We start from the raw sequence: 144,179 nt of genomic DNA on the forward strand, positions 1-144,179 counted from the left end.
CTTGGAAGAAAAACTATGACAACCAGATAGCATATTAACAAGAAGAGACATCACTTTGTCAACAAAGTTCTGCCTAGTCAAAACTATGGTTTTTCCAGTAGTCATATATGGATGTGAGAGTTGCACCATAGAGAAGGCTGAACACTGAAGAACTGATGCTTTAGAACTGTGGTGCTAGAGAAGACTCTTGAGAGTACCTTGGACTGCAAGGAGTTCAAACCAGTCAATCCTAAAGAAAATCAACACTGAAATGCATAGGAAGGACTGATGCTGAAGCTGAAGCTCCAATACTTTGGCCACCTGATGTGAAGAACTGACTCATTGCAAAAGACCCTGATTCTGGGAAAGACTGCAGGAAGGACGAGCAGCGGGTAACAGAGGATGAGGTGGTTGGATGGCATTACTGACTCAATGGACATGAGTTTGAAAAAGCTCTGGGAGATGGTAAAGAAAAGGAGAGCCTGGCATGCTATAGTCCATGGGGCTGCAAAGAGTCGGACATGATTTAGTGACTGTACAACAACAACCAGAAGCTCAGGTAAAGAAAGATTCTTCCCTAGAGCCTTCCTTCAGAGGGAGCATGACTGTGCTGACATCTCAATTTTGGATCCTAGCCTCCAGACCTGAGAGCATAAATCTCTGTTGTTTGAAACCAACTAGTTTGTGGTAATTTGTTTTTGTTCCAGGGAACTATTATACCTAGTTTTGTAGTAAAAAGGTGTTCATGAATTTTTGAATTTGCTCTCTTGCTCTTCTGTTTTTACATGGAAATACAGAGACTGAAAACTTAGACTGTTTCCATTCCCGTTTTCACAGAATCTTTAAGTCAATGCCTTTAAACTTGTTTTATGGTTAGTACCGGGTTTAGCTTGGTGAGTGTTCCATGTGTACTTGAACTTTCATTTTGTAAATGGATATAGTTTTCTACAAGTGTCAATGAAGTTGAGTTGATTGACAGTATTTTTAGGTCTTCGGTCACTTGCAACTAAGAGTGCTAACTGGCGCAACATTCCTTACGCTCCCACTTCATTTCTATATTCTCTAGGAAGCCTTTGTGAAGTGCCCTCAACTAAAAGGACACACTCTCCCCTCTGGGGTCATAAAGCATTTTGTTTATACTTTTTGTAGAACTTGTATTACACTCTGACTTATGACATAGTAATTCAAGAACATGTCTTGTCTCCATTCCTCAACTGAAAATTCCTGGAGAGCAGGGTGTGGATCTGATTCATTTGCATGTCTGCAAGGCACCTGTCCTGCACACCACAGGCTGGCATTTGTTTGCAGTATTCTGCTTCTTGCCTGGCTGTAGAAACACTTCTGCCAAAAGAACTCAGTTTTACAATGCAGGGACCAGCAAGAGGCTCTGTTAGAAAGATCTTAGTTTTGGTGTGTGACTAAACATCTTATTTTCTAAAACATAAGATATTTTAAATGTTTCTTTTAAAAGAAATTTCCTCTCCTCGCAGTCCTGAATATTTAGCAGATCAAAACAAATAACTAAAAGGCTTTTTAAAAGAAAAAGCCTTAAGTGAAGACATTTATGGACAGTCAAAAGATGTCCTTCCTGAGAATTTTATTTCCTTTGTGCCCTTGGGCAGCTGGAGTGAGCTGAGAAGGAAGTAAGTACCTGTTAGAAACAAGTACCTCTCTAACCACTCTACCACCACCACTTAACTAGTCTCGTCATGTGCTGGGCACAGTGTTATGCACTATAAATATGTTCATCATACATACTCCTCATAACAACACCATATCAGTCTTAAAGATGAGGAAACAAAAGATTCAAAAGGTTAAATGACCCAGAGAATAAATTACAAGAGCAGAATGAGAATCAAGATCTGTCTGTTCCAGTCCCATGCAGTCTCCCTCTTCATGCCCAGGAAGGTAAGGATACAGAAGGATGTGCACAAAACATGTTCAGGAGATTCAAACGTGGGCCACAATGAAAACATCTACAAGCTTGTACCTGTCCAGGTGAGTAAGGCAACATACCAGGGGATTGTCATATGCCACCTCTGAATCCCTCCAAGGAGCTCAAAAGCAGGGAGTGTCCCCTCATTCTCTCGGTTTACAGAGGAGAAAGTGAAGCTCAGAGAAGGTAACTTGTGCAGAGCCCTGCAGGCAGGGTGCGGCAGAGCTGGGATCCAACTTCAGTGTCTTCTGTAAAAGCATCAGTCACTGAGCACCCAGGATGTGGGCTCTACAGTCCGCCTGTCTGGGCCTCTCAGCTCAGTTCCACCTCTCACACACATGCTCCCTGGACAGATGGAGCAGCATTTCTAAGCCTGTTTCCTCATATATAAATGGTGTTAAAAATAATAGCATGTACTTCCTAGTTAGGGCTTCGCAGGTGGCACTAGTGGTAAAGAACTGGCCTGCCTGCAATGCAAGGAGACTTAAGAAAGCGGATTCGATCCCTGGATTGGGATGATCCCATAAAGAAGGAAATGGCAACCCACTCCAGTATTCTTGCCTGGAGAATCCCAAGGACAGAGGAGCCTGGCAGGCTACAGAGCGTGGTGTCGCAGAGCCGGACATGACTGAAGTGATTGGGCACAGTCAGTTCAGTTCAGTCACTCAGTCGTGTCTGACTGTTTGTGACCCCATGGACTGCAGCACGCCAGGCTTCCCTGTCCATCACCAACTCCTGGAGCTTGCTCAAATTGGTGTCTATTGAGCCAGTGATGCCATCTAACCATCTCACCCTTTATCATCCCCTTCTCCTCCTGCCTTCAGTCTTTCCCAGCATCAGGGTCTTTACCAATGAGTCAGGTCTTTGCATCAGGTGGCAAAAGATTTAGCACATACTTCCTGGTTATTCTGAGGGTTAAATGAGATACTATGTATGAAATTCTTGGCACAGTTCTGGGTGGTATACAAAAATTCATTGCTTGTAACTGAGGAAGGAGGTAAAGGCTAACAGAAAGCAAAAACTCAGCCCAGCATGCTGGTGCTGCTGCAGAACAAAATAGTCATGACTTAATTGGACCTCCGACTGGCCCTCATTTTAGGCACATTGCTCATTTTCCTTCTATTAACCACAAAAGATCACGTCCATATAATATGTGGAGGCTAAAAGCACTGAGACAGAATATGGTCATCTAGCCAAAGTCTTGGACTCATTTGAAAATTTCTTAGGCCTCCCACAGTTACAAGTGACAGACACCCAACTCCAGTTAGCTCTAAATGAAGGGGGAAGTGATGATTTGTATGTTGATTTGTAGGGCTGGCAGAGATGGCCCCAGACCTGGTCTGACCCAGCACTCAGCAGCGTCTGCCCGCATCTTCTCGCTGTCTAGCCTCTGGGTGGCCATCCTCAGCTCTCTGCTGCCCCCATCCCCTCCTGTCACAGGCCTCCACACAGCCAAAGGAGGCAGGCTGCCAATGAGTCAGTCTTCTGCCACCCTAGGTTGGTAACCCTAGAAAAAACGGATGTATTAGTCAGCTGGGACTGCTATTCCAAAATGCCATACTCTGGCTTAAACAACAGATGCTTATTTCTCCCAGTTCTCGAGGCTGTTAGTCTAAGATTGGGGGGCAGCCTGGTTGATTCTTGGTGGGGGTCCCCTTCCTCCATGGGCTTTCTTGGTCATGGCAGAGGCTCCTTGTCTTCCTTTTATAAGAGCACCCATCCTATCATGAGGGCCCTACCCTCATGACGTAATCTAACCCTAATTGCCTCCAAAAGACCCCACCTCCTAATATTATCCCACTGGGGGTTAGGGGTTTCAATATATAAACTTAGGGGGACACAAACATGCAGTCCATAACAGGGATACTCTCTCCCAGTGTCCAAATACATTGTCCTGGAGAAGTCCCACGATGGGCCCATTCTGGACCACATGCACTCTGCTGTGGCCAGAGGGCTGGGTACTGTGATTACGGGCCCAAGCAGAATTCACAGTAGTGAAGGAGCTGTCACTCAAAGAAATAAGTGTTCCAGAGCAAGGGGAGAGGAGATTAGGGCAGAAGAATGTATTAGATGTCCTCTGGAGGGGGGGGAATATCCTATACAAAGTGTCAGGTCCACCCTAATGCCCTGTGAGTTCTTCCAGAATCCTCCAACCGGGATATAGCTATGAAGCATCACAGCTGGCTATAGAGCTCAGGCTAGCAGGAGGATATGCCATGGTCTCCATGGAAACGGGAATAGGTGAAGGTCTCCTTTTTGAAAGTGGCGAGACATTCACTGCAGGGAGGGGACCTGCCCTGGAGGCAGCATTGGATCCTCTGTGACAGCAGGGTCAAGTGACCCAAGGAAGAAAAGGTATATTTGGCCAGGAAAACTCCAGGCATGATGACCTTTCTAATATTTATTTGGCTGCACCAGATCTTAGTTGCAGCATGCAGGATCTAGTTCCCTGACCACAGATTGAACCTGGGCGCCTGAAGCATTGGGAGCATAGAGTCTTAGCCATAGGACCACCAGGTAAGTTCCATGATGGCCTTTAAAGTTCTGCCTCCTGTTGAAACAGTAATAATAACAACTATTACTATCACCACCACCATTTTTTGGAGCTCTTACCTTCACCTAGACACTGTGCCACCTGACATTATGCACAATTCCTGATTTGATCCTGATAACAGCCTTTTGGGGGTAGTGATTATGACCACGACAGATGAAGGAGTTTTCCAGTTCTACAAGGGAAAACTCCTTCATCTGTAGTGGTCATAATCGCTACCCCCAAAAGGTTGCTCAAGTCAAGGATCTGGGGCTTTATAAAAGGGTCCTGCTCTCACACAAGCCATCGTAGAATATCAGGCTCTCATGAATTTCCACTAACATAATGATGAATGGTTCTGAAAACAAATGCTTACTGAAGACAGGTGACTGCTGCATTCTCCCATCTGCCATCCCTGGCAGCTGAATTTGATGAGCACAAGCTAATACTGAACTATAGCTCTACTGCCCAGCAATTTCACTTGGGCAGAGAAAGGGTTGACATTTTATTTCCAAGCTCAGAAGCACAAAGAAAGAAATCTTTCAGCATCTCCAATGGAATGCAGCCAATTCATGTGCGAAATTCCCAAGTTGCTGAGTCTTTTTGGCTTTCTCCTGTAAGATGACTGTCAGCTACTCCAAATGGCTTCTTTTTCTATTTTTTCATGTTTCAGATGCACTGGGCAAGTCAGTAGGTACCATCCTGCTATTCTATTTTTTCCCCCCTTAGCCCCAAAGAATATAACACTCAGGAGTTGTATAAGATAGGATATTTAGATGAGTAATATATGAGTAAAGAAACAGCAGCTTACGCATGAAAAATAACCAGTGGGAAAAAAAGGAAGTGTGGTCATTAAATGAAAAATTTAAAGTTCCTTGCTTGGAGTTACAAAGCAAATGATGTATAAGGAGCAGCATATACCAGGGGTCCATCCACATTATACAATGCTTTAGATTGTATAAGTCTTGTTTTAGAATAGGCCTCCTGCCCCCTATTTTTAAAATAAAAGGGTAGCATAGTTATCAAACAAAAGCAATATAATAAACTATAGAGGAAAAAAAAAACTAAATCAGTACCTACATAAAACTAACCATCATTAACTTTAGTTAAATATCATTCCTGACTTTTTTTTTTAACACAGACACAGATTTTGCAGAAAACAGAGGACGTGTTTATAAACATAGATATATACCCCATGAAAAGGGCTCACGGGTATCGTATTGAGTTCCTGTATGCTTAAGAGTACTTGATTTGACAACTTGGTTGGCAATAATACACTTAATCCTCAGAAAACTAAAAACAGAACTATCATCTGATCCAACAATCCCACTCCTGGGCATAAATCTAGATAAAACTGTAATTCAAAGATACATGGAGAAGGCAATGGCAACCCACTCCAGTATTCTTGCCTAGAGAATCCTGTGGACAGAGGAGCCTAGTGGGCTGCTGTCCATGGGGTTGCACAGAGTCGGATGCGACTGAAGTGACTTAGCATACATGCTTGCATTGGAGAAGGACCTGGCAAGCCACTCCAGTGTTCTTGCCTGGAGAATCCCAGGAACAAAGGAGCCTGGTGGGCTGCCGTCTATGGGGTTGCACAGAGTCGGACACAACTGAAACGACTTAGCCACAGCAGCAGCAAAAAGATACTTGCGCCCCTATGTTCATAGCAGCACTATTCACAATAGCTAAGGCATGGAAACAACCTAAATGTCCATAGACAGATGAAAGGATAAAGATGTGGTACACAGATACAATGGGATATTACTCAGCTATAAAAAAAGAATGAAATAATGCCATTTACAGCAACATGGATACAACTAGAGATTATCATAGTAAGTGAAGCTAATCAGAAAGAGAAAGACAAATATCACATGATATAACTTACCGGTGGAATCTAAACTATGACACAAAAGAATCTATCTAGGAAACAGAAACAGACCAGAGACATCAGAGAACAGACCTGTGGTTGCTAAGAGGGAAGGGATGTGGGGGAGGGACTAGCAGATGCAAGTCTGGGGTTAGCAGATGCAAGCTATTACATACCGGATGGATAAACAAGGTCCTACTGCATGGCAGAGGGAACTATCTTCAACACCCTGGGATAAACCATAATGGAAAATAATACAAAAAAGAATGTATACAAGTATAATTGAGCCACTGTGCTATATAGCAGAAATGAACACAACACTGTAAATACTTCACTTAAATAAATTAAAAATTATACCAAGTCACTCTTTTTTCTCCACTCAGAACTTTGGAAACATTTCTCTATTGCCTCTGGCCACTGAATCTGGTGGTAAAGAAGTTTGAGATCCTTTGGAGTTCCTTCCTAATCAGCGAAGAATTCTTTCTTCATTCTTGATGTTCATTAATTTCATCAAGATATGCTTTGGGGTCAAGTGCTTTCTGTAAGATTCTCTAGAACATAGTGTAGTTTTTCGATCTGAAGATTCACTCCTTCATTTCAGGAAAAAAATTCTGTATTATTTATCTTTCAGTACTTTTTTCAGTTTCTTTTTTTGGACATTAATGATAGAATATCTTTGTCTTTCCATAATTGTCTACTCAGGAATTAATCTTTGTTTTTTAAATTTTTCATTCACTTGAAATCATCTCAAGCCTCTTCTTGCACGCTACCAATTCCATTTTCTACCATGTTTTTTGCTATTTCTAATTTATTTATATGTTCTATAATAATGCTATTTTGGCCAAGTTGTTTCCTTAGCTGTGCAATCTGACTTTTTATCTCATTCTTGAGAAATCTGTATGCAGGTCAAGAAGCAACAGTTAGAACCAGACATGGAGCAATGGACTGGGTGCCAAGTTGGGAAAGGAGTAGTACATCAAGGCCGTATATTGTCACCCTGCTTATTTAACTTATATGCAGAGTTCATCATGCAAAATGCCAGGCTGGATGAAGCATAAGCTGGAATCAAGATTGCCAGGAGAAATATCAATAACCTCAGATATGCAGATTACACCACCCTTATGGCAGAAAGCGAAGAGGAACTAAAGAGCCTCTTGATGAAGGTGAAAGAGGAGAGTGGAAAAGCTGGCTTAAAACTCAACATTCTGGTCCCATCATGTCAGGGCAAATAGATGGGGAACCAATGGAAACAGTGGCAGACTTTATTTTCTTGGGCTCCAAAATCACTGCAAAGGGTGACTGCAGCCATGAAATTAAGACACTTGCTCCTTGGCAGTAAAGTTATAACCAACCTAGACAGCATACTGAAAAGCAGAGACATTACTTTGCCAACAAAGGTCCATCTAGTCAAAGCTATGGTTTTTCCAGTAGTCATGTATGTATTTGAGAGTTGGACCTTATAGCTGAGCACTGAAGAATTCATGCTTTTGAACTGTGGTGTTGGAGAAGACTCTTGAGAGTCTCTTGGACTGCAAAGAGATCAAACCAGTCCATCCTAAAGGAGATCAGTCCTGAATATTCATTGAAAGGACTAATGCTGAAGCTCCAATACTTTGGCCCACTGATGCAAAGAACTGACTCAATGGAAAAGACCCTGATACTGGGAAAGACTGAAGGCAGGAAAAGGGATGAGACAATTGGATGGCATCACCAACTTGATGGACATGAGTTTGAGCAAGCTCTGGGAGATGGTGAAGGACAGGGAAGCCTGGCGTGCTGCAGTCCATGGAGTTGCAGAGTCAGACACGACTGAGCGACTGAACCATTTTACTGAATTCATGTTCTTTGAGAATACAATACACCTGTAGGAACTTTTGTTTCTTAGGTAAATTCTTCCTTATCAGTTTCCTCTACTCCCCACTCTGTTGCCTTTGGTGCCTGTAGCATATTTATGTGGTTACCAGGTCATTTTATTTAAATACGTTCATGCTTAAGGTAGGCAGGTCTGTTCAGACCATTTATTTGCTCTGACACAGTGTTGGTGTATTCTACTTGGCATATTTCCATCTCATCTGACAACTCTTTCTCTTCCCCTGTGTGCGCTTGTATTCTATATACTTTTCTGCATGGATGATATGAAAAATATTTCATAACTAGCATGACACAGACATTGAATAAGCAGGAAAGAGGTTGACCACAGTTCTGCAGCAGGGGCCTTGTTAGGCCACGTTGCCCCTTTACTTTAGATAGTAGACTGTGGGGTGGTCTGGAGTTGGATGGTTCTCATGAGAGGGGCTGGGGTCAAAGCTAAGACACTTCAGATAGTGATTATTTACTTCCTGGTATAGAAGCATTTCGATATTATAACAGTCAGCACAGTCACACCAGTGTGTACCAGCCAAACCCGAGGCCTGCCTGTCTGCATGGGGGAGGGAGGAAGAGCTGTGTATACAGGCTTTTGTTGGAGGAGCTGGACTCTGCTCTGTTCTCTGATGGTCACAGTAAATCCTGCAGCACCGTGAACTCCAAATGGAGAGGAGAGATCTATCATGGGAGACAAAAGACCCTTCAGATGTGGGTTTTTCTTAAATTAGGAATGGGCTGGTTGCTCCTGTCCCTTGTTTACCCATCTTTCCTCAGCAAAACCCCCTCTCCCTAAACATACACACACACACACACACACACACAGACTAGCCCCACTCAGAGGAAGTGCCCAACCCTCCAATCTTCTTTCCAAAATCTGAGATTTTAAGGAAAATTCTGGATTTTGCAAATTTCCCCAATAGGGGCAGCATCAGGAACTCTTCTCATTCTTGCCAGAAAACTTGGTCTTTTTCTTTGGCAATTATATTTTGAAGTTTAGGGCACAGTGACAAGATTGGGCTCCTTCTTTCGTTTCATTGCCGGTGAAATTTTCTACGGGTTAAATTTTTATTTTGCCAGTTCATTTTGTTAGGCTTCAGGGGATGGAGGTTATGTGATCTGGCCTTATTTATCCTAAAAGACCCCAAAGCACAATTTTAAAGGCCTAAACCAGCAGTTCTGGAGTTCTCAATCTGGCTGCCTATTAGAATCATTGGGGAGGTTTTAGCAATACAAGCGAAAGGCTGCACTCCACAGATTGATTTAAGTGGTCTGGGAGGGGCCTATACATCAGTGTTTTTAGTTATTTGTTTTTAAATTCTTTTACATGATTCAGATGGAAGTACTAAACAGGGTTGAGAACCATGAGCCAGATTTTGCCTTCTGATTGTTCATAATTTGATATACATAAGTACTATTTGCAAAATATTTTATACCTGTATTAATAAAGGCAAAATATTTTTTAAAAACATAAATTATTTATACTCTGAGTGGTCAGAGTATTACGTGAGCAGCCAAGGAAGCAGGAAGGAATTGAAGATATGTGTATGACTTCACTTCAAAATATTTTTATCTAACTGGATAACAGAACTAACACACCTGAAGAAAACAGGGAGCACCACTGCAGGTGAGGCCCGACTGCTAAGACAGCTCTGGGGTCCTCCATGGACAGGGAGGCACTGTTGGGTGCTGGGCGCACTAATGTGAAGAAGGTGAAGGTCATGATTCAGTGAGGGAGGCAGCTAGTCCAGTTTCCATGCAGTCACACTTCCCATCCTTTTCAGGTTCGAATTTATGCAGTATTATCTAGAAGTGCAGGATGTGTTTAGAGGTGAAACTGATGGTTGGGATTTATTGTCTGGATAGTTCTGAAGAGACTCAATCTGGGTTTGCAGGAAGGGGAAAGGGTGTTTCACATCTGTAAAGGAACCTGAACCGTGGCATGGAGTCATCAAGGGTCAGGTTTGGAAGACAGTAACAGGTCGGAAGAGCACAGAATTCAGAGATCAAGGCTGTAGCCACTGGGAGTGTAACAAATTAAGTCAAGAAGTGAGGGAGGAGTTTAGGGTGTTTGAATTTCTTGCCTCTGAGACCAAAATAATGGTGGTGCCGCTGACTTACATGACAAAGCTTAAGGGGCAACCACATTTGGAACTGAAGTTTCAGATGAAGGTAGGCTATCTAAGGGATGATGATCAGGAGGTAGGTGGGTCTGGATAGGAGCTCCGAGGCCACAACCCATGTGAGCACCCTGCACCTGAAGTGTAATTTCAGGGATGTCTGCAAGGAAGCTGCTCTCTGAAGCCTGGAGATGAGTTAATTTAGCAAGGGAAATGAATAGATAGCTAGGTCTAAATTAGGAGGAACTAGGCAGAAAATCATCCATCTCCCCTAGTGACTCACAAAAGCCAGGAGAAGAGATTTATTTGGTCAATGAAGCACAAAGGTCAGGGGAATGTCTAAGGTGATCTCATGAAGGCCTCTAAACCAGGATTTGACCCTCAAAACATCCAAAAACTTTTCAACAACAACTTGGACTGTCAAGTCAAAGCAAAAAGCCCTCACACTGATCACACTCAGTGTTTGCATAGAAGTGACAGCCCTGTTATCTGAGGAAGGAAATGTGTTTACAGAGTAAGCCATTCACTGTGATCTCAATGCTGATGTCAGACTATCAACACTCACCAATTCTTATCAAAGCAAGCCATCCCTCCAAGTGCACCTCTCCACTGTGTGCTTCTGGAATGATGGTGATGATGAGGGTCAAGATGCGTCTGTGTGAATGCATACAGACACGTGTATGTATGCTCATAAAAAGGGGCTTGGACATCTCTAAGCTACCCATGAGAATGAGAGAATAAAAATATTAACTGTAGGAGGGTTCTCTTCCCTCTTGCTCTTTGAGTTTCCCCATTGCAGCCACTAAGCATAGATCTTGCAAGTGTATTCACGTTCGTGCAGAAGGTAATAAAACAAGTAGAAAACATACCCATATTCGCAGGTTCTGGAAGAAGAGGAAGCAGCAGTTGTTGCTTTTCCTCAGCTGGTTCCTAAAATTAGCACAAGGCAGCTTTACTCCCCTGTCTGCTAGAAATCAGGACAGATGTCTAAACATGGTCTCTTGAACCCACCTTGGTTCATCCTCCAGGAAGCTTGTGTTTTCATGGTTTCCAAGTACCCCAGGGTGGAGCTGAGGGTCAGCAGTTGATTCTTCACACTCTCTGAGCATTCTACTCCCAGCAGGTATGGGAGAAGGCAGGAGGTGGTCACCTGGTTATACCACCATCTTTGGCAGAACTGATACTTATAAGAACAAAGCTATTTCAAAAAGGCTCCTGGAGTTTTGTAGGGGAATTGCACATAATTTGGAATAAGCAGAACGCACATAAACTGACTTCAGGTCTGGATGGGCATTTCCGTTTTACACAGTGAAAATAATGATAGTGGTGGTGGTTCTTCAATGTATGTTACTTGGGTTTTTGTGGATTTGCCCATATTCAGTGTGGAACAAAGACACACACGCTTGGAACAAAGACACACATGTGCTTTTAGATACACCTCCTAAAAGCAGTGTAAGCAAAAAGGGCTGAGGTCTTATTGTAGAGCCACACAGTTCTCAAGGGGAGGACTTCTGGGGCAGGAGCTAGAAGTGGGAAAGGGAAAGCTGGCCTTCAATAAAGTTTTGCTGGTGCCTGGTGACTACCTAATTCCTTGTCCCTGCTTCCAGTGTGCAAGCATCATCCTTTCCTTCCCTACTGGCTTTCTCTTCTCCTTTCTCTTCCACATGACCCAACATGGCCACCCCAGCTCACACTCCACAGGACCCTTTTGCTCCAACACTACCACACTTTGCTGGTTTCTCTCTCTCTGCCTTCAAACCTCCCTGTCCCAATTCTAAGCAGCCCAGCTCATGTAAAGAGGTGGCTGGAGAAGAGGCCTCAAGTGGGCACAGGCGGGAAGCTTCCCTGAGGAGGTGGTGTGGACAGGGTTGCACTCCAATGCCAGCCACACGCACCTATCTATCTGCAGGCATCCTAACATCCACCAGCAAGTATATGAGAGTGAAAACCTGACAAGTGCTACCTTACCTTAGCACCAACTGATTTAGACAAAAAGAAGTATCTGCTTTGCAGGTAAACTAATTAACCAAACAGCAACTCAAACATTTTGCACAGCAAATTCATCTCTTTGGTCTGCATTTGTGGTTTCTCTGAAAACAGAATTAAACCAGGCTGAAGAACACGGCCACCTGTGACAGCAGCTGGTCTTCCTAGCCTGCTTAGAATACCCTGGGCAATGCCATTGTAGTGGTCATTTGATGCTTCAAAATTATTTTTGGTTTAGGTCTAAGTAGTTTGTTATAAAGATTTTGGAGCTAGGCTGCCTGAGTGTGTAGCCTGGCTCTACACATCAGCTGTGGGATCTAAGACCAGGGGCTTCCCCAATCTGTGCCTTAGTTTTCTCATCTGTAACTTCAGGCTAATAATAGTACTGGCCCTAAAGGCTGATTAGGAGGATTAAGTATATTAATATCTGTAAAGAGCTTGGGATGATGCCCAGCAAGTAGGATGTGTTCCAGTAAATGATACTTATTACTGGTATATTCACTAAACAAAACCCCACGCAAAAATCTTCCAGAGAAGCACTTGATAAAATACTTGAAAAATAAGTTTATTATAACTAATGAATATAAAATCTGACAAATGTTTTCAAATACTTTTGCAAAAAAAGTAAATCCATCCCTTGTTCCCCCCTTCCCACAAAATACAGAGTATGAACTTAGACAGAGTTTTACATGAAACCTAAACATGAAATTCTCATTTATCCAGTTGATCCTTAAAGGCTCCAACACATTATATTCTAAGTAAATGTCCATTAAAATTAAGGAATCAACAAACCACCGGACACTTGCTTTCCACTGTCATTATGATGCTCATTCAAAATGTTGAACGACAAGAACAAGTAACATATGACTGCATGTGACAGATATTCAAAGTGCACGGATCTATGAAATCACAACCAACTGAGATGAGAATACTGGGGGCAGAATTAAACACTGACTTTAAAAAGCAATCCAAGGAAATCTATGTACATAGTAGCCTTTGGCATCTGGTCTAATGTGTTTCTTCTTTACAGAGACATTATGTTGTCCAATCTATTAACCAGATTAAATCAACCTTAACACATGTCTCATCTGACACAGATTGTCCACAGCCAATTTTACATGAGGTAGTTGGGCTGCTTACTGACATTCTAGTGAAATTGTCATGACACTAGGGAATCACGCATCAAACATGCCACGAGGCTGGCTCATTAGCCTTCTGGGAAGCAACAGAATTACTTCCAGATCACCCTTCTTGTCACAACTGACTCCACAATACACCTATAAATAGACACAGATATGTGGGAATCTGTGGATGAGATCAGCTTTGCTAGGGGTACCAACCATCCCAGAGTGGTTTCTGTTTACAAAGTCTGGGAGGAAATACTGATCAGACTTTAAAATACATAAAATAGAAAGCCTAGTGCTTAGAACAAGCAAGGTCTCTTTCTTGTGTTCTCACATAGTGTAGCTGAGAACATGTGTTCACTCTGAAAGAGAAGTGATTAAAAACGGTAACCAAAGAACTTGGAAAACTTCTGCTCCGCAGAGTAGTGCTATGTTTCCTCCTTTTGAAATGAAAGGTTATACGGAAATAGTGCAGAAGAAAGATCAATGCTTGTGTCAACTGTACTGCTGAGGGTCACTTCCAAGTGCCCTGAGGCCGCAGTGCGATAAGAAATCGTGCAAATGGCCCCTGTACGCAGGCTACTGCCTGTGCCAGGACAGGTCTGGGGGCATTTCCAGAGGAGGTCCAGTGAACAGTATGCTCATGGAATTGCTGAAAAGACCCTTACACCCTATTAATAGATAAGCAGTCTTAAAATACTATTAGACAGCTAGTGGGGATTTTTTTGTCATTATTATGAACCCCTGAGTAAGCAACTGCAGACAATGAAGGGCTGCCCGGAAGCAGAGTGTGTTTCCAAGTAAAGCACTCTACATGCATGTCATAGGGACGTGGGTTGCTGTTGACACTGAAGCTCATGTACAGACGCCACCAGATCACAAAGAGCATGGAAGTCAGGCATTCCAAGACAAAACACGTTAGCTCAGCTAACAGAACAATGGCTTAGAATGTATTGTACTCAAAAATTCTAAATCTAAAAAAATTTTTAAAGGTTGACACTTCACTTAAAAAAAAAGAAACCAAACACGAGGGCAGGAAAGCTGAATAATTATAAAAAAACAAAACTAAAATCATAAATGTACCATCATGGAACCAACTTCTATAGTACACAGTCATTTAGTAGGAAAAAAATGTAAGGACAGTTTTCTTCCAGAAAGCTCCCAAAATCACATCTTGTATTGCTCATAACTCTCTGACTTTCCTTACTGACTTAAATGATATTTCTTCTGATTTTTCATCATCAGATTTGGTTTCTTTAATAAGATACCTCTTGCTTCAGCTCTTTTAATTTACTTCAAATTTAATAAAGAAAAGTGTAATTTATTTATTGGTCCCTAACACAAGCTTTTCCTAATGAAAAACACTTTTCCAAAAATAGAAAACTAAAAGCATTTTGTGTGTGTGTAATTAATAATCAAAAAGAGAAGACTGCAAATCTTTCCAGCAGCATTTATCTAATAACGTATCACTTTTCCTAGATGGTACACACCATATGTTCACCTGCTTCACAGCTATACACTGGGACAGGGGTTCTTTAAGAAGCTCTTGCAGACTAAGAGAGAATGCTCATAGGCTGGGCACCTGACCCCAGCTAGGTCTGTGCCAGATGCTCCACATATGTGCTAGAAAGCTGCTGCTGAGGAATGGAGCAAAACAGTTTAAAAAGGGATGGATTTGGTACTCTGATGAGGGTACTACTCACAACAATTAGTAACAGAAGAGGAGAGAGAAGCAGCAGGACTGAACTATGGAGTTCAGATAGCCCTCATCACGGAATATGACATTTGGGGAGGATTTATATTCAGAATGACACACAAATAATGATGACAAGGCCCCTGAAGTCACTACCTATACATCCTAACAAATGCTGCCTTTCAAAGTCAATTTCCTGGGGATAGATGTGCTCAACATTCCAAGAGCCCCACTTCTAAACTTCCTGTAGAGCTGGGTCAAGAGGTGATGAGAAAAATCATCTGTACTTCACAGACACAAGGTGGTTTCTTCCCCAAAAGGTACACCCTCTAACTTAGTATTTTTGCCAAGATTAGATATAATGAATCAAATTTGCTTTCAAAAGACAAAAAATTGCCATCATTGAAAGGATTTTGTTTTGTTCAGTTAGACAAACACACGTTAATCCCTCCTAAATGTAAGGCCTGGCTTCTGCCATGGGAAGAAGTATAGACATGAATGAAATTGTATGTATGAAAGTACCTTGTGAGAGATTGTTCAAATGCTACTTATTAGCCTCTAATGATACCTAGAAGACACATTACCTTCTATTTTCCTTCAAGATCTCTCTAAAGGTTAATCTAGAAAGGGAATCCTAAAAATGTGTGAGCAAGGTGATTACTCCACCAGCAACCATAATACCACTTTCCCATCTCCTCTCACTGTCAAAATGAAAGAAAGCTTGGAAGCCCCAGGAATCTTGGGAGGATTCTGGAGAGAAAGCCTTAACTAACTCTCTTTTCTCTTTGTCCTCTTCTTAGACAGTAAATGCAAATTAGCACAAATTGTGACTTTAAGTAAAACGGAGAAGCAAATAGTATAGGTTCAGGATAAAGCTCTGACTGTGCCAAGCTTCAGGTCAAATTGAATTTATCATCTAGTATGATAATAGTTCAATTTCCAGAGCTTTATGCATCTCAGGTAAACTTAACATGCTCCAGTAAGGAAAATATCTATTAAAAAGCATTACCCTCTTCCTATAGGGCTGGAAAAGTGTTGAGTAGATAATGTGACTTATTCAAGTTACTCAAGCTTCTCTGACCAAAGATCCCAGATAATACATCTTCTCCAGAAAACGGGGTCATATATACCAAGGCAGTACCTATATAAATGTGAAATGGTTATGTTGAGCAGCTTTCTTTTTTTGTGTATTCTGAGCCTCGGTGGAAAATCTGAGGTATATTCCGTGAGCCCACCTCTGCCAGGGACCACAGCAGTTCACCTGAGGTGACACGAAGCACAAGCATTTGCTCAAAATGGTCATGCTTCTCCACACTTACAATCTCCAGGTAGCCTCCCCACCTGATGGCACAATAGCTAATGTGCACTCACTCAACGTAAAGCAAAGGCGGGTGGCTTTTTCCTTCCCTTTAGGAGGCTCTGTGAAGGGCGGGAAGTCTGAATTATCCCCGAGTCCTGCCATCATGCCCACACCAGCCAGAGAAGGAGATGCGCGTGATTTCTTGCGGGAGCGGAGGAGACCACACGCACACCTTGGCAGCTGCCAACAGCACGTGCTGAGACAAATCAGTGTCACTTCCGCACTGTTCCTCTCTCCGGCCTTAAAATACCCGATGCTGTTCTTCTAAAGTTTAAGCATTTTCCACAAGTCCTTATTGTGCAGAGTACCCAATTCAATAATTTGAGCTACGTTAACTGCCCACTCATTTGTTTAAAGACAAACAAAAAGACCAAATCAGTACCCTTCCCCAAAGCAACCTCTCACCCAAGGAGAGGGTTCTCTTTGCCCTCGGTGCAGCATCCCCTGGGCCCCTCAAAGGAACACCACTTCCAGCCGGGGAGCTACCTCGTGTTGGACCTTTCCTTCCAGAGACTTTAAGTGAGTAGTCTCTGGCACAGAAGGCACCCGTGGCCTCTCCCCCATGCCCACTCCTGGCAGGCTGGCTTACTGAGGGACTGAGGCCACAGTCCTGGCATCACGTCACACTCTTCGGGTTGTTTCATAGAAGACTTAAAATTCCCACTTTTAAACTGTGACATGGCCCCAAAGCTCTTGAGACAGATAAGCAGCTACATTTAGCTTGCTCTGCACTATTGGTGATTAAGCCAAGACTGGTCAGAGAGCACATTCGGAACTGTGGCCCCCGGGGACAACACCAAGGCCTTCTGGTTCAGTTAAGAAAGCTGCTGAGTAAACTCACTCCACTTCTCACTCTCCTTTTAACTACTTCACTTCAATGATTGCCTCCTACTCTTTGCAAGAAAGGATACAACATTTAGTTCATGCAGAAGACTGGGAATTCCATAAACTAGAATTTAATCTTGTAGTTCTTCAACCCTGTTGCACAAAAATACCTTGTAAAATTTATTCAAACTCAAGGTTTATTATCCTGAGTCCTACTCCCACAATTCTGGTTCTTCAGGTCAAGGTAAGGCCTGGGAATTTAATTTTCAAACAAGCTCTCCATGTGATTTTGATGTAGAGGTGGTCCAGGTCACAGATGGAAATCACGTGGTTCCTCCATTTAGTGGCTATATGACTGAGCCTATCCCTGGACCTCTAAACCTTACTTATGAAGTTTAATAATAATCCCTGAATACCATGGTTTTGCTGTGATGTCCAACTGAGATGATGCAGGGGAAAGTAGGTGGCAAAGGATGTGTACAGCACAGGGGTCACCTCAGATGACCCACCTACCTCTCCCATACTATCCTCCAGCTTGGGGCAAGGACATACCACTCATCTCTTCAGAGCCAGTCTCCCCCCCTGTAAATGGGATGGCACTGCTTGGTCACACCAGTGTACCAGATGTGTTGAATACACAGGTTCTTCTGGCCCACGGAGCCATGGAGAAGAGAATTCTCTGCAGAACATCTAGGAATAGCAAATTCTACATTTTCAATAGCTTCAACAGAGGGGCTTAACTCCCTTGAAAATTTTAGACTAATTCTAAGTTGACTGAGATACTGGCTATGAGTTATAGTCCTTAATACAGAAAATTGCTCATTTTCAGCTTAGGTTTGGGTGACCCATTAAAACTAAAAGCTAAAAACAAAACATTTGTCTAACAAATTCATTTGTCAAATCTGCTCTTATAACTTGCTGTTCACATCTATATAACAGCTACAATTTGCTTTTCCATGAGGCCTTTTGAACTAACTAGATAGCACCTTGTTTTTTAAACACAAAACATACAGCATTGAAAAAATTATATATAAAAGCACTAGGCTTTGCCTTCCCCTCTCCATTCCCCAAGTAAGAGACTGGAGAGGGCTGGAGCTGCTGCTGGAAATTTAAGTTGGGCAACAAAACGCTTTAGCAAACTTTATTCCCTGAAGTGAGGAGGCAGCGCTACTCTGCAGATGTCATACCACCTCGTCAGACTCCAGTCCGTGGACCTCGTATAAAGTGTCCAGTATCGCCAGCTGCTTCTCCATGGCGGGGAGGTAAAGGCTGAGGTCCCTCTGCATCCCAACACTGAAAGCTGCCTTCTTGTGGTCGCCTTCCTTAATGGTTAATGCAGCCACAAAATCTTCATAGGATGGAGCTGCCCTCAGAGCTAACTGCAAAAGAATTGCCTGTGAAAATCTGCACCATGTCATGCTCTCTTGCACATTATACTCAAGCACAAGCACATGCGTGCACACACAGTCACACACATACACAGAGCTGAGGCAAGCAAGAGTGAAAAAATAGGCATACATTCTTTCAGTTCATGGACTCTTCAATTATGTTTCAAGAACCAAATCACTTTAATGCTTGAAGAAGCACATATCTTCTTGGGCTATCTTGAGGATGAATAGTCCCATCAAGTCAGGGAACGGTGAGAGGAGAACAGTTTGAGAAAAGCTCAAACTTTCTCATTGACAGTGATCTAGACTCTTCCCGTGGAGTGCTAAGAATGACCTGCATGCACGCTGCTTGCAGTCTTTGTTGGCACATGGCCAGCCTGGTGGAGCAGCTCACCTTCCTGTTTATATCTCATCTCCACATACTTTCTTTACCTATGTCCCATTCACCCTTATGTAGAGATTTCCTTTGTATTCGTGAATATTTTCTAAAAAATGAAGGGGGTTAACATTTATGGTTTGCTTGTGTGCTGATGTTTCAACGTATTTTATCCCAGCTAATCTTTGTAAGAGCCCTGTACAATCTATATCCCTATTTTACATATGGAAATCACACAGCTAATGAGTGCCAGGGCCAGGATCTGAACTTAGGATCATCTCTCTGCTTTTTCAACCACACCACCAACCACACTGCTTCGCCGAGGAAAGATTTCCTAAGCTCCTTACAGCTCCCCTCTCTCTGCAGGCCAACTGTTCCCTAAGCGTACTGAAATCTGTTCTCTGGCATCTACTGGTTTTGGCTCCACTGAGCTCTCTGGAGGCTTTTAAAATCTTCGATAGATTGTAAAAAATCTTGCAGTTGCTTTCTTGAGCTTCCTTATATTGAAAGTCTTTGAGAATCAACCCTTTCCCTTTCTGCAAAGGGAGAGTGGCTGGCATTATGCAGTGGCTAAAGCACAGCCACTAGGTGAGGAGACCTGGACTTGAACGCCAGCTCTTTTGCAGGTCAGCTTGAGGAATTCAAGCAAGGGAGCTAATTCAGAGCCTCGGTCTCCTCGTCCGCAGAAAACGACTGGTAGCACTTTCCTTATTTGAGGGATTAATGGGACACGCAGGATGCATTTACTCCGCTTCCTGGCACATCATAAATACTCGAATAATGGTGGGGGTAGAATGGAGAGCAGAGCATGGAGGAAAAGCAACTGTCCAAAAATGTCTTGAGAGAAAATCTCCCAGAACAGAAGGGTATGAGTCTCCTGATTTAAAGGCCTAGTCAAATGCTTAGCAAAATGAATGATAAAGACCCAAAGGCAAACATGGTGAAATTTTAGAATGTGGGGATAAAGAATAGATCCTAAAAGCATCTAGGAGGAGGTGAGGAATGGTTTATACACATTACATTTTACAGGTTTTATAGTAGTAACACTGGAAGCTGGAGGACATCAGAGGACTGCCTTCCAAGTTCTGAGAGAAAATTACTATTAACCTTGAATTCTGGTGGTTCATGGTAAAGAATCTGCCTGCAGTGAGGGAGACCTGGGTTTGATCCCTGGGTTAGGAAGATCTCCTGGAGAAGGGAATGGACCCACTCCACTATTCCTGCCTAGAGAATCCCACGGACAGAGGAGCCTGATGGGCTACAGTCCATGGGGTCGCAAAGTGTTGGACACGACTGAGCAACTTTCACTTTAGAATTCTACACCAGCCAAAGCAACACTCTAGGAAAAAGGGGCAGAATAAAGACAATTTCAGGCATGCAAGAACTCAAAAATTTAGTTCCCTTGCACTCTTTTTTTTAGGAAGCTACTAGAGTTTGGATATCATTTTTAAAAAAAAGGGATTAGATCAAGAAATAGGAAGTCACAGGACTTGGGAAATAAAATTAAGGTGAGGTGGGGACTCAATATAGGGAAATTTATGAACAAAAGTTCTAGGACAACAGCAGTACAACAAATCAGACCGGAATAAGAGTTTAGAAAGTTCTGGAAAAAAAATTTGTAAGTTCAAAATGATGGTGATGTGAGAGAGTTCATGGTACAGGGAGAAATATAAAACTCATATAAGAAAGAACAAAAAAAGTCATAGAATTTTGGCTCACCATCATCATGTGGACTTGTGATATAATTATACATGGAAAGTAGAGGCAGGGGACGGGAGGTAGTGGCAGTAAGGTCTGAGATAGCTAAACTCTAATCTATAACAGAAATCAACATTAATTAAAATGGATAAGGCCACAAAGAAGAGTAAATAGTTTTAGAATTACAGAGGTATTGGAGGAAATAGCCAAAGCATTTGAAAGTTGCAGCCTCTTTTAGTGAGTCTGGGAAGTATGGAACAAACTGCCGTTTTTTGTTATAACCTTTTTGGACTCTGTGATAAAAAGCAAAATAAAACTACGTACATATTATTTACATAAAATAAAAAATGTTTAAAGTTTCTCCAAAGTGGAGACCATGACAATGCATTTCTCAAAAGTTCCTAGGGAACAATGATGCAGCTGAGTCTATTTGGGAAACAGTGAGAGAACTCAGCTGAAGAGGAAGCCAAATCAGAGAGCCACAGAAAGAGACAGAGCCTAGACTAGACATCAGTACCATAGACCATAACTGTTTGAAGATAAAAGTCCCAATATTTGGCTGTTAAGTAAGTCAGATTCCGTGAGTGTAAAAGATATTTCCCTGAGCAACCAAGATTAGTTAGATCTGCCCCTGATGATTTTAATCAGGACATCAGAAAACTCAATAAACTTCCCGAAGTAGGGATGACATGGAGGATAACAAGAGAGAGACTGAAAGGAAGCTCCTCTGTTAATAATGCTATTACCAAATGCTCAACAGAATCTATTTCCTTAAAAATCAGCAAATTTAAAAACTACTGGCAGTAACATCAAGAGTCTTCAAAATGCTCTTTTCCTATAACTTCGGGTGTTATCATCTCACTTCCCTGTGTGTCAGGTTTCGTTTATAAGCAGGGAAAAGAGAACCTACTTCAGAGTTATGAGATTAATAACTTCACATAAGTAAAGCACTTCAAACAACATCCAGTGCATGGTAAATGCTCTAAGTTGGGGTTTTAGTTTTTTGCATTAGACATAGCTATCTACTTCCAAGAACCTATTTTGAGGAAATAACTGTTTTAGTCAAAAATGCATAAAAACAGATGCTGTTTCATCTGTAAAAACAAACTTAGAAGCAACTGAAATTTCCAACACAAAGGTTTGGAACAAAAAAATTATGGTACCTCTATACTGGGGGACATATTATGCAATCCCTAAAAATAAGTGGGGACAACTACTGCTAATACTTCTGCTGGATATAGAGCAAACGTGTGAAAAGAGTAAATTCTAAGAATTTACATCACAAGGAGAAAAATTTTTCCTTTTTCCTTTCTTTTTATTGTATTTATATGAGAAGATGGATTTAGCTGAACCTATTGTGGTAATCATTTTACAATACATTTAAATCAAACCACCATGCTATGTGCCTTAAACGTATGTCAATTATTCCTCAATACAACTAGAAAATATAAAAACTAAAACAGTGGAGAAAAACAATACAAAACTATACAACCAGCTAAGTGTAAAAAAAGTTTACATGCACAAACCGAGTAAGTATACAAAATTAAGATAATTATACACATAAAATAAACATAAAAATATAAATATCTAGTAATAGATATTTATATAAATATACACAATGAAATAGAACAACATTGAAAAGAATATGTTAAATATATGAAAATAAGAGCTAAGAAGGTAAAACACAAAAATGTTGAAGATGGTTATTATAGAGCGGTGAGACTGGACAATTTTAAGTTTTACCCTTTCTATTTTTCTATACATTTTATTTTTACAATGAATCTAAATTACTAAATTAGATTAATTACTAAATTATTAAATAATCTAAATTATTTAGAAAAATGCTGTAAGTTAAAATGTCCTTTCAAAGACTTATGCTCATGATAAATTTTCTGCTATAGCTTCATTCTTGTTGTCAATGTCTCTTGGATCATCAATATCTCAGGATTAAACTCTGCCCTCTCTACTGGAATAAAAAACAAAACAAAACTACACTTATATTTCTTATAAATGAGGCAACTCAATGCTTCCCTGCTTTTCACCTCACCAAGGGAACTTGGATGTCAGGCACCTGCAGGCAATCACAGTATTTACTCAGGGAGATTGATGAATGGAGCGGCATCTTTTGACTAATTTCTCACTAGCAGCTTCTCAGTTATTCTGTCTTCACTGTGAAGAGCTGTGATGTATGGGATGAGCACCAGCCTTGGAGACAGATCTGGGTTTAGACCTGGGCTTTGCCACTGCCTCACTTTGGGACTGAAATGAACAGTTCTGAACTTGTAAAACAGTGGGAGCTAATCCTAAGGATTTCCAAAGATAATGAACACAGAAGTACCTGGCACAGTGTCTGATACAGTTAAGTGTCCAATAGCCACACGGAAGCTATTATTACATTATTAAACATCCACTGAAGGTAAATGTGAGCAGTTTGTGGCTGCAACTGGTCTGGCTCCTAGTCCAGTGAACAGTAAAATGTTTCATTTTCACTAAAATTTGATTTCTTCCATGATAAATTCTTCCCACTTTCTTTACCTGTCTCCTAAGAAATCATGACCTGAACAGTTCTTACCTTAGGCAAATTAGTAAAAGACGTCATCTGCAAGCTATTTTTAATCCCCTGACATTTCCTGTTGTACCACGACATGAAGATTCAGCCTTTTCATGGCTGCATCTGACTGTGGCTGACCTCTCGCCCGACAGGAGAATCACAGAATATTACTGCTGACAGAAAGGGGCCATCTGCTGCAGCTATTTTACAAAGCAGGCGAACTGATCTGTCCACCTGAGAACTATGATTCTCAGGTGTATGTTCTTCCCAGGTCATGCAAGGAAGGAAGGAATAACAGGCAACAGGAACCAACACACACAAATTCAAACACTTCCACAAGGAAAATAATTGGGGAAGAAGAGATTTCCAGTTCTAGCCACTGGCAACCCAGGTCAGTTAATATTCAAAGATACAATTCAGTTTAGGAAAAAAGACTAACTAAAATCTGAGAATTAACAGGCCTGACCCTGACAGGCAGCAGAGGGAGCTATGGGCTTGAAACCGCCCCTGGTTTCCCCTCAGAGCGTGATCTCTAGTCTACACTGACACTCTACTACCTCATCAGAAAGGCAGCCACTTCTGAGACAAACCTCAGGGTCCCTGGAACTACATAAGGTGAAGCACACTCTAAGTCTTTTCTTACTGTTTATTGCCAAAATTTCCACACAACAGACCTACAGATTTCAATGCAATAAGCAACATTTTGTTCTTATTCTCAAAAGCAAAGCAAACAGAACCACCACACACACACAGAGCAAAACAGAACACCTTGCTGTGACCATCAGAACATAAGGAGGCAGAAGGCCTACTTACCGCGAAAACTCCTCTCACTACCCAGCCGTGGTGCTGCCGTAACGTTTTACCATATGCATTATCTTGAAAAGAAGAAATACTCCATGAGGAACAATTTCATCAGAATTTGATGTGTTATTTGCATCATGTCCTTTCTAATGTACATAGCAGCATATTCCTATAGGTATTAAAAACTGAAGGAAAAAAGCTTAATTACAAGATTATATACTCCAAATGTCCTGAGTAGGAAAAACAAGCCTCCAGAGATTTTTTTTTTAAAGAAAAATTGAAAAAAAAATTGATATTTCCACTCTTACCCTGTGTCAATATAGCTGAACGGCAGCTTATTATTATGGTTGGAAAATTCAATACATATAAGGAAGTAAAAAGGGAGGAAAGGATATTGTCATGTGGAGAATATAATTTAAAATACACTATAAAAATAAAAAAATGCAGTTCTTTGAAATGTTGTGTGACCCTGAGCCAGTCCCTTAGCCAACCTCTCTAACCATCTCTTTTCCTCTTTGTAAAATTTTCTCTAAGGTTCTCTTCAATTCTAACATTCTATTCTGGGATGTCAAATGTTAGTCCTAGATGTCCCATGACCTTGGATATACACTGTTAAAGCTAGAACTTTGAAAACTATTATGGAAAGAACAGCTTGAAATTATTAAGCTAGATATAAAGTAGCCGGTGAGGCTTATTAATAAAAGTCAATTCATATTCTAGACTTTAAAGATAAAAACCTATTATTTTTCTCCCCAATGAGTTTTAGGAGATTAAAAAACTTTATATAATAATTTTAATTACAAAAAATAATCTCAAGAACAAGATGACTGCATTTTATGCAAGGGATATGTTCCTGAAGGCTTTGAATAATATATTCCAAACTGAAAACTGATTTTTTCTACAGGAATAAACATACTCTCAGGAGGCACAGCTCTATATCATCACAGTGCATTTTTATTTCAATGCTCCATTTTATTTTTTCAGCATTATCTTTAGTGGCCTACAGAGTCCTCACACTCCTAAATTATAGCACAGAATATTATGGGGATTGTTTGACCTTCTTTATCATGTTTTACCACATCTACATTTTATTCCAAACTTGTTTATTTTCATGGGCTAGTTTCAGAACTAGTACAAGCACCATGCCATTTAATCAATGCTTGGGTGACACTATAATAGGATACAAAGACATTTTAAATTGTAACAAGAGCAGAGGTTAAAATAATGTCTACAACAACAAAAAAACCTAGACAACAAAACCACAACCACAAGTTCTTATGCAGCAAAACACAGTGTGGCTCACAGAACTGCCGAATGACATCAGGTATCTGCATTTTACTGAGCAAAACAGCCAGGCCGCGTGGCTGCAAGCTTAAACACAGTTTACAATTTATTTGAGCCCTCTAGCTCTGAAATGATGTAATTATTGTCAATGTCTATTGTAAAAATTTGGGTGAGGCTTCATTAATACTTTTAGGATCAGTTCAGTTCAAACTCTCAGTCGTGTCCGACTCTTTGCAATTCCATGGACTGCAGCACGCCAGGCTTCCCTGTCCACCACCAACTCCTGGAGGTTGCTCAAACTCACATCCATCGAGTCAGTGATGCCATCCAACCATCTGATTCTCTGTTGTCCCCTTCTCCTCCTGCCTTCAATCTTTCCCAGCATCAGGGTCTTTTCCAATGAGTCAGTTCTCCACATCAGGTGGCCAAAGTATCGGAGTTACAGCTTCAGGATCAGTCCTTCCAATGAATATTCAGGACTGATTTCCTTTAGGATGGACTGGTTGGATCTCCCTGCAGTCCAAGGGACTCTCAAGAGTCTCCTCCAACACCACAGTTCAAAAGCATCAATTCTTCAGTGCTTAGCTTTCTTTATAGTCTAACTCTCACATCCATACATGACTACTGGAAAACTCATACCTTTAACTAGACAAACCTTTGTCAGCAAAGTAATGTCTCTGCTTTTCAATACACTGTCTAGGTTGGTCATAGCTTTCATTTCAAGGAGCAAGGGTCTTTTAATTTCATGGCTATAGTCATTATCTGCAGTGATTTTGGACCCCAAGAAAATAAAGTCTGCCACTATTTCCATCTATTTCTGCTTTATTGACTATGCCAAAGCCTTTGACTGTGTGGATCACAATAAACTGTGGAAAATTCTGAAAGAGATGGGCATATCAGATCACCTGACCTGCCTCTTGAGAAACTTATATGCAGGTCAGGAAGCAACAGTTAGAACTGGACATGGAACAACACACTGGTTCCAAATAGGAAAAAGAATATGTCAAGGCTATATATTGCCACCATGCTTATTTACCTTATATGCAGAGTGCATCATGAGAAACGCTGGGCTGGATGAAGCACAAGCTGGAATCAAGATCACCAAGAGAAATATCAATAATCTCAGATATGCAGATGACACCATCCTTATGGCAGAAAGTGAAGAACTAAAGAGCCTTGATGAGAGTGAAAGAGAAGAGTGAAAAAGTTGGCTTAAAGCTCAACATTCAGAAAACGAAGATCATGGCATCTGGTCCCATCACATCATGGGAAATAGATGGGGAAACAGTGGAAACAGTGGCTGACTTTATTTTGGGGGGCTCCAAAATCACTGCAGATGGTGACCGCAGCCATGAAATTAAAAGACACTTAACTTCTTGCAAGCAAAGTTATGACCAATCTAGACAGCATATTAAAAAGCAGAGACATTACTTTGCTGACAAAGGTTCGTCTAGTCAAGGCTATGGTTTTTCCAGTAGTTATGTATGGATGTGAGAGTTGGACTGTAAAGAAAGCTGAGCACCAAAGAATTGATGCTTTTGAACTGTGGTGTTGGAGAAGACTCTTGAGAGTCCCTTGGACTGCAGGGAGATCCAATCAGTCCATCCTAAAGGAAATCAGTCCTGGGTGTTCATTGGAAGGACTGATGTTGAAGCTGAAACTCCAATACTTTGGCCACCTGATGTGAAGAGCTGTCTCATTGGAAAAGACCCTGATGCTGGGAAAGATTGAGGGCAGGAGGTGAAGGGGACGAAAGAGGATGAGATGGCTGGATGGCATCACCGAGTCAATGGACATGAGTTTGGGTAAACTCCAGGAGTTGGTGATGGGCAGGGAGGCCTGGCGTTCTGCAGTCAATGTGGTCACAAAGAGTTGGGCATGACTGAGCCACTGAACTGAACTGAACTGTTTCCACATCTATTTGCTATGAAGTGATGGGACCGGATGCCATGATCTTCGTTTCTGAACGTTGAGCTTTAAGCCAACTTTTTCACTCTCCTCTTTCACTTTCATCAAGAGGTTCTTCAGTTCCTCTTCGCTTTCTGCCATAAGAGTGGTGTCATCTGCATATTTGAGGTTATTGATATTTCTCCCAGTAATCTTGATTCCAGCTTGTGCTTCATCCAACCTAGCGTTTCACATGATGTACTCTGCATGTAACTTAAATAAGCAGGGTGACAGTCTTGACGTATTCCTTCCTCAATCTGGAACCAGTCTGTTGTTCTATGTCTGGATCTAACCGTTGCTTCTTGACCTGCATACAGATATCTCAGGAGATAGGTCAGATGGTCTGGTATTCCCATCTCTTGAATTTTCCACAGTTTGTTGTGATCCACACGGTCAAAAGCTTTAGTGTAGTCAATAAAGTAGAAGCAGATGTATTTCTGGAACTCTTGCTTTTTCGATGATACTACAGATGTTGGCAATTTGATCTCTGGTTCCTCTGCCTTTTCTAAAACCAGCTTGAACATCTGGAAGTTCTTGGTTCACGTACTGTTGAAGCCTGGCTTGGAGAATTTTGAGCATCACTTTACTGACCTGTGAGATGAGTGCAATTGTGTGGTAGTTTGAGCATTCTTTGGCATTGCCTTTCTTTGGGATTAGAATGAAAACTGACCTTTTCCAGTCCTGTGGCCACTGCTGAGTTTTCCAAATTTGCTGACATACTGAGTGCAGCACTTTCACAGCATCATCTTTAGGACTTGAAATAGCTCAAGTGGAATTCCATCACCTCCACTAGCTTTGATGCTTCCTAAGGCCCACTTGATTTCGGACTCCAGTATGTCTGGCTCTAGGTGAGTGACCACACCATTGTGGTTATCTGGGTCATTAAGATCTTTTTTGTACAGTTCTTCTGTGTATTCTTGCCACCTTTTCATAATATCTTCTGCTTCTGTTATGTCCATACCATTTCTGTCCTTTATTGTGCCCATCTTTATGTTCCCTTTTCATTCATTCAAAAGGGAACTTTTGGCATACCTTACTACAATTTTACGTAATTCAAGACTGCATAAAATACGTTATATTTTGTATGAAATAAGACTGTACACTTGAATTCTAACAGCAGATTTCCCTGGCTATCTAAAGTTTTAGGAATGGGTTGAAATGCCAGCATCCAGTATTGCAAAGCTAAAGCAGAAATGATAAAAATCAGTAAATTCAAGTGTAGAAAGAGCTCTTAGAGAGAGCCTAAAGGAGAAATCAAGAGTAAATTCAATTTTTTTTCCTTAGGAGAAGAGTCTGAGTAGGCTAGGGCATTGTCAAAGATACAAGACTTCAATGTAAGTCACACTTAAACCCTATGTGATTCTTTGAGGGGACAGATGTTATCAGAGACATTTTAGATGGTACACAAGACCTTAGTGAAGAAAAGGCTGTTAGCACACAAAGCGTACAGGTGCAGATGGGCAGGAAATACTAGGCACAGCCTCTGGGGTAAATCAGCAATACAGTCAACTTTCCAACCATCTACAGAGCCATCTGGGCTGGTAAGATAGTGTACAGGTCCATGGAAAACATCCAGAGGTGAGTCACAGAGGTATAGTGGGAAAACTGTATTTCTTGTGATCCTCATCCATGTAAGGTATTAAATACCATTAAAAATTAGCAGATGAAATTCAGTGCCATTACAATCTGCTCATGGACAGTCACAATGCAACAGCTGCTCCATCAATAAGAATTTAGTGTGAGCCTATCGCATGCCCTTTACTGTGCAAGGCAGCATGGATCTCTGGGTGATTTAAACTCAGTCCCCTATCCTCAGGAAGTTCATGGGCTTTTAAGAGAACCAGCGTTTAACAAATCATTATTATGTAAATTGCCAACTGCTGTAACAGACATCTGTATCTAGTACTACAGGAAAGGGGAGAGGTGAATCCAGCCTGGGAGCATATGGACAGAGAGAATTCTCCAGAGGACTCTCAAAGGCTGGCTAGGGCAGAGAGGAGGGTGGTGGCTGGAGTTGCAGATGGAGGAAGCTACATGGAATTGGTGGCAGGAAGGGAGAACCAGTCACTAGGGCTGCAGATACTGGGGATGGGACCAAACTGGGAGGACCTTTTAATGCCATGTCAAGGGTTCTGAACTTCCCATCTGAGGCATAGTAGTAGATTAAAAAGGTATAAAACTTACTGCTTTTTTTTCTGATTTCAAAAATAATGTGTTCGTTGTTAAAAATATGGAAAATGTAAAAAGGGAAGGACTAAAGAGATATATAATCATGCCTCCTAGAGATAACCACATAGGGCATTCTAGAGGTATACTCTTTTAAGTCTTCTTTCCTATACAGATAGTATTACTTTCTTCTACTAATAGTCACAATCATTCTAATTTGGAATTGTTGTGAGGAAGTAAAAAGAAACCCACATTTCTTTACAGTATGTAGCAAACACAGGTGCCTCCTGTCCTGGCCTTTGAGCCTTCAGCTCCAGAGCTCACCTGGCACCCAAACTGCCTGTTTACAAGGGCTCTGGATCCAGGACTTCTCCAACCTCAGGGACTTTATACTTTTCCTACCCTTGGCCAGTGAAGGCAAATACTCAAAAAGGCCCAGAAACCTTTCTTCATGCCCCCTTCTATGGGAAAGTAAGGAAACAAGGATGTGGTGAGTCCAAGTAAGAGGGGCAGCCTGGTCTAAAGAAGAGACAGCTTCTACAGCAGCACTATCTCTGTATCCCACCTGGTCCTTCTAGAGGAGGCAGCTGTTCTTTGCTGTGCCTGCATCTTGCCAAGAGAAGAGTTCCACTGGGCAAAACACCCGCCAGGCAGTCTAACAGGAGAAGAGGGAAGCAGAGAATTTTGGCTGGGTCCTGAAACAGGCCTAGGAAGGCCACTTCTGCAACTGAAGACCAACAAATAAAACTCATAAAAGATAAAGACTTGACCAAAGTCCTTAGGTGACTTCTAGGGCTGCACATATCCCTGCCACGTGAGGATGCATTAAATTAGGATGAAGTCCATAAGCCTGACCTATTTTGGTTACCTAGAGAAGATTAGAAAATGAAATACATTAATCTTCACTGAACTACCCATTCATTATCATAATGCATGTTCTATAATCTGTAAGTATTTTTGGCCTCTGAAAGACATAAATGATTCCCTTCTTCCAGTTCTTTTAAATGTGTCAGTTCCTTAGAAACCGAATCAAAATTTCTGAGTAGGAAGCACTGACAATCACCTTGCCCAATTCTTTTCTTTTTATGGATGAAAAAAACCAGAAGACTCAGAGAGAGAGTTACCTGCCCAAGGTCACAAAACTAAAAGCAATGAGAACTTAGGGCACTCCTGTCACATTAAAGCATTCTGACAAAACTGATGTTTATTCTTTGTGATAAAACAAAATAATGAAAATGAAAAATGTGCCTTTTCCCAGCCCTATCTTGAAAATAATCGGAAACTTATTCTATTTATGGAAACAACGCTGATCTGATTTTTTTTAAAACCTTTCTACGAAGTATTTAGAAATGATGCCTCAACCTATTACAGCATCTGAGTACCAACAACCTTTCCATTACTGCTGATGGACAGCTATTCTGTCCAGAAGCAGAATGCATGAGAGTGTTTATTGTAAATCTATAACTACTAAGGTACAAAGTTACTTTGGATTGGACAAAGGAGAAATACAAATCCACGTTTTAAGAGAGAGCTTGAGAAGCAGACAAGTAAAGGCAGGAAGCGTGGAATCAATCATTCACTGAGCTCAGGAAACACGAATTATCTCAGTTCTGCAAATGAGCTAAATCAGGAAGTCCTCAGACAAGAATCATGAACAAAGAAAGGTTTGAAAGTGAGTACGCAGTAAATAAATCTGAATATACCGAGTGAAAAAGGAATAGTGTGTATAATGTGACACCATGTATATGAGTTTAAAACATGGAATATATTATAGATACTGTTTATGGACACATATATAGTAAATGTATAAAAACATTTATTATATAATAATAAACTACAAATTCTGGATGAAGATCTTCTCTGGAAGTAATGGGGTCATGAGGTAGTAGGTGGAATTGTGTTTATATATTTGGCCAAATGATAAATATTTGATATAATTTAAATGGGCTTTCCAGGTGGCACAGCAGTAAAGAATCCGCTGGCCAAGAAGACACAGGAGTCACGGTTCGATCCCTGGGTTGGAAAGACGTCCTGAAGTAGGAAAGGGCAACCTGCTCCAGTGTTCTCACCTGGAAGATTCCAGGGACAGAGAAGCCTGGCCGGCTACAGGCCACAAGGTTGCAAGGAGTTGAACACAATTGAACACACACACCAAAAGACCTACTACTAGGAAAACCCCCCAAATTCTTTACATTGACTAAGTTTCAGGCAAAATGAATAGTGTGGAGAAAAGCTAACTCAATAACCTGTTGACAGAGATGAAACAAGTACCCAGAGATTTCCTCTGTTACCTTCAGGCACCATGGAGGTGAAAACTTGTACTGTAAGCCAGTTCTGCCATTAGAGCACATGCTGTGAATAGTTCTGAAGAGGGTATGACTTCATTCACATGTCCCATACTTTCAGAACAGTTAGATCAAGTTATGATTTGATGTCAAATATCTAATTACAAGTTCTGATTTTCTCTCTCTCATACAGCTCTCCTTATTTGTGAAAGCCTTTTATATTAACTGTGTACCTGAGTATCCTTTATTTTTTTTTTCCTATTCTGTGCTAGAGATCTTGGTTAGGTTAATGTTTATCTGACATTTATGAAATTCGGAGGTGAGGGATGTGGCAATACACTACCCTGCTGAGGGAGTAGTGCAGAGCACATAACATTTAGTACAATGGTGCATGAAATGGCACGGCAACTTTTCTTCCTTCCACTTACAAGGATGCTTTCTGAAGCCCCTTTTTGATGTGGCATCTGTGAATGGAGGGGCTCAGCTACAAGGTGGATCATTAAACACATTGGCTTTGTGTACCCAACTCTTTCCTTAGAATGATCTCTAGAGAATATCAGAGGACACTGGAGTTCAGAACAGCTCTTGCCATGAGACCACCCGAAACATTCCACTCTGATCATCATTATGGGAGATCTAAGAGATGGCTCAAATGCAAAAGGAGGCAGTGTAAAGCTGATGGCCTCCTTCTAGATGCTGAAAACTCATTCTAGGTCACAGAACTGCAGCAATACAATGACTATACATGCATTTTCCAGAAAGTTGATAGATGTCACTACTTTCATTTTGTCATTTCCAACTTTTACATATCATAAGCCATTAAGACCATGCAAGTTTTATGAGCATTTACCTCAAAACCTGTCTTAAGCAATGGATTTCAAATTTGGGAGTGTCATCAAGGTTTACCCTTAATTTATCCCCACTAATTGTCCTGCTGTTCCTAGGTTAGGAAAAATGTTCAGGCATTGGATAACCAGTCCATTATCATGAAAAGGAGGCAAAGTTAACTGATACTATGGGTAACTAATTTCAGTACTTTTATTCCTGCTTATTTAACAATCATTTAGAGGCAGTCAAAATTCCCAAATAACCAAATGTAGCCTAGCCACACATGAGCTTCAACATTCCAGCTCTGGATGAATGGGTTTCAAATTGTAGCATGGATTAGAATCACTTAAATGACTTGGGATCACATGCACTGTTGGGTCCCATCTCAGGAGTTTCTGAGTCAGCAGGTATAAGGTGGGACCCAGTAGTCTGCAATTCTAATAAGTTTTCAGATGCTGCCGTTCTTGGATCACTCTGAGATCCACTGATCTGGATCTGAAACCCTAGGGAAAGTACTTATCTTCTCTAAAGTTTAGTTTATCACTGTAAAAGGGGAGTACTCAGATTAAATAAGATGTTTATGGAGAACCTTGTGTCATGCCAACACTAAGTGCTCTATAAATGGTAGCTGTTATTATAATAACTCAAATTCAATTTTAGAATGAAAAAATGTAAGCTAATTTGCTTATATATGTCATATAAATTACACATACCCACTCTTTAACCTACATACCCAAACCACCTCATTTTAGACAAAGTTCAACTTATAAAGGCTATTATTTCAAAATGAAAAAAAAAGAAGCCATTAGTCTGGAAGAAATATGCATCAGGGAGCCTATTGGTTCTGAGTAGTTAATGTGTAACATTTCTTATAAAGCTCTATTTGTTTGTACAAAGCTTGTTGTATCTGTGTTCAGAGGGGAGGGGGTGGTTAGGGGAGCTTTCTCCCTCCACGTTGAACAGCAGCAGGAAACTAGGAATCCCTGTAAGCAAAGATGATTTAAATCATGAAAACCTCTGAAATAATCCTAAGAATCAGGATGAAAATCTCAAGTTTACAGTCCCCCTTTCCTTTGCACTAAAAGTAGTCCAGCAAGGAAGAGAAAGAAGGAAAAGCTGAGACTGGCTGTGATTATTTTGGCTTTCAAGCAGCATTTACCCTTCAAGTCTCCTCTCTCTTCACAAAGTCAACATCTCTGGGCCCAGTCTCCAGATAAAGTAAAAGGTAGGGGAAAAATAGGGATGGGGTAAGGCAGAAATGGTATATCTTCAACTTCCTCTCGATTTCCAAGGTAAGCAGCTGGGTTCTCCTCTATCCTAGCTCCAGCAGAGGGGCAATGAGATCAGCATCCCGCACTTCCCCTCACACAGCAGTGTGACAATTACAAAGCAGTAGCATTCTGTGACAAGCAGAGTGCATCACCAGGCACCCAGTGCTGAATCCCGTATCATCTGCATCTTCTTGCAGGTGGAGGTGGTGGCATCTTCCTTCCAGTGTGAAATTTTCATACTAAGAAGTCAGTCTGGAGAGAAATTTCGGGCTTAGCAACTGAGCTTTGTAAACTTTCCATTTCTGATTTGGGACAAGTAAGCCCCATTTTCTGGTGGGTTATTAACTGTGCATATGTCATGATGATGAGAATATAAACAGCAATAGAATCAACCTCTGAAAGTGTTTACTGGGCATCCCTGATGGCTCAGATGGTAAAGTACCTGTCTGCAATGCTGGAGACCCAGGTTCGATCCCTGGGTTGGGAAGATCCCCTGGAGAAGAAAATGGCAGCCCACTCCAGTACTCTTGCCTAGAAAATCCCATGGATGGAGGAGCCTGGTGGGTTACAGTCCACGGGGTCACAAAGAGTTGGACAGGACTGAGTGACTTCACTTTCACTTTCAAGTACTTACTACATGCCAAATTTCTAATCTTTTCACATGCATAAACCTACTTAGAAATAGAGTGCCAGATGAACTATGGACTGACGTTTGTGACACTGTAAAAGACAGGGATCAAGACCATCCCCATGGAAAAGAAATGCAAAAAAGCAAAATGGCTGTCTGGGGAGGCCTTACAAATAGCTGTGAAAAGAAGAGAAGTGAAAAGCAAAGGAGAAAAGGAAAGATATAAGCATCTGAATGCAGAGTTCCAAAGAATAGCAAGAAGAGATAAGAAAGCCTTCTTCAGCAATCAATGCAAAGAAATAGAGGAAAACAACAGAAGGGGAAGACTAGAGTTCTCTTCAAGAAAATTAGAGATACCAAGGGAACATTTCATGCAAAGATGGGCTCGATAAAGGACAGAAATGGTCTGGACCTAACAGAAGTAGAAGATATTAAGAAGAGGTGGCAAGAATACACAGAAGAACTGTACAAAAAAGATCTTCACGACCAAGATAATCATGATGATGTGATCACTCATCTAGAGACAGACATCTTGGAATGTGAAGTCAAGTGGGCCTTAGAAAGCATCACTATGAACAAAGCTAGTGGAGGTGATGGAATTCCAGTTGAGCTGTTTCAAATCCTGAAAGATGATGCGGTGAAAGTGCTGCAGTTAATATGCCAGCAAATTTGGAAAACGCAGCAGTGGCCACAGGACTGGAAAAGGTCAGTTTTCATTCCAATTCCAAAGAAAGGCAATGCCAAAGGATGCTCAAACTACCGCACAATTGCACTCATCTCACATGCTAGTAAAGCAATGTTCAAAATTCTCCAAGCCAGGCTTCAGCAATACGTGAACTGTGAACTCCCTGATGTTCAAGCTGGTTTTAGAAAAGGCTGAGGAACCAGAGATCAACTTGCCAATATCCGCTGGATCATGGAAAAAGCAAGAGAGTGCCAGAAAAACATCTATTTCTGCTTTATTGACTATGCCAAAGCCTTTGACTGTGTGGATCACAATAAACTGTGGAAAATTCTGAAAGAGATAGGAACACCAGACCACCTGACTGCCTCTTGAGAAACCTATATGCAGGTCAGGAAGCAACAGTCAGAACTGGACGTGGAACACCAGACTGGTTTCAAATAGGAAAAGGAGTACATCAAGGCTGTATATTGTCACCCTGCTTATTTAACTTATATGCAGAGTACATCATGAGAAACGCTGGACTGGAAGAAGCACAAGCTGGAATCAAGATTGCCGGGAGAAATAACAAGAACCTCAGATATGCAGATGACACCACCCGTATGGCAGAAAGTGAAGAGGAACTAAAAAGCCTCTTGATGAAGTGAAAGTGGAGAGTGAAAAAGTTGGCTTAAAGCTCAACATTCAGAAACAAAGATCGTGGCATCTGCTCCCATCACTTCATGGGAAATAGATGGGGAAACAGTGGAAACAGTGTCAGACTTTATTTTTTTGGGCTCCAAAATCACTGCAGATGGTGACTGCAGCCATGAAATTGAAAGACGCTTACTCCTTGGAAGAAAAGTTATGACCAACCTAGATAGCATATTCAAAGCAGAGATATTACTTTGCCGACTAAGGTCGGTCTAGTCAAGGCTACGGTTTTTCCAGTGGTCATGTATGGATGTGAGAGTTGGACTGTGAAGAAGGCTGAGTGCCGAAGAATTGATGCTTTTGAACTGTGGTGTTGGAGAAGACTCTTGAGAGTCCCTTGGACTGCAAGGAGATCCAACCAGTCCATTCTGAAGGAGATCAGCCCTGGGATTTCTTTGGAAGGAGTGATGCTAAAGCTGAAACTCCAGTACTTTGGCCACCTCATGTGAAGAGTTGACTCATTGGAAATGACTCTGATGATGGGAGGGATTGGGGGCAGGAGGAGAAGGGGACGACAGAGGATGAGATGGCTGGATGGCATCACGGACTTGATGGACGTGAATCTGAGTGAACCGGGATTGGTAATGGACAGGGAGGCCTGGCGTGCTGCGATTCATGGGGTCGCAAAGAGTTGGACAGGACTGAGCGACCGAACTGAAACCTACTTAATCTTTACAATAATCTTATTAGGGAAATCAAATCATCATTCCTATTTTATAGATGAGGAAACTGAGGCACAGAAAAGTTAAGTAAATTGCCTAAGGGCACAACACTATCCAGAAAGTCCATGATCTTAATCACTCCACAAAGTCATAAAACTTGGTAGATACTGGTTAGGAGGTCCTAATTGTCATGGTGAATATACTTTTAGTACTGAAATCAGGATACACAGTGGACAATATAATTGATACTGTCTTCGAAATTCAAGGATAAATGAGAAGCCCCAAAATGCAGGTAGCTCAGGGACGGTGGAGAAGACCTTTTGTGGGAAAAATGAAGACCCTGGAGACAGCAACCCCAAATTGACCCTGCTCCAGATCCTTTGTGGTCTTAACAAGTCTTTTAATCTTTCAGAATTTCTATAGCTTGACCTGTAAAAACAGATTGATGTTAGGATTAAGTTACCTAAATTTTTTATACAATGTTATAGAAATATCAGCAAGTTTCCAGGCAGGGAAGCCTGGGAAAATTATGTAGGGCTCATGACCCATAAGGATTTCTTTAAGAACTGACTTCTTTAAAATATTAGGTTTTCCTATTAAAAGATAGTTCTCTATTAATTTAGCACTTCTTTAAGAGAAACTGATTTTTAATAAATTAGATGTAAATTAGCAGGTCACTATCTCATAGGTTCTTTTTTAACAAAGCACATAAGAAACAATAATAATGAAACAGAAAAGAAACAAAATCAAATCTTGAAAAGCATACCCTGTCTCCTCCTCCAGGGGTCTCCATTCCACATCTGCTTCAATTAATCAATCAAAATGTAAAGAACACTTACTCAGGGCTGTCTGGATGTCCTTTTCTCCATTTTTCACTTCAGTCAAAAATCCTTTCAAAAATTTGAGACCTCTAAAACAAAAAAGAGGAGGAAATATTATTTCCAAAGTTCACTTATATTGAATGGGTATGAAAAAATGGCAGACTTAAGCTTCTTTTTCAACAGTATCTTGGGCACAGCAATAAACAGATCAAGTCACATGGCTGTCCTTTCTGTTTCTTCCCTGTGATTTCCTTTTAGCTTGCTCTAGATCATTCTTATCTGAAATATATAAACAGCGGTTTTCAAAATGTGGTCCCAAGACCAGCAGCTTCAGCATCACCTGGAAACTAGTCAGTAATGCAAATTTCAGGGCCCCACTCCAGACTTGCGGAATCAGAAACTGTGGGTTTTGGATGGGGCAATCTCTGTTTTTTTCAATAAGCCCTCCAGGTGATTCTGATGCTGCTACAAATTGTGATCCACTGACTTAAAGACAAATGAATCAGCTTTACTGTTGTTTATGATTCCTATCTTATATATTCTATTAATATGAACAATGTTTCATCACTACCAAGATAGAAGAAAAAACAAAAAGTTGGCGTTCTATTCATCAGGCCTTCTGTACAACTGAGTTACAGCCTTCACTTAGAAGTAGCCTCCTTCACCTAACAATTTTATTGCAGGTAACATTTCAACTTGACTAGATTTCACCTGCTGCCCCACCCTGGCCACCTCACCTCTTCAGCCACAGGAGGGCTTCCGTAGCTGAGTTCCTAACCTGGGCTACATCGGCCTCCACTTCGTGTAGCACAATCTTCTGGAGTGTGGTAAACTCTTCTTTGTTTGTGATATACTTCTGGTTTACTTTCTGCAGGAAAAGCAGAGACATAAGTTAAAAGTGCTAAAGCTATCAAGCAAGTCTCTTTACATAAGTTTGTTAAGCAGGCCTCTAAGAAATTAAAATAAATTAAGCCTCTATTACCTTCTTTTTATGTTTTCCAAGTAATCTGTTTTATTTGAGAATTCTTATTGGGTTTAAGCCAGATTTAAATAGTTAGTTTGAGGGTTTTAAGGTACTGTTTTTAAAGTTTTTTTTTTTTTTCCTGTGAGAAAGGCTCTTACAGCTGGCCTATGCTTTTTATCCTGAGTATAAACTCAACAACCATTTGTTTTTGAATACGATTTCATGCAACTACTCCCTCCAAATAAAGTCTTCAGAGACAAGCTAGTATACTCACTTTAATATTTCCAACTAGATCCATCTTAACAGGAGCAAACACCGTAGGGCCAAGTTTGTCTAGAAGAAAAAATTGAGAATATCATTGAAAAAACAATTTTCTCAAGTGGAAAATAAACTTAATGGATAACATCCCCAACTTTCATTTTTTGCTTTTAAATCATTTTCTTTGAAACATAAGCTTCAAAGATTTCTGGGACACTGTCATGACTTCTTTCTACTATACTGCTCTTGAGTGAGTAACTACAATGAGGCCTTATGGGCACGTGAGGATAATCTTAAATTGAGAATGTATATTGTAATCCTTAGGGCTGCACTGTCCAATATGGTAGCCGGTAGATATGTGGCTATTGAACACCTGGCAATCAATGTACCTATTCCAAACTGAAATGTGCAGTAAGTATAAACGTACCAGACTTCAAAGACTTAGTATCGAAAAAGAGGCTCATTAATGATTCTTTTATACTGAGTCCAAGTTCAGATGATACACTGTATATACCAAGTTAGATAAAATACATTGTTAAAATTAGCTTTATCTGTTTTGCTTTACAGATTTAATATGCCTGCTAGAAAATTTTAAATTATATATAGTAGCTTAAATATTTTTGTTGGATGAGCAAATTAAAAGAAAAAAACACACAGAGAGTATAGCTAAAAAGACAAAATGTAATAAAATTCTAAAATACTTGACTCATCCAAAAGAAAGGCAGGAACAAAAGTAGCTAAAAAGCTAAAAGAGGAAGTAAAATCGAATATTAAAAAACAACTGACTAATTGGCTAGAAATCAAGAAAGGAGTACACAAAGAAAAATATATGAGACAAATACAAAATAAGTAGCCAAGATGGTAGAAACAGCAAGATAGCAGGCTTAAATTCATCCAAACAATGTAATTTATTACATTAAGTACAAGAAAAAACGATAATTTCAAAAAACACAGAAAAGACATTTTGTAAAACTCATTCATGATTATAAAAAACTACTCAATATACAAGTCAACTGTATCTGTACACTATTAATAAACAATTGGAAAATGATATACTTCTTCTGATAGCATAAAGAAACATAAAATTTTAAAATCTACTCATAACAAAAGATGGGTAGGAGTCTCATGCCCTACTGACTAAGCTAGCTGGGTGGCTCCAAAAGACGTGTAAGACCTTTACACTATGCAAAACCTTGCTGTGAAAATAAAGACCTAAGTAAATGGAGAGATACGGCACATTCACAGAAGACACATTCATAGAAGACTCAATGTTGTCTGAGATATCAATTTCCTAGTAACTGGTTACAGATTGAACTGAATCCCAACAGACTTTTTAATAGAAATTGAAAAGCTAAAATTCATATGGACATTCAAAGGACCTAGAATTGCCAAACATCTTGAAGAAGATGAGTTACATTATCTGATTTCAAGCCTTACAACTGAGGCACAGTAATTAAGATACTATAATTCTAGGGTAAAGAAAAACAGATTACTGAAACAGAACCACACTTATGGGGTCAACTGATATTCAAAAAACTGCCAAGTAACGTAAAAGGGAAAAGATGCCTTTACAACAACAAAAAAATGGTTCTTGAACAACAAGGTAAAGGAAAAGAAAAAAGGAATCTCAACCCTTACCTCACACCACATAGAAAACTAATTTCAGGATGGATCATAGATGTAAACGTAAAAAATAAAGACTGTAGAAGACAACACAGAAGAGTATTTTCATGACCCTGGGGATAAGCAAAGATTTCTTAGGATACTGCAAGTACTAACTATAAAAGAAATAAAATAAATCGATTTAATGAAAATTTAAAACTCCACTCTTCAAAAGGCATCATTAAAAAAAGAAGCAAGCAAGCCATAGTCTGGGGGGAAATATTCATAATGAGAATGTCTACAATTAAACATTATTCAGAACACACAAAGAACTCTTTCAACTCAATAATAAAAAGCAAACTAACCAAATTTTAAAAATAAATTAAAGACATGAACAGACTTCAAGAAGGAAGAGATAGTAATGGTTGATATATGAAAAAGTGCTCAACATCATTAGTCATCAGGGAAATAAAAATTAAAGCAACAGCAAGATACCACTGAACACTCACAGGAATGGCTAAAACCAAAAATACTGACACCATCAAGTGCTAGTGAGGATGTGAAGCAACCAGAATACTCATACATTACTGTTAGAAGTGTACAACAGTACAACCACTCTACGAAATTAGAGGTATAAACCCTAAGAATCAGCAATTCACTGTAAGTTATTAAGAAAAGTGAAAACATGTGCCCACAGACACAAAAATATTAAGAGCAATTTCACTTATAATAGCCCCAAACAGGGGCTTCTCTGGTGGCTCAGTGGTTAAGAATCTACCTGTCAATGCAGAAAACATGGGTTTGATCCCTGGATCAGAAAGATCCCCTAGAGAAGGAAATGGCAACCCACTCCAGTTTTACTGCCTGGGAAATTCCATGGCCAGAGGAGTCTGGCAGGCCACAGTCCCTGGGTTCATAAAAGAGTCGGATATGACTTAAGAGACTAAACAACAATAACAAAGCCCCAAATAAGAAAATTATCCAAATGTCTGTCAGTAGAAGACTGAATAAACAAATTGGGGTATACTCCCTTAATAGAATACTATTCAGCAATAAAAAGGAATGAGTTCCTCATAAACGTAACAACAAAGAGGAAAACTTTACATTGAGAGTGTAAGGCAAGAGTACATAACATGATTCCATTTACTTGAAATCTTAGAACATATAAAACTAATCTACAGTGACAGAAAGCAGTACGGTTGCCTTGGGCGCGGTGACAGTCTGGGGACTGACTGGAATAGGGGACATTCTGGGATAATGAAAGCATATTCTGTTTTGATAGAGGAGTGGATTACACCAGTAGATGGGTTTGTTAAAATTCATTAAATTGTAACAGTTAAGTTCTATGCAAAATAAACCTTGACTTAAAAAAGAGATACATAGTTAAATGGATTCTACAGCAAACTTTAACACATTAGCAATTCCTGGTATTACTGGCTCTATAAAAAGTCAATGGAATTTAAAGTTATATGTGTAATGTTTTTTAATCTGAAAACATTTTAGGTGGTAAAATGCTTTTTCATAGTGGTGGTGGTGTTCACTTGCTAAGCTGTGTCTGACTCTTTGGGACCCCGTGGACTATAGCGTGCTAGGCTCCTCTGTCCTCCACTACCTCCCAGAGTTTGTTCAAACTCATGTCCATTTTCATACTACTAGCGGATTTGAAGATCTGTTCCTCAACTACTAATACTTTCACTTTTGCTCTTAAATATGATTTCTAGAAAGCAGAATTCCCTTTTTTCATTACACACCTCTGGGATCATTATTAATCATAATTAGAAATGAAATGAAAATATGTGATAATGCTTAAGGTCACACAGTTTTAACTGTATGTGGCTGGTGATATGAAGAGGTAGGTAAGAAGGGTCATCTAACTGTACACATAGTTCAGTGTATTTCTACTACAAAATAACTTCACTGAAACAGATTCCAGAGACTAATGAATTTAAGGCAAATCTAGCAGTCTTACCTAATACTGGAACCACAGCATAACATGATGCTAAGAATGCTTCTGTGGGAATGCCGCTGTCTTCCAGAAGTTCAATGTCACTAAAGCTAAACAATTTAGTGATACAAAGGAGAAAAGATTAAAAATACAACATTAGCATGCTCTGCAGTTCAGAGGTGGTCATGAAAACAGCTGCCCCTCTGAGAATAAATCATTTAGCCTTATTCACAAACATGACCCAGTGATTGTTTTCCTATTAAAACATGGTCTAATAAAATCACTTTCCAAAGATAATTCACCAAAGCAAGCTAAAACTTATTGACAGCATATATTCTTGCAATCCAATTCCTTCTTATCCATTGCTTCAGACAAGGTGAACAATAAAGCAGACACATGGTACGCCACAATCTCTATTCTGGAGAAGACTGGTATCCAAGTGTCAGTGATTTGAAAGAGTAGAGAATACCTGGTGTTCATAGTACTAAAGAAAGTTGGGATGACTTCTTGGTCTTCCCAGTGGGATTCTGGAGAGCTGCTTGTGGAGTGCAGTTCAGGCTGTGCCAAGTTGCTGTCATGATTTCCCAGGCTTTCCTCTCCATCTTCCTTCATCATCTCACCTTGGACTGCATAGCAGAAGATACCTATTAGTAACCTTTATTTATTACAAAGATTAATATATATACATATTCACTGTTGAACATTTCTAACACAGAAAAGTGTAAACAAAGAAAAATCAATGAGTGAAATATTACATATCCCACATGAATTTGGGTTTAAATATATGTAGATTTTCATCCAGCTTCTTTTCACTGATATAAATATTTTCATTATCACTCAGTACAATTTAAAACATGATTTTAACGATCATATATATTGCATCATGCTTATGTGGAGGGCATTTAGGTGGTTTCTAAAATTTTATTATTATAAATAGAGTTGAGCCTCATTATTAGTGTTTTCTATCTTTGCAGATTTGCTTGCCTGTTGAAGTTTATTTGTAATACTAAAATCAATGCTTATGGCATTCTTGCAGTCATTCTAGATATGTGCAGAGTGGTAAAAAAAAAAAAATTGAGTTACCTCACACACTTGTTCCCAACTGAGGCTAAACAAGGTGATATTGCCTTTTTGTTTAACCTTTCATACGGTACACAAATGTGTTTATTTAGTGCCATGTTTTTTGCATTTGTGTGCATTTCATTGTTGATTTTGCTGTTTAAAAGGCCCTCCAAGGGTAGTGCTTTCTAGTGTTCTAAGCGTAAGAAGGCTGTGATGTGCCTTATGGAAAAAACACGTTATTTAATATGTAAGCTTATATAAGATAAGCTTTGTTCAGGCATGAGTTATAGCGCTATGCTGTGGGTTCAATGTTAATGAGTCAACAATATAAACACAGTCTTTTTTAACCCCCTTTGGGAGGAGGGATATTTTTTTCTTTTCTTTTTTAGATTTTTATTGGAGTATAGTTGATTGACAATGTTGTGTTAGTTTCAGGCACACAAGCAAAGTGAATCAGTTATATATACATATATCCATTCTTTTTAAGATTCTCTTCCCATATAGGCAATGGCACCCCACTCCAGTACTCTTGCCTGGAAAATCCCATGGATGGAGGAGCCTCGTAGGCTGCAGTCTATGGGGTCGCTAAGAGTCAGACACAACTGAGTGACTTCCCTTTCACTTTTCACTTTCATGCACTAGAGAAGGAAATGGCAACCCACTCCAGTGTTTTTGCCTGGAGAATCCCAGGAACGGGGGAGCCTGGTGGGCTGCTGTCTATGTGGTTGCACAGAGTTGGACACGACTGAAGTGACTTAGCAGCAGCATAGGCCATTACAGAGTACTGAGTAGATTCCTTGTGCTATACAGTAGAGCTTTCTTAGTTATGTCTTTTATACATGTGCGTGTGTGCTGAGTCTTTTCATGTCCGACTCTTTGCGATACTATAGACTGTAGCCCCTGAGGCTCCTCTGTCTATGGGATTCTCCAGGCAAGAATACTGGAGAGGGTTGCCATGTCCTCCTGCAGGGGATCTTCCTGACCCAGGGATCAAGCCCGCGCCTCTTATGTCTCCTGCACTGGTAGATGGGTTCTTTCCCACTAGTGTAGCCTGGGAAGCTTTCAAGAACCTAACCATGTGTTCCCCCTAGGAGCAACGGTTCAATATTTGCTAGTTCAGGGTCTGCAGTAACGGTATAGAACACAACTACCATGAATGATGAGAAGTGACTGTAACGTCATAAAGGTCATCCCTGTCCACAGATACCTGTCTTCAGATCGACTATTCCCTGAGGACAGATGCCTAGAAGAAAATTACTGGGTCAGATAAACAAGAGTACTGTCTTAACTGAAATTCTCCTGTCTTTATTATTTACTCAAGGGATAAGACTTCGGTGATGTATGGATTGCTAGGTGCAGGTTAACAGCTATAAAGATGCATCTTTTCTTCCCCCTACTCACCAGAGGAGATGAGGAGAAAACTTCCTAAAAAATTGTATTTGCAAACTATTTAATACTTACTATGACACAATTAAAAGCTCTAAGACGGCTGTCATGGACTAATCTGAAGTTGGTTTTAGTGATTAGAGACAATGAAATTAGTAAATCCAAAAGGGCAGCATTTTCAACTACAGGTTATTATTTAAATTTGAAATTTGGTTTGATGAACACAGAAAAGGCCAGGTGAAAATCTGATGGTGGCTGGTGAATTCTGTCATCCTCAGGCCTCATCAGAAATCCGGAGTATGGAAAACTGAATTGCCATAATGTTGCAGACCCTTAAGTTTCACATCATAGTCTATGTTCAAAGGACTAAAATTCTGAGAAGGCTCTAACACTCACATTCTCTAAAAAAAAGTCAGCACAGACAGCTACAGCTCACTGAAGCCCATGAACATCACAGCTAAGAACAATGAGTGTGAAAATCCCTCTTCGTTCTGCTTTTGCAAGATGGGGGTCAGACGGGATGGCAGAATGTGTCATGCGATCCGTGTTATCTAACCAACACCTGCCTCAGGAGCGGTTACCTGGCACACTGTCTTGAGGTCAGTCCCTATCAAGGATCACATCATGGATTATGAATCAACCCCCCACGATCCTTTTAGTCAATAGTTTGCTTCACATCTTTTTTGTTTTTACCTGTTATATTATCATCTGTATTTTCTTCACTTGATATGCTGCAATCTGTCTCCGCAGGTTTCAAACATAAGGAGCTCTTGTTTCTCACTAGGATTTCTTCATCATCATTTATTTCCATATTTAAAGATCCATTTTCACAACTGTTTAACTCCATTTGCCTAAAATTTTTTAAAAGGAAAAAAGTCCAATTACTTGGTCATAAATAGACTGCACAGATGATCTTATTCTGAGGCTTGGAAGAAAGGGTTCACAATTACCAACTTCTTTTAACACTGATTAAAAAATAGAATTGTTAAATCAAGCCAAATCTCTCACCCCACCCTCCTGCTTCCAAGACAGGTATCTTCCTGAGTTTGGGAGCAGGCCTGAATCTAGGCTGAAGTTCAGAAACCATGAATGGCTCTTTATGCACCCTAAGCTTACTCAAACTTCCTGCTCCCCACCAGCAACAGGAAATATTCACTGACAGCTCTTTGGTTTTCAAACAACTTTTCTACAGGTACCACATTTAACACTTTTCTCACTTTCCTCAGCTTCTCCCTGGGAGGTGTTTTCTATTCTCAGGTCTCAAATCACTGACTATTTCCATTTGTTTGCCTAGCAATTAACTGACTAGAAGCCACAAGTTGTGGTCCAGGAAGACAGGAAAAACTTGGGAAGACACAATACATCCTGAGACTCTGCTGCTCTTCAGGGTAACAGAAAAGGCTATTCAACATGCAAGTGAAATAGCTGATTGTGTTTAAGGGACAATCATAATACCTTATAAATAACTAAACTCAGCCAAATTAGAACAGAGACACTTTCTTCTAGGGGGCTTCCCTGGTGGCTCAGATGGTAAAGAATTTGCCTGTAAGCAGGAAACCAGGGTTTGACTCCTGGGTTAGCAAGATCCCCTGGAGAAGGGAATGGCTATCCACTTCAGTATTCTTGCCAGTATTACACTAATAAAATTAAAGGGGGAAAAAAAGAATAAAGGGAAAAGGTCCAAGCTATGTGGTGATTCCAGAAAAACCATTTGTTTTGTAAAAAAGACACTATATTTCAACTCAGTAATTAAAAATATGAGTATATATTGATGAAATACTTCAAAAGAAAAAAAATCTACAAAATGTTTCTTGTAGAGATATTTAGGTCAAGAGAAAATTGTTAACCAAAGTGAGGAACAATCTTTGTACTAAAGAAGCAAACAGTATATAAAGAGATGAAATATTACATTATAACTTGAAAAGACAGATACACAGACTATGTCAAAATATGGAAATGCTTATACGAAATAATAACCAAGTAAAGACCTTATTTAATAACTGGAACACAACTGTGTAAATATGTACTTTTTTCCAATAATTCAGATTTTTATATTACATCCTTTTTCCAACCTGTAAAGCTATCTTTATTTTTAAACAAAATAGCACTGTTTTTTTCTGATAAGTGAAGTGAAGTTGCACAGTCATGTCCAACTTTTTACGACGCCATGGACCCCACCAGGCTTCTCAGTCCATGGGATTTTCCAGGCATGAATACTGTAGTGGGCTGCCATTTCCTTCTCCAGGGGATCTTCCTGACCCAGGGTCTCCCGCATTGTAGGCAGATGCTTTACCATCTGAGCTACCAGGAAGCACACTTAAATCAATGCTCAGCTCCTCCACAAGAGAGGAGGTTCCAACACTGAGGCACCAAAGAGATGAAAAGTTACTAGACAAGATGCATGAGATCCATATCCTGGGGAAACACAAACCTCTTTACTAGTAGTCAGTGTTGAATGAAGTTTGCATTGCTTCAGGCTCACCCAAAAGAGGAAAATCAGAGACACTGTTTCCCTTGGTATCATCTCAACCCACGAGAAAAACCACCACATGGAATACCGATATCCTTATTTTTATATTTTTAGAATAAAAAACAGAAACTGTTACTGTACCTTTCCAATGAATTATGAATCGGTACAATAGGATGTTTCATCTTTAAAAGAAGCAAAGAAAAGAAAGTTCACATGTTAAAACTCCCAACAGAATATATTTAGAGTTTTATCCCATATGAGAGTAGTAAATATGATCATAACACACCACCCTACTCAAGAGGAATCATTTTAGGTCCCGCCAAAAGAAAGGAGTCATTGAACCCAACCAGACTTTCATAGTTATTCAAATAAGGGTACTCAAATTTCCAAGAAAAAGAAAAATGGTCTCTTGAAGGACTTAAATACCATATTCAAATGCTTGGCTTTCTTGTAATTACAATTACACTCATTACAATATTATTAAACACCAAACTATGATACAGCATTTTACCAAACACTGGAAATATAAAGGTTCACAGTATAGAGTTCTTGCCCTCAAGGTAATTTCAATACAGACTGAGGCTAAAACAGGGGTATGTGTAGAGGAAGAACTCTTAGCCCAACTAAGGGATTCAGGGAAAGAGATTAAATTTTGAAAGATGAGTAAAAGCTAACCAGGGAAAGACATGTGAGAAGGGCATTCTTGGTACTGAGAAATGGCCCAAAGAAGTGCAGGAGCTATAAGCAGTTAACAGGTTTAAACCCGGTTATGACAAAAGAAAAAAAGGTTGGTGATGTGGGAAGCAGCTACGACATTCTGACTTTAACCTGTAGGTAATGAGGGAATCACCAAAAGTTTTAGGTGGTCCAATTTACACTGCATGAATAGAAGTACTGTAGACTGCCTGGAAGAGTAGGCAGAAGGCAGTTAGTTACAAGGTTACCACCAGTCTCTACAAGACTCACTGGACAAGCCGGCTGGAGAAAAGAGGCCAGCTGTATCAGAGAGAGAGAGTTGGTGGTAAAACTGCCAACAGTACCTGAGGGGATATGAGGGACTGAGGGCAGATATAAAAGTGCCCAGAAAGCAAAGTCCGCTGCAGTTGCCAAAGGGAACTCATCAGTTGCCTTCCTTATATAGCAGCTCAGTCTGCCAATGTCTTAACTTCCCATTAGGCCCTGCGGCAGCCAAGTTGAGCTGGTCTGTTACCTTGCTGGACTTAAGCATGGCCAGCTGAGGTGACCCTGGAGGCGTGCGGTAGAGCAGCTCAGAAGTGAAGGCTGCGTTTGCAATCTGCATGCATTCTTCCAAAGTCTTGAGAAAAGTGTTACAGGTTGATTTCAGCAGAGTTCCCACATCAATTCCCTCCTATGAAACAACCAGAATGGAAAATGCCTTTACTTTGCCAAAAAGGAAAGAGCTCAATCATGGAATAGTATTAGAGGTTTTATCCACAAAATGACAATAATAACAATCCCATCTATTTTGCTGTACCAGTTATAAAAGAAAAGGACTAAACAAGTCTAATTTATCTATTATCCATACACAAGCCTTACCCTTAGCCTGCCCTTCATGCTCACCCACCACTCCAGCTGAAGGCAACAACTTCTCTATGACAGCAATATGTCCGGCACTGAGCCCACATGGAGTTTCTAGTCTATAAGGGATGGCAGACACCAAACAGAGTCACATGGATTGATGACCAGTGGGATCAATGGAGAAACACTTTCTGAGTAAAAAACGAGCTTCCAGAACAGAAGCATTAGAAACCAAATATCACACTGTTTGCTTTCAGAATGGGCTTTTTGGCTTTCAGTACAGATAAGTCTAGGGCAACCCATTCCAGTATTCTTGCCTAGAGAATCCCATGGAGGGAGGAGCCTGGTAGGCTACAGTCCATGGGGTCGCAAAGAGTCGGACACAACTGAGCGACTTCACTTTCACTTTCACAGATAAGTCTAATAGGTTTTTGCAACTGGAATTCTTTAGAGCATCAAATCATTTTTTTCTCCAAATCATTTCACTTTCTCAGGGTGATACTGGATATTGATACTAATAAGTTGTTCAGAAAACAGGCCACCCCTAGATTAGAGAGTATGGAAACCACATCTTAGTGATGTTAAAGCTATCAGATTTGGCCCAAAATGGAGTCACTCATGCTAAGCCTCACATCAGCAAACCAGAAATGTAGCCACATTTCTATGCTGGGCCTCCCAGAAAAGGCAGGTCTAGGTCAACCAATCAGTGCCTGCCTGCTCAGCGCAAGTTACTGACCTGGCTCCAAGACTTTCCTTTGCTCCATATAAGAAAAGTAACCTTGCTTTAACCATTTAGGAAATAGCCACTATAACTTCCTTGTTCCTGCTCACTTTGGTCCACAGAAATCTCTAGCCTGGTACAGCTCTTCACAGCTCCTTTCTAGCTGCTGGATGGACTGGATGCTGCTCAATTCATGAACTGCTGAATAAAGCCAGTAAGATCTTTAAATTTTACTCAGTTGAATTTTGTTCTTTAACCATGGCCCCTATATTTTTTAAATTTATTATTTCTAACAAGTGAGATGTTAATGGTTATGAACCACTATGATTCAGATACCAATTACAACGTGTGATTTTTTTTCCCACACCACCAAGAAATTCTTGGACACCAGCCAGGTGTCCTCCAGTTCCACATAATTTACCTGAAATAGTGTCAGGTCTCACAGGTTACATGCTCAGTCCTACAAGATTGCTTCCTACCCCCACTTCAGACACCAACGGCAAGTTCAGGATGTCACTTGTGCTACTGACTGACCTACTACAGACTGAAGATTCCAACAACCCCCTCCTTGTGTTTAACTACTTTACCCGAGCAGCTCACAGAACTAAGAAAAACATTTTACTGACTAGATCACTGGTTTATTATACAAGGGTATAACTCAGGAACAGCAAGATGGAAGAGATGCACAAGACAAGGCATGTGGGAACAGGCTTGGAGCTTCCATGCTCCCTTGAGTGTGCCACTCTCCCCAGTCAACACTATTTACCAACTCAAGAGCTTTCTAAACCCCATGCTTTGAAGTTTCATTAAATGGGCACGACTGATTAAATCATTGGCCAAGGGTGACTGAGGTCAATCTTCAGTCCCTCTCACCTCCTGGGAGGGGAGAAAGTTGCAGCCCTACTTCGTAGGGTCTACCGTCAACAAGAACCTCCATCTTTAGGCACTGTTCAAAAGTTGCCTTATTAACATAACAAAAGACATCTTGATCACTTGCAGCACAGGAAATTCCAATGGTTACTTTAAGAAGTCTGTGCCAAAAACTTAAGACCAAACATACATTTCTTATTATAAACCACAATAGGGCTTCCCTGTTGACTCAGTAGCAGAGAATCCACCTGCCAATGCAGGAGACCCAGGAAAGACAAATATGTCTTCAAGAAAATTGGAGATATCAAGGGAACATTTCATGCAAGGATGGACACAATAAAGGACAGAAACAGTAAGGACCTAACAGAAGCAGAAGAGATTAAGAAGAGGTGGCAAGAATACACAGATGAACTGTATAAAAAAGATCTTAATAACTTGGATAACCACGAAGGTACGGTCACTCACCTAGAGCCAGACATCCTAAAGTGTGGGGTCAAGTGGGCCTTGAGAAGCATTACTACGAACAAAGCTGGTGGAGGTGATGGAATTTCAGCTGAGCTATTTTAATTCCTAAAAGATGATGCTGTGAAAGCGCTACTACACTCAATATATCAGCAAATTTGGAAGATTCAGCAGTGGCTATGTGCGGTGCTTAGTTGTTCAGTCATGTCTAACTCTTTGCCACCCCATGGACTGTAGCTCACCAGGCTCTGCTGTTCATGAGGATTCTCCAGACAAGAAAACTGGAGTGGGTTGCCAGGCCCTCCTCCAGGGGATCTTCCCAACCCAGGGACCAAACCCAGGTCTCCTGCATTGCAGGTGGATTCATCAACTGAGCCACAAGTCAGTTTTCATTCTACTCCTAAAGAAAAGCAATGCCAAAGAATGTTCAAACTACCATACAGTTGTGTCCATTTCACATGCTAGTAAGGTTATATTAAAAATCCTTCAAGAGAGGCTTCAGCAGTACAAGAACCGAGCACTTCCAGATGTACAAGCTGGGTTCAGAAATGGCAGAGGAACCAGAGACCAAATTGCTAACATTCAATGGATCACAGAGAAAAGCAAGGGAATTCCAGAAAAACATCTACTTCTGCTTCACTATACTAAAGCCTTTGACTATGTACAACAAACTGAAAAATGAGATGGGAATACCAAACCACCTTACCTGTCCTGAGAAACCTGTATGCAGGTCAAGAAACAACAGTTAGAACTGGTTCCAAATTGGGAAAGGATTAAGACAAAGACTGTATATTGTCATCCTGCTTATTTAACTTCTACACAGAGTACATCATGTGAAATGCCAAGATGGAAGAATCCAAGCTGGAATCAAGACTGCCAGCTCAAATATCAACAACCTCAGATATGCAGATGATACCACTCTAACAGCAGAAAGTGAAGAGAAACTAAAGAGCCTCTTGATGAGGGTGAAAGAGAAGAGTGAAAAAGCTTGCTTAAGATTCAACATTCATAAATGAACATCATGGCATCCAGTCCTATCACCTCATGACAAACAGAAGGGGAAACGTGGAAGTAATGACAAACTGTCTTTTTTGGGCTCCAAAATCAATGTGGATGGTGACTGCAGCCATGAAATTCAAAGACACTTGCTCTTTGGAAGGAAAGCTATGACAAACCTAGACTGTGTATAACAAAGCAGAGACGTCACTTTGCCAACAAAGGTCCATATAGTCAAAGCTATGGTTTTTTCAGTAGTCATGTACAGATGTGAAAGTTGGACCATAAAGAAAGCTGAAGGCATCAGAATTGATGCCTTCAAATTGTGGTGCTGGAGAAGACTCTTGAGAGCCCCTTGGATTGCAAGGAGGATGTCAAACCAGTTAATCTCAAAGGAAATCAACTCTAAATATTCATTGGAAGGGCTGATGCTGAAGCTCAAATACTTTGGCCACCTGATGTAAAAGAGCTGACTCACTGGAAAAGACCCTTATGATGGGAAAGATTAAAGGTAAAAGGAAAATGAAGTGGCAGAGGATGAGATGGTGAGATAGTGTCACCAACTCAATGGACATGAATTTGAGCAAACTCCAGGAGATACTGAAGGACTGAGGAGCTTGGCAGGCTGCAGACCATGGGATCGCAAAGAGTCAGATATGACTTAGCAACTGAACAACAACAATAAATCACAATACCATAGCCACAGTTTCATTAGCAAGTTTCCGAGGCACTTACTATAAACACTTACTACTAATACAAACACTTTTGAATTAAACACTTACTATAAACACTTCTGAATTAAAAGTTGCTGCATTCACTTTCTCCTTTCTTTCTAGACCAGGGCTTCTCTTCCTTGGCTCCACTGGCATTTGGGGCTGGCTAATTACTGGGGGAGGAGATGGAGGGGGAGTGGTTCTCCTGTCCCTTCCAGATATCAAGCAGCATCTGGCCATCTGACCTCTCTCCCTTAGATGCCAACAGCACTCCCTCAGTAGTGATAACCAAAGCTGTCTTAGACATGGCCCAATGTCTCCTGAGGGGCAAACTGCTCTGGCTGGAGAATCACTGCTCTAGGTTCTAACATCCCAAAAGCAGAACTGAAATGTTTTGGTGGCCCTCCTGCTGCCCTCCCGCAGCACAGGTGTCTTGTACGTAACACACTGAATTAGTAAGAGAGCTCCCCTCACCCCAAAGAGTGAATGAAAGTGAGCTAAAACACTTTTATTAGAAAAACTTAGAGCACATATACTATTAGTAGCATAGTGCTATATTACCTAAGTAATTTAAAACTATTAATTATAATCTGCAGATTCTTCATTTTTGTAGGCACTATTTCTCAGATAGCTTCTTTGAGAGCAGAGCAGAGACCTCTCCCTGGTTAATGTGAACCATTCAATACATAGATTAACACCAGATACATCTTTTAATATATGTTTTAGAATGAGAAAATAATAATTTCATTAATAAGTGATAAAGGTTTCAATCCTTGCTGATGATGGAGAGAAATAAAGCTGTGTCTCTATCTTTGAAAGCGCTAGTCTATACTAAAGCAGAACGTCTACTCTGGTGAAATAAACCCTGTTACAGTCTCAAAAGAGGTAACAGATACACATACCTGACATGCAAGATGCTGTCATCTTAGGAGCCACATCAGTAGCACAGAAACGGTGCTGTCAGACAGTTAAGGCTGTATTTTTAAAAGTTATGCAAACTGAGAAGACACTTACTCTAGTACATTAGTACTAAAGTTAAAAGTTCCAAATATTATCAATTAGTCCTGAATTTTCTTCCCAGGAAGCAACACTATATACTTCCATATGCTGAAATGCATACATTTCTTCCCTTTGTTTAAGTCTATCACTTTTTTTTCTGTGAAAAACAGCACATTCCAAGGTATGGATTATGTAAGAATGTGCATCACCGGTAAGCAACACCTGGTGCTACTTTTCAAAGACAAATGGTGTTTTACCTCAGAACTGGACACACCAGCTGCGGTCACTTCTTTCGTTTTATCTACTTGCTGAACAAGAAGATCACAGTAGAGTCTTAATTCTGACATTTTGGTTTTCAAGTTTTCAGTGTTTTCAGCAAACTCTAAATAACAAAATGATGAAAATGTAATTATCAGAATAAATAACTGATATACTAGTTAGTATACTATACAGATAAAATATAATCTATGTTCAGAGTCAGATGTTTATATTATGGTCTACAGATACTATATAACTGAAGTTATGGGAGCAAGAAAAACAGAAAAAAGGAGATTCCTAGCCTTCTGAAGTAATCTACATTATTTCTTGACTCAGTTCAGTTCAGTTCAGTCGCTCAGTCGTGTCCGACTCTTTGCGACCCCATCAATCTCAGCACGCCAGGCCTCCCTGTCCATCACCAACTCCCGGAATTCACTCAGACTCTCGTCCATCGAGTCCGTGATGCCATCCAGCCATCTCATCCTCGGTCGTCCCCTCCTCCTCCTGGCCCCAATCCCTCCCAGCATCAGAGTCTTTTCCAATGAGTCAACTCTTCACATGAGGTGGCCAAAGTACTGGAGCTTCAGCTTTAGCATCATTCCTTCCAAAGAAATCCCAGGGTGGATCTCCTTCAGAATGGACTGGTTGGATCTCCTTGCAGTCCAAGGGACTCTCAAGAGTCTTCTCCAACACCACAGTTCAAAAGCATCAATTCTTCAGCGCTCAGCCTTCTTCACAGTCCAACTCTCACATCTATACATGACTACTGGAAAAACCATAGCCTTGACTAGACGGACCTTAGTCAGCAAAGTAACGTCTCTGCTTTTGAATATGCTATCTAGGTTGGTCATAACTTTTCTTCCAAGGAGTAAGCGTCTTTTAATTTCATGGCTGCAGTCACTATCTGCAGTGATTTTGGAGGCCCCCAAAATAAAGTCTGACACTTTCCACAGTTTCCCCATCTATTTCCCATGACGTGATGGGACCGGATGCCATGATCTTCGTTTTCTGAATGTTGAGCTTTAAGCCAACTTTTTCACTCTCCTCTTTCACTTTCATCAAGAGGCTTTTTAGCTCCTCTTTACTTTCTGCCATAAGGGTGGTGTCATCTGCATATCTGAGGTTCTTGATATTTCTCCCAGCAATCTTGATTCCAGCTTGTTCTTCTTCCAGTCCAGCATTTCTCATGATATACTCTGCATATAAGTTAAATAAGCAGGGTGACAATATACAGCCTTGACGTACTCTTTGTCCTATTTGGAACCAGTCTGTTGTTCCATGTCCAGTTCTAACTGTTGCTTCCTGACCTAAATACAGATTTCTCAAGAGGCAGGTTAGGTGGTCTGGTATTCCCATCTCTTTCAGAATTGTCCACAGTTTATTGTGATCCACACAGTCAAAGGCTTTGGCATAGTCAATAAAGCAGAAATAGATGTTTTTCTGGAACTCTCTTGCTTTTTCCATGATCCAGCAGATATTGGCAATTTAATCTCTGGTTCCTCAGCCTTTTCTAAAACCAGCTTGAACATCAGGGAGTTCACGGTTCATGTACTGCTGAAGCCTGGCTTGGAGAATTTTGAGCATTACTTTACTAGCGTGTGAGATGAGTGCAATTGTGCGGTAGTTTGAGCATTCTTTGGCATTGCCTTTCTTTGGAAATGGAATGAAAACTGACCTTTTCCAGTCCTGTGGCCACTGCTGAGTTTTCCAAATTTGCTGGCATATTGAGTGCAGCACTTTCACAGCATCATCTTAATAATCACCAGTACAGGAAGGAGACATATACCTCTGATTCAATTGTGTCAGAACTGGGAACAGAGTCAAAGGTTCAGAGTTTTGAGCTCAGTTCTGCCAGTTTTTCTATCTGTAAAATGGGGTCACAGGTATCTCTCTGCTAACATGGTGCTCAAAACTGGGAAGCAGTGGTCTGTAACATGCAATTACGACTAACAAGGTAGCTCATGAATCAGAGGACTGGTCCAGCATGCTGCCTGGAAAGGCAAATGGCACCCTCTGCACGCCTGCTGCTTCTTCACTAGTTCGGCACTCCACTCACCCTGGCACTAAGAGCTTGGCTACAGTCATTACTGCCTCTGTTTTCTTCTCTGTGAAAAAGCCAGCACATTCTACCTGCTATGAGTCAGAGCTCATAGATCAAGATTTTGCTTTTGACTTAGCATTAAAAGGGCTTCCCTTGTAGCTCAGCTGGTAAAGAATCGGCCTGCAATGCAGGAGACTCCAGTTCGATTCCTGGGTCTGGAAGATCGGCTAGAGAAGGGATAGGCTACCCACTCCAGTATTTCAGCATTGAAAACCAACCAAGAGCCCATCTTACTGTGTCTACCTGAAAAGTGAAGCACATCTGCCATTATGTGTCACGAGAAAGGTCCCTGAACACTTTTCCCAGAGGCCCCTCTCTCTCTTACCAATCTTTCCAGGTGTACACTCAGGGATACAGGGTTGGAAGGCAGAGCTCAGGCAGTGAGCTCTGGCCCTTGTGACCCAGGACAGATAGAAAGTTATGCCATGGTTCTCAGGAGACCTAATGATGTTGAGTTAATGAGCATTAAGCAGCAGGAATCTGACAATTAAGCAGCCATCCACCCCAGGACAAAGGAGGGCAAAGTAGGGTGTTAGGGCAAAAAACACTCAGATCTAAGGCTTCTCTGGCTCAGCTACCCTTTACCAAAAGTCAACTATGTGCCAGATAAGGTACTTGGCAGTTTTATATCATCACTGATCCTCATGGTAATTCTTGTAAGGTAGGTAATTACCTCTTTCTAAAACATAAGGAAACTGAAGATGAGAGAAGTCCTATGCCAAGGTCACAAAGCCAGTGCCCTACAAAGCCATGATTTGAACCCATTTGTGTCTGGCTCCAAAACCTGCCCTCTTTCTACTATGACATGCTAAGAGAGAAGAGTCAGCTACAGGTTGTTTAGGCTCCACTGAGATGTACAGCACCTGCATGACATAAAAAGCTGGCTGTGGCTAGGTGGTCAGAAGCAAGCTAACAAATATGGGAAGCCAGAGATGCCACAAGGTGATTCCCAGTGTTCCTAGGCCAGAGGACAACCAATACTTGCCTTTTTCCTTCTGGGTCCTACTGTCTGTCAGGCAAGCCTTGGCTGACCCCAAGGCTACCAGCCACCGCTGTCTCTCAGCCACACTTCTGGCCTTCAGGTAGAAATACTGCTCCCCAGGGATGATCAGGTCCATGCGTGTGTTATCTACAGAATGAACTGGGAGCAAGGCAGAGGGAGGTCAGAGACCCAGAAGAGCCCTGTCTGGGTAGCCTCTACTCTACCCAAACTCCTGAGCTTTACTGGGGCCAGTCACTGAGGACTTCTTCCAAAAGAGGATGCCAGCCCTCACAACTTCTCCTGGTTTATTTATCTCTTCCTAGAGGTCTCTGCTGATGAAGAAGGAAAACTTTGCAATTGGCTCCAAGGTCTCACCAAGACTTTGGCCTAAAAAATAAGCACTTAAATTTCCTCAGTATCTTTTAGAAGCGCAGAGAGGAAAAATCTCTCTTTTGGCCTGTGTGTGTGTAAAGCATGCTGCTCTGCAGCCATAAAGGCTTGATGCAAACAAGTAAGGATGTGCTCTTTATCTCCTTGGGTTACTGGAAAGCAGCTGAACAGAGTATTTTTACTCTTCTACCTTCCTTTACGTGTCATATTAAAAATGTGACAACTGGAAAGCAATCAAAAACACAGTACTTTTCCTTTTCTACCTTTCTTCACTCATTATGTAAAAAATGTGACAATTCCCTTAGAGCCTTTAGGAGAAGAAACAAGCAAGCCACACTCTCCTTCACCCTCCAAGTCGTGTGCTCCTAATTCCGTTCTAATCGGTTTCTGAGCCACACCCTCCCAGCACATCCTAAGATTCCTAAAACCAAGAAGTAAAGGCTGTTGGTAGGTCTGTTAGGTGTTTGCTTGTTTAGTTTAGAGTATCTTCGTGGTGGTGAGAAGGTAGGTGTGTGTCCTGATTCAAACACACAAGTGTTTGATGTTACAGTAAAAACACAAGGTTGGACAACTGCCCCCAGTGCCAGGTGAGCAGGAGACTGTGAAACGGTACTAGATGTGTGACTAATAAACTGCTCTCACTTATTTTCACTACCTCTTAACCAATCTTCCTGTAAAAACTACCTGCAGTTTGAGGTCTTCCTTGCAAGGTTTTTTTTGAGGGGGGAAACATAACATATCTTTGTCTATACTTTGGAAGCAGCACAGAAAGGCTTAAGAAACCAATGCTTTTTTTTTTTTTAATCTTCGGGGAGAAACAAAAATAAACCCTGCAAATCTCTTGGCTTCTCACCTTGAATTTCACAGACTGCCATCTGGATGCTCCCTTTGCAACCTTTCCAGGCATCTTCAGGAGAATCATAGTAAGATAATATCCCTCCACAGAGAAGGAACCACCGAGGCTGCCAACCTGCAAACAGAAGCAAGAGCATAGTCTCAATTACTGCTTCCCAGGACACAGAATAGGACCTAACAAAGGATGCTGGATTCCAGCTCCAAGGAACTTACCTTCTGGGGGAAAATTCTATGGGAAAAAAGAAGCTAGAAAAGATCTGTATATCTGATCTCATTTTTGCATAGAAGTCTGGAAGGAACAGCAATAAATATAGTGATGATTCTCTAAGTAATGGGATTACTGATGATTTTTATTCCTTTCTCCCCCTAATACAGTACTAGTAATCTTTGGTTTTTAATTTTTCTAATATTAAAGATTGTTGTTTTCCAAACATTACTGGTAACACACACTCTCTTTCCCTCTGGTTAAGAAAAATTATTCTGAACCTAAAAATGAGACAAAGGATTATACTGACCTTTCAACATTACACAAAGTGCTATCTAACAGGCCTGCCTAGGGTCATATGATTTCTAGGAAAAGACAACTTTAATTTACTATTTGGTACTGATTCACTGAAATGGAATAATCTTAAAACATTCATGAGCTTAACTGTTTTTACTTCAGAGAATTTCAGAGGACAAATCGTATTCAGTGGAAACTCACATCTTATCTAGTCCTCTTACACAACCTATATTCTAGTCACACCAAACTCACTTGTTGTATGCCTGCTTCAGAGCTTTCGCTCAAATTGGACTTCTTCCCAAAATGTCATCCCTGACTATCTCTTGTGTAAGCCTTGTCAGTCTCCTCTGTCAGATTTTTTTTTTCTCTCTCTCTCTGAAATGCCACAGCCCTTTAAGGATACATTTCTCTCACTGGACTCTTCTATGGCTGAGACAGTCAGAGAGAAGGTTGGTAGGGACTTTGGGCAGGGCCCCAAGGGCGGCTCAGGTACACACCTGATGGGCCTTTGGGGACAGATTCACACCAAGTAAATACGTAAGTCATCTATTGATGTCAAAATAGTAATGTCAGGGAACGACTGACAGGGAAGGACCTAGACCCTTTACTGGATGTCAGGAGTCCCAAGGCCTTAACTCAACACCCACACAAGTCAATTATTGGATGGAAAACCTCTTGGGATGAACTTGCAAATTTTGTCTCAGAAAGTGATGCTTCCTGGCCCTGGTTTCAAATTCTATGCAAACAAACCTGAAAGCTACTGTTCTTGACACAAACATTTCAATTCAAGAAATCAAACTGATCAATCAGCACTCCAGGAGTTGGATATTACTGGTGATACTGGAGCCCTCTGCCAGTCATTATTTGCACCTTATGCATCTCCCCTCACTGAAACAGAACAACCAACTGCCAAGACTGAGAAATGGAAAAGGAGTCTGAAATCACCTAGGCCAACCAGCTCTTTCACAGAAAAGGAAGACAATCCCAGACAGATTAAGTGACCTACCTACAGTCACAGAAGAAGTACACAACAGAGCTGGGAAGAAACCTGTCTTTCTAACACTGTCCCTCCTGGCGTAACAACTCCCAAACCCTGACTCCCCATTGCCAAATAGCTATCCTGGTATAGAACAGCAGCATCTTTGCACTTACAACTCAACTTCCATGATTATGTTCGGTGTGAAACATTCTCCAAACCCACTGTGACTCTCAAGTAGAGGGAATTCAACGTACCCTCAATGATCATATTTTATCAAATTTCGGACCTCACCTACATTAGTCTTCATTCTCCAGAGAAATGTAGGCATATCTACACATAATTTATTATAAGGAATTTGCTCATGCATTACAGAGCCTGAGAAATTCCAACACCTGCAGTCAGCAAGCTAGAGAATCAGGAGAGCCAACTTGTAATTCCAGTCCAAAGTCAGGAGGCTTGAGACCCAAGAAGAGTCAACGTTTCAGCGAGAGTGAAAAAACAGGAAAAGACCAAAGTTCCTGCTCAACAGTCAAGCAGGAAGAGCTATTACCCCTTACTCCTTTTTTGTTCTATTTAGGTCTTTGGATGGGACCCATTCACGTTAGGAAAAGAAATCTACTTTACTATGTTTACCAATTCAAGTATTAATCCCATCCAGAAACACCCTCAGACACAACCAGAATGATTAGTCAAATGTCTATGCACTCCATGGCCCAGGTGAGTTGACACAAAAAATTAACCATCAGATACCATCAATTTTAAGATAAACTGAAGTATTTGTATATGATATGATTGACAAGGCTTAATTTCCAAAATATACAAATAGCTAATACAACTCAACAACAAAAACCAAACAACCCAATCAAAAAATGGGCAGAAGACCTAAAGAGGCATTTCTGCAAAGAAGACATATAGATGGCCAACAGGCACATGAGAAAGTGCTCGACATCGCTAATTATCAGAGAAATGCAAATCAAAACAGTAATGAGGTACCACCTCACACTGGTCACAATCAGTTCAGACACTCAGTCGTGTCCGACTCTTGGCAATCCCATGGACTGCAGCACGCCAGGCTTCCCTGTCCATCACCAACTCCCGGAGCTTGCTCAAATTCATGTCTATCGAGTCAGTGATGCCATCCCACCATCTTATTCTCTGTCATCCCCTGCTCCTGCCCTCAATCTTTCCCAGCAGCAGGGCTTTTCCAGTGAGTCAGTTCTTCACATCAGGTGGCCAGAGTACTGGAGTTTCAGCTTCAGGATCAGTCCTTCCACTGAATATTCAGGACTGATTTCCTTTAGGATGGACTGGTTGGATCTCCCTGCAGTCCAAGGGACTCTCAAGAGTCTTCTCCAATACCACAGTTCAAAAGCATAATTCTTCAGCACTCAGCTTTCTTCATAGTCTAACTCTCACACTCATACATGACTACTGGAAAAACCATAGCTTTGACTACACGGACCTTTGTAGGCAAAGTAATGTCTCTGCTTTTTAATATGTTGTCTAGGTTGGTCACAGCTTTTCTACCAAGGAGCAAGTGTCTTTTAGTTTCATGGCTGCAGTCACCATCTGTGGTAATTTTGGAGCCCAAGAAAATAAGGTCTGTCACTGTTTCCATTGTTTCCCCATCTACTTGCCATGAAGTGATGGGACCAGATGCCATGATCTTAGTTTTCTGAATGTTGAGTTTTAAGCCAGCTTTCTCACTCTCCTCTTTAATGGCCATCATTAAAAAGTCTACAAATAATAAACTGTAGACTGGAGAGGGTGTAGAGAAAAGGGAACTCTTGTTACACTGGGTTGGTGGGCATGTAAATTGGAACAGTCACTATGGAAAACAGTATGGAGGTTCCTTAAAAAATTAAAAATAAGAGTTACCATATGATCCAGTAAAACCACTCCTGGGCATATATCTGGAAAAAACTCTAATTTAAAACAATACACGCACCCCTATGTTCACAGCAGCACTACTCACAACAGCCAAGACGTGGAAGCAACCTAAACATCCATCGACAGATGAACGGATAAAGAAGATGTGGTATGTGTACACAGTGGCATACTACTCAGAAATAGAAAAGGATGAAATAATGCCATTTGCAGCTACATGGTTGGACCTAGAGATTATCATACCAAGTGAAGTAAATCAGACAGAGAAAGACAAATACCATATGATATCACTTACATGTGAAATCTAAAATATGAAATGAACGAATTTACTTACAAAACAGAAACAGACTCACAAACATAGCAAACAAACTTTTGGTACCAAAGGGGAAAGGGGGCGGGGAAGGGATCAATTAGGAGTTTGGGATTAGCCGATACAAACTGCTATATAGAAAACAGATAAATGGCAAGGTCCTACTGTTTCATATAGAGAACTGTTTGCAATGTCTTCTAACAACCTATAATGGAAAATAATGTGAAAAAGTGTATATATATAATATATATATCTGAATCATTTTGCTGTATACTAGAATCTAACACCATGTAAATCAACTATACTTCAATTAAAAAAAAAAAAACTTGGGAAGAAGAAAATGGCAAAGGAGTAGGTGGATGTGAAGTACATCTCTCTCCACAGATACATCAGGAAGACACCTTCAGACACAGAAGTGCATGCAGAACACCAGCTGAGAGCAGACAGGAGTACCTGACCAGCGGGAAAGAATATACAGACCCACGCAAAACTCGGAAGGATGAAGGAACCAGGTGGAAAAACAGGAGAGTTAGCAGGACTGGACCTGCCCTCGGAGGGTGGGGGAACTGAAGCAGGGGGCAGCTGTCTGAGTCAGAGGAGTAACATTAACACTGAAACAGCTGACCCGGGGCGGCCTAAAGGCAATGAGAATCAGACAGTCTTGCCGCAGCCATACATTCCGCGGACAGGGAGGAGGGCCTTCTGGAAGCTGGGGTTTGGGGACTGTGGAGCAACCCCAGGGCAGGGGCTGATGTTGACTGTGGAGAGACGGATCAAGGGGATGTGAAGGAGGAGGCTGTGGTGGGAAATGGCGGTGGAGGAAAGCCTGGCAGCCATGGAAGCAAGGCGATATTGCTGAGTCACGCATAGCGGGTGGAGCCATCACCATAGCCTCTCTCTCCCCACAGGCCAGCATCCGCAGCTGAACAATGGAGAAGCTGGCCTATCAAATGCCTGATGCACTGTGAAGTACAGAGCAGAACGCCACCCAGCGTGCTCCTTTAAGTGCCTGACACGCCAATCTACAGACTAGGACCCCAGCCAAGGGGGACCCTCTATGTGCCTGATGCACCGAACAGAGAAGGAGCCCAGGCGAGGGAGTCCTCTAAGTGCCTGAATGGGAGGAGCTATGGAGAAAGACTGGCCAAAGATGCCTTCTTATCACCAGGTACAAGAGGCTCGAGAAAAGACTCTGATAGGGCCGTAACTCCTGCGGCGGAGGCAGTCCCTGTCCCTGCACACTTGGTGCCACCAGAGTCCCTGCAAGCCAAGCAGCTGCACCACCTGTGCGCTCAACTCTCACTAGGGCAGAGCTGCCACAGGCAAAAAAAAGTCTTGAGTCTATGCACGAAGGGTCACTTTGGTGGTGTCCAACTCTTCGTGACCCTGTAGACTGTGGCCTGTCAGGGCAGGGGATTCTCCAGGCAAGAATACTGGAGCATATTGCCCAATACTGGTTGCATACCCTTCTAGAGCACTGTATTTCCTGCTGCTCTAGCCGCCAACTCCCCTGAGTACCTGCTGCTGCCAGAACACCTGCGACCCAAGCAGCTGTACCACCTCCACACCTGGCCCTCACAGGGGCAAACCCCAGTCTTTCAGGGCAGCCTCAGGAGCAAACCCCAGTGGACGACCCACATGCAGAGTTGGAAATAAAACCACAATTGAAACCCAGGGGCAGTGTGGCTAAGGAAGAAGACCCAACTTTCCCACCAGCTGTGTAAGCTGCAGATTAAATCCACGTGACCAACTAGGCAGACTCTGTCTAAGGAATATATAAAAGGTCATTGCGAGCTCCCACAAAAGAAAACGCGCTAGTTCTGATAGCTGTGGACATTGGAGGCAAGAACACATAGGAGCAGGACTGGATTAGAATCTGAGATGCCCCTACAGCCTGTCCAGAGATCAGCACAGTGTTGGAGGGCATCCTGGGGAGGTGAGGTGGACTGTGACTACCAGTGAGGGAAAGGACTCTGACAACAGTGACTTAAGAAAAACATTTATTATTCTTATGTTTTGACTTGCTCTGTAGATTCTTTTGGATTTTTTCTTGTTTTCCTTCCCCCATCCCCACCCCACCCCGTTGTAGTTGTTGATTTCACTGGCACTATGAAATCTAATTAGGCTTTTGAGCTTCTCTACCCTGGGCTTTTGTAGTTCTGTGAAGTTTTCCTTTCTTGCTTTCATTTTAATTTTTAAAACCTATTATTATATTTTAGACATTTATTCCTTTGCTTGCTTTTCCTACTGTTCTCTCCCCCTTGCAGTTAATCTTTAATGTATACAATCTTCTTTATCTACCCCTATTTAACTTTGCATATCTATTGTTTCCTTCTTTTCTTTCTTTCCTTTCCTTTCAACATATTTGTTAGTTTTATTTTCATTGCTTTATTCCCCAACTGGCTCCTTGCTCTAGCTTTGTTTCCCAGTTTGTACTTTAGTTAGTTTTGTTCTGGTAGATATAATTTTTTATTTCCTTTGTTCGCCAGTCAATCTATTCTACTTTATTTTTGTTGGACTGTTTTGATTTTGCTTATGGGTGTATATGTATGTGTATATTCAGTCACACTTTTTATTGTTGTTATAAACCACTGCCTCTACGTTGGGCTTTTGCATTTCTGTGGAGTTTTCCTTTCTTTCCCTTTTTTTCTTTCTTCTTCTGTTTTTCTTTTCTATAATTTTAATTTTTTAAACCTATTATATTTTTTCTGCATTTACTCCTTTGTTTGTCTTTCCTACTGTTCTTTTCCCCTTGCAGTTAAACTTTAATGTATATAAATCTTCATCTACCACTATTGAACTTCACGTACCTATTCTTCCTTTCTTCCTTTCCTTTCCTCTCAACATATTTGTTAGTTTTATTTTCATTGCTTTATTCCCCAATTGGCACCTTGCTTTAGTTGTGTTTTACAGTTTGTGCTTAAGTTAGTTTTGTTCTGGTAGGTATAATTTTTGGTTTCCTTTGTTTGCCAGGTCTGTCTATTGTACTTTATTTTTGTTGAACTGTTTTGATTTTGTTTATGGGTGTATATGTATATGCGTATATTCAGTCACACTTTTTATTGTTGCTCTAAGCCTCTGCCTCTACATTGGGCTTTTGCAGTTCTCTGGAATTTTCCTCTTTTTTCCCTTTTTTCTTTCTTCTTCCATTTTTTTTCTTTTTTATAATATGATTTTTAATTTTTTTGAAAAACCTATTATATTTTTTCTACATTTACTCCTTTGTTTGCCTTTCCTACGGTTCTTTTCCTCTTGCAGTTAATCTTTAATGTATATAAATCTTCTTCATCTGCCTCTATTTAACTTCGCATATCCTTTCTTTCCTTCCTTTCCTCTCAACATATTTGTTAGTTTTATTTTCATTACTTTATTACCAACTTGGCACCTTGCTTTAGTTTTGTTTTGTTCTGTGCTTTAGTTAGTTTCGTTCTTAAATAGTAAATATAATTTTTTATTTACTTTGTTTGCTGGGTCGATCTACTATACTTTATTTTTTTTTAACTGTTTTCACTTTGCTCATGGGTGTATATGTATATGTGTACGTTCCATTATTTTAATTATTATTTGCCTGATTTTGTAACAGCCATTTGTCTGGGGTTCACCTTTGGTTTCTCGTTTTTGGATATTTGTTTTAATCTCCCTTAATGCCATAACAAACCACTTGTGGAATCTTCGTTGCTGACCAGAGATCAAGCCCTGAGCCTTTGGAGCGGGAGCACTGACTCTAAGACCAAGATTACCAGAGAACTAACCCTAGGGAGAATCAAATAGTGAGAACTTAACACAAAGGAAAACACTTGAATACAAGACCCTGCATCACCCAACCACCAGTAGCACCCTGTGCAGAACGCCTCACCCATACAATGAACAAAACCAAAATACAAACCCAATCATCAGCAAACAGGATTACCACCTCACTCAGCCTTGCACATCAGAGGAAAAACAAACAAAAATTCAGCACAAATCTCACCCTATAAGAAGCTCACACAAACCACTGACCAACCTTAGGAGGGCAGAAACCAAAAGGAAGAAAGAATTCAACCTTGAAGCCTGGGAAAAGGAGACCTCAAACACAATTAATTAAAAAAAAATAATGAAAAGGCAGAGAAATGCTACACAAATGAAGGAACAAACTAGAAACAGAGAAGTCCAAATAAATGAAGAGGAAATAGGCAAACTACCTGAAAAAGAATTCAGAATCATGACAGTAAAGATGATCAAAAACCTTGAAAACAAAATGGAGAAAATGCAAGAATCAGTTAACACAGACCTAGAAGAATTAAAGAATAAACATACAGAGACAACACAATTACTGAAATTAAAAATATTCTAGAAGGAATCAATAGCAGAATATCTGAAGCAGAAGAACAAATCAGTGACCTGGAAGATAAAATGGTGGAAATAACTTCTGAAGAGCAGAATAAAGTAAAAAGAATGAAAAGAACTGAGGATTGTCTCGGAGACCTCTGGGACAATATCAAACACACCAACATTAGAATTATAGGGGTCCCAGAAGAAGGAGAGAAAAAGAAAGGGTATGAGAAAATTTTTGAAGAAATAGTAGTTGAAAATTTCCCCAACATGGAAAAGGAAATAATCAAGTCCAAGAAGCACAAAGATAAGGACTAGGATAAACCCAAGGAGAAACACACCAAGAAACATACTAATCAAACTAACAAAAACTAAACACAAAGAAAGAATATTAAAAGCAGCAAGGGAGAAGCAACAAATAACATACAAGGGAAACCCCATACGCTTAACAGCTGATCTTTCAGCAGAAACTCTTCAGGCCAGAAGGGAATGGCAGGATATATTTAAAGTATCAAAAGGGAAAAATCTATAACCAAGCTTACAGTACCCAGCGAGGATCTCATTCAAAATTGATGGAGAAATAAAGTTTTTCAGACAAGCAAAAGTTAACAGCATCATGTACCACCAAACCAGTTTTACAACAAATGTTAAAGGGACTTATATAGCCAAGAAATACAAGAGAAGAAAAAAGATCTACAAAATCAACCCCAGGATGGCAATAGGAACATATATATCAATAATTACTTTAAATATAAGTGGATTAAATGTTCCAACCAAAAGATACAGACTGGCTGAATGGATACAAAAACAAGACCCATATATATGCTGTCTACAAGAAACTCATTTCAGATCTCAGGACACATATAGACTGAAAGTGAGAGGATGAAAAAGTATATTCCATGCAAATGGGAAGCAAAAGAAAGCTGGAGTAGCAATCCTCATATCAGACAAAATAGACCTTAAAATAAAGATTACAAGAGATAAGGAAGGACACTACATAATGATCAAGGGATCAACCAAAAGGAAACATAACAATTGTAAATATCGATGAACCCAATATAGGAGCACCTCAATACATAAGACAAACACTAACAGACATAAAAGAAGAAATTGACAGTAACACAATAATAGTAGGAGACTTTAACACCCCACTCACACCAATGGACAGATCATCAAATCAGAAAATTAATAAGAAAACACAAGTTTTAAATGATACATTAGATGAGATGGATCTCATTGATATCTTCAGGACATTCCATCCAAATGCAAAAGAATACACCTTCTTCTCAAGTGCACATGAAACATTCTCCAGGACAGACCACATCTTGGGTCCCAAATCAAGCCTCACTAAATTTAAGAAAATTGAAATTGTATCAAGCATCTTCTCTGACCACAACGCTATGAGACTAGACATCAATTACAAGAAAAAAACTGTAAGAAACACAAACACATGGAAATTTAACAATACATTTCTAAATAACCAACAGGATACTGAAGAAATCAAAAGGGAAATCAAAAAATTTCTAGAAGCAAATGACAATGAAAACACGACAACTCAAAACCTATGGGATGCAGCAAAAGCAGTTCTAAGAGGGAAGTTTATAGCAATACAATCCTACCTAAAGAAACAAGAAAAACATCGAATAGACAACCTAACTTTACACCTAAAACAACTGGAAAAAGAAGAACAAAAAAACCCCAAAATTAGTAGAAGGAAATAAGTCACAGAGATCTCAGCAGAAATAAATGAAAAAGAAATGAAAGAAACAACAGTAAAGATTTAAAAAACTAAAAGCTGGTTCTTTGAGAAGATAAATAAAACTGACAAGCCTTTAGCCAGACTCATCAAGGAAAAAAAGAGAGAAGACTCAAATCAACAAAATTAGAAATGAAAAAGGAGAGGTTACAACAGACAATGCAGAAATACAAAGGATTATAAGAGATTATTATGAACAACTATATGGCAATAAAATGGGTAACCTGGAAGAAATGGACAGATTCTTAGAAAAGTTCAATCTTCCAAGACTGAACCAGGAAGAACTAGAAATCATGAACAACCCAATTACAAGCACTGAAATTGAAGCTGTGATCAAACATCTCCCCAGAAACAAAAGTTCAGGACCAGATAGCTTCACAGGAGAATTCTATCAAACATTCAGAGAAGAGCTAATGCCTATCCTTCTAAAACTCTTTCAAAAAATTGCAGAGGAAGGAACATTTCCAAACTCATTCTATGAGGCCACCATCACCCTGATATCAAAACCAGACAAAGACAACACAAAAAATGAAAACTACAGGCCAATATCACTGATGAATATAAATGCAAAAATCCTCAACAAAATTTTAGCAACAGAATCCAGCAACACATAAAAAACTCATATATCATGATAAGATGGGTGTATTCCAGGAATGCGAGGATTCTTCAACATATGCAAAATCAATGTGATATACCATATTAACAAATTGAAAGATTAAAACCATATGATAATCTCAATAGATGCAGAAAAAGCCTTTTACAAAATTCAACACCCATTTATGATTAAAACTCTTCAAAAAATGGATATAGAATTAACCTACCTTCACATAGTAAAGGCCATACATGATAAGGCTACAGCAAACATTATTCTCAATGGTGAAAAACTGAAAGCATTCCCCCAGGAACAAAAGATCAGGAACAAAACAAGGGTGCCCACTTTCACCACTGGAAGTCCTAGCTACAGCAATCAGAGAAGAAAAAGAAATAAAAGGAATTCAAATTGGAAAAGAAGAAGTAAAGCTTTCACTGTTTGCAGGTGACATGATACTGTACATAGAAAACTCTAAAGATAGTATTGGAAAATTACTAGAACTAATCAGTGAATTTAGCAAAGTTGCAGGATACAAAATCAATCCACAGAAATCACCTGTATTCCTATATAGCAACAATGAAAAATCAGAAAGAGAAATTAAGGAATCAATCCCATTCACCACTGCAACAAAAAGAATTAAATATCTAGGAATAAACTTACTTAAGGAGACCAAAGAACTGTACACAGAAAATTATAAGACACTAATGAAAGAAATCAAAGATGACATAAACAGATGGAGAGATATCCTATGATCCTGGGATGGAAGAATCAATATTATGAAAATGACTATACTACCAAACGCAATCTACAGATTCAATGCAATCCCTATCAAATTACCAATGATATTTTTCACAGAACTAGAACAAAAAATTTCACAATTCATATGGAAACCCAAAAGACCCCGAATAGCCAAAGCTGTCCTGAGAAAGAAGAATGGAGCTGGAGGAGTCAATCTTCCTGACTTCAGATTATACCACAAAGCTATAGTCATCAAGACAGTATGGTACTGGCACAAAAACAGAAATATAGAGCAATGAAACAAGATAGAAAGCCCAAAAATAAACCCATGCACCTGTGGATACCTTATCTTTGACAAAGGAGACAAGAGTATATACAATGGGGCAAAGACAGCCTCTTCAATAAATCATGCTGGGAAAACTGGACAGCTACATGTAAAAGAATGAAATTAGAACACTTCCTAACACCATACACAAAGATAAACTCAAAATGGATTAAAGACCTAAATGTAAGACCAGAAACTATAAAACTCTTAGAGGAAAACATAGGCAGAACACTCGATGACATAAATTAAAGCAAGATCCTCTATGACCCACCTCCTAGAGTAACAGAAGTAAAAACAAAAGTAAACAAGTGGGACCTGATTAAACTTAAAAGCTTTTTCACAGGAAAGGAAACTATAAGCAAGGTGAAAAGACAACCCTCAGAATGGGAGAAAATAACAGCAAATGAAACAACTGACAAAGGATTAATTTCTAAAATATAGAATCAGCTCACACAACTCAATGCCATAAAAACAAACAACCCAATCAAAAAGTGGGAAAAAGACTTAGACATTTCTCCAGAGAAGACATACAGATGGCTAACAAATACATGAAAAGATGCTCAACATCGTTCATTACAAGAGAAATGCAAATCAAAACTACAATGAGATATCACCTCACACTGGTCAGAATGGCCCTCATCAAAAAGTCTACAAACAATAAATGCTGGAGAGCGTGTGGAGAAAAGGGAACCCTCTTGCACTGTTGGTGGGAATGTAAATTGATACAGCCACCATGGAAGATGGTACGGAGATTCATTAAAAACTAAGAATAAAACCACCATATGACCCAGCAATCCCACTCCTAAGCATATACCCTGAGGAAACCAAAATTGAAAGACACATGTATCCCACTGTTCATTACAGCACTATACAATAGCTAGAACACGGAAGCAACCTAGATGTCTATCGACAGATGAATGGATAAAGAAGCTGTGGTACATATACACAATGGAATATTACTCAGCCACAAAAAGGAATGCATTTGAATCAATTCTGATGAGGTGAATGAACCTAGAACCTACTATACAGAGTGAAGTAAGTCAAAAAGAGAAAGCTAAATATTGTATTCTAACTCATATATATGGAGTCTAAAAAAACAGTACTGAAGAATTTATTTACAGGGCAGCAATGCAGAAACAGACATAGAGAACAGGCTTATGGACATGGGGAGAGGAGAGGAGAGGGTGAGATGTACAGAAAAAGTAACATGGAAACTTACATTACCATATGTAAAATAGATAGTGGATGGAAATTTGCTATATGGCTCAGGAAACTCAAACAGGGGTTCTGTATCAATTTAGAGGGGTGGGTTGGGGTGGGAGATGGGAGGGAGGTTAAAAAGAGAGGAGATATATGTATACCTATGGCTGATTCATGTTGAGGTTTGACAGAAAACAAAATTCTGTAAAGCAATTATCCTTCAATTAAAAAAAATTTTTTTAATAACCTGCCCATTAAGCAATGACATGATCTCATTCCCAGATGCTTCCTGGCTTCAGAGCTGTTGGAATGTGAAAAATGTCTAAAAATTGAAAAAATGTGGTAAAGACTAGGTTTATCTTGAGGAATTTGAAAACTGTTAAATAGCACAAATACACACACACAAAGCACAGCTACAGTGTGTTTTAAAAGTAGCTTGTAAATGATAACAGTAACTGTAAAAATACCTTCTCTGTAACAGGTTCCGTATTTATCTATGAAAAGTTGTAACAATAGAAGGGATTCAATTATTTTATTCTGTAGTTTGTAACTAGAAAAACTATGACCAAGAAAACTTTTCTTTAAAGCATAAAGTTTCTAGAATTTCAAACGGCATATTAAGAGACCACAGAAGTCTCATTCCCATTATCTAAGACTTAATGGCAGAGCAGTGGAGAAACCGTGCTTCCCTGGGTGGCTCAGTAGTAAAGTTTCTGCCTGCCAACACACAGACGTGGGTTCAACCCCTGGGTCAGGAAGATCCCCTGGAGAAGGAAATGACAACTCACTCCAGTATTCTTGCCTGGGAAGTCCTACGCACAGAGGAGCCTGGAAGGTGACAGTCCACGGGGCTCCAAGAGTCAGATATGACTCTGGAACCAAATAACAAATAGAGAGCCCAGAGTAGTGTAGAGAACACACTCTTTCAAGATGTCCTGTCTTGGGAAGCCCGTATATACCTTAGGAATGATGGATGAACTGCATGAGAAAAGAGGCATGGATGATGAAGAGGCCATTAATCTACTTCCTGCTTTAAATTAATCTGCTGTTACCTTGGTTTACAGTGATGATTAATTTTATATATCAGTTTGACTGGCCTACCGATGTCCAGATTGCTGGTAAAACATTTGTGGTTGTGTCTATGAAGAGGTCTCTGGGAGACATTAGCATTTGGATCAGTGGACTGAAGCGACTTAGCAGCAGCAGCAGCCTGAGTAAAGATTGCCCTCACCAATGCAGGTGGACAGCATCCAATCTAATGAGGGCTTGAATAGTACAGAAAGGCAGAGGAAGGCGGAATCTGCTCTCTACCTGAGATGTGACCACCACCCTCGATTCTCAGGCCTGTGAACTCTGACTGAATTGAGCTACCAGCCTTCCTAGTTCTCCAGCTTGCAGAGAGCAGACTTAGGACTTTACAGTCTCCATAACGACATGAGCCAATTTCTATCATAAAACTCCTCATATGGAAATACACGGTTCTGTTTCTCTGGAAAACCCTGATTAATACACTTGAAAACAATAAAATACTCAAGGTAACAAAAGAGCGGTTAAAAACTATGGGTCTGTACCAGTCCCTGATTCACTCAATCACCATTAGACTATCTTCCCGTGGAACCCCACTCCCTTTTTTTGCCATCCCCTACTGGAGATGGAATGCTGTGTCAGCCAAACTCCCTGCTAGGAAGATTAGCTGAGAAACTTCAATGAGTAGGAAAAGTTTTAGAACCTACAAGCTACTGCTGCCAAGGATGGGGTATTTAAATGTCAATTTCACACATTTTGTATTATCTTGGATTATTTCACTGTAGAAGGTAAAGTGGACATTTACTTTTGGCCACCAGGCATCCACCTCCTACATTTCTGTTACTGAAGACCCCCTTCTCCACACTCTTTCCATGTAGTTTTGATGGGGCTGAGAAGCCCCAAGGTGGGCATGTGATTCAGGCTTAACTAGAGCTTCACATCCTCTTTCCTCAGAGCTATGTTCCAAGACAGGCAAGTGGCCCAACCAGAAATAATTCTGGGACTTTTGCTAGGACTGGGGAAAGGTGGAAGGAAATGGAGACTCTCTCTCTTTTCTCTTTGGTCTCAGGTGTTTGCCTGGGGCCACCACTGGCAGTCACTGTGCCATCACATGGACATAAACACGTTGACAGGTACAAGGAAAGGGGGTGAAGGGACAGGAGGGAGTCAGGAAGAGGAAGCAAAGCTAGATGACAGGTTTTGAACACCTCAGTCAGACTGTGTCATACCTACAGATAAGATACCTTCTGGACTTTCCAGTTACATGCAATAATAGAAGTCCACTTCTTACTTCAAACCTGAGCTAGATTTTTTTTGCAAATAAAATATTTCTAAAAAGGTATCACATGATTATCTCAGTAAATGTAGGAAACATACTTGACAGAATCTAACACTCTTTCATAAAAATTCTTTTTTAAAAACTAGGTATAATGGGAACGTCTTCAACCTGATAAAGACATCTACAAAGACCCAAGGCTAACATTATGTTAGTCTCTCAATCTTGTCAGACTCTGTGATCCCATGGACTGCAGCCCACCAGGCTCCTCTGCTCATGGGATTCTTCAGGCAAGAATACTGGAGTAGGTTGCCATTCCCTTCTCCAGGGAATCTTCCCGACCCAGGGATTGAACCCAGGTCTCCCGCATTACAGGCAGATTCTTTACCGTCTGAGCCACCAAAGACCAGATGCTTTTCCCATGAAATCAGGAATAAAACAAAGATACTTACTCTCACCACTTTTAAGCAACACTGTATTGGCGGTTCTAGCCAGGGCAATTAGAGTACAGAATTATATAAAAAGCATTCAGACTGGAAAGGAAGAAACAAATCTACCTCTGTTCTCAGACATGCTAATGTATATATATATATGTTTTTTTTTTAAAGGAATCACTTTTAAAACTATTATAATTTGTTTGGCAAAGCTGCAAGATTTAAGACCAATATACGTGTATCAAGTGTATTTCTATAAAATTACAATGAACAATCTGAAAATAAAATTAGGAAAATAATTTCATTTACAATAGTATCAAAAAGAACAAAACAAGAATAAACTTGACAAAAGAAGTGTAAAACTAATACTCTGAAAACTACAAAACATTATTCAAAGGAACTAAAAATTTGAAGATCATTATTGCAAAACTGTTAGCAGCTTGGTTTTTTTCCCACATAGTGCAAATGTCTTTTTATGTTTAATCGATAGTAATCATTTGCACAATTCATTTTTCAGTTCAAGTAACAATGGATGGTATATATATTTTTTCAATGAGAACAATTTTTCTTTAAAAACATGCACTTATATTTGGATATAAAAGGGCATAGCTCAAGTTAATTCTGCACTATAACTATATATTCCTTTTTTATTTCATAACAGCCATCATTTTTAAATCAAAATTTTTAGAGATCTCCTTATTTCTTTAAAATACAAATCAAACAAATGATTACTTGTGAGTCAAACATACATCTGACTAAAACACATTGTAGTTTCCCTTATTTTTTACTCAGCAGTCTTGTGATGAGTAGTTTATCCAAACACATCACTCAAAAATTTTTTTAAAATATTAAAAACTGCACTCCATTAAAGACTTAAATTTTTTAGTATTTTAAAATTTATGCATAGTGAAATTTCTTCTTTGATTAACAGTTCTGTGTTTCGATAAACACATAATCCTCTAACAACTCAAGATACAGAAAAATTCCATCATTCTCCTCTTAAAATTCTTTTGTGCTACTCGTTTTTTAGCCAAGCCCTTCCCCCAATCCTTTACCCCTGGCCAACCACTGTTATGTTTTCAATTTAAATTGAAAATATCCTCTAATTTTCTTGGAGTCTTCTTTGACCCACAGGTTATTTTGATGTATTACTGTTTAATTTCCTAATGTTTGGGGAGTTCCTGCATCTTTCTGTTATTGATTTCTTGTTTACTTTCGGTAAAGACACATAACATTATTTTAAATTGGGCAAGGTTTCTACTATATCTTAGAGACTCCCTACAACACCAATTTGAAACTCTCAGACTTGGTTTGGTTTACTAATCTAATCTAATACTAACAACACACCAGTATATCCTCCTGCTCCCAGAAAAGAACCCTCCTTTTTAGTCCTGCTGGTTTCTTCACTGAGGGTCTCTTCTGTTCTCTCACACGTACTCCTGTCCAAGCTGATCTCACCAACCCTTTGGTCCCTCCTTTTCTGTGAAGCTTTCCCTGAGGGCGATTGGTAGCATCCAACGACACCAAGGGACCAGTTATATGCAATGTGGTCCCTTTAAGCCTTGTCAAGCCACAGCCTCAGAATAACAACATAAAAGCTTAAAGGTCAAAATCACAAATTTAGCTGGAAGGGCCTTTTCACCACCCTTCGGTCCCTTCTTTTCTGTGAAATTTTCCCTGAAAGTGATCAGTAACATATAACTATTCCAACGGACCCGCTACATGCAATGTGGTCCCTCCCTCTAAGGCCTGTTAAGCCACAGCCTCAGAATAACCATATAAAAGCTTAAAGGTCAAAATCACAAATTTAGCTAGAAGGGCATTTTCACAGTTGAGAAAGATTTCCACTAGACCATGATCTTCTTGGGGCTTCCCTGGTGGTTCAGATGGTAAAGAATTCACCTACAGTGCATAAGACCTGGGTTCGATTTCTGGGTTGGGAAGATCCCCTGGAGGAGGGCAAAACATATATGAACAAGTGTTACCATTTACGTGGGGGGATAAGCAAAATTGAGCTTTTTTGCTCAATTCTAAATAAGACGAAAGGGTAACAGCAGTGGTAAGGACTAAACACTGAGAGTGCAGTCTGAGAACAATGGCCCCCAGGCTTCTTCCATCCATAAACCACTTCAATCACATAATACTCCATGGATCACTCTTAGTATATCCAATCACATCACACATCCAAATCAAGAGGAAGACAGATATTGCTTCTGGTAGACTGCTAATGAGGCAACAGTTTCACATCTCTTATGTTCCTTAACAAACTGTTAATTAATTTTCGCTGGGAGCAAAAGTACAGAGACAAGTGGTACACAGAACTGCATGATCTGCAATAATCATTCATCCACAAGGATGACTGTCATAGGACTGCAGAGTCAATTCCAAACTTCCGATGGTTTATTTGAATCTTTTCCTTTATAATTTATACCCCCTCCAACTTCCAAAAGAACGATTTAAGGAATTCAGGATACATATACTCTCAGAAACCATGAGAAACCACAATTTTCACACAGGCAATACAAACTGATTTTTTCCTGGCATTATTAATCAAAACGACTATCCAATTAACCTACCCTTAAGTGAACTATGTACCAGGCAGGTTCATATATGCTATCCATTTCATCTTTATAACAAACCTAGTATAGCTATTATTCTTATTGTCACAAAGCTGAAACTCATGGAGATTAAGAAGAGCTAGAACTATTAAAAAAAAAAAAAAACTTCTAGAAAAAGAAATAGGACCTAGGGTTAGGCAAAGTGTTAAGATTTGACACTAAAAGCACAGGCAATAAACAAAAAAATTGATAAATATCAAAATTTTAAAAATGTTGTGCTGCAAATGATACCATAAGAAAGTGAAAGACAATCTACAGAACAGGAAAATACATTTGCAAATAATATACGTGATAAGGAACTTGTATCTAGAATAAAGAACCCTAACAATTCCATAATGAAAAAATAAATAATCCAATTAAGAACTGGGCAAAGGATATGAATAGACATTTCTCCAAAAAAGATATACAAATGGCTAAATAAGCACATGAGATGATGAGCAACATCATTAGTCACTGGGGAAATCTAAATCAAACCACACTGACATAGCACTTCACACTCACTAGGATGGATATAATGAGACAGACAATAACAAGTATTGGTGAGGATGTGAAGAAATAAGAACCTTCTTTCATTACTAACAAGAGTATAAAACAGAGAAACCACTTTGGAAAAGTTTAGCAGTTCTCCAAACTGTTAAAGTGTTACCACATGATCCAACAATTCTGCTTCTTTGATTAATGTTCAAGAGAAATGAAAACACATCCACACAAAAATCTGACACAAATGTTCACAGCACCATTACTCATATTAACCAGAAAAAATGAGCAGTCCAAATGTTCATCAATGGATGAGTAGATAGTCAAAATGACATTTCCACATAGTAGAATATTATTTCTTAATAAAAAGGAATAAAGTACTGGTGCATGCCACAGCAACGATGAACCTAGCAAAAAACCATTATGCTAGGTAAAGGAAGACCGCGTAACGTATGATTCCACTTATTGCATTTATATGAGATGTCTGGAACTGACAAATTTATATAGACAGGCAAATGTATACAACCTTGGTGGCTGCCAAGGGCAAGAGGGGGTGGGGTGGCAATGGTCACTAGTGGGTACTTCTCTTTAGGATAAGGTGAATGTTTTAAAATTGATTGTGCTGATGGTTGTACTCTGTGAATATATAAAACAGACTGGTGAGTATACTTTAAATGGGTGAAATTCATGATAGATTAATTAATTACTTTCTTGGTAAAGATATTTAGAAATAATTACAACAGAAAAGGTTGACTAGTGGTTGGGAGCCCATGCTCTGGATCACTCACATTCCAGATGACTTCTTAGTGCTGTCTACCCAGCATAAACATACCTGGACAAGCGTCACCTTCTACCTGGGGGGATAAGCAAGACTGTAGCACCGTCTCAGACAATCATCTGGCGAGCGTGATGCCAGCTTCTGCTATTTGTGGAATGCAGTACTGCAATGCGCTCGTGCCCTAACGCACTGGAGGGGTCCAAGAAGCCTGCAGCTGGCCAGAGCTCATGACAGCAGCCCTCCTGTGTGCTGAGTGGGCAGGAAAGCGGACTAGAACTGAAAGCAGAAAGCTCGGAGCACAGTCCTGAACATTTCTTAGTGACAAAACACATGCCCAACACTAGGCACAGTCCTCCTTGCTCCCAGACTCCCCGCCCCCCCACCTCCCATTCCCAAATAAAGTCTGCTATTCCAGGCCAACACACTTTAAATATAGGTACATTATGAATCAGCTAGAATTATATAATGACCAAGCAGGAAGGACCTTTGCAAGTATTATGTAATGAATGGAGCACTGACGCTGGAGGCACTTACTAACTCTGTAACCCTGGGCCAGTTCCTTCCCCCATCCTTCCATGCCTCAATGTCTTCACCTGGAAATAATAAAAGTCAACTGCTTCCTAAAATTGCTGCAAAGATTAAGTAATTTAATCTGTGCAAAATGTTTAGAATAGTGTCTGGAACATCAGAAGTGTTTAAGTCTTTTCATTATTGTTACAATTATTAATGGGTAAATCTCATCACTCTTATGGAGGAAGATATTAAAGCTAAGAATGATAAAGTGACTTTGCACCTGGCAGCGACAGAGCTGGCACCAGACTTCAGGTTTCTTTGACTCCTCAACTAGCGTTCTACTATGGAGCATTAACGAATAACCAAGTAGGCGTAATACCCCTTGACTAACGTTTAGGGCTTGAAAGACACAAATAACAAACTCACAGTGGCCTAGCATTATGTCTCATACAACAGAGATGTTTGTGAAATGTTTAATCCATTCCCTTTCCATTTCCGGTTTAATCCTCTAATATGTAAAGATGCGGCTGGACACTAAATCCCAGAATACTCAATGTTCTGCTGCTCAAAACTGGGTAGCTCAAGAATGTTAGAGGAAATACACAGACACTCCTTTTCTTTTCCTTTTCTCCTTTTCTCTGATGGAGCACAGGGTACTTGAGCGTGCCTAATATATTAGGTAAAAGAGACTTTTCTTTTCTCTTTCTGTATTTTAGCAGTACACTCATGAAAGCAATTAAGATACAGCTATTCTCAGGTCTTGATGGATGTTTACAACTTTCAGTAATTGAAACTTAAACAGTTTAATTCAAGAGGCAAGAGAAGCTCACGAAATAACTACAGTATTTGGCAAAATACAACAAATGTAGCCAAAGTAAGCTTTTAAACAATCTCATCATTTCTTTCTTACTTATACATGCACACTCGCACATCTGCGTACACACACACACACACACTCTCTCTCTCTCTTTCTCTCTCTCTCTCTCTCTGCAGCTCTGCCTTGGCCTCACCACCTACCCAGCTTTTATTTAACCTTTAGGCTCTGCTTAGATATTTTCCTAAAAGAAGCCTTCCCCAATGACCCAGACTTGCCTCTCTCCCTTCCTCCCCTCTCAAATCACACACACTTGAGCACCTGCTTCTAACCACTTATCCAATGAATGCCTGTCTCCCCCACCAGACTGTAAGTTTAAGAAAGGCAGGAACAGTGTCTGTCTTAACACTGCTTGCCCTGTGCCCAGAACAGGGCCCAGCACACAGCAGCTGGTGAATGAAATTAACAACATCCTCCAAGGATTCAAAGGATTGGCTGATAAACTGATTTGCTAAGTCTCCACTCAGATTTGGACATAAGGTATCCCTTATCAAGCTGTGGACATGACAGAAAAACACAAATGGTTTTCTCTCTTTGGAGAAAACTCAAAATGAACAAAAACTTAGATATTACAACATGTATTTTTAAATTACTATGTGCAAAACCATAAGAAAAAAAATGTTACTTAAAAAAAAAGCTTCAGGAGAAGAAAATTAATGGTGTCTTCATTAGCGCTTGTCATTAACACTCACACTATGCTTTTTTGGGGAGACTAACTTGCACAGGCGAGGGAAAGAAACTAGGATGCATTTGCTTCTCCTAGGTTGTTACCATTCCTTTCCAGAGTAAATGTATCTTCTAAGGAAAGAGGATGCACTGGACAGTAATTTTAAATATACCTAGGGAAGGCTTCCCAGGTATATCAGTGGTAAAGAATTCGCCTGCCAATTCAGGAGACGTGAGTGAGAGGCACGGTTTTGATCCTGGTACCAGGAAGATCCTCTGGAGTAGGAAACGGCAACCCACTCCAGTATTCTTCCCTGAAAAATTCCAACGACAGAGGAGCCTGGGAGGCTACAGTCTATGGGGTTGCAAAGACACAACTGAGCGCACGCACGCACGCACACACGCACATACACACCCAGGAAAAGTCCCCAGTGGTGTGATGGGCTTTTATGCACAGTGTGTCCACAATGAGGTGGCTTGTGGGACAAGGGAACAAGCAGCATAATGTAAAGCCAGCCACTGGCAATGGCTCCAATGTTTCTTTTCTTTAGGGCTTTCACCATGATGGCATCACTCACAAAATTAACTTCTCTCACTTGGGGCAGAAAAAAGTAGACTTTTTCCAACAGAACAGATGGTATGGGAACCACATGATGAAGATTCTAAAGATCTTTCCAGAGAAATTTAGCTTTTTTGAAGGATACATAAAGAAAGTCAGAGGGGAAAAGGCATTTCATGAGCAGGAAGTAGGTACAGTAACAGACTAAACTTGGTAAAAGAGGTAAACTTGGAGAAGAGCAAAGAAGGAGAGGGGAAAAAAGAGGGCAAAGGGAGACGGAAAAAAAAAAAAAAGAGCACTGAGGATGAAAGACATAAGTTAAAAGGCATGTGTGATGGAAAGGGGTGAAAGAACCAAGATCAGTGACTAAATTTCACTCAGGGGCATAAGATCCTACATCTCAGAGCTTAGAGATACCTCTGAGGCAAATCACTTGATCAAACATCCTCCCTAACATTCAGCCAAACCCAGTCATGAGGTATCTACATCTAATACTTCAAATGAAGGTCCCTGAAGCAAAGAGCAAGTCTTCTAAAACACATCTCCTCACTCAGTTTCTACTAATGATCACAAGAAAATTAAACAGAATTCACTTGTAATCCCACTATGCACAGGGAAGAGATTCTGGGTGCCACCAACAGGCGCATTTTCAGCTGTGCTTTATAACCTCATCAAAGTCACTACTGCCAACTGATCCTCCCAGACACAAACGTCCTTAAAACACTCCAGAGACTCATACTACGACCCTAAAAAAAAAAAAAAATCCTAGGTTCCACAGGATGGGAAAATACACCTCCACCACTTAAGAATCACTGGGAATATTTCTCACTTCAAATGCATTGCTGTTAAAACTGTAAGAGCCTGCCTACCTCATTTTCCATAATAAAAAGTTTAATTTCAAAAAAGTGCCTAGCACAGTTTTCAACACACAGAAGGGTTTTATTTATATACTCATTTATGAAAATGCTCCTTCTGAATCATATTCACAGCTGAAAAATAGTTATGACCTTCTCAAGATATGAAGTACTTCCACAAATTGGAAAGGGGGTGGGGTACTATTTTTAAGCCATTCTGTTCAGCAGGGCAAGAAAAGAGTTGCTAATATTTGCATCCTATTTTACGGTCATTTGGGAGTCTGTAAAACAAAAAAATGTTCGGTGAGAAAACCAAAAACGTGCATACTTTGGAGCTGAGACTGATACCCTGGTCTGCACTCAGGTAACTCTGCAAGTGACAAAAGGCAAGAGCTTGTACTGGGGACTTGGAAAAAGAACCTTTGACCTCTGCTCGCATTCACATGAAACCTTCCCGAGACCGGCTCCTTCGCCAGAATTCGAGACTTCCACAGGACCCCACAGTCGGAATTAGCATTTCCCTCCCCCTGACACCGAGGTCATCGTGCCTTTCAAGTCACCCCAAATCTCAGGATTCCGAAGTGAGGAGGGCTGCCGCTCCCACCCAGCCCCGACAGGGGGCTGTGTCTGTACCGCAGGGGAGACAGAACTACTGTGGGAAACATTCCCAGTCCACGCAGGCCTCTCAGATCTCAGGAGAGACCGTGACCCCGACACCCAAGAGGCTAGTCCCGACGCCGCCCTCCCTCGGCTCAGACAAAGGACCGGAACCCTGGCACGCCCCCCACTCACCGCTCAGATAGTTGGTCCACTTATACAGCACCCCCTCCATGGCGCCCGCGGCCACCTCGCCCTCGCCTGCCAGCCCCGTCACTGCTCCAGGCTCCAGGAGGCGAGGATCACCGGCAGCAGGGCCATGGCCCGGCGCTGCCGAGCCGGTCACTCCCGGCGCCCAGGCCCAGTGCGGGGACGCCCCGCCGGCCTCACATCCTGGGCCCGGGGGCGGGGTCACTGCGGCGGCCTCCGCACGTGAGGACGCGGCCGGCCGGTGGTCCCAGGCGCCTCAGGCGGCGCGCTGTCCTCAAGGACGCCAAGGTACTGGGTGGGTCCGAGGGGCGACTGAAGTCACCAAAGTGTCGCGAGTGAAGTGGCCGGTCGCTGGCCGCGCCACGGCGCGCTACCTGAGTGCTCGACCCACCGGGCTGAGGGCCCGCTCGCGCATGCCCAGTGCACCGCCTGCACGCCGCTTCCCAAAATCCACCCCGGAGTTTAGCTGAGATTCCGGCGTGGCTGACCTAGTGAAAGAGGCCCGCAGGGAAAATGAGTCCTGGGAGGCAGGCTGGCGACTAGAGGAGGGTGAGAAAGGAGTAGAGAGGCCTCTGGGACAAAGGGGAACACAGACTTGGCTCTATGGTACCATAGATGGGTTCCACCTCCCGATGTTTGGGAGCCACCGTGGCCCCTTAGGGTGCCCGCTGGATTCTAGTCTTCAGAGTCTCTTATTTCAAGGCTAATTGATCCTACACACTTCCAAGCTATTGAGGGGGTATCCAACCATAGGGCGTAAGGAGATGATGGGAATTTCACTATAGGATACTGTGAGTGACCAGGGAGCATAAACATGTTTAAACTCTAAAACCCCCGCTGCACGAAGTGTGGTCCGTGTACAGCTGCACTGAAGGCACCTGGGCGCTTGTCTGAATTGTAGGATCTTGATGCAAGGCCCCAAACTCCTGAAGGAGATCTCCAGGGGGGATTCCCATGCATATTAAAGTGTGAGAAAGTTCTGTGCTAAGGATATTTGACTAGGCAAAGTGTTAACTATAGATTCTGTGGTAAAAGCAGGTTACAAAACAGTGTACAGTAGGATCCTAATTATTTTAGGCATATGTCACAAAACCATGTGCCAAAATGTTAATGGCATGGTGGCATTACAGATTTTTTTCTTTTTCTTTAATCTAAAGAATTAAATAAAATCTTTTATTTGCAACATCTATTGCCAGAGTTCACAAATAAAAACAAAAATTAATTTGCTATTTATCTGAAATTCAAATTTAATTAGGCTCCTGTATTTTTTTCATTATTTATTTTTAATGGGAGGATAATTGCTTTATAATGCTGTTTTGGTTTCTGCCATACGTCAACATAAGCCATAGGTATACACATATCCCCTCCCTCTTGAACCTCTCTCCCACCTCCCACCCCATCCCACAGATGGGTTGTCACAAAGCACTATGCTGTGACTCCTGTATTTTAACTGGAAACTCGAGTGTTTTCCAGTTTCTTCCATGTCAGCTTCAATGAACAAGTATTGCTTTTGAAATTATGCAAAAAATGTAAAAGAAAATCTTTAAACTTAGCCTGTATAATTCATAACTGTGATTTATATTTCTGCTTTAAAACAGAGGTCTGTACATCCTTATCCTTGATAGAGGCTACTATTGACCCTCTACACTTTTGTTGTTCAGTGGCCAAGTTGTGTCCGACTCTTCGGGACTCCATGAACTGTAGCACATCAGGCTTCCCTGTCCCTCACCATCTCCCAGTTTGCCCGTTCATGTCCATTGAATCGATGATGCCATCCAACCACCTCATCCTTTGTTGCCCTCTCCTGACTTCAATCTTTCCCAGCAGCAGGGTCTTTTCTCATTGTTGACCCTCTACACTAAGGTCATCTAAAATTATTAGTGACCATAATATTGTGTGTGGTGTAGAATGAATCAGATGGTTGGATGATGGAGCTCAACTGCTTTTGGGGCTGAATAAACTTAAGCAGGACATGTAACCTCTCCTAGCCAAAATATTAACTTATCTTTTACAGGGATAAAAGAACTTGCTTTACCCACAGAGTAGTGAGGTTCACGAAGAACCAGAAAGCATTTTGAAACCTAAACCACTGTTACATGCCTGCGTGCTCAGTCGCCTGAGTCTCTGCGATTCCAGGAACTGTAGCCCACCAGGCTCCTCTGTTCATGGAATTTTCCAGGCAAGAATACTGGAGTGGGTTGCCATTTCCTACTCCTGGAGATCCTTCCCAACCAGGAGCTGAACCCGAGTCTCCAGCGTCTCCTCCCCTGGCAGGCAGATTCTTTACCACTGCTCCACCTGGGAAGCCCCCTTACCATGCTTTCTGGGGTGCGGGGTGTTGGGGGGACGGGGGCGGGCTCTCTCACCAACCGTGAGACCTGTGCCATTTCCCCTGGACCCAGGACTTCACACCCCTGCGGATTCTTTACACCTCTGAATCTGTCTGAGGTTTCCGGTTAGCTTTGCTCCCCACCCCTCGCTCCAGTTCCTAAACTGTGGAATTCTGCAAGCCCCAGGCCTTCAGGACCACTCGGGGTGATTTGCTTCTGCGCTACCTCCCCTCAGCGGAACTGAAAATTGCAATATTGTGACATCATTGGCTTGAGAGGCTCCTGAGGGACAGAATCACAAGCCAATGGGAGGCCGTCTTTCCAGGAGCCAGCGTTGTAAGAGCCAGTCAGGGCAGGGTTTGGCCTTAACTCTTTAGAGGTGAGTTCACAGAGCGTGGGAAAGTTGTCCGTGGTGAATGTGCCACGTCTGCTAGGAAGTGGGGAGTCATGACTTGCCAGAGGCTGTTGTCTTTAAGTCTTCAACTACTTTCTTAACTCTATGAGGTCGGGGGCCCTTTCTGTGTTTTTGTAGCAACTTCTTTCCTGCCCTGGCAACATGAGGCTTTTCTTGTGGAATGCAGTCCTGACACTGTTAGTAACTTGTTTGAGTGGGGCTCTCATCCCAGAACCAGAAGTGAAGATTGAAGTTCTCCAGAAGCCATTCATCTGCCATCGCAAGACCAAAGGAGGGGATTTGATGTTGGTCCACTATGAAGGCTACTTAGAAAAGGATGGCTCCTTATTTCACTCCACGTAAGTAATTATACCTTTCGGGTAAAATAGTAAAAGAACCCAACCCACATATGCCAGCTCTTGGGCAGGGATAGTGGCGCGTACCAACTCTATCTCTTTAAAAAAACTGAAATATCTAATTTCTTTCTATGGGGAAAGGAAGTTATTGAAAGCCAATCTTATATAACAAGGCCTTTGAAGATCTTATTGGAAATATGTGCTCAGGATAAAGCAGTAATTTTTTAAATTATAAAAATTAGAACTAGAATTTCTGAAATACTGTAGAAATATCTAGGTGTATAATTAGGCAATAAGTAGAAAAGACTTAAAGGAATTCTCATTTCTCAAACTTTGATCCTGAGGGAAAATAACTTTGGTGTAGGTGAAATTAACTTTTCATAGCAACTTCATGAGCAGAATATACTATCATTTATTTGCTTGTTATAGGATATGTTAACGTTAGTTCATTGACTTATTTAAATTCTGTTCTGATAGATGACACTTTGGTCAAGGCACAGGACCATGATTCACTTCATTATTTCTTTCTGGAAATCAAAGACTTCATTGATGGGTGTGGGTGTGGTTATGGAAGATTAATCCAGTACCTACAGTGAAGGATTTTCAGGTGGTTACACTATCATTATTTCTGTTTCATAAAGAAAGAAATTGCAAAATGGAAATCTTTTACAAGTATAGTGATTTCCAATTAGGCATTGAATCTCTGATTCCATTCCAAACGTATTTACTGAACATTTCTTTATGTTAGCCCTTTTGTTTGATACTAGAGAAAATTTAAGTATCTGACTTCTTTCCAGCCTCATCCATTCATTCATCTATCCATCAATCAAATCCTTACTGAGCGACCACAAGTCAGGCCCTAGGGTACAAAGATGACTAAGAGTGGCTTCTTCTCTAGCAGGACACTGTCTACAGGAGGGAAGGAAGACAAATAACTCTGATGTAAAGGACAGAATGTTCGAAGTGCTCACAAAGCATAATGGACTCTAGAATTAATCGTGCTCTAAAGGTGGGGAAAGAGAGCGACTTCCCAGAGATCATAATTGAGATGGGTCTTGAAAGATGGATGGAGGTTTTTTGGTGGAGAATGAGGAAGGGAGGACATCCCAGGTAGAGAGAATGACATGAACTAAAGCAGCAAAGTTTCATGGCCCTTCCTAGACCTTGTTTTCTGATAAACTGCCTTTACCGGGCATTCCGATCTGGTCTGTCATGACGTTCTGAAGTCAGTTAGCCCTCTCCTCTGAACTCTGTTAGCCCTTGAAAAAAGTTCCAAGATGGTGGCTTGCCACTGAATTCTCAATAGCCCTATCTTTTTTTAATCAGAGGCCAGTGCCACGTTGGACATTAAGCATATTATGATTTGCATTTGAAACTTTCAATTGCATTTTTATTTTAGTCTGATCTATTTTAGATCCAGCCTTTCAAGTCTCAGAACCAAAAGTCTGTGTGGACTTCAGTGTAAACCACTTGACATTGTTTAACACTTTGCCACTGAAGTTCTAGTTCCTGATCAGGGGAATATTGTCATGCAGCCTCCAAGTAAATGGCCAAAACCTGCTAACTCTGAGTATTAGAATGAAAGTACCACCAAATGATCAGTTTATAAAGCACGTTCATCATTTCAAGAACCGTAACCTATGTGGTAAATGGCCTAAATCCTTTAGCATGACAGTATACGTGCCAAAACTGTAACAGTACTGGGTACTGGATTCTTTCTTCTTTCTTTCTTCTGTTTTAGCTTTCCTCTGTGTTCTACAATTGCCATTTTGCTACTTTGATCACGGGCGAGATTCAGGAAAAGAAGTGAGGGCCTTTAACTACATTTAGTAACCATGGTACTTGGGAAGCTTAGTAGAACGACTTCCGGTTCTCACCTACAAGAGAATAGGTCAGTTCCCTTATTGCACTGAAGTGATGTTAGTCTCTCAGTCATGTCCAGCTCTTTGGGGTCCCATGGACTATAGCCTGTCAGGCTTCTCTGTCCATCGAATTCTCTAAGCAAGAATACTGGAGCGGGTTGCCTTTCCCTTCTCCAGGGGATCTTCTGCCTTTCCCTTCTCCGGGTGATCTTCCCGACCCAGGGATCGAACCTGGGTCTGCCACATTGCAGGCAGATTCTTTACCATCTGAGCCACCAGAGAAGCCCCCTTATTGCACTGAGTGAGTTAATAGGATTAGATACTACTCAGCCCACAAGCTCCTCCAGTAGCCCATCAGGTTGGCTTTCTTAGGCTGGCCTCTCATGAGCCAGGATATCTTAACCATTCACTTCTCCAGTTCTTGAGGGGCCACTCTTCCAGACTGCCTTACATAGCCCCACAATAAACACCTAGGGAGAGAATTAGGCCAGGGTCTGAGTGGGGATTCAGGGCTGAAGAGCGGCCTCTTGTACCTGTCAGAACCATCAGCAGGCTGTACATCAGGAAAGGTTGTAGAGAGGATTTCAGATGCTGTGCTCTCGACTCTCCATTGGAGTCGACTCTCCATGGGAGTATTCTTAGCCTCTCATCCTCCTTCCCAAACTCATCCATATTCCATTATTTTATCCCTCTTCTGCACCCTAGTGGTCTCCCAGGGAAAGCATCACTGTGTGATTAGGACTTTGAACTTTGGAATTCAAAGTTTGAACTTTGAACTTTGGAGTTAGGTCAGATACTGGCACACTTAACCTCAGTTTCCTCCACTGTACAATGGTATAATAATGGTACTTATCTCTTATGATCACTGTTAGACTTAAAAGAAGCAAAGCATTTAGATAATACTTGGTATACAACAAGGCTTCCCAGGTAGCGCAGTGGTAAAAGAATTCGCCTGCCAGTGCGGGAGACGCAGGAGACGCAGGTTCCATCCCTGCGTTGGGAAGATCCCCTGGAGAAGGAAGTGGCAACCCACTCCAGTACTCTTGCCTAGAGAGTCCTGTGGACAGAGGAGCCTGGTGGGCGATAGTCCGTGAGATCGCAAAAAGTCAGACACAACTTAGCGACTGAGCATGAGCAGGAGCAATGATAAGGTTACTAAAGAGTCCCAATGTGTTTTCTTTCTGTTGTAGTCACAAACATAACAATGGTCAGCCTATTTGGTTCACCCTGGGCATCCTGGAGGCTCTCAAAGGTTGGGACCAGGGCTTGAAGGGAATGTGTGTAGGAGAGAAGAGAAAGCTCACCATTCCTCCTGCCTTGGGCTATGGAAAAGAAGGAAAAGGTAATAACAATTCTACATTTGTACTACAGCATTATAATTCTTCTCTGGATTAGGCATAGAAGGTAGTAACTACTGTGTATTTTTTTTTTTTCAAGAAGTAAATACAAGACTTGTATATCTTATGAAAATATAATTATGTCTTGATTATCATTTGAAGTGGCCAATTAATCATAAGATATAAATGGTCAACTGAACTATCAATGAAAAAATGTTCTGGAATCTCAACTTTGTTTACTATTGCTCACCAATATGGTGGGTTTTTAAAATGGTAGTATTATATATATAACATAAGGTTTACCGTTTTGAAGTATGTAGTTTAATGGAATTAAGTACATTCACATTGTTGCGCCAATGTCACCGTTGTCTCCCGGACTTTTTTATCCTCCCCAATTGAAACTTACTGATTTGTTTTAATAATGCAAAAAGAAAGACTACTCAATATAAGTGTTTTGATGAGTTGAACATTTGAAATATAGATTATTAAGGCATTAAATGCAGTTTTAGATGTGAGCTGTGTATGACATCTCCCGTGACAGAGCTTTTATTGGAGGTTCTTTTCATGTTTGTTTTAAAATTGTTTGATAATTTATTTAAATAAATAATGGAATGACATGAAATGAGTTTAATAAAGCAGAAGCAACTGGGCTAGTTGGTCCAGGGAGCCTGTGCTAGTATTCTGGGGCAGTCAATAAAACCTGTTGTTTAGGTGGGAGACCATGCAGTTTTCCAAAGGGCTACTTATAAGAAGCCTAAAGATGTGTATATGCATGCATCCTATAATTCCTTCATTAGAGTCTAACCTAAGGGCATAATCTGGTCTTGGGGAAAGATTTATAAACAGAATGTCGATCACTATGTTGTTTTTAATAGCTAAAAGACTGAAATCAACTTCAGTGTATAATAACAGAGGTGTAGCTAAATAAATATGACCCAGTTATTTTAAAATGGCATTTCAGGGCTTCCCTGATAGTCCAATGGCTAAGACTCCAACACTCTCAGTGTGGTGAGCCCAGGTTTGATCCCTGGTCAGGGAACTAGATCCCACACACTGCAACTAAAAATCCTGTATGCCACAAAAAAGATCAAACATCCTGTGTACTGCAACTAAGACCTGGTGCAGCCAAACAAAACTAAATAAATATTTAAAATAAAATAGTATTTTAAACATTTTAAAAAATTATATCTACAATATGTATGCTATAATGTTATATATAAAATTAGAAAACAAAGATATATATAGTATGATAGTAAGTATTAGGAAAAAATATATACACATACAAAGTGAATCACAAGGAAATAGAATGTTGATAGTGGACAGTGGTTCTGGGAGTTATTTTTATTTTTGGTTCTGTCTCTTCCACATTATGTACATAATGAAGAAAAAAAGTTTAAGAAGTCATTAGAACTAGACATAAAACCACTCTGATGTAGTAAACATACAGACTTCATAGCCTCCAAGCTTAACCATTTATAAGGCAGGCACTGTGGTTTCCTAGCCCAGTTTCCTAAGAAGAACATAGGTGCCATATATGAAGTATTACATTTTCTAAAATGGACCTTGCTATTCAAATCTTCTGCATTGAACAGGATTTATTACAAAATTCAATTCTTGTTTCAATAGTCATCCTTTTGGAGAATAAAATCAAGTATCTTGAAAATGTTTCTCTGATGTTCAACATAGTCTTTCACTTTCCTGTATCTTTAATGTTTCTCCTTTTAATATTTATGTAAATCTTCTGCAAACAACAGGATTTACTAACAAAATTCAATTCTTATTTTTAATAATGATCCTTTTAGAGGATAAAGTCAAGTATCTGACGTTTAACCTATTCTTTCACTTTTCTGTATCTTTATTGTTTCACCTTCAATATTTATATAAATATTAAATGGTATTACTCCATTTCTGTCTATATAAGTGATATTAGTATATTAATATAAATACTAAGTGGTATTAGTCCATGTCTCTTTCTCCATACTCCATTTAACTTGATTTTACTTTGTAACAAGTTAGAGATCTGAATTTGAGTCATTTCCTTCAAACAGAGTCCCGTGAAACTAATCCTGCTAACATGTACTTAAACACGAATTTTGTAGTTTTTTAGTACCATGTTTACATGCCTCCCTTTGGAAAGATACCAGTTTTCTCCATGACCTCTAGTGCATGCCCTTCTCTGCCTAGATCTGGAATGGTAAGCTTCAGCACATAGTGTAAGTTTTGTTCTTTGGATGCTTACAAATGCTCTTTCATGGGAATATGTGGGATGAGGGAGTGGGGCACTAAGAAATATTTGTAATCTTTACCCAGACCTGTATGTTAATTATACATATTAGAAAACAAATTGGAAAAAAAATAATGTCAGTTTCCCAGAAGTTTTTGGTTTTGTTTAGTTTTTTTTTTTTTTTTAAGGTCCCTGGGACTCTAACAAAGCTCTTTTTACTTTAAAAGAGTTTTATCTCCCTTCTCAGCAATTTGTTTTAATGTCTCCCCGTCCCATGGAATTTCCTCAACATGTGTTGAATTTGCTTCCAGATGAGAAAACTGAGACTTAGAGAAAGGCAGATGTGTTTTGTCCCAGTGTGAGCTCACCTTGTTATATACTGCCTCCCAGTGGTGGAAATGTCCATGCTCGATGTGTTTCTAGGCCAGGAGTTTCTGACCCAAAAGTTAGTAAATCACTTCTACTGATTAACTCTGAATGAAAGCCCATTAAGTCATTCTTGACATATAATATGTAATCTCTTAATTATATTTGAAATTTAATGCTCAGACCATGAGGCATCTGTGTGTGTGTGTGTACAAAACAATCTTTAATTGCAAAGTCAAAACACTCTCTTTTGGATCTAATAATTTGTTCTCTTTATTCTATTTGTTTGAATAAACTATAAGTAATTTCTCTATATGCGACAGTCTGAGAAATGGTTTTCATTTAATTCAGTTAAAATAGTATTTTGTTAATTACTGCAAGTTTTCTATCATCTGAACTTTGTGATCTTTTTAATAAAACTTAACCCCCACCCTCTCTACGTGTCAGGTAAAATTCCCCCAGAGAGTACACTGATATTCAACATTGATCTCCTGGAGATTCGAAATGGACCAAGATCCCATGAGTCATTCCAAGAAATGGATCTTAATGATGACTGGAAGCTCTCTAAAAATGAGGTGACCTTCCATTTCTCTCTCTCTCTCTCTTCCCTTTCTCTCTCTCTCTTTCTTCCCTTTTTCCTCCCTTCTTCCCTTCCTTTTTCCTTCCTTCCTTTTAACTCACTTTTTAAGAAATATATTTTTAAATAAAATTTATTTTTATTGTGTAAAATGTTATTTATTAGTTTTCTTAAATACTGATGCTTTGAAAATTGCCTTTTTTTCATAAGAAATCATTGTATTGGAGAAAAGTATATTGAGACTTCCCATTCTTTTGCTTTTTTTCTCCTTAATGTAATAGGATTCGCTGTATCTTGCTCTTGACTTTTTTTTTTTACTTTTTTTTTTTTGTATTGTGGTGTAGCTGATTAACAATCAGGTAAATATCAAAGGGACTCAGCCATACATAAACATGTATCCAGTCTTCCCCAAACTCCCCTCCTGTCCAGGCTGCCACATAACATTGATTAGAGTTCCATGTGCTATACAGTAGGTCCTTGTTGGTTATTCATTGTAAATATAGCAGTTTGTAGCATATCCTCCCAAACTCCCTAACTATACCTTCCCCTCTTCCTCCCTGCTTGCCCAGAGTTTTTGAAGATCTGTTTTAGCAAGACAAATTCCTGTTTTGGAGTTACTGTGTAAGAAACATAGATATCTTGCATAATATCACTGGTTGTTAAATGAAGCTGTATAGTGATTGTCTAGCAGTTAGCAGCAGCAAGCAGATCACATGCTCAGTTTTGCTCAGGATAGGAGACCCCAGTCTGGATTTTTCACAGAAGCAGACAGACCTTTCCCAGCTCCCTCAAGGTCCTGGTGTTGAGTAAGGGGAAAGGAAGAAGACTTCTCTTTATAATTTATTTAGGCTTTTGCAGCCATTGCTACACATACGTGTCTTAGTCTGGCTTCTGTGGGGAAAGAAATGGAGAAAACTCTGTATCCTTAAATTTTTTGTCTACTCATGTTCTCCATTATGGGCTTCCCTGACAGCTTGTTGGTAAAGAATCCACCTGCAATGCAGGAGACCCTGGTTCAATTCCTGGGTCGGGAAGATCCGCTGGAGAAGGGATAGGCTACTCACTCCAGTACTCTTGGGCTTCCCTTGTGGCTCAGCTGGTAAAGAATCTGCCTTCATTGTGGGAGCTGGGTTCGATCCTTGGGTTGGAAAGATCCCCTGGAGAAGGGAAAGACTACTCACTCCAGTATTCTGGCGCAGAGAATTCCATGGACTGTATCTATAGTATAGTCCGTGGGGTCTCAAAGGATTGGACACGACTGAGTCATTCCCCCCATTCTCCATTATGGCGTGGCTGGTCAGAAATCAAGTCCCTTTTTATCCTTTCATCCATTTCATTCCAATGACCAGGAAATGATTGAGTCTTGAATAGGATATGTTGTTATAAACCACAGGATCATGATCCACAGCTACTAAATGTATAACACCTCAGAGTGTTCATCAGTCATGAACTAGTTTCTATCCAAGATAAATTTGAATTCCCTTTCATTTAAAAAATCCTGAATAAACAACACATTCACATGGTTCAAAGAAATCAATTCAATATAAAAAGATTTATTAAGAAGTCATTCTCCCACCTATATCCTCTTCTACCATGTGACCTTCCCCTTCCTATCCAGTTTTATTAGTCTGATTCACTGGAAAAGACCCTGATGCCAAGAGGGATTGGGGGCAGGAGGAGAAGGGGACAACAGAGGATGAGATGGCTGGATGGCATCACTGACTCGATGGACATGAGTTTGAGTAAACTCCAGGAGTTGATGATGGACAGGGAGGCATGGTGTGCTGCAATTCATGGGTCGCAAAGAGTCGGACACGACTGAGCGACTGAACCGAACTGAATGTATTCTTCTAGGTATTTCTTTATCCAAATACTAGCAAACATGAATATACAGTTTTATTTCCCCCTTGCTTACACAAAAAGCAGCATACTATGCAAACTGTTTGGCATCTCACTTTATTCACACAATATACCCTGGAGACGTGTTCTACATTAGCCCATCTATTATCACTGCCTCTCCTGCTTTTTTTAACTGCATTACATCCCCTTAATCTTAAAAATAAATGTGCACATTATGTTTGCATATTGGTGGTAGGGGGAGGAGAGAAGGTTTGAAATTGCTCATCTAACAGAGGAATAATAGGGATATGATTAAAAATGAAAATACAGTTGGACTGCATTATGGTGAATCTAGTAGGTAATTGGGGGCAATATTTTGTTTATATATTCAAATATCTGTGTAAAAATGGAAATTTTTAGTCTAAATACTCATCAGTCTGGATTTTGCTTTAATCTCTGAGATCAAAAGGTCAAGTGGCATGATCACACCGAGGTCCAGAGCAGCTACTGTTTCTAGTCACCTACTTAAACTGTAAAAAGGCCATCACTTAGTCTGATTTTAAGAGAAATACCTGGAATTCTGATCCTTGTTAGAAAACAAGATCTGGGTAATTCAGTGGATTGAAGGATAGCGGTCTTTCAAATCCTTGACTTTATGGGGACTGGAATTAATATGCTGTATTGTGTGTTTTTCTCATGCTATAATCCTTCTTTTGGCCTCCCTGCAGTAGTCAGTGTCTCTGCCATAGCACTATTTGGCGTGGTTTACTTGCGTCCAACTCTTTTGAGACCCCATGGACTATAGTCCGCCAGCCTCCTTGTCCATGGGATTTCCCAGACAAGAATCCTGGAGTGGGTTTGCCATTTCCCTCTCCAGGCAATCTTCCCTATCCAGGGAGAGAACGTGAATCTCCTGCATTGCAGGCGGATTCTTCACCACTGAGCCACCTGGGAAGCCCATAGCACTATAGAAACAGCTTTTAAGGGGGAAAGTTGTTTATAACTCTTTTACTATCATATGTAGTTGTTTAGTAGTTGTTATATATAATTAAATGCACTACCCATCTAGTCTATAATATTGATTGGCTCAATGTTGGTATCTAATGAATCTGAATTATTAATGTGACCCATTATTTTGTAGGTTAAAGTGTATTTAAAGAAGGAGTTTGAAAAGCATGGTGCAGTGGTGAATGAAAGTCATCATGATGTGTTGGTAGAGGATATTTTTGATAAAGAAGATGAAGACAAAGATGGATTTATATCTGCCAGAGAATTTACATATAAACACGATGAATTATAGACACACGTCTCCCATTTTACATGGCATCCACCCTTAAAAGCAAGGGTAATCATCCTGAAAGAAAGTCTTATTTGTTAACTATGTTCTGTTCATGCTTTGTTTTTTTATTTTTATATATTTTTCTGAATATTATTTGAAGAACCCCTTAGGGCTTCTAAGTACATTTATTTCTGGTAAGTTATTGGGAAGAAAAAGTTGATCTGTTTTTGAAGAGAAGACTTCTGGACCATTTTTCACTTTCACATGTGAAGTCGTATGTTTTACTTGCATACATGTAATTTTAAAATATTGCAGCCAGGAGCGTGCCCAACATAAGAACAAGTGACAGCACAGATCAGCACCCTCTATTTTTTTTTCCCTCATCTCCAAGTTAGATGCTGATATTTGAAAAGCCTTTAGAAATAACCCAAGTCTTATTATTTTCATGTTGTAATGAAACAGTGTGCCTGTTACTGCTTTTGAGTCTCTGCTTGAGGAAAACAGGAAAATGGTTGTTGAGCTCTACTTTTAAGTTACTGCTTTACTTACTGAGGAGATGTGCAATGCTGAAGTGAGTAACAAAATTCATAATTTATAAATGTTTACATTGAAATATTCTGCCTGGGATTTAAGCTACCTAACTAGCAATGAATGACCTACCATCATTAACAGAACAAATTATTTATGTGTTTATTTCTTCATAATAAAGTGTGTCAAAATATTGCAAAGGAGGTGAAGAGTTGGATTGAGTCACTGTTTACTTTTTAAGGCTAGCAGATTGCCCTTCCTCATTCTTTAATTGATAAATGTCTATAACTAATGTGTTATACTACAGTAACATTGTCTTATAAGAGAAATTAATGATACAATAAAAAAATCCCATTTCTGCCTCATCAGAAAAAAAAAATGAGGCAGACCCACAGCAGCTACTACTTTTTTTTTTCATTTTTATAGAAGTATAGTTGCTTTACAATGTTGTGTTAGTTCACAGCAGCTACCTTTCAATAGAGGTCTATCCTGAGTCAAAAGTTGATGATTTTATAATTTTATCTTAAATAGGAATTCTTCCTTAATACTTTTTAAAAATACCCAAACCTCATTTGCTAAGATGAGTAAGTTTACAAAGGGATCTCAAGTGCATCATTGTCTGATTCTCACTAAGCCTGTGAAAAAAAGAGATCTTACTGTACCTATTTTTTAAATGAGGAAGTTGTCATTCAGAGAGATTGATTGTTGTGCCCCAGGTCAATCAATAGCTAACTTGTAGACCCAGATTTTAGTCCCCAAGTTAAGTATCTTTCTACTGCCCTCTAGTATTGAAAAGGATTCTCACTTCAGTTTGTTCTCCTAGTAGTCAACTCTCTGTTTTGTCCTTGGATCCTTATCCTTTGAAGATAGTTACCTGGCTGTATGTGGCGCTGTTGAATTCCCATGATCCAGAAATATTTCGGGTCTCATTGAATAATCTTAGGGTGAGCACTGAATTGCCTCAAAAGCCCTAGGGGCGAGAGGGTCCAGGCATGTATCTTAGTCCTTTCATTCCTGTTTACCTCTGGGTGGTTTGTAAGTTATTTTGATACTTATGAACAATTACTACATCATATATGGACTACTTTCACCGATTATATATTGACATTTTCATCACTAAAACAGGAAAGAACACAAATAACACCTTTCTCTGATGAAATCACTTATATTTAGAAAACTCTTAAGTTGTCACTGCTGTTTTCCTCAACTTGAAGGACTTACAAACCACAATACAAAAAGCTTTGTACTGTATTATCGAGGGAAAGAAAGTAGCTTGTCATCCCGTGCTGTATTGTATAAACATTACTGATGATGCTGTCTATGGTGGAGGAGGAAAGGAAAAAGAATTCTGGTTATTCAGGGAGCATATTATTTACCTTGTATGAATTTGGATCAATTCCCACCTAAATATTTAGATACAAGTATGAAATGACAGCATATAAATAGGTTACGGTTGTTTTTACATTATCTGCCTGTTTAGTGTGGCAGCATCTTTGCACGTTTTCATTCGTAAGAATAATCAGACATGAACTGTGACTCCACTTGTATATAATTTGCCTCAGTAATACTGCTGATATGTGTTATATTTAAATTTCTACAACTCTGTTGTGGTATTCTTTTCAAAATAAAGTTTATTTGGGAAAAAAATTGGTTTTGTGAAAAATTCTTCAAGCCCCAGGTGACTCAGCAGCTTTATTGATTTTCTGTTATTCTCGGTCTTATATTGAAACTAAGTGAGGAAAATGAACAGGTAAAGTGAGGAGACGGGTGTGATGACATTTTGAATGTGTCTTTGGTTATCCACTCTGTTTAGATATATTTGTAAAGAAAGCTGTGGTGTGGTTTCAATTGTTTTGAAATTAGCATCAAACTATTGAGGGCAAGAAAATTAGAGATACCAAGAGAACATTTCATGCAAAGATGGGCTCAATAAAGGACAGAAATGGTATGGACCTAACAGAAGCAGAAGATATTAAGAAGAGATGGCAAGAATACACAGAAGAACTGTACAAAAAAGATCTTCATGACCCAGATAACCACAATGGTGTGATCACTCACCTAGAGCCAGATATCCTGGAATGTGAAGTCAAGTGGGCCTTAGAAAGCATCACTACGAACAAAGCTAGTGGAGGTGATGGAATTCCAGTTGAACTGTTTCAAATCCTGAAAGATGATGCTGTGAAAGTGTGCCACTCAATATGCCAGCAAATTTGGAAAACTCAGCAGTGGCCACGGGACTGGAAAAGGTCAGTTTTCATTCCAATCCCAAAGAAAGGCAATGCCAAAGAATGCTCAGACTACCACACAATTGCATTCATCTCACACGCTAGTAAAGTAATGCTCAAAATGCTGAGCGCGAATTGATGCTTTTGAACTGTGGTGTTGAAGACTCTTGAGAGTCCCTTGGACTGCAAGGAGATCCAACCAGTCCATTCTAAAGGAGATCAGCCCTGGGTGTTCTTTGGAAGGAATAATGCTGAAGCTGAAACTCCAATAGTTTGGCCACCTCATGCAAAGAGTTGACTCATTGGAAAAGACTCTGATGCTGGGAGGGATTGAGGGCAGGAGGAGAAGGGGACGACAGAGGATGAGATGACTGGTTGGCATCACCGACTCGATGGACATGAGTTTGAGTGAACTCTGGGAGTTGGTGATGGAGAGGGAGGCCTGGCGTGCTGCGATCCATGGGGTCACAAAGAGGTGGACACAACTGAGCAACTGAGCTGAGCTGATTAAGGGCAATAGTTAATAGTGAATTTTTGGGCACTGGTATGTGGTGTTTTGTTTTGGTTGTAGTTGTCATTAATGTTTTGGTTTAGAAGTTTATTGTGTGTCACGGGTAGGCATTATGATGATTAATGCCTTCCAAGGGACTTGCCTGGTGGTCCTAAAGCTGACTCCGTGCTCCCAATGCAGAGGGCCTGGGTTTGACCCCTGGACAGGAAACTAGATCCCACACACTGCAACTCTAAGAGTTCACATGCTGCAGCTAGGACCTGGCACAGCCAAATCAATCAGTAAAGCAATAATGCCTAGTGAGTAAATTAGTGCTATAAAATTTCTTTTGTAATTAAATGAAATTCTGAGTTGCTATAAAGATAACAAGAAAAGATGATTCTGATTCAGATGGGTCATTAGCCATTTGAATCTTTCCTTGTAGAAATGAATTTGTACTTTTCCTATTATTTGTGATATAAGATATTGCTTACATCTATAATGCTATTTAGATATCAGCATGCTATCTGTCCACTGAATTGAGGACATGGGTGACTTCTCAGTGTTGTTTGGAAACTACAAGAGGAAAAAAAGAAACTTGGTGAAATGTTATGGGAAAAAGTAATGCCTTTCACCTCTCATAAAATAGCAAGTTGTTTGGATAGACCTAGAGATTATCATACTGAGTGAAATAAGCCAGACAGAGAAAGACAAATAGTATGTGATATTGTTTATATGTGGAATCTCAAAAATAATATAAATGAATCTGCATACAAAATAGACTCACAGACATAGAAAACAAACTTGTGGTTACCAAAGGGGAAAGGCAGGGAGGGATAAATTAAGACCAAGGGATTAACAGATGCATACCTCTGTATATAAAATAGATAAATATTTACTGTATACCAGAGGGAATTATATTCATTATATTTGTAATAACCTGTCATGAAGAATAAAAAATATATATGTATAACTAAATCATTTTGCTGTATACCTGAAACACAATATTATAAATCTACATTTCAATTAAAAAAAACAAATTGTCATTACAATAATAACTGGGAAATAAATAACAAAGGACTTATTTTCCAGCGACGCAGAGCACCCGGACATAAGAGTTTTGTTTTAATTTTTTTCTTACCCACTTTAGTTTGAATTGAAATCTGAAATGTCAAACATGAATATAAATTAAATGCGCATTTGAAAACATTATAATTATAGTACTTCTATCTCTTAATATCTGTAGCATTCTAATTAGAAGGATTTGCATATTCCCTTTTAGTACAAAGAAATCCATACATTGTTACATATGGGTTTGGAGCGGTTGTGAAAGTTGCTCAGTCATGTCTAACCCTTTGTGACCCCATGGACTATACAGTCCATGGAATTCTCCAGGCCAGAATACTGGAGTAGGTAGCCTTTCCCTTCTCTAGGGGATCTTCCCAACCCAGGGATCATACCCAGGTCTCCCACATTGCAGGAGGATTCTTTACCAGCTGAGCCATGAGGGAAACCCAAGAATACTGGAGTGCGTAGCCTATCCCTTCTCCAGTGGATCTTCCCAACCCAGGAATCAAACCAGGTTCTCCTGCATTGCAGTCAGATTCTTTACCAACTGAACTACCAGGGATTTGAAGGTAAATTCTTTTCTCTCTTTAAAACACTATTTTGCCTCTGCTTTTAGCTTTACCTATGCAACTTCCTGTTCCTTGCTCCAGACTAGTAACAGAAAGAGACCTTGGCAAACACTGGTTTCATAGCTGTCTTCAAACATAATGAGAGGCATGCTTCGGTTTCTAAAAGCTATAGAAATGTAGCAATGATTCAAATTTCATGTACACTACAATTATGTGGGATTTGTGTTTAGAGTGCAGATTCCTAACTCCTTCCCTAGAGATTCTGATTAATGGGCCACGAATCTGCGTTTTAGCCCACTTGCTAGATGATACTGATGCAGGTGCTGTAAGAACCTTAATTTGAAAGACAGTTAATTTCATTCTCTGCCCTTGAATATGCAGTCTCCTATATTTATTTCTTCTATAAGTACTGCTTTTTTTTTTGCATTTTGGAAAACATTAGGCACTGGGGCAACTAATTGTGCCGAAAAAGGAATATACTGTTAAAGGATAAGTTGTATGGAGATACCACTTTTCCTAGGGTTAGAAATTTTTTATGACTAAATTCTTACAGCAGAATGTTAGATAGTTAGTAAAGCTATTTTGTGTACATTTTGTCTAATAAAAGGAGAAAAGAGCTCAGACTTTCCCCAAATTTATTCTTCTATTTATAATTTTTTTTTCAGAATTATCTATAACCCCACCCCTTTAGAAGAACATACAGTTGAGACTTAGGAAAAAAAAACAATTCTCTTAAACATATATAGATGTATATATGTGCATATATATATATTTATATAGTGCAAACTATCTACTGTGTATAAACTATGAACTGGATGTATATATAGTATGTGTATGTATATAGTGTGTTTGTATGTGTATATATATGTGTGTATGTGGCTATAGTTTTGTACCAGTCATTGAAAGGCTCTGTCTAGGACATGACTTCCTTTCTCTGGAAACTTCTTTGCCATTCATTTTTGTCAATTTGGAGCCTGACATTCTCTACTTAGCTCACTTTTCTGTGTTTCACTTATAATTCAGGTAAAATTTCCCAGTAGTCCTCTATGTAAAACCAACAATCATCTTTCCTGACCCCTTTTGCTTGAGGGTTGCCAAAGGATTAAGTGGCTCCTTTTGATATGCATAGATTACTTTTAGGGAAAGGATAAAAACTGCAGGAAGACTTCAGGAGGTCTGCAACACCTAGCAGTGTCTGTGGATTCCTTTGTTTATCAGTTCTTTGTGTTCCTGTACTGCTAATAAAGCCTCTGGCATAAAATGGACGCCTTCAGTGAGTATGAGTCAGCCAATAATTTACAAAACCAATCTAAGTGCCTGTGAGCTAGACTACCATCAATTTTATTTTATGATCTAAAAGCAAATGACATGAGATGTTTGCTGAGGTCTTATTCTAAAAATCCAGAGTAAAGTTGAATGCTGTCACCTTGGTCTCTAGTAACAGGTAAATTATATCCCACTTGGGGATTTCTGGGAATTTACAAGTCATTTCATTAATTTAAAATTCCACACTACAGTAGGATAATTTCTTTAGTAAATGGTTACAGTAAAAACAATTCCATACACGATGTAAATTGTATTGAGGGATAGTTTTCATTACAGTAAAGAATGAAGGGCAGGGAGATCCTTTGGGGCTTACTTCCAGTTTCCTATAGCATTTTCTTATTCATTTGTTGGATTTACTCTGCTAGAGTGCATTTTGTGTTAATATAACTCTGAATTTAATTTTTACCTCTGGATATGAGAGAGTAGGGGCTTCCCTGGTTGGCTCAGTGGTGAAGAATTTGCCTGCCAATGCAGGAGACACAGGTTCAATCCCTGGGTAGGGAAGATCCCCTGGAGAAGGAAATGGCAACCCACTCCAGTATTCTTGCCTGGGAAATCCCATGGACAGAGGAGCCTGGCAGGCTATACTCATGGGGTCGCAAAGAGTGGGACATGACTTAGTGAATGAACAATAACAAGAGTAGGACATTATGACATTGAATCACATATTGTTGATTCTTTACGCTTATGATCCCATTTACTGGGACTGCTGTGCAGCTTTTCTGTGTGGTATACATTCTCTTTCAGACACCCTAGGTTTTAAAAAGTTGGTTCTTAAGTTAAAAGCTAAATTAATTAAATGGGTAATTATACTTTTGTGGAATAACCAGGAGGAGAAGTTGTACAAGTGCAGAAGATTTGCCCTAAAATGAGAAACAGCATTTTACTTGTGGAAAAATAAGGAAGAACTTAAAAAGGATTTTGCAGTGAAACCCTCATTTGAATGGCCAGATTTCCTCCCAGCATAATTGTTCTCTCCTGTTACCTCTATACCAATGGTTCCTGGAGACGAATCACAAGTTTTTCCTACATTTTGGCTACATTTTATAAGATCTTTTTACAAAATGTCATACCACATCCAGTAGCAATTCAAGTTTTTGGTTTAAATCACATGCTTTAAAGAAAATTAAACAGCCTACTAAAGTTAATTGATTCTTTCTCACATTAAGAGTGAACAGTAAATCAATTCTAGGATTTTTTTTTTCAACATTTTACTACTATGGCAATAATTCCTTAAAATTATTAACTCTTTATTGTTCCCCTATTTCCCTCAAACTGGGCAATGTTCTTTGGTTTTCTAATATTTCTTCTTTTTTATTTTAGGTGAGGTATATTATTTCATTTTTTATAAAAATTAATTTGTAGTACACGGATTTTTTTTTTTACATGTCAAGAAATCCTAGTACATTTGCAGAGTTATATTCATTACAATTTTAGGACATTTTCATTACCTCAAAAAGAAACCCTATACCCAATGGTAGTACTTTCCCCCCAGCCCCTGAGCTAACAGTGTACTTCCTCTATGTGTTTGGCTATTCTTGAAATTTTCTAATAATTTTTAAAGCTCAATCCTTTCTTTGTATTCATGGTAAAGAAAAATCAGTAAGCTGAGAAATTCATATGATGGTAAAATAATCTCTGCTTTTCATTTTTGTTTCAAAAAATATGAGCAGTGCTTTTTGAAATTCAAATAGAACCAAACCCAGATTCCAGTTCTCAGGAATAAATCATTCTACATATGCAAAAGGTCATATCCTTTGCACATGTAAGAGCTAGAGCCAATGGTAATATAAGGGATATAATAAGAAGAACAGTATAATGGTATAAGGGATATATAAGAATAGTAAAAATGTAGAACTTGGTTTATGATTAAGGTAGAAAGTCAATGGAAAAGAAAGAATAATCATGGATTTAAAAACTAAACTATCTCTATATATCTAGATTATTGTCAGTTCTCTGGAATTAAACTGACAGAAAACGAAATACCAATTTTTTGGTCTTTCATAGAACACAAAAGAGCACCCCAAACAAAATACTCTTTCTCTAGAATGAGAAATTTCATAAATTCTCTCAATAGGTAAAATCATTGTTTAATCACTAAGAGCATGAAGGAAATCTTTTAATTGAAACCAAAATTTCTATAGCAATTTAGACAGACTTTGTTTTTTCCAAAGAACTGGAAAATAACTAATAGTAACTTCTGATACAGTCATATATTATCTCAAGTGAGCAGTGATGTTAAAATTGTCCACATAAAAGGCTCAACATTTACAATTCAAAATGAGCTTTCATCTATTAAAAGGTGGCCACAGGTGTCACTAGAGTATTAAAAGCAAGCCCTATTTTAAAACCATACACAGCATGAGGTCAACCTTTTCTACACATTGTAAACTAGGAAAACATATCAGCAAGAAAGAATTAGGCTGAAACTCCTTAAGTCTGATTATAGAATCTTTAGTTTGCTCTTTGATGATCATGAGATGAAGTTTCAACAACTGTCCTTTAAATGATCTGCTCTGTCGGCTAAACCCATGAATGAGTCCTAAAGTTGCCACAATGAATGTCAAGCATATATAATTTGTTTCTAAAACCAGGTCCTGAACATTCATGAACTGCTATCTTATTCAAAATTAAATAGGAGCCACTCATTGAAATGACACATTTGAATAACTGAACTTACAAGCCCATCATGTAATTATATGAGTAGGATTTTACACCTTCTCGCTAAAATACAATTTATGGCTTTCTAAACTACATATCTAAAAGGCCAGACTGATCATTTAAATTCTAAAAATAATTTAAAAATAGATATGCATACTTATAATCTCTCAGTGTTGCCTATATTCAATATGGGAGTCATTCTGTAAATTGTTTTAAGGGCATTCTAAAGGTTTGTTACCATGGTAACCAAATTCGGAAAACTAACCTCCTAAACATGGTTGTCATAGGATTAAAGCAGGTGGCTGACTAATCTTAACTAGTGCTTTTCATTCTCTTTTTCCCATGGCATCCTGTCGGCTCCTTTCTTTGGTTCTCATAAGATCACATACAAAGCAGTTACACAGGCTTTCTTACCCATACATAAGTGTCTCACTCACATAATATTGTCTGTCGTTCATCCTCATGAGAGTTGCCCAATGACAGATCTTTTTCCTCCTCCTATAATTACACTAAAAGAAGTACTAAGTAGAAAATACCTCTACATGCAATGTGTTAAATGTATTTCTCAATTACACATGCACTTCAGCTCCTCAAAATCATTGCATCGGCTTCTTTAGACAACCAGTAACACTGGTTGAAGAAAACGCAAAATCATCATCAATATATATTTTTTAAAATAGTCATATTTATTTATTCAGCTATGCTGGGTTTTTGGTTGTGGCATGTGGGATGTAGTTCCCTGACCAGGGATCGAACCCGAGCCCCCTGCATTTGGAGCGCAGAGTCTTAGCCACTGGACCACCAGGCAAGTCCTATCATCAGTGTATTTTTTTAGGTGGTCTGGGTTTGGTTAATCCTCATTTATGATTATCTTTTAAACTTGTTTATATTTGCCAACATGCTGGATTAATGTATTTATCTATGCATAACTCTTATGTTACTCTGACAGCAACATACAATATATGCATATATGACTTCTATACTTAATTATTTCCCTGCTTGCCTCTAACTTCTTGAAAGGTGGGGCTGATATACCTTTTTCATCTTTGCAGCAATAGTCCATTCCTGGTACAAGTGTCCAATAAATGTTCTTTGTTATATCAGTATGTTGAAGAAGTTCTGTAAGTATAAACTATACATTTACAGTTCTTAGGGCTTCCCTGGTGGCTCAGCTGGTAAAGAATCTTTCTGCAGTGCGGATGAGTCTAGTTGTATCTGGACATTTGGTTCCTTAGGGGCATTAAGATTAGTGTTCCTTGCCTTCCACATATGTCCATGAAGGAAGAATTGCTATGGGACTTGCTATTCTATTGTGAACAACTAGAAAACTGGGCAAAATATATGAAACAAATTTTCTCAGACATTGGACAACCTATGAGCAACTAGAAGAACAGGACTGGGATTCTCAAGAGAAAGGAAACAAGATAAGAGCTGCTGCTGCTGCTGCTAAGTCGCTTCAGTTGTGTCCGACTCTGTGTGACACCATAGACCGCAGCCCACCAGGCTCCCCCGTCCCTGGGATTCTTCCAGGCAAGAACACTGCAGTGGGTTGCCATTTCCTTCTCCAATGGATGAAAATGAAAAGTGAAAGTGAAGTAGCTCAGTCGTGTCCAACTCTTAGCGACCCCATGGACTGCAGCCTTCTAGGCTCCTCTGTCCATGAGATTTTCCAGGCAGGAGTACTGGAGTGGGTTGCCATTGCCTTCTCTGATAAGAGCTGCAGTTACCCCAATTTTCTTCTACTTGGAGGCAATTCCTGAACCATACATGATAAAAAAGAAGGAAAACAAAACAGAGCCCAGTTGTCTTGTAGGATTGAAGAAACAGACATCAGAGTTGAAGGAGGTCAAAGCAGCTAGAATTTGTTGGCAGAGCTCTGAAGAAGAGAAAACTAAACAGAAAAGAAGCCCAGAAATTTGCATAAAGTTTTCCTTGAGTCACTGAGAGAAGACCAATCTGTGCATGCATATGGTAAGTCACCACAAGGGAGGGCAAAGAATAACTCCTGAGGAAAGAACAACTGTTGCATAGCTATGCAACAAAAAATTACCAAAGCTCACACAAAACTGAGAATTGTCCAAATTCCTACCAGCCAGAATCACCTGACTGATTACATGGAGCACTCATTAGAGCCAATAGTTGAACCATACCTTCGTAAAAACCAGAGTAGTCACAGAGTTAAAGCTACCCTGTGTGCATGCTCGGTGTGTCCGACTTTTTGTAACCCCATGGACTGCAGCCCACCAGGCTCTTCTGTCCATGGAATTTTCCAGGCAAGAATACTGGAGTGGGTTGCCACTGACAGGTGGATCCTTTACCACTGAGCCACCCGGGAAGACCAAAGCTACCCTAGGAAGGTTCTAAACAGTTTATAAACATGTCTCGTGTGAAAATGATTCTTAAGAACTAAGTCCAACAACCTTTAAAGAAATATAAGAAAAAATCCATCACTTGACATAAAATTCACGAAGACTGACATCCATTGAAAAATTACAAAAGAGACAAAGAAGCAGGAGATAAAACAACCAATAAAAGACTAAAAATAGAAATGATGGAATTAGCATATGAGGACTTTAAAACGGCTATTACAATATATATGATCTGATATTTAAAGGAAAATGTGTATGAGAAATGGATAGTATAAAAAGAAGAGTAGAATTTAAGAGAGATAAAGAATAAAGTATCTTACATAAAACTTTCATTGACAGGTGGCATTTAATCCTTTTACTGTGCAACTTTGCTTCACTCCGCCTGGTTTCTGAAGCTGTGAGAGATGGTCAGGTCCAGATCTCAACCAGGCCAAGTGAGGTCTATAGACCTGAGATATCTACTGTGGGGATGAAGAAGAGTTAAGGCATTCCTCAGACCAGGAGAAGTATAAAAGCCCCTTTGAAAAAATAAAAACAAAGAGAAAAATAAACTTTCATGACAATATTAACCATTAGTAGATTAGAGACTGCAGAAGAAAAGATAAGGAAACTGGAAGACATATCAACAGAAATTAGTCCAAATGAAGAGAGTATATAGAGTAGTAGGGAGAGGGAAAGAACAGAGTCTTAGTGATCTGTGGGACAGTATCAAGGGGTCTAATAAATTATAATTGGAGTCTCTGAATTTGGGAGGGGCAGGGTACAATGGGTAAAATGTTTAAAGATATAACAGCCAAAGTGTTTCCTAATTAGATTAAAACTATAAACGTACAGATCCAAGAAGCTCAGTAAGCCCCAATGGGATAAACATAGGAAAAACAAACAAAAAAAACAGACCAAGGTACATTATAACCATATTGCTCAGAACCTGTGTCAAAGAAAAAACTCTTAAAATCTACCATAGGAGAAAAAAAGGACATATTATGTATGGAGGGAGAAATACAATCAAACACAGACTTTCCTTTAGAAACTTTGCAAGTCTTGTTTGACAAAGAATATTTATGACAATAGAATGGTACCTTTAAAGTGCTGGAAAAAACGAAGCTCTCAACCAAAAATTAGTTAGTTCAGTCGCTCATTCATGTCTGACTCTTTGCAACCCCGTGAATCGCAGCACGCCAGGCCTCCCTGTCCATCACCAACTCCCAGGGTTCACTCAGACTCACGTCCATCGAGTCGGTGATGCCATCCAGCCATCTCATCCTCTGTCATCCCCTTCTCCTCCGGCCCCCCAACCAAAAATTTTGTTTCCAAGAAAAAGTTTCAAAAATGAAAGTAAAGTGATGATGTTTTCAGACAAAATTTGAAAGAGCTCATTATCATATAACCTGCATGTAAACAAATGATAGCAATAGCAGTAAAAATGGGGTAGAGGATAGGTATACGGTTGAAAGTGCTCTGCATTATATCTGAAATTGTACTATTTGAAGGTAGACAGTGATAAGTTTAAGATGCATATTGTAAATTCTAGGAAAAAAAAAAAAAAACAACCAGTATGGCTAATAATTTTTTTTTTCAACCCCATGGACTTCAGCACTCCAGGCTCCCCTGTCAGCCCATGGGGTCACAAAGAGTCGGACATGACTGACCAACTGAACTGAACTTTGTTTTTCTCATTATTTACAATAATGGTTGTAAAATGGAATATGAAAAACAATTCTTCAAAAAAAAAGGAAAGAGCAAAAAGCAAACAAAAAAGAACAGAATAAACAGAAGTAGCAAGATGTTCAGAGAAGGCAATGGCACCCCACTCCAGTACTCTTTTGCCTGAAAAATCCCATGGACGGAGAAGCCTGGCAGGCTTTAGTCCACGGGTCGCTAAGAGTCTGACACGACTGAGTGACTTCACTTTCACTTTTCACTTTCCTGCATTGGAGAAGGAAATGACAACCCACTCCAGTGTTCTTGCCTGGAGAATCCCAGGGATGGGGGAGCCTGGTGGGCTGCGGTCTGTGGGGTCGCACAGAGTTGGACACGATTGAAGCAACTTAGTAGCAGCAGCAGCAGCAAGATGTTGCATTGAAAACCTATCATGTTGATAATTACATTAAGTAGAAATGGTTTACACCTGAGTTTCTCAACCCCGATGCTACCAACATTTAGGGTTGGAAAATTCTTAGTTGTGGCTCCCCCAGGTGGTGCTAGTGGTAAAGAACCCACCTGCCAAGGCAGGAGACATAAGAGATTTAAGTTTGATCCCTGGGTGGGGAAGATTCCGTGGAGGAGGAAATGGCAACCCACTCCAGTATTCTTGCTGAGAGAATCCCACGGACAGGGGAGCCTGGCGGGCTACAGTCCAGGGGGCCACAAAGAGTCCAACATGACTGAAAAGACTTAGCACAGCACAACACAGTTCTTAGTTGTTAGGACCTATATTTTGTATTTTGGGATATTTAATAGCGTCCTTGGCCTCTATGTGCTAGGTGCCAGTAGAGACCTCCTTCACTTCTGCCATCCTGACAACAAAAATGTCTCCAGACTTCGCCAAATGTTCCCGGGTTTAAAAGACTCTGATCTAAGAGCTCCAATTAAAAGACAAAGAGTGTCTGACTGAATGAAGATCCAATTATATTCTATCTAAACAAAAACAAAATCTACTATATTATGATGAAAGTTAAAAAGACAGTTTCCATGGTTGGATTAAATGCATAATCAGGTCCCTTTGTGCTCCAGAATTCTATGACCATTGCTCTATTCTGCACTATCTGCCTTGATTCCCCCAGCCCTCTCCCACTATTCTTTCACTCCTGGCAAACCACAACCACAGGCTTAACATTGAAAGATGTAAAAAAAAAAAAAAAAGTCTCTTTCCCTCTCCTGCATTCAGTAACCCAGTTCTCCCTGGTGACATCTACTATTACAGTTTCTTAGGTATCCTTCCAAAGATAGTCTGTGTGTTTTCAAAAGAGTACAGGCCTACTTCCTCCCCACAACTGGTAACACATTTATACAGTGTTCTTCATACGGCTCCCTCACCCTTACTATAGATTGGAAAGCTTTCATATCAGTACATAGATCAGTACTCATTTTTTAAATAGCTAGATAGCATTCCATTGTACAATGTGCAGTTATATATTTGAACAGCTCTCGATGGGGCATCAAAGAAGGCAATGGCAACACACTCCAGTACTCTTGTCTGGAAAATCCCATGGACAGAGGAGCCTGGTAGGCTGCAGTCCATGGGGTCTCGAAGAGTCGGACTTGACTGAGCGACTTCACTTTCACTTTTCACTTTCCTGCATTGGAGAACGAAATGACAACCCACTCCAGCATTCTTGCCTGGAGAATCCCAGGGGCGGGGGAGCCTGGTGGGCTGCCATCTATGGGGTCGCACAGAGTCGGACACGACTGAAGCGACTTAGCAGCAGCAGCAGCAGCTATTGATGGGCATAGGCTTGGCAATCTTTGCTAGCATAAAGGATGTAGCAATGGATAACCTTGTACTCATATCATTTCACACTTGTGTTGGTACACCTTTAGGATAAATTCCGGAAATGGAATCCTTAGGTCAAAGACTATGTACATATTTGTAATTTGGGGAGGTATTGCCAAGTTATCCTCTATGGAAGTTATAAAACTTTTATTTTTGACACGTGGAAAACGCTACTTTGTATCTGTATTTGCTTTACAGTTAAGGGAGCTTGAATATTTTTTTCATGTGCCTGAGGGGTAATCCAGTTTCTTTTCCTGTGAACCATCTCTTCATATCTTTTGAGATGATCTTTTCTATGAATTTTTAAAATTTTATTTTTAACTGAAGGATAATTGTTTTACAATACTGTGTTAATTTCTGCCATACATCAACATGAATCAGCCATAGGTATACATGATCTTTTCTTATTAGTTTATAAAGGTAGAGTCTGTTCTAGTAACAGACGGATGGATGGTCATGTCCTGACCAATGACCTTGACGCCAGTATCAACACACTCGGTACCTGTCTATAGATTTATTAACTTAGGTTTGGGATCTTGGCTTCGCTACCTGCTACGTGACCTTGGGCGAGTTGCTTAACCTCTTTGGGCTTCACTGTCTTTAAGTATGGGATACGGTCTGGCTTATCAACATGGCGCAGAACCGTACCTTTAAACCCAGGAAGGAAGTCGGCTTGGACATATGAGTCGACAAAGTATTGGACACGTTTCTCCGCGGAGAAATCTCGCTTAGGCACAGAGGCCCGCACGTAGCAACCGAAACGGAGGAATCCCGGAGAAGCGCCAGAGAAAGTGGGGTCTGACTCCTTAAAGCCCGAGGTCTCGCTTGAGAGAGAGACGCAAGCCCGGCTATGATCAAAAAATAAAGATCGAGCAAAGGGGGAGCCACTTTCCTCGGTGAGATTCGCCCTCTGAGCCGCCCCTTCTGCTCCCAGGCGCCCTCCGGAATCAGGCCCAGCGCGGGTGCGGCGCGGCCCGGCCCGGGGCCAGGGTGTGGGGAAGGAGGCGGCGGCGGCGGCGGCGGCGGCGGCGGCAGGGAGGGTGGGCCCTGCGGTCACGTGAGCCCGACCAGCTGTTAGCTGGGGGCGGCGGCCCGGAGCTTTGGGAGTCTGGGGAGGGGGAAGCGCCCGACGGCCGCCTCCGCCGCTGCAGCTGCAGCCCCCGACGTCGCCACAGTAATCGCCGCAGCCGCAGCACGCGCACGCTCGCCGGCCGCGGCATCGGCACCGCAGAGCAGAGCCCAGAGCCTGGAGCCCGCCGCCCCCCAGGTGAGCCGTGCAGGGCACCCCTGGGAGCGCAGGGCGTCTGCAGCCGCTTCCCCCGGCGGGTTTCACCCTGATCCGCCATCCCTGTCCCCCGTGTGCCTCTGGTCGCCTCCGGCTGCCTCTCCAGACCCGCGGGTGGTGCTACCTGGGGCAGACTCCCGCGGATGCTGGCTGGGGGTCTCTAGGGGATCACGAGACAGGGGGGCCTCAGTCCGGGGTTGGGGGTGGGGGAAGGTGATTTGGGCTGCAGACTGCGGGGGCGCAGGAGAGGGATGCCCCACCCCAGGGCGCGAGCACTGCAGCCTGGTTGGAACCTGCCCCTGCCCTCCACACCGCAACCTCATCCTCCCCCATCATCCTCCTCCCCCATCATCCTCCTCCCCCGCCCGCCACTTCTTTTTAACTCTTCTCGCTTGCCCAGGCCGCTTTTCCTGTGTTTCTGTTGCCTGATATCCCAGTTGCTGGCCCGCTGGGGTGTGTACCGCGCGCCACCCCCGCCCTCGCCACCCCCCGGCTCCGGGGGATCCCGGCTCGCACTGGCGCATCGCTGGTGGCGGAGCGAGCCCGGCACCTTCTCGGTAGGTAACGCACCTGCCGCGCCGGCGGGCTCGCGCGAACATGGCTGCCGGCCCGGCCCGCTGCCCTGGGCCCGGCTCTGCCCCGCTTACCCCGGTCTGTGGTCTCCGAATCGTGACCAGAGGACTATCCTCCCGTTAAGGGCAAACGTGTCAGCTATTGCTGGAGTCTACCCGGGCCGAAGGACTTGTCACAACACCCCACCCTACCCTCAAGCCACACCCAGTGAGGTTCTTGGGGACAGGGGATGTCTGGGCAAGTTAACGCGGTGGCTCTGGGGCACTTAGTGGTCAAAGGCACTCGTATTTCTGAGATGATTATCCACTTCAGCTTGCCTTTGCGCCCTCCGTTCGCTGGTCTGTCGGATCACAGATTATTGCGCGACATTTCTCCTGAGGTCTGAAACGAGTAGGAGGGACTCAAAGCGGGAGGGACGCTTGAACTTTAGAGAAATTGAGGAGAACTAAGATTTAGGGGTTAAATTTGCCCATTAAACTCAGACGCACGTAAGGAAACAGTCATTTGCTGTGGCTGCACACTGTCTTGGTAGGGCTGTGTTAACTAATACTGTCTTTCCGGATTTGCTGTTTAGTTCTCGCTTGCAAGTGTCTTGAATTATGCTTATGTCCAGCTCCCCGGTGGTGTGTGTGTGAGTGTGTGTCCCGGTGCCTACTGTGTTCCAAGCCTGATTAGAAGATGCATCCGTTGCAGAGGAAACCTCTATTAATTCAAAATGGCAGCATGAAAAATCAGGCCTGGCGGAATCAGCACAGACCAGTTAACATCAGCTGCCCCCTGACTTAAGCTTTGGTGGGGGTGGGGAAAGGGTCTATCGGAAGGAGAGCTCTCCTGGGTATGGCTACAGCCAGCCCTAAGGGGTAGGACGTGATTCTTGGAGCAGGCTAGATTTTACAGTGCTGCAAGGTTCTGGGGAGGTTATGTGCGAAGTGTGGGAAGCTGTGATTTTCCTAATTTATCAGAAGCTGGTGCAAACACCTGATTAAAACTGATTTTTATCTGGCTGCTGATAGCTGTTTGATAACTTCTGTATTGTTTTGTACCTACAAGTGGCTCTTAAAAGAGATGAATGTGTAGTATAAACATCATCTAGGAACAGTATGTGGAACAAATACCAGGTTCTTAGAGCAAGTTTTATTGGAAGTGCTGATTTGATATCATGACCAAGCACTGAGGCACCAGAGAATGATACATTCTTGAAAAGTGACTCATTTGAGATTTTAAAATAAAACAGCCTTTCTTTCCCATTTCACTGCTGTGCTGCCAGCCATCTTCTCCTTTTGCAAGCAGGAGATGCATGAGGAGGCAAGTGTTTCAGGGATAATGGGATAGAGAGAGATTAGTGCAAAGGTCAGGAATGGCAAGCTGGAAGCAGCCTGAGAAAGGGTTGTGCTGTCAACCTTCTCTTCACAGCTGGTGAGGCTGAATCCAGCAGGGTGAATAGACTGCTCCCAAGGTCATATAGCTGGTTGGCAGCTGGCAGTGAGAACTGAAATCCAGGTGTCAAAACTCCCCATTTTAGGATTCCACATGCCACCTTCCAAAGCCTACGAGAAAAGGGCAAACGTATCATTGTTAGAACGGCAAACACTTCATAGAAACCAAACTTTAACCTAAATTTTAAAATCTATAGGTATTTAAAGTAACTGCTCACACTTTAGTTTCCTAACATAAGTCCATTTAACTTAAGCTGTGTCCACCTCTTGTTCCCATTTTCCAGGGACTAGACTGTTTCTGTATTTAAACACCAAAACCATAATTTTATGGTTTTTATATTTATGTCAAAATCTTTGAGGTGAGAAGTGCATTATTTGATTAAAAAATTAGTTGCTTCTGTTGCTTGTCTTTTTTTTTTAAGCCAAAGTGGGGCATGTAATAGCTTTTGAATATATCTAACTTTAAATAATTAGTAAATACCTATTTTAAAGTAAGTTTGGAGCAGCACTGAAGACAGCAGCTTTTTCTCTAATTTGAATTTGAGTCCTCAGAGTCATATACCAGTGACCCTAGTTCTACTAAAGCGGAACTAGAAATTGGGCATGGTATTTTTGCAGAGGTGTTGAGAGTCTGGGCATACTGTACCTTCAACCCAGTGACCTGCAGAAGGAGAGGGTGGGTGGGCTGCAGGCAACAGGGAGAATAATTTATAGTGGTGAAACAGATAGGAACTAAGTATGAATTGACAGGTTGAAGTGAAGACAAGTGCTAATGCCACATGTGTGTGCCTGCTCAGCCACTCGGTCATGTCTCTTTGTGAGTTCATGGATAGTTGCCCACCAGGCTTCTCTGTCCATGGGGTTTCCTAGGCCAGAGTACTGAAGTGGGTTGCCATTTCCTTCTCCAGGGGATCTTCCTGACCCCTAGGGATCAAACCCCAGTCTCCTGCATTGGCAGGTGAATTCTTTACCACTGCACCACCTGGGAAGCCCGATGCCACATGTGCCGTTAACATAATAACTTGCATTAGAGCATGAATGTGAAGATTCATTTGTTGAAATTCTCCCTATATGTCAAAGACACTTACAATCACAAGTTTAAAAAATACGTAAATGCATGCAATCTGTGTTTGTTGGAGGACAATAAAAGATACAGGTAAGCCAAAGTTAGTTTTAAAACACCACCCGTGATCACTTCATCCAGCAAGAATCATCATTGTAAAGGTTTGGGATGATTTTCATTGGAGTGAGAGTCTAGGTTTGTGCTGTTCAATTCAATAGCCACTAGCCACAGGCCACATGTGGCTACTGATTACTTGAATTGTGATATATTACAATTGTGTGTTAGTCTGAATTGTGATGTATTGTAAATGTAAAATTTATACCAGATTTAAAACATTTATAGGAAAAGAAAATTTTAAAATATTCTATTAGTTATTTTTATTAAAGTATTGTTGATTTATAGTATTATATTAGTTTTAGGTATACAACATAGTGATTCAGTATATTTGTAGATTAGACTCCATTTTAAGTTATTATGAAATATTGGTTATGTTCCCCGTGTTATACAATATATCCTTGTAATTTATTTTTAATACATAGTAGTTTGTGCCTCTTGACCCCCATATCCCTATCTGGTCCCTCCTTCCTTCCCTCTCCCCGCTGATAACCGCTAACTTGTTTTCTGTATCTGTGAGTCTCTTTGTTTTGTTATACTGATTTGTTTTATTTTTTAAATTCTCATGTAAGTGTAAACATACAATATCTGCCTTTCTCTAACTTATTTCACAAAGCAGATTACTCTCTAGGCTCATCCATATTGCTGCACATGGCAAGGACAAATACAGCTTATTAATGATTTTATGTTGATTATGCAGGCATACCTTGGTGATCGTGTGAGTTGGGTTCCAGACCACTGCAATAAAGCAAGTATCAAAATAAAACAAGTGAATTTTTCAGTTTCCCAGGGCCTATAAAACTGTTTATCATGTAGTCTAATAAGTGTACAATAGCATTATGTCTAAAAAATGTGTATGCCTTAATTTAAAAATACTTGATTGCTAAAAAATGCTGACATCATCTGAGCCTTCTGTGAGTTATCTTTATAGTAAATCAAAGAGCACTGATCACAGATAACCATAACAAATATAACAATAATGAAAAACCTTGAAATATTCTGAGAATGACCAAAATGTGAAACAGAAAGTGAGCAGATGCTGTTGGGAAAACAGTATCTATAGTCTTGATGCACTCAGGATTGCCACAAATCTACAGTTTGTAAAAAAACACAATCATCTGTGAAGTGCAGTAAAACAAAGTAAAATTAAAGAGGTATGTCTGTATTTTGAATTAATATTTTGGATATATTTGATTTAAACAAAATACATTGTTAAAAGTAATTTCATCAATTTCTCTTTATTTTTTAAATGCGGCTCTTGGAAGACATAAAATTACATATGTGATTCACCTTTCTTGCACTGTATTTCTTTTGGGCTGCGTTGGTCTAGGTCATTACCAGAAACTGAAGGTTGGTTGAAGTGTGTGATACTGTTCATAGAGTTGGATGTGGATAGTGAGAGCAGTTTGAACAGACACTGGAGGGGAGGAGATGGGATGAGTGAGGAGGAGATGGGATGAGTGGGAAGGACTCACGTGATGTACATGTCAATCACACCCACCTGTCCTGTTCCCTCCAGAAACTTCCAGCATCCTTAGGGCCTCCACCAGTGTGGAATGGTGATGAACTGAAACAGGTGGGTGACTAGAATGGGAGGAAGTTGGAGGTCTCCCAGCTTGAGCCTTTTCGGTAACAGTGAAAGAGCTTGGGATGGTTAACGTTCCCTTCTCCTTCTGTTCTTAATGGTTATGTGTTTAACCTGGATCTCCCAGTGCTTAATCTACTCCCTAAAGTGAGCCAGGTGTTCTTGAAGGGTTCCATGAGCATTGCTGATCACCGTCTTAAGTTGGGCTACTGCCCTTCTCCTCTTGGTGGTTTACATGAGCACCTCTTCTAGATGATACAGACCTTGAGAAAATCATTTTAGCTCCGTTTTCCTCTTAGGTTGCACACAGTGCTTGTACATGCTTAGGGGGTCAAAGTACATATTAGTAATTCATATCACTTCTTAAAAATCCTAGTTTAAAATCTTAAAATGGATAACCAACAAGGACCTATTGTATAGCACATGGAACTCTACTCAATGTTATGTGTCAGCTGGATGGGAGGGGGTTTCGGGGGAGAATGAATACATGTATATGTATGACTGAGTCCCTTTGCCATTTATCTGAAACTATCACAGTTTGTTAATTGGCTATACCCTAATATAAAATTAAAAAAAATCATACAGTGATCAAAGGCTCATCTGAATATCTTTTTCTCCTCTCAAAGTAAAACCTTAGTGTATTTTAAAATTGCACTTAGCAGTGCTTAGTGACCTAAAATAATTAAATGAGATGTCTTAAAATGTCCTTTTTTGAGCCCTGAAGTAATCAGATTTTTAAAAATAATTAAAAATCCAGTAAAGCAATACATGCATGCATGCCTAGTCACTTCAGTCGTGTCCGACTCTGCAATTCAGTGGACTGTAGCCTGCCAGGCTCTTCTGTCCATTGGATTCTCCAGGCAAAAATACTGGAGTGGGTTGCCATGCCCTACTCCAGGGGATCTTCCTGACCCAGGCCCAGGGATCAAACCTGAGTCTCTTATGTCTCCTGCATTGTAGGCAGGTTCTTTATCACTAGCACCACCTGGGAAGCCCAATAAAGCAATATGAGCTTGCTATAAAGATATTTAAAATGCATAAGTGGATAAAATGGGAAGTTTCTATCTCTATAGCCCGTGCTTAGTCCCATTTGCAACGCTAAGGATTAATATTAATCCTTCTAGGTCCTTCTTTTTTCTTCCTATTTCCCTCCTTTCCTCTCTCCCTTCCTTCTATCTATAGTATGTATTTATTTTTGCATAAATGGGTATTTACATTCACATGTATATGTATTTACATACACACACTAATATGTTCATATATATGTATGTAGGTTCCTTTTTGGTAATGGGATAAATTTCCTGATGGTTTTTAACACAGCAACTGGCTCTAGCATTAATGGACACTTACAAAGTGGTGTTTTTTTGTTTTTTGTTTTTTTTTGGCCCTGCCAGTTGGCATGAGGAATCTTAGTTGGATCTTAGTTCCCAGACCAGGATCAAACCCATGGCCTCTGCATTGGGAGCTTGGAATCTTAACCACTGGATTGACAGAGAAGTCGCTACAAAGTAGTTTTCAAATCCATTTTGCTAGACATAAAGTAACCCTGTGGTTTCATACTACAAATTTCTTCTGTAGGAAATGAATGTATGCCTGATATGTTTTACAGGGACAGAGTGTATACCACTGCTTTAAGAATGAATGGGAAGTTTATTTAAATCCCAGTTTACCGAGTTAACAGATACATATCAAATCATACTAATGGGAAAAGATCAGAATAGACAATAGACTCTATGGGCGAGGAAAACAGGTGGTGGGAATAGGAAGGTCATCATTTGTAGCAACCTTGCCAAATTAGTGATCACATTAGCAGCAATGTCAGAAATGAGAACAGAAGGAAATACAAGAAACTTAGATGTGACTTGTTCAACAGCTCCCAGTTTTTCCCACAGGGAATGCTTTCGGAAGCTAAACGTATACCTGTATATTTAAAAAACAGTCTTTTTCATTTATCTCCATAATCATTACATTCCCAGAACCCTGGTCTTTAAGACCAAACCTTCCCTGAATGTTCCTCTATTGCAGATACTCTGTGTTTAACATCTCATTTAATCCCCATAACAGTATGTGGTAGCCATCATGGCTATGTTTTATAGATGAAGAACTTAGTGGTTGGATGAGCTGCACTTGGAATCTGGGTCTATCTGATTCTTTCTTATTAATAAAAAACCATAATGTATTCTCTTGGAGAAATTATTCCAACTGTACAGGTCTAATGTATACTATTCACGTGATACAGTCATTTATTTTCTTTGTATCATTATAAAAGATAGAAAACAGTCTTTCAACCTGCCATATATTGGAAAATATCTTCCTTATAAAGGCTGAACTTGATCAGACTGTATTTTTCTAACTTGAGTGAAAAAGAAATACTGCTTGCGCTGCTTATATACTTTTTTCCCCATTAAAAAAAAATCAGTTGTTTTATCTATGAGAAATGGATGCCATTCAATTAATTCTTTCTCTTCCCCTCACTCTAAAATTCCTAAGAGCTCTTTCAAAAGTGATACTCATGCAGCATGAATTGTCTATAAAATGGTTCCATATTTTAAATACACCTGAGTGATGAACAGATCACTGTATATGGTAAAGTTGTTGAAGGTAGGCCTTGAATTCAAGTGTGTCCCAACATTGAGTGGATACAGAATAAGTCATGAGTCATATATATTGTATCTTTAGCATTATTTTTAGATTATTTTAGATGATCAGGATTTTATTACCAGTGAGTACATACAGGTGGTTTAGTTGCTAAGTTGTGTCTGACTCTTGCGATCCCATGGACTGTAGCCAGCTAGGCTCCTCTGTCCATGGGATTTTCCAGGCAGCGATACTGGAGTGGTTTGCCATTTCCCTCCCCAGGGGATCCTCCCAGCCCAGGGCTTGAACCCCGGTCTCTCGCACTGCAGGCCGATTCTTTACCGACTGAGCTACCCGAGAAGTCATACGGATGCATTTAAAATGTTATTAAATTCATAGCATATATTTCCCAACCAACTATAATCACTGTTATGTAGGATGTCTTGAAATTTTTTTGATGTTTAAAAGTTGAGAAACCTATTAGAATATTTTGCATTATAGAGAAATTCTGGAGTCTTTGAAGAATAGTGATTTGACTATAGAAAACTCTGTTTCTTTAGTGGCTGTCACCTCAATCATTCATTAAGTTGCACATTTTGCTTTATTCATATTTCTCATTGTCAGCATATCTTGAAAATGAGGCAGAATCAGATGTGGCCAGAAGATAAAGTGAATTCATTTGCCATAACTGAGCTGTGGTATTTGTCCTTAATCCCTGGGTCTCTGCCTTATTGAAAGGCCATATTTATTAACTGCAGCATATTGGGAAAATAAGTTATTTCTACTTCAACTGTTCCTTTTCTTTTTTTAAAGTATTTTCATTACAATTCAGATTTTCATGTGGGAAATTTGAAAGTGCCTGAATATAGGTTAAGAAATTGTGATTTTACAGCCCATAAATATTACTATACTTAAAAATTTTGTTGCATTTCATTACAGTCTTTTTGTATCAACTACCTATATTATATACATAATTTGAATGATACTGCTTGTTCTTGTGTATTTATATATTTGCCAGTCTTTTATGATATGTCAAGATAGTAAGTTATTTATTGTATTTGTTTTGTTTTTTTATTCTTGTGATCATCTAAGTGGCTGTATTTGGGAGGTGATGCACCAGCAGTAGTCCATTAAATTATCAGGGGTTATGGTGAAGTTGAGTCAACGTTAATTACCTGGAATTTTGATTTCACACATTCAAAATAGACACTCTTCATTTCCTCTTGCTAATCACCTAAATTGAAGTAATTTTGGAATGGAATAGCAAATCAGTTTGTGATCATTTCACTCATGAAAGAAAAAGCATCCAAAGGATATTTCTTAGCAGGTCCTACTGATTTAGAAATATTCAGCTACCTGAAATAATATCTAGCTTTTTTTTCTGGCTTAAATTCTTTCTATCCAGTGCAGAAAAGTCATGATCCTTACTAAAGGATTTACCTTGCATCTATGTTAAAATGAAGAATGCATTTTTTTAAAAGGCATTTTTAAAGATTTCAATGATTTTGTTTCTTTAAAGTAGTGCAAAATCCCAAACATTTAAATAACAACTAACTAATCTTCCTGATTATCATGTAGAGTGATTAGTTTGATTTCCCAGTTTTTAAGTCAAAGACTTGAGAAAACACAACCTCCTACATCTTTGTCATACTTCTCTCAAGTTAACCAGGGATGTGTTTCACCCACCTTGGTCTTTAAGCAGAGAGTATTGCTGCTGATGCTGTTGCTGATTTCAGTAACATTCAATTAATATTAAATGGTTTCCTTAAAAATAAAACTGAGAAGCAAAATGGCAGACAGTTGTTGGCCCTTGAAGCTGGTTAACACCTTAAAGGGGCTTATTGTATTCTTTTCTTGTATGTATATATTGTAAGTTTCTACACTCAAAAAAAAAAAAAAAATCACCAAGAAAACAAAACAGAAAAAATGAACCATACTTTTGAGAAGCAAAGAAGTTTAATAACCTATAAGTATAGATATTCCACACCAGTCTGAACTGATGCATCAGAATCATCTGGGCATTTGTTAAAAATATACTCTCTGAATTCTGCTCAGACCCACTGAATCAGAATCTCCAAGGAGAGGGTGTCCAGGAATCTGCTCCTCAGACCATTTCCATGTGTGGTCCAATATGAATCCTGTAGATTGAACCACAGCTTGGGAGCACCATGTCAGAATCAGATTTTCTTGTTCTTTTTCTCTCATTGAAGATGAAATATAGATAGATACCCTTTCCCCTTCATTTGCTCAACAAACATTTGTCCAGGTCTTACCATGTGCCAGCCTGTGCTAGGTTCCTGGGGAAATAAGGAATTATGTAAGTGTCTTTGCCCTCATGGGCCTCATAGTCTAAAGAGATACAGCAAGATAGAGGGAAACAAGGGCTCTCCTCTTCCCCCAGTGCACTAATATACCGAGGCAAACTGAAATCCCTCCCCATCCTCCCTACCCCCAGTTATCCTTATAACTGAGCCCCTGAATAACTTACAAGTTGATCAGTCCAGCACATGGACAGAGGAGCCTGGCAGGCTATAGTCCATGGGGTTGGAAAGAATTGGTCACAGCTGAGTACACACATACAGTGCTATTTCTGACCTTAAAAGAATTTTAAACATCTTGTCATGTGCTTTACATCTTAAGTAAAGAGAATAGTGTAGGTTTTTTTTTTTTTTTTTTTGCCTTGCTGCACCTCTTTTAGGATCCTAGTTCCCTGACTAGCATTTGAACCCAGGGCCCTTGGCATTAAAATCACACTCCTAACCACTGGAACACTGCGGAATGTCCCCGTCATAAAATTTTTGTACAGATTGTGTAAGTCAGGATCTAAATAAGTCCCACTCATTGCAATTGGCTGGTACATCTCTTAAGTAACTTTGTCTCTTCATCCTTTTTTCTCATCTTTTTTTTTTCTTGCAGTTTTTGTTGAAGAAATCAGATTTGTCCTGTAGAGTTTCTCGTAGTCTGGATTTTGCTGATTTCATGCCCATGGTTGTCCTTTGTATTCTCTGTAAACTGATGCTTCAATCTGGAGGCTCCATCACTCCAGTCTGATCCTCTAAGCACATTTGAGTTACACACTGGAATGTGAGTGTGTCTGATGAGCCAGCTGCAAACTTTCAGTGAGAAGATGAAGAAACATAGTAGGGATTGTTGGAAAAGTGGTAAACTCATGACCAGTGACTAGTAGGAGGGAGGAAAAGGAACATTTATTGAGCATCCACTGTATACAACCACAGGACTGGGTACTTTCCATTTGATCTCAGGTGTATATGAGTGCTATGTTTATATGACATATGTGAAAATATGTCTTATTTTCACATGGGGAAACTCTGGCTCAGAGAGAGTTCATTAACCTGCCTGTTTCCCCTGGTTCGAAGGTGGAGTCAGGACACGAACAAGGGTCTCTGTCTGTAAAGTGTGTCCTTCTTTTGCCACTGTGCATATGGGGCTACAAGGCCAAGTAAGTAGTGTAAATGAGCACAGTTGACCCGACAATGAGGAAAGAAAGAAAGAACAAAAAAGAGCAGTAGCACAAGGGGGACCATAGGCGACACTTCCATTGGCCTCAGGATCAGGGGGTGGAGGGGACTGTGGCAGGAACCCCTTCCCAGCTCCAATCTTGCTGACATGCAGAAATATGGACCCAGTATTGCCAGATATTTTGAGTGTTCAGGAGATGCTAAATATCTGAATTTCTGTGGAAAATCTCCAGATTTACCAATGGTAGCTGCTAATTCAGGTTAAAGACATACAAACTCACTGTATAGGCCAATGCTCTGAAAGAAAGTGCAAGTGAAAGTTTTAGTAGCTCAGTAGTGTCCAACTCTGCGACCCCATGGACTGGAACCCACCAGGCTCCTCTGTCCATAGAATTCTCCAGGTAAGAATACTGGAGTGGGTTGCCATTTCCTTCTCCAAGGGATCTTCTCAACCCAGGGATCAAACCTGGGTCTCCTGCATTGCAAACAGATTCTTTACTGTCTGGACCACCAAGGAAGCCACCAGTTTAGGCCAGTGCTGTGGACCAAACCAAATGAATGCACAACCTGCCACCCTTAAACCATCCCATGCTGCTCAGAAATATGACAGTGAATGAGTGGCATTGAACTCTATAAGAATCAGCTGTCAGAGGTAGGTGTTGCCCTTGGCCTTGGGGAGAGGGAATAGTGACCAGCTCTTAAAAGACATTAAGTGACAATGGAGCACATCTTCAAAAGGTAAAAGAGCGCTAGACACCGTAAGGAAAAAGCAAGTTTCTAAAGTCTGGGTTGTTCAGATCAGATCTTGACAAAGGAACAGCCTTCATCATGTACCTTTTCTCACCCTCACGGTGACGTGTCCTTGCTGTGTCCCAGATGGCGTTCTGAGCGCTTTTTGTTTCAGCTCATTTGAACCTCACCATGACCCTGTTGTTATCCCTGTTACAGAATGGTGACACAGGGTTGAGATTTGAACTCAGATTGCTTCCCAAATCTGCTTACTCACTCAATACCTTATGTGGTCTCTCTTCCATTAGATAATTCCTCATTAAAGACATTGAATATTAGAAGCTGGAAATCACTGGCTGTCTAGTCCTAACGCTTTGTGCTCTGCTGTCTTGAGCTTTCAGTAAGACACTTAATAGCATCTTTTTTATTTATCAGGCAGAACTTGATGAGTCTGATGTATGTACCTTCCATCAACTGGTGTTTTCATCTCAATTCAGTTGGTTAATTCCTTTTCCAAACACCCTATTTATTCTTTACTGTCTCAATAGCAGATAAAAGATAGGAAAGGAAATTTATAAGTGAGTATCATTTGTCCTGTTTTCAATTCAGCAGGAATGTCAATGATTTAAAAAATGAATTTATCAATAAATAATATAATATAGAATACATTCTTCTTTGCTTTTCTAAAAGAAGGTAATTAATGTATATGGACTTTAAACTTACCCAACCTGCTCAGTAAAGCTGGGAGCTTGGAAAGTAAGGACATTCGGGTTTCATTTCTTTGTGCAAGTAAAGATCCTATGTCACAGTTATTTGCAAGACAGCTAATAAACCTATAGCTTATACAGACAGTCATTTTCTTCCTCTCAGGCAATTCAAGGCTTTCTTATTACTGGCTACAGTGACCGATGAGGGCCACTGTAGCTTTTTTGATATAAAAGGGGCAGGGCAGTTTGGCATTCAGACGAAGAAAACCCCTCCTTGGCTTGGAGCATTCATGCCCTTCTATAACTACTCACTGAACTTGAGGACAAAGACCTTCTTTCCCTTGCAGCTACCCCCTTCCTTGTCTAGACATTCTGTAAGCGGTCTCCTAGTTACAGAGGTGCAGCACTCCAGCCCCCTAAGCCTGTACCCAGCCTCCTGTCACCAGTCAGAGGGGGGATGTTGGGCGACGCAGCTCTGATGCTGTGAGCTCAGGGACTCTGCAGTTGTAATTCCCAAGAGGAAGTCGTGAATCCTGAAAAGGTTTTGATGGTTGGAAATTGATCTTAGAAATACTTTACCACAACTGATAGCACCGTATCTAAAGCTGCCCAGACCACTACTGTAGCCTTGAGCCACCTGTGGATGTTTGACTTTTAACAAATGTTTAATATGGTAAAAAGTACACAGAAGATTTACGATCTTAACCATTTTAAGCATACAGTTTAGTTGTGTTAAGAATATTCATATTGTTGTGCAACCAATCCCAGAAGTTTTTCACCCTGCACAACTGACTCCGTGTACCCATTAAACAACTGTCCCTCCTCCTCCCTCTCCTGCACCTCCCTGATCCAGCTCCTGGTAACCACCATTCTAATTCTGCCTCTATGAATTTCACTACTCTAGGTAACTCATATAAGTGAATTACAGTATTTGCATTTTTGTGACTGGCTTATTCTATTTGGAATAAAGTACAGATAAACTCACTTTGAAATATTCTTAACAAATACTTCCTAGGAAATGCCTGTCAGTTTAATTGTCTACAAGGGTTAAATTAGAGTGTTTCATTAATTGGAGCTGTTAGTTTTCCTGGCAAGAATCCCAATTGGTATTTACCACAAAGAAGCCTATTCAGTAGACCTGCCCTCTAAGCCTGTTGCTTTTAAAGATTTTTGCTTGAAACCCATAGTAAAAGAAATGTTGTATTGTAGGCCAGTGCATACACTTGTGTGTGTGTTTGAACTTAAAGTTTCTTGTGCCAACGCTTACCCTTCCTATGTGAGATGCATGTACTCTTTTCTAAAAAATGTTGATCTTGTCCACTAGGTTGATTCCATAACCCACGAAATGACTACAACATGCAGTTCAGGAAACACTGCTTCAGACATTCCTGGGTTCAGTTTTAGGCCTGTAGTATAATCCTGTAACCCCATCCCCACTTCCGGATCCTCATGACTCAGAGATTGCTTCAGAATTGTGCCTCAAAGCGAGCAAGTTAAGAAAAAAAGCCATCAGTCATCTCTTTATTTCTTGAGTAAGCTTTGTTCATTGATTCTGATGCTGGTTTAAGTAGATTGTAGTTATAGAAAACCCATTATTGAATAGTTATTCTGTTTTCTAAAGCTGATTATAAATGATGAAAAAAAAACTACACAATAGATTTCTGCATTAGCATGTATGATTGGGAGTTAATTAAATTTTATTTTATTTTTCTTCAGAGAGGAGATTATGATATCTCATAATGCTGGATAAGATAGAGGGAAAGGAGAAAAATTGTAAAGTCAGTCTTTTGTATCATACATGAATTATTTAGCAGTTTATAAAAATACTGTAAACAGACTTCAAAATGCATATTTTATACAGTATATAGATGAGTTAACATCTCAGATTTTTTTAGTGGATTATCTGGTATGTTAGCCAATATTATGACAGATAATGGGAACAAAATTGAGATCCCTTGAATCAGTTTTGAAAGAATTTCATCTCAGGGTCAGCAGAAAATTGGCTTTCTAATTGGCTAGTTTTTCTTTTCCTGTTTAAGGAGGCGACTGTAGGAGCCCTGCCCGCTATTTGTATAAAAAATAGTAATGCAAATTTGTGTACTCCTTGAGTAATTCTGAATTGGGCAGACTGTAAAGGAAAAAAAAGAAAATACCAGAGAATAACTATAATACTGAATAAATAATTTGTCCTAACTATAACTCAAATAAGAATTTGCCAGTTTTGAAATTTCTTGTTTCTGGCCTTGCTACACAGCTTAAGTAAGGATCTTAGTTCCCCTACCGGGGTTGGTACCCCAGCCCCTTGCGTTGGAAGCACAGTGTCTTAACCATTAGACTGCTGGGGAAGTCCCCAGTTTTGAAATGGGTAGATGTTGGGACACAGAAATAGAGCCAAATTTTTTATTTGAAATTAAATTCCTAAATTGGCAATACTCCCAGGTTTAATTTTTTAAAATCTTTTTTGTGTGATTAAATAAATATAAGTACTTATAGGAAAATCAAAACAATAGAAAATATAGAAAAAGCATTTAGTGGTCAGGCTACTACTTCTAGTTTTTTTCTATGCATATTTTCACATAGTTAAGATAATTTACTTTGGATCCCCCCTCCACTTCCCCATACCATTTCTCCATTCAATTAAAAACGCTTCACAAACATTTTAATGGTTTTATGGTGTTCACCATGTAGACATAGCATAAAATTTTAGCCACTTCTCTGATGCTGGACAGTTAAGTTTGGGCCAGTTTTTCACCTGTATAAATACTGATGTAATGCACTCTTTTGTGCATAAATCTTATCCATATTCCTGATCATTTCCTTGGAGTGTGTGTATGTGTGTTAGTTGCTCAATCATGCCGACTGTTTGTGACCCCATGGATTGTAGCCCTCCAGGCTCCTCTATCCATGGAATTCTCCAAGCAAGAATATTGGAGTGGGTTGCCAGTTCCTTCTCCAGGGGATCTTCCTGACCCAGGGATCAAACCCAGATCTCCTGCATTGACAGGCAAATTCTTAACAGTCTGAGCCACCCTGGAAGCCCTTCCTTAGAGCAGACACTTAGGAATGGAATTGCCTTCCATCTGCTGCGCTGCCTTCTCCCTAATGTAGCAACTTCTTTGAAACGTTGTCTGTGCACTGGTTCCATTTCCTTCCTAAAACCTGGCTTAGAACCCTTCAGTGGCTTTCGTGTTTATTATGGGATAGACCCTAAAATCCCTGCCACCTCCTTCAAGACCCAACAGGAGCCAGCCTGACTACCTGCCTCTCAGCCTCTTTCCCTTTCTCTCTGGCCTCAGCCACACGGACTTTTCGCTGTATTGACTCCTTTCCCTTCTCTAGCCTCAGGGCCTTGAAATCTGCACATCCTTCTTCTGAAACTGTCTCCCTCCCCCAGCCATCTGTCTTTTGAGGACTAGGAAGTGAAATATATGTTTAGAGGAAGTAGTTGGAAGTTTGAAGAGAAGTGAAGGTATCAAAAGTTCATTTAGGAGGTAAAGAGAGGAGCTGACCAGCCAAGTACACAGAGGGTTTCCAGATAGCAATGTAGGCCACTTTCCTGGTGTATTCAGAGTTAGGAATGTGAGATTCACATCAAGGAAAATGGAATTGTCCTCCAGGGTCGTGATCACCTTTAGCCTCTGGAAGAAGGAGCTTGCTTATAAACTCAGTTCACTGGTGAGTTCAGTAGCCTCTTCCTAATGTTTATTTTCCTTGGTCTTTTGAAAGTATCTTGCCTCTTCTTTGCTAATTCAGTATAAGTGGGTGATAACCCTTTTGTCATTAAAATAAGTGTCATTGTGCTAAGTTGATTCAGTTGTGTCCCCCCAGGCTCCTCTGTCCATGGAATTCTCCAGGCAAGAATACTGGTGTGGGTAGCCATTTCCTCCTCCAGGAGATCTGCCCACAAAGATAATTGAAACTACATCTCTTCTGTCCCCTGCGTTGACAAGAGGTTTCTTTACCACTAGGGCTACCTGGGAAGCCCTGGAACAAATGAATGATTTCACAAAGAAGTGCTTCTGGAAACCTCAACGTGAAAATCTTAATTTCTGGGTTTATTGGAAAGTCGTAATGCTGCTCTGTCCAATAGAATTTCTACCTCTCATGTATGGCTATTTAAATTTAACTAAAGTTTGTAATAAAAATTTAAATTTAATTCCTTAATTATAGTAACTACATGCCAATTGTCATTTGAGGCTGGTGGCCGCCATATTTGACAGTAGAGATAAAACATTTTCGTCATTGCAGAAAATTCTTTTGGACAGCACTGATCTAGAGAATAGACAAGGATCTACTAAGTTATCTCTGAGGCTAGTCGTTGTATAGAATGATCATCTAGGAAAAGCAAATGGACAATTTGCCTTGGCTAGTTTGCTGTAGGCTGTAATACACAGTTTGTTGATTCATTTAGCATTAAAAAAAAATAGACATAAAAATTCTGCTCCTTCTGGCATTCCCAATCATTCCCAAAATTCGGCAGAAAAGCCAGCTTCCCTGCGCTTCTGCCTGTATAATGGTCACGGTCAGGCGATTCAGATAACTTGACCAAGCAGATGTCCAGGCTGAAGAATAAGTGCTCGTCAGAAAAGCCGTCTGTGTTGCTTGTTTTCTGCAGATACATCTGTAAATTCAAGACCAGTGGATTTTTACCATTTTTAAGGATCAAGTAAAATAAGGTTCTGTTCATAGTTGTGATCGATGCCAGTACTTTTGACATGGCCCAACAGTTGGGAAGGAGGGGAATTCCCATTGCCTATGTGAACCATACAAACACAAGGAAATGTGTCCTTTCTGCATGTTGTCTTCTTCTGTGTCTGTTTCACTTTATTTGGCTTAGCCTGCAATTCCTCTCACCTCCTAATTTTAGGAGTCCTCTATAAAGGCATCATATTACAATTATTGTAGGTCTTTCTTATACACAGAGTCTTGGTTTATCTGTCTCTCCCCTTCAAATTTGAAGATAATGTGGTTTTGTGAAAATGGGAAAGATTAAGAGGAGAAAGAACTAGAGACTCTTCTATCTTCTCACCTTTTCTTTCGCTTTAAAGGACTGGAGGATATTTCCCTGAGCTAAAAGGAATTTTGGGGCTTCCCTGGTGGCGCTGTGGTAAAGAGTCTGCCTGCCAAAGACGGGAGATGCAGGAGACATTGGTTTGATCACTGGGCCAGGAAGATCCCTTGTAGTAGGAAATGGCAGCCCACTCCTGTATCTCGCCTGGAAAATTCTATGGACAGAGGAGCTGGGCGGGCTACAGTCTAGGCGGTTGCAAAGGGTTGGACACAACTGAGCATGTATGCAGCAGGAAATGATTTTCAGGCTTATGGACTCCCCTAGTTCTCTGTGCCCTGGAGAGGGACCTGCCAGAAACACCGCTGGGAAGAGCTCTGACAGCCTGGGGTGTGCGTGTGCAGACTAACCTGAAGGGGTTTGGGTATAGATGTAGCAACGTTGTCCTTCACAAAGATGTTTCTAAACACAGAAGGTTGTTGACTCTGTGACTTGATAGCTGCTCTAGTTGTGAGTGAGGAGAGTTGATTTTAATTGACTTGTTCAATGGAAATTTTTGAAACCCTGCTATATTTGAACAGTCAGAACCCAGGTAGCCTCCATAGTTTGCAAAATATTTTCTCAAGCATCATTTCATTTGATATTCATGATAAATCTGTGGGCTGGAGCAAAACATTTGTGGAGAAAACTTAGGCTCAGAAAGGTAAAGTAACTTGCTCAAGGTCACACAGCTAGGAGGTGGCATTGGCAGGGCTGAGGTTTGAATCCTGGTTGCTTTTCTGAGAATATTGCTTTACTTCACATTTTATCTTAGGTTCATAAAATAAAACACATTTAAGTTGGGTAATTCATGGCACAGATATGATAGTTGGCTCAATAATAATGTTTGTTGAGTGTCTATAATTCAGAGAGTTGGGGAATGAGCTACTGTAATTGGGTGGCATAGATTCTGCCCTCAGGGAGCTTTATTTGAAACATCTGAAGCAGTACATTTATAGATAACAGAGGCATGTTATCCTCAGACAGACTAGATGCATCAGTGTTTATGGATGCTGAGAAAATGACATAGTTCTTCATAGAAGGCTTTTTGAAAGAGAGGGAGTTTTTGAATCAGATCCTGAAGGACATGTGCAGAGGCTAAGGGAGGGGCACTTCAGTGGGTACAGAAGCATGGTGGTGAGAAAGAGCTGTAGAGAGTCAACTGCAGTTTGGTGGAGCATTAAGGAAGGACTGAACACTTGTTCATTATTTATTGAACATCTACCCTGCAGAAGGCAGGGCTTCCCTGGTGACTCAGTGGTAAAGAATCCACCTGCCAACGCAGGAAATGAGGATTCAGTCCTTGGGTCTGGAAGATCCCCTGGAGAAGGGAATGGCTACCCATTCTGGTATTCTTACCTGGGAAATCCCATGGACAGAGGAACCTGGCGGGCTACAGTCCCTGGGGTCACAAAAGTGTCATACAGGACTTAGCAACTAAACAACAACAGTAACCCTGCAGAAGACACTGTGTAGTGCTGCGTTTACAGAAATGTGCAAAAGAGACATGGTCCCTGCCTTCATATTTTTAAACTTTGGTGGGGGGAAGAAAGACTAATTACTGACCGTTGGTAATAAAATAATTACAGGGCTGTTTTAGATTGTGATCGTATAGTACAAATGACTGATGGTAGGAATCAGGGAAAGGAGTGTCGTGCAAAGGCTGTGGAGTATTGAGAAACTAGAAAAAGACCTCTGTCCTGGAGTTGAGAGACTGGAGGGGTGAATGGTATGAGATGAGGCTGGGAGACGACATGGGCTTGATCTGCTTTTGGTCTTTATTCTAAGAACCGTGGGAACAATATGAAGGATTTTAAGCAGGAATGACGTGATCAAACCTTCCTTTTATTTTATTATCTTAGTTCCCAGATCAAGGACTGAACCTGTGCCCCCTGTGATGGCAGTGTCCAGTCCCAACCGCTGGACGACGAGGGGAGTCCCCAAGTCTTTCTTTTAAAAAGGTCACTTTGGGTGCAATGTGAGGAATGTTTTGGAGAGAGACTAATAGCTGATATAGCTATTATATATATATATATATATCTCCAGGCTTAGAGATGATGGTGGTTTGGTGCAGGGTAGGAGCAGTACAAGTGGGAAAAATTGGATAGTTTCTGTAGAGATTTCAGTCCAGTTCAGTCACTCAGTCATGTCCGACTCTGCGACCCCATGAATCGCAGCATGCCAGGCCTCCCTGTCCATCACACCAACTCCCAGAGTTCACTCAAACTCATGTCCATCAAGTCAGTGATGCCATCCAGCCATCTCATCCTCTGTCGTCCCCTTCTCCTCCTGCCCCCAATCCCTCCCAGCATCAGAGTCTTTTCCAATGAGTCAACTCTTTGCATGAGGTGGCCAAAGTATTGGAGTTTCAGCTTTAGCATCAGTCCTTCCAATGAACACCCAGGACTGATCTCCTTTAGAATGGACTGGTTGGATCTCCTTGCAGTCCAAGGGACTCTCAAGAGTCTTCTCCAACACCATAGTTCAAAAGCATCAATTCTTCAGCGCTCAGCTTTCTTCACAGTCCAACTTTCACATCCATACATGACCACTGGAAAAACTATAGCCTTGACTAGACGGACCTTTGTTGGCAAAGTAATATCTCTGCTTTTGAATATGCTATCTAGATTGGTCATAACTTTCCTTCCAAGAAGTAAGTGTCTTTTAATTTCATGGCTGCAACGTAGAGATTTAGGAGATTGAATTTACAGAACTTGATGATATATTAGGTAATGGAGAAGTACATGGTAAGGATAGATTCTGATGCTGCAATGAGATGGATGATGGAGCCAGCCACTGAGACAGGGAACCTTAAGAAGGGACCCAGTTTGGGGAAGATGATGAAATCAGCTTTGGATATCAGTTAGGCTGGGTGTGTGGGTCAAGAACTCAAGGAGAGAACTAAGCTGGAATTATGTGTAGGAAGACTCTGATGCTGGGAGGGAATGGGGGCAGGAGGAGAAGGGGACGACTGAGGATGAGATGGCTGGATGGCATCACCAACTTGATGGACGTGAGTCTGAGTGAACTCCGGGAGATGGTGATGGACAGGGAGGCCTGGCGTGCTGCGATTCATGGGGTCGCAAAGAGTCGGACACAACTGAGCGACTGAACTGAACTGAACTGATTGGCTTGTAAATGACATGGGAAACTCTGGGCATGGATGAGTTTTCCCAGAAAGAGCATTAAATGAGGAAGGAAGGACCAAGCTGCGAAGATACTTAGTGGCCAGGTGGAAGAGAACTAGCCAGCCCAGGAGCAGCTGGAGAGGTGAGAAGAAAGCCTAGAGATGATTGTGTGTGATGTCATTGAGTTAGAGTAAAAGTAGATAAAGAGAGAGAGGTATCTTTCAGTTTATTTTGAGACCCATTTCCCCATCAGCACTCCAAAATCTATCACAGGGTAGCTGTGGCCCTCTAGATCAAGAGGCAGTTCTGTAGTACACTGTTTTAAGGTACAGTTATTTATTTTTCTATTGCTGTGACAGATTGCAGTGGGTATGTGTTTTCTGCCTGGAACAATAACCTCCTTTCCTTTCTCCTACGTCATTGCACTTTTGGCTGTCACTGTGTTCTGTTGCAAATCTGAGCTCATTTAATCCCACAGAGTACTAAGAGTATCTGGTCTCAGTGGCTGTGTAATTCTACTCCAGACACCCCAGCTTCATTTGCCAGCTGGGATCTCCAAAGGAGCTCGCTGCACACAGTTCAACACTAAAACTTAGTTAGCTGGTGAAATATGTCTGAAGAGCTCACTGGTGGACTATTCCACGTTAGGCCTGCTCCCATTCTCTCTCTGGCATCTCTCTCTTTTCAGGATGGCTGTAGCTCCTCCAAGTTACTGCTTTGTGGCCTTCCCTCCACGTGCAAAGGACGGTCTGGTGGTATTTGGGAAAAATTCAGCTCGGCCCAGGGATGAAGTACAAGAGGTTGTGTATTTCTCAGCTGCTGATCATGAACCTGAGAGCAAGGTTGAGGTAAGTCACGTGTTACTGGCTTTCCATTAACTTGTATTTTCTTTCTCTGGCTTTGCCCAGCACCTTGACTTGTTAATGTGGAAACCCATTTACCCACAGAACTCTCTTGTGGGTTCTGTTGATTCCTCTTTCTATTCTCGTTTGTTTGTAGCCTTAAAAACCTGGGTCCAAAGAGAATTCATTGCTATGGCACATGTTTTATAATTAAGTAAACTATTTACCCACTCCAAAGTCAAATCTGTGAAACAAAATATATTCAGAGAAGTCTAGCTTCTACCTTTGTATCATTTCTCTATTTCCCTTTTCTTCTATAGGTAATAATGTTTTGGAATTTGGGGGATTATCCTTCCATTTAAAAATTTACATGTATATGTAGCAAACACACTCACGTATGTATATGCATATTTGTCGCAGTTCCTTTCTTCCTTCATTAGATGAATGGTAGCATGCTCTATATACTTTTTTCCACTTTGAATTTTCCAACTAAAACTGTTTTGCAAGCCATTCTGTCTGGAGTGACCATCTTCATTCCTCATTTAGAGCTATATAGTGTTTCATTCTATGAATGTAATCATAGTTTAATCAGTCTCATATTGATAGACACTTGGATTGTTTTCCATTCTTTTGCTATTACAAATAGTGCTGGTGTGCATAATAGCCTTGTACACCTGTCACAGTGTCTGGTCTTGGTTTATATATTTTTATCATGTTAAAAAATTATCCATCAATTCTTATTTTGGGTGTTTAAAAACCTGTTCAGTCAATATTTTGGGGGATAGGTGCCTAGAAATGGGATTTCTGAGTCATAGGATATATAAGTATGTGGTTTTGTTATGCCTGCTTGCTCAGTCACTCAGTCATGACCAGCACTTTGTGACCCCATGGTGTGTAGCCCATGAGGCTTCTTTGTCCATGAGATTATCCCAGTAAGAATGCTGGAGTGGGTTGCCATTTCCTCCTCCAGAGGATCTGTCTGACCCAGGGGTTGAACTCATGTCTACTGAGTCTCCTGCATTGGCAGGAGGATTCTTTACCACTGAGACACCTGGGAAGCCCATGTGATTTTGTTATATATTGTTAAATTTCTTTCTATGGGTGGTGTGCCATTTTACATTCCCACCAGCAATGTAAGACAATGCATTTGTCCATATTCCCAGAGTGTGCTGTCAAACTTTCATGATGGCTATTTTTTAAAAATTAATTTATTTATTTTAATTGGAGGCTAATTACTTTACGATATTGTGGTGGCTTTTGCCATACATTGACCTGAATCAGCCATGGGTGTACCTGTGTCCCCCATCCTGAACCCTGCTCCCACCTCCCTCCCGATCCCACCCCTCTGGGTTGTCCCAGTGCCCTGGCTTTGAATGTCCTGTTTCATGCACCGAACTTGGACTGGTGATCTATTTCACATATGGTAATATACATGTTTCAATGCTATTCTCTCAAATCATCATGATGGCTATTTTATGTTAATTTTACATTCTACTTTTTAAACTAAATTATTTATTGTGTCAGCTTTTATTATTGATTCTCTTTGATTTTCCAGCTATGTTATTATAAAACCTGCAAATATGGATAATTTAATTGTCTTTACATCTCTTCTTTTCTCCTCTGTTTGGCTTATGGCTTGGATTCAGTATTAATAACGATGGAGAAAGTGGGTATCTTTGCCTTGTTCCTGACCTAAGTGGGGCAGCCTCTAGTGCTTCCATATTAAGTAAGATGCTGGCTTTGGAATGGAGATTCATATCATTTTGTCATGTTAGAAAGTGTACATCAGTTCATGCTTTTAAAAAACCCTGAGAAACAGGTGTTACATTTTGTTAAAGATCAGGAGATAATCAGGAGTTAATCCCCTGTTTGTTTGTTTGTTTTTTACTTTCTATTTAATGATAAATTGAACCATCTTGGCATTCATGGAATAAACTTCTTGGTTATGGTATAGTTAGTTGTATGTGTTTAAATGGTAATTGTTAAAAGATAAAGAATTTGGAGGAAAAAAATCGGGGGCTAATAAATTAATAAGCTCTTGCCACTGACATAATCTCTACCCTTTGGTGTTTTATAGTTTACAAAATAAACCAATTTTTCTGGTGACTGTGCACTTTAAATGGGTATTCATCCAAGTGTATTTCATTTTCTTATCTGAATCTGTTTCAGCCTTTTAAAAGCATTAAGCATCACCAGAGAGCAATAGCACTCTACAAGGAGCTGGTTATGCTCGGTGAATTCAGCAGGAGCACTGAGATGAATGGGCAGAGTTGAGCAGGTTATGGCTCTAGTCTGTGGTTGCGGCAGTGGCAGACTGTCTCCCATAGGACTTTGGCCAGAACCACTTGCCTCTGATGTTGCACCACTAACTTGGTTCAGACTCCTAAACTTCAGTGGGACTTTGCTTTCATATGGGCAGAGAAGAGTGCTAGGTTCTCTGATGCTCATGGTACGCTTTCAATGGGTCTTCATTAATGTTTGAATGTCCATGTTGTTTAGATCTGAATGTTTCTGTTTCTGGGACAGTGGGGACTGGATATGGATAAAATTGGCTTGGTTTGAGTTGTTACTGACCTTGCCTGGCTGCCTTCCCTCCATGTTTCTTTTTCCCAGAGAGTCATGCACACTGGAACACTTTGATTTTCATGTGGGCAGATTTCCTGAAGATGTCTCTAACAAATTCCATTCCACATGTCCTTCTCATAGTGTGCTGGACACACCTCCATGGAGTGGGGGTGATTATGCCCCCCACCCCTGCCATGAATCTTCATGAGGCTTTTTGGTGGCATCAGGCAGTGAAACCTGATGGAGGTGATGCTGTTGACCTCCAGGGCTGGGTCATAAAAGGATCTGTCTTCTGCTTGTCTCCCTCCTTTGGGACTCTAGCCCTAAGTCCCCAGGCACCATGCTGGGAGGAACCCAGCAGATACCATGTGGTGGGGCCCCCATGGAGAACCTGCAACCAGTGCCAACTGCCAGATGTGTGAGTGAATGCCCTTTCAGTGATTCCAGACCTCAGACTCCACGAAATAGACTCACACCATCCATTCTGTGCCCTGTCCAAATTCCTGATGCATCAAATTCATGAACATAATAAATGGTTGTTTTATATCACTAAATTTGGGGGTCATTTTTTAGTAGCCATAGTACGTACAGTTCAGTTCAGTTCAGTCACTCAGTTGTGTCCGACTCTTTGCGACCCCATGAATTGCAGCACGCCAGGCCTCCCTGTCCATCACCAACTCCCAGAGTTCACTCAGACTCATGTCCGTCGAGTCAGTGATGCCATCCAGCCATCTCATCCTCTGTCGTCCCCTTCTCCTCCTGCCCCCATCCCTCCCAGCATCAGGGTCTTTCCAGTGAGTCAACTCTTCACATGAGGTGGCCAAAGTACTGGAGTTTCAGCTTTAGCATCATTCCTTCCAAAGAACACCCAGGGCTGATCTTTCGAATGCAAAACCTTTTATAAGTATAACTGAAATAAATATTTTAGAAAAATTTATTTTCTTTTTTGGGACATAGATTAAATGACTCTATATGTTTTGTTCTCATGGTTACAATCATTTTAGGAAATAGACTAGATTCCTTTCACTAGTTATGAGACATTATGCTCAAATACACCATGTATTTATGGTGTACACCTCAAATACACCATAAATTATGTCCCCTTGCCTAATAACTAAGCGCAGTTTGATACATACCAAAGGTAGTTGCTAGGCAGCCTGACTTTTTTTCTGAGTTGCATATCTGTGTTCTGAGTTGCCTTGGCATGTTTTCACATCCGTATGCTGCAGGTAAAATAATTTCACAGGTCAAAAACCAAATTCACTGTTCCCATTTCATTTGCTTCTCTTCCTCTGACAGCTCTGTTGTCTGTCATAGAGTTTATTCTAGAAACCAGAAGCAAGCGTTGACCCATGTTTTCCAACTCACCTGTGGATGCACAGGGACAGCGGTCACTGAGTCTTGTTGCTTCCTCTCCTGTGTCCCCATCTCCTCACCACTCCCGGTTCACTCACACCCACCCCCATCTCCTTTCTGCTTTGATCTGCTTAGTCGTGCCCAGGTCTCTTTCCCTTGAATTCTATTCCCTGCAGGGTCACTGGACTTTTCTTTCCAGATCACAGCTTTGTCACGGCCTCGTTTAAAAATGTTGGGTTGTTGTTTATAAGATGAGAATCCAGGCTGATTTGTATGCCATTCAGAACTCTTCCTGCCTGGCATCCTGTTCACTTTTCTTTCTTTTCTTTTAAATTAATAGCCATTTTTAAAGCAGTTTAAGGTTTGTGGAAAAATGAGTGTAAGTACAGAGTGTTCTCATATAATCCCTCACCACTCCTGCTGCCTGCCTCCCAGTTTCCCCTATTATTAACATTTTGCCTTAATATCTTTTACAGTGGATGAGCCTGTATTGATACATTATTATTAACTCAGTCAATAGTTTATTAAAGTTCACTCTTTGTTGTGAATTCTCTGGGGTTTGACAATGTCTAATACTATGTATCCATCTATCATACAGGGTATTTTGAGTGCCCTAAAAATCCTCTGTGTTCTAGCTAGTCATCTTTCCCTTCCCCTAACCCCTGAAAACCCCTTATCTTTTCACTGTCTTCATAGTTTTCCCTTTTATAGAAGGTTATATAGTTGGAATCATATAGTCTGTAGCCTTTTTGGATTGGCTGTCTTAGTGATAGACATTTAAGATTCACTGATGTGTCTTCCAAGCTTGATAGAATGTTTCTTTTTTGCTCTGAATAATAATCCATTGCCTGGATATACCACGATTTATTTTTCCATTCACCTATTGAAGGACATCTTGGTGGAATCCAAGTTTGGGCAATTTTGAATAAAGTTGCTGTAAAATTTGTGTGCAGGTTTTTTGTGCACATAAATTTTTAAACTCATTTGGGTAAAAGTACTTTTTAATGTAATTTTGTATTTTGAATAAGTGATAAAATGATATGGTTCAAAGATTTAATAATATTAAAAAGGTTTACAGTAAGCAGTCTTAATCTCTTCCTCCTGTCTATTAAAATTCCCATCTTACGTAATCCATTTTTTTTCTTGCTCATCTTGTCATCTTTTATGCAAATGCAAATAAATATGTATATGCAGCCTTTTCTTTTTTCATGAAAGTAGCACATTATATACACTATTCTGAGACTTGATTTTTTTTTAACATACAATTTCTAGTTTACAGTTGGATTTCTTTTGTTTAGTAACATTTTCTAAAGAGTTTTCTATAGCTGAACATAGAAATAGAGATTATTATTCTTTTACAGCTGATAGTAAGTAGTCTATTGTGGAGATATTCCATAATTTAATCAGTTCTCTATTGGTGAATGCTTGAACTTTTGGCTGGTCTGGAAAGTACAGCCATGAAGAACATTGTACACAGCCTTTCTGTACATGGGCATGTATAGTCATTGAACACACTTCCACATGCAGGGTCGCTAGGTCATAGGATACTTTCTTTTTTGGTAATAACTGACCTCTGTTGCTGCTACTGCTGCTGCTAAGTTGCTTCAGTCGTGTCCGACTCTGTGCAGCCCCAGAGATGGCAGCCCACCAGGCTCCCTAATCCCTGGGATTCTCCAGGCAAGAACACTGGAGTGGGTTGCCATTGCCTTCTCCAGTGCATGAAAGTGAAAAGTGAAAGTGAAGTCGCTCAGTTGTGTCCGACTTTTCGGGACCCCATGGACTGCAGCCTATGAGGCTCCTCCATCCATGGGATTTTCCAGGCAAGAGTACTGGAGTGGGGTGCCATTGCCTTCTCCGGACCTCTGTTAGGGCTGTACAATTTCCTGCTTACTTTTAAAATCTTTATTCTTAGTTTTCCTTTTCTAGCTTATACAGTAGGCGTCAGCTGCACTGAGCTGCTTCTTGAACGAACAGCACACTTTCGTTTCTGTGTTCTTTTGCACTACCCTTTGCTGAGTCTCTCCTTCCCCTCCCATCTCGTCATCTACTTGGTAGACTCCTATGCGTTCTTCAAGGCACCAGCGCCAATATCCCTCTTCTCCCTTAAGCCTGTCACCCTTCTGTGAATGTGTAGCATGTTAAGTGTCTTTTTCTTTTATAAATTAATTGAAATTTGTAATCACCTGAAACTAGGGGAATGAGTTCTGGCTCAGGAGGCAGGGGCCTGTGTTCTAGTCCTGCCTTCTGCATTTACTGCGTCTTGGACCTTTGAGCCTATGAGACTCAGTTTCCTCATTTGCCAGACAGAGATCGCAGCACCCGCCACTCCCACTTCTTGTAAAGCATGTGTGAGCTAACACGAGAAAGCACTTTGTAAACTCCAAGGAGAACACTGTGCAGAGAGAGACTTTTCTTTTTCTTTTTTTTCAGGTTTTTTTGTTGTTGGTTTTTAAAAAATTAATTTATTTTTAATTGAAGGATAATTGCTTTACAGAATTTTGTTCAGTTCAGTTCAGTTCAGTCGCTCAGTCGTGTCTGACTCTTTGCGACCCCATGAATCGCAGCACGCCAGGCCTCCCTGTCCATCACCAACTCCCAGAGTTCACTCAGACTCACGTCCATCGAGTCCGTGATGCCATCCAGCCATCTCATCCTCTGTTGTCCCCTTCTCCTCCTGCCCCCAATCTCTCCCAGCATCAGAGTCTTCTCCAATGAGTCAACTCTTCGCATGAAGTGGCCAAAGTACTGGAGTTTCAGCTTTAGCATCACTCCTTCCAAAGAAATCCCAGGGCTGATCTCCTTCAGAATGGACTGGTTGGATCTCCTTGCAGTCCAAGGGACTCTCAAGAGTCTTTTCCAACACCACAGTTCAAAAGCATCAATTCTTCGGCGCTCGGCCTTCTTCACAGTCCAACTCTCAAATCCATACGTGACTACTGGAAAAACTATAGCCTTGACTAGACGGACTTTAGTCAGCAAAGTAATGTCTCTGCTTTTGAATATGCTATCTAGGTTGGTCATAACTTTTCTTCCAAGGAGTAAGCGTCTTTTAATTTCATGGCTGCAGTCACCATCTGCAGTGATTTTGGAGCCCCCCAAAATAAAATCTGACACTGTTTCCACTGTTTCCCCATCTATTTCTCATGAAGTGATGGGACTAGATGCCATGATCTTCGTTTTCTGAATGTTGAGCTTTAAGCCAACTTTTTCACTCTCCTCTTTGACTTTCATCAAGAGGCTTTTTATTTATTTTTATTTTTTATTTTTTTTAAGAGGCTTTTTAGTTCCTCTTCACTTTCTGCCATAAGGGTGGTGTCATCTGCATATCTGAGGCTAATGATATTTCTCCTGGCAATCTTGATTCCAGCTTGTGTTTCTTTCAGTCCAGCGTTTCTCATGATGTACTCTGCATATAAGTTAAACATCAACATGAGTCAGCTATGTCCCCTCCATCTTGAAGCTCCCTCCCATCTCTCTCCCCTTTCCACCCCTCTAGGTTGTTACAGAGTCCCTGTTTGAGTTCGCTGAGTCGTACATCAAATTCCCATTTGTTGTTTAGTCGCTTCCTTCGTGTCCAACTCTTGTGACCCCATACACTGTAGCCACCAGGCTTCTCTGTCCATGGGTGGGATTCTCCAGAGAAGAATACTGGAGTGGGTTGCCATTTCCTTCTCCAAAATTTCTGCTTTACATGTGGTAATGTAAGTTTCCATATTACTCTTTTCATACATCTCACCCTCTCCTTCCTGCCGTCCCCCACCATGGCCGTAAGTCTCTTCTCTGTGTCTGTGTCTCCATTGGTGCCCTGCAAATAATTTCATCAGTACTATCTTTCTAGATTCCATATATATTATGATATTTATCTTTCTCTTTCTGACTTATTTCACTGTATATAATAGGCTCTAGGTTTATCCACCTCTCAGAACTGACTCAAATTCATTCCTTTTTATGGCTGAGTAATATTCCATTGCATATATGTACCGTAGCTTCTTTATCCATCTGTCGATGGACATCTAGGTTGCGTCCATGTTCTAGCTATTATAAATAGTGCTGCAATGAACATTGGGGGTACATGTGTCTTTTTTCAATTTTGGTTTCCTCAGGGTATATGCCTAGTAGTGGGATTGCTGGGTCATATGGTGGTATGGTTCTTGTAAAGCACATGTGAGCTGACACGAGAAAGCACTTTGTAAACTCAAAGGAGAACACTGTGCAGAGAGAGATTTTTTTCTTTTTTTAAAAAAAGAATCAGGTAGTGCTGAGAGATTCTGTGACTCCAGGTCTCAGTTCCCAAACTCCTAATTTGTAGCATGTGCTAAATCTGCTTTTCAAACTTACTCTGTGTCTTTAATTCCCATACAGTTACACCTGTCTCCATCCCCTGTTCTTGTCCCAAGTACAGAATGATGGGTTCTTTTCTACTGGGCTTTTGAGCTACAATAACTATAAAGTAACTTTCATAATAGTCTTCATTAGCATACAGAAAATTTTAATTTTGAAGACTGAGAACTTCTCATAAAAACTCTTCTATTACTCAGCCTTTTCATGACATTTTAAACATTGTCTGCAGTTTCCCTAGAAATCTCATGTGAGTGTTGCAGTCCCTGAAGCCCGTTTTCTGAGAATAATCCTGTGCAGAAGGTCACTCTGATTACTCATTGCCGCCCACCCACCTGCACTTCCAGCTGGGCCTTCCTCCCAGGTGGGCTTGCCTTTAGTTCATGCCCTTACCCACCCTTCCCTTCATCCTGCCCTCAGTCTGTCCCTCTGTCCGCCTATCCATCTCTCATCTGTTTCTCCAGTTCACTCTACTTGAGATGGAGGAATAAAAAATGGGGTCCTCCAGCACGAGTTCCTCAGTTTCTAAAATTACACTGGGCATTTTGTTCAGCTGCACAGTTGGCAGATTGGAGCATTTTATTTTGTGCTCTTTAGTCTTTCTTCTGCAGATGCTGGGTTTTTAACAACTCCCATTTTGGTTGCAGAGTAGGATGGGTAAGTTCAGTTCAGTTGCTCACTTGTGTCCGACTTTTTGCGACCCCATGGACTGCAGCACACCAGGCCTCCCTGTCCATCACCAACTCCCAGAGTTTACCCAAATTCATGTCCATTGAGTCGGTGATGCCATCCAGCCATCTCATCTTCTGTCATCCCCTGCTCCTGCCCTCAATCTTTCCCAGCCTCAGGGTCTTTTCAAATGAGTTAGCTCTTCGCATGAGGTGGCCACAGTATTGGAGTTTCAGTTTCAACATCAGTCCTTCCAATGAACACCTAGGACTGATCTCCTTTAGGATGGACTGGTTGGATCTCCTTGCAATCCAAGGGACTCTCAAGAGTCTTCTCCAACACCACAGTTCAAAAGGATCAATTCTGTACTCAGCTTTATTTTTAGTCCAACTCTCACATCCATACATGACTACTGGAAAAACCATAGCCTTGACTAGATGGACCTTTGTTGACAAAGTAATGTTTCTGTTTTTTAATATGCTGTCTAGGTTGGTCACAACTTTCCTTCCAAGGAGTGCCTTTTAATTTTATGGCTGCAGTCACCATCTGCAGTGATTTTGGAGCCCAGAATCACCGTTTCCACATTTATTTGCCATGAGTGATGGGACTGGATGCCATGATCTTAGTTTTCTGAATGTTGAGCTTTAAGCCAACTTTTTCACTCTCCTCTTTCACTTTTATCAAGAGCCTCTTTAGTTCTTCATTTTCTGCCAGAAGGGTGGTGTCATCTGCATATCTGAGGTTATTGACATCTCTCCCAGCAATCTTGATTCCAGCTTGTGCTTCCTCCAGCCCAGTGTTTCTCATGATGTACTCTGCATATAAGTTAAATAAGCAGAGTGACAATATACAGCCTTGACGTACTTCTTTTCCTATTTGAAACCAGTCTGTTGTTCCATGTCCAGTTTTAACTGTTGCTTCCTGACCTGCATACAGGTTTCTCAGGAGGTAGGTCAGGTGGTCTAATATTCCCATCTCTTTCAGAATTTTCCACAGTTTATTGTGATCCACACAATCAAAGGCTTTGACATAGTCAATACAGCAGAAATAGATGTTTTTCTGAAACTCTCTTGCTTTTTCGATGATCCAGAGGATGTTGACAATTCGATCTCTGGTTCCTCTGCCTTTACTAAACGTAGCTTGAACATCTGGAAGTTCATGGTTCACGTATTGCTGAAGCCTGGCTTGGAGAATTTTGAGCACTACTTTACTAGCGTGTGACATGAGTGCAATTGTGCAGTCGTTTGAGCATTCTTTGGCATTGCCTCTCTTTGGGATTGGGATGAAAAATGACCTTTTCCAGTCCTGTGGCCTCTGCTGAGTTTTGCTGGCATATTGAGTACAGCACAGCATCATCTTTTAGGATTTGAAACAGCTCAACTGGAATTCCATCACCTCCACTAGTTTTGTTCGTAGTGATGCTTTCTAAGGTGCACTTGACTTCACATTCCAGGATGTCTGGCTCTAGGTGAGTTTATCACATCATCGTGATTATCTGGGTCATGAAGATCTTTTTTGTACAGTTCTTCTGTGTATTCTTGCCACCTCTTCTTAATATCTTCTGCTTCTGTTAGGTCCCTCCCATTTCGCATGAGCCCATCTTTGCATGAAATGTTCCCTTGGTATCTCTAATTTTCTTGAAGAGATCTCTAGTCTTTCCCATTCTATTGTTTTCCTCTATTTCTTTACATTGATTGCTGAGGAAGGCTTTCTTATCTCTCCTTGCTATTCTTTGGAACTCTGCATTCAGATGCTTATATCTTTCCTTTTCTCCTTTGCTTTTTGCCTCTCTTCTTTTCACAGCTAGCCATTTTGCTTTTTTGCATTTCTTTTTCTTGGGGATGGTGTTGATCCCTGTCTCCTGTACAGTGTCACAAACCTCCATCCATAGTTCATCAGGCACTCTATCTATCAGATCTAGTCCCTTAAATCTATTTCTCACTTCCACTGTATAATCATAAGGGATTTGATTTAATTCATACCTGAATGGTCTAGTGGTTTTCCTCACTTTCTTCAATTTAAGTCTGAATTTGGTAATAAGGAGTTCATGATCTGAGCTATAGTCAGCTCCCGGTCTTGTTTTTGCTGACTATATAGAGCTTCTCCATCTTTGGCTGCAAAGAATATAATCAGTATGATTTCGGTGTTGACCATCTGGTGATGTCCATGTGTAGAGTCTTCTCTTAAGTTGTTGGAAGAGGGTGTTTGCTATGACCAGTGTGTTCTCTTGGCAAAACTCTGTTAACCTTTGCTCTGCTTCATTCTGTACTCCCAACGCCAAATTTGCCTGTTACTCCAGGTGTTTCTTGACTTTGTACTTTTGCATTCCAATCCCCTATAATGAAAAGGACATCTTTTTTGGGTGTTAGTTCTAAAAGGTCTTGTAGGTCTTCATAGAACCGTTCAACTTCAGCTTTTTCAGCGTTACTGGTCGGGGCATAGACTTTTGAACAGAAATCATTCTGTCGTTTTTGAGATTGCATCCAAGTCAAGTACTGCGTTTCAGACTCTTTTGTTGACTATGATGGCTAGTCCATTTCTTCTAAGGGATTCTTGCTCACAGTAGTAGATATAATGGTCATCTGAGTTAAATTCACCCATTCCAGTCCGTCTTAGTTCGCTGATTCCTAGAATGTTGAAATTCCCTCTTGCCATCTCCTGTTTGATCACTTTCAACTTGCCTTGATTCATGGACCTAACATTCCAGGTTACTATGCAATATTGCTCTTTATAGCATGGGACCTGATGGATAAGTATGTATCTGTTTTTGAAGGCCTCTGAGTCCTGAGGATGCTATGCACTGTGCCTAGGGCCCTGTGGGTAGAGGTGCTGAGGAAGCAGACGAATGATTTCCTGGATCATGATGTTCTGTCTGTGCACGGGTGCATTTGTGTGTGGATGTGGAATGGGTTTAGGTCTATTTGTAAATGGTTAAGCCTTCTATTTAAGAAAGAAAGGATACAACATTACAATATTTTCCTGGAAAAAACAGTGGGTTTCAACTAAAGTTTCCATTATCTATACTTGGTGCCCAAGAGAGTCATTATACCATAACTTATGGAGACAGAATTCTTGATAGCCAAGTCAGGTTTGATACATAATTGCTTTTTGAAAGATTCTCTTATTATTATATAATAAACCTCTCCTCCATTTTTGCCTCCTTTAGACTTCATTGTTTCTTTTTTTTAGAAAGTTATTTTATTTTATTTTATTATTATTATTTTTTAGACTAGTCAAGTGCAGTAGTGAGAAGAGAAAGTTATTTTAAATATTTTTTTTCCCACTACATGAAATTCTGTATAAGATTAGTATCCTCAGACAAGTTATACAACTTTCACAATTTGGGGTAGATTTTTGGTAGATACTTTTTTTCCTCCTTTCTTCCCAAAGAAAATATTTGCAAGAACAGAAAATTACCAATTAATGGTAGCTGGTAGCGTTATTAGTAACATTGTCCATGTCTATGTCCATGGTGGGGCAGGGAGTGGGTTCTGAATGTTAATTCTGAAGATTATCCCTTACCACAGGGGAGTACAGTCATTCTGGAATCTGAAATCTGAGCAGACCCGTGGTCACTAAGTAGATTGTATGCTTTTCTTCCTATCAGTTTTCCAGTTTTCATCCCTTCAGCCCCAGAGGCAGGGATTCCCAGCCTCCTGAGGAGTCAGAGCATCTCCCTGGTTCCATGGGAGAGTGGCTTGGCCTTGCATCCCCTTTCCCAAGCCTGTTTCTGAACCCCTTGCGTTGTCCATCCTTAAAGATCTTGCAGCTTCAGGGAGATAAAACACAGCTCTTCTAAAGTATACCCAGCATCTTCTTTTGTCTTTGTTTAGACTCCTATAAGCCTTAATGGCGTATTTCCCAAAACTAGTCTAGTTGCAGGCAAGAAGACACTGGGATTAAAAACATTAAAAAACAACCTCAGTGAGAATCTCAGTCCTGCTTTAGAGTCACAGGTTTTCTAAAACTAA

General features: G+C 40.4%; 3 protein-coding genes across 4 annotated transcripts in view; 2 read left to right on the top strand and 1 right to left on the bottom strand.

Annotated features, from left to right (window-relative positions):
* Positions 1-12,828: 12,828 nt before the first annotated feature.
* Positions 12,829-81,832, bottom strand: PLEKHA8 (pleckstrin homology domain containing A8). The gene is made up of 14 exons (XM_040259704.1): positions 81,408-81,832; positions 57,939-58,055; positions 56,699-56,854; positions 53,612-53,736; positions 48,265-48,423; positions 47,196-47,236; positions 45,278-45,435; positions 42,606-42,762; positions 42,161-42,246; positions 38,606-38,664; positions 38,105-38,235; positions 37,386-37,456; positions 24,113-24,174; positions 12,829-18,665 (listed from the first exon to the last, which is right to left on the bottom strand). The coding sequence occupies exons 1-14, from the start codon at positions 81,445-81,447 to the stop codon at positions 18,468-18,470; spliced, it is 1,560 nt and encodes a 519-aa protein (XP_040115638.1). The 5' UTR covers positions 81,448-81,832; the 3' UTR covers positions 12,829-18,467.
* Positions 81,833-84,122: 2,290 nt separating this feature from the next.
* On the top strand, positions 84,123-96,124 carry FKBP14 (FKBP prolyl isomerase 14). The gene is made up of 4 exons (XM_040259705.1): positions 84,123-84,505; positions 87,555-87,706; positions 90,739-90,866; positions 93,849-96,124. The coding sequence occupies exons 1-4, from the start codon at positions 84,309-84,311 to the stop codon at positions 94,005-94,007; spliced, it is 636 nt and encodes a 211-aa protein (XP_040115639.1). The 5' UTR covers positions 84,123-84,308; the 3' UTR covers positions 94,008-96,124.
* A 13,157-nt stretch (positions 96,125-109,281) lies between these two features.
* SCRN1 (secernin 1) overlaps positions 109,282-144,179 on the top strand; it is a 65,316-nt gene continuing 30,418 nt past the window's right edge. Inside the window, exons 1-2 of one of the 2 annotated variants that reach the window (XM_040259708.1) lie at positions 109,282-109,611; positions 131,127-131,286. In XM_040259708.1, coding sequence (XP_040115642.1) covers positions 131,128-131,286 — 159 coding nt within the window. In that variant the 5' untranslated portion in view covers positions 109,282-109,611; position 131,127. Of the gene's footprint in view, positions 109,612-109,817; positions 109,983-131,126; positions 131,287-144,179 lie in introns of those variants that run through there. The other variant, XM_040259707.1, reaches the window with a different exon arrangement.

The sequence above is a fragment of the Oryx dammah genome, unplaced genomic scaffold (genome assembly GCF_014754425.2).
Source record: "Oryx dammah isolate SB20612 unplaced genomic scaffold, SCBI_Odam_1.1 HiC_scaffold_18, whole genome shotgun sequence".
Lineage (NCBI taxonomy): Eukaryota > Metazoa > Chordata > Mammalia > Artiodactyla > Bovidae > Oryx > Oryx dammah.

Bases quoted from the DNA above. Each gene is read 5' to 3' on its own strand.
- FKBP14 (XM_040259705.1), top strand. From the start codon at position 84,309: ATGAGGCTTTTCTTGTGGAATGCAGTCCTGACACTGTTAGTAACTTGT. The intron at 84,506-87,554 runs GTAAGTAATTAT...TTTCTGTTGTAG, and splicing joins GGCTCCTTATTTCACTCCAC to TCACAAACATAACAATGGTC. The intron at 87,707-90,738 runs GTAATAACAATT...TCTACGTGTCAG, and splicing joins CTATGGAAAAGAAGGAAAAG to GTAAAATTCCCCCAGAGAGT.
- PLEKHA8 (XM_040259704.1), bottom strand. From the start codon at position 81,447: ATGGAGGGGGTGCTGTATAAGTGGACCAACTATCTGAGCG. The intron at 42,763-45,277 runs GTAAAAACAAAA...TCTGCTATGCAG, and splicing joins TACAGATGATAATATAACAG to TCCAAGGTGAGATGATGAAG. The intron at 18,666-24,112 runs GTAAGTAGGCCT...ATTCTTTTGCAG, and splicing joins TAGTGAGAGGAGTTTTCGCG to TTAGCTCTGAGGGCAGCTCC.